At 45.5% G+C, this 104,834-nt stretch overlaps 3 protein-coding genes across 7 annotated transcripts; 1 reads left to right on the top strand and 2 right to left on the bottom strand.

Moving 5' to 3' along the window:
• Positions 1-12,703: 12,703 nt before the first annotated feature.
• Positions 12,704-35,997, bottom strand: SLC9A6 (solute carrier family 9 member A6). Its single transcript, XM_054289771.1, has 16 exons — positions 35,721-35,997; positions 29,648-29,847; positions 29,242-29,319; positions 28,521-28,597; positions 27,517-27,629; positions 25,861-25,966; positions 22,941-23,082; positions 22,608-22,713; positions 22,293-22,381; positions 21,961-22,074; positions 20,278-20,389; positions 19,247-19,400; positions 18,690-18,720; positions 17,456-17,535; positions 16,684-16,789; positions 12,704-16,017 (listed from the first exon to the last, which is right to left on the bottom strand). Exons 1-16 carry the CDS (start codon positions 35,980-35,982, stop codon positions 15,742-15,744), a joined length of 2,046 nt encoding a protein of 681 aa, XP_054145746.1. The 5' UTR covers positions 35,983-35,997; the 3' UTR covers positions 12,704-15,741.
• A 1,033-nt stretch (positions 35,998-37,030) lies between these two features.
• MMGT1 (membrane magnesium transporter 1) lies at positions 37,031-40,363 on the top strand. Its single transcript, XM_054289661.1, has 4 exons — positions 37,031-37,112; positions 37,604-37,656; positions 38,474-38,577; positions 39,516-40,363. Exons 1-4 carry the CDS (start codon positions 37,031-37,033, stop codon positions 39,676-39,678), a joined length of 402 nt encoding a protein of 133 aa, XP_054145636.1. The 3' UTR covers positions 39,679-40,363.
• An 11,288-nt stretch (positions 40,364-51,651) lies between these two features.
• LOC128945721 (integrator complex subunit 6-like) lies at positions 51,652-91,345 on the bottom strand. Of its 5 annotated transcripts, none has more exons than XR_008483891.1 (19): positions 91,151-91,345; positions 90,990-91,067; positions 73,165-73,314; positions 72,619-72,708; positions 72,120-72,303; positions 71,195-71,323; positions 69,196-69,359; positions 67,987-68,139; positions 66,241-66,373; positions 60,404-60,498; positions 59,531-59,641; positions 57,658-57,873; positions 57,057-57,180; positions 56,384-56,526; positions 55,494-55,725; positions 54,505-54,897; positions 53,050-53,143; positions 52,261-52,637; positions 51,652-51,899 (listed from the first exon to the last, which is right to left on the bottom strand). XR_008483891.1 is itself a non-coding variant. In XM_054289549.1 (18 exons), the coding sequence occupies exons 1-18, from the start codon at positions 91,259-91,261 to the stop codon at positions 52,538-52,540; spliced, it is 2,700 nt and encodes an 899-aa protein (XP_054145524.1). In that variant the 5' UTR covers positions 91,262-91,345; the 3' UTR covers positions 51,652-52,537. The 5 variants fall into 5 exon arrangements, 3 of the variants coding, with proteins under 3 accessions (XP_054145524.1, XP_054145527.1, XP_054145528.1); XR_008483892.1 differs by having other exon boundaries at positions 52,336-52,637; XM_054289549.1 differs by having other exon boundaries at positions 51,652-52,637.
• Between the last annotated feature and the right edge of the window lie 13,489 nt (positions 91,346-104,834).

The following is a 104,834-nucleotide window of genomic DNA, read 5'->3' as shown; positions in this document are numbered from 1 at the left end:
CTAAGTTTGTTTTTCAACAAGAGGTGCTTGTGTTGGAGCTCTTGCTCTACAAACAGGCTTTTGTGGTGCCTTGGAGAGCCACCACAGAGCTCCTCAGTAATGGCAGGAGAGGCTGGTAGGTGTGCTGGACACAGCACCAGTATCCCTGGAAAGCAGATCATTACACTTTGGCCAAGGAATTTCTCTTTGTTAGTAAAACAAAAACATTGTGTAAGAGCAAACACACTCTCTTTATAAAAACATTCATATTTTTCTGTGTCTGTTCATTCAACAGGTAAGTCCCAGATTCCTCCAGCACTGCCTCACCCACATCAACAACACCCCTAGCAGGGACAGGAACACTGGGCTGCCCTGAGGTTCAAGGCTCAGACTGCCACCCCTTGCCAAGAACAACTCCAGGCATGCATAAAACACAGATGTGAAACACCAACATCATTTATCACTGTGGACTGGAGTTTACACTTGATTTTCAAAGGAATCCAAATACCCATTTCCAGCTCATTTTTCCAACAGCTCTCCCAGCAAGCATGAAGCTTACTCACCATTATGAGAGCTTTCTTCTAGTGGCTGTAACCAACCATCAGACCCACAAGAACATTAGCAGAGCCCCCTGTCCCTCAGGTATGAGGTTTGTATCGTGTTTGCAGCTGCAGAGCTCCAGGATTCTTGAGAAATTGCAGAGGTGAGCCCCATCAAGGATGGGACATTCAGACAGAGCAATCCCAGTCAGATAAATCAAGGCAAGAGTTCCAGGAGAAAAACCAGAGGTGCAGAGTGTGAGGATACAAAGATAAGCCAGATGTAGGAGAACATCACCAGGGAAAATTACCCTGCAGGCAGCTCCTGTGGGGTTTCTTCTTTCAAAAGAAGGAGTTCTCCTGCCTCTGGCATGAACAGAAACAGGAGGAGAGAGGATGGGAAGGGTGCTGCTCCAAGTGCTCTGATAAGTGCCTGAAAACTGGCATTGCAGCCCACCAGCAGTGTGACAAGCATCCCATATCTGCAGGGAATGTGACCAGGAGCCTCTTATTTAATACTTATTTAAAGTATTAGGTACTTTATAGTAATTATTTAAAGTATTAGATGCTTTCCACATACAACACAAACTAGAGAATTCATGTCCAGATCCTAAACACCAGCTACCATCAAAAGCAACTCCTAGGCAGCATGTCTGCCAGTTTAATAGAGTAGCAGCTAAATAATAAATTCATCTATTTAATGTGGCTCTCAGTGGTTACAGCAGAGCAGGCTGCTATTTGAGTCATTCATTGCTCTCAGTGGATTGCAGCTCAAGGTCTCATCCTGCAATTGCTGCATCCCTTAGATCCCTGTTGGATTCACTACCCAGTCCCATGTGCACAATGCCACATCCAGAAAAAAGCAGAATAAAGGTCTGCAAAGGCACGTGGCACAGAGCAAGTGCTTTACCCCATCTTCAGTGTGGTGCTCCTGCCAGAAAGTGTGTGCAGGACCAGACCTTAAATCAGGCCTTAAATAGAGCAGTACACCTGACAGAGAAGAATTTAAGCCCTCCAAAGCCTGAACTCATCACAGCAGCAGCTTTATTGTGTTTGGAAAAGAGCACTGGATGATTTAGAGAGCAAGGACAGCACACAACCAGAGTCAAGGAGCAGGCACTGGGGCACTGCCACATTACAGATACAGAAGAGCACTACAAAAATCTCTGCCAAAGCACCAGATTAATCAAGAATAAAGTGCAAGAATGACACAACTTATTGCAAAGGACTGAGTCAACTCTGAGTCAATCCCCTACTACCCATAGTGCTTGCTAAGGAAGATAATCAATTACCCTGCAAATTGATTTTTGGCAAACAGAGGAAATAAATCTAAAAAGAAGGACTCCAATGATCCAATACACACTTGACTAGTTATCCAAACAAAATGAACTATAAGCAGAAGCACTTAAAACCGAGTTGGTTGAATTACTCACTCAAACCTTTCTGCTAGGAAACTTTATTTGGAGATGGGAGAGCTTGCAGAGGGTGTGGGGAGGCTGCCCCACAGCCAAGTGCTCTACAAGAAACCCTGAGAGCAGGTAACCCCCAAAGCCAAGGGCTCACCCAGAGCAGGGATCATCTGCACCAGGGAGCAAAAGGAGTGTTTTGATTCATCCTTTGGGTCTCTGATTCCATTAAATCCCTCTGCAGCCACAGAGGGGGGAACCCTCCCACACCTGGGGCCTGGTTTTGGCAGGGGAAGGAGACCAGGGCACCTTGGGGTGAATCCCTGCAGGATGCCCTTCACATTCCCCATGGGTGGGTTTGGCTGTCCTGCCTCCCACGTGCCAGGCTGAGTGTGACACATCCTATCCATGGTGTCACCCTGACAGTGGTGACAATCACCCTGTGTGAGATGGAGCTGCCCCACTCACCTGCCCAAGGTGGAACCCCATGGCCACAGCAGCTCCTCACTCCAGCAGAGACAATCTCCACACACAAACCCTCCAGAGCCCTCCTCTCCCAGGGCACCACTCAGGCCTTCCCTCAGCTCCGGGTGAAAATAATCACCAATCTCCCTCGTTAAAGTCATTACCATCATTATCCCCTCTCCCCTCTTTGTGCAAAACAGCTGGGAAAGGTTATTTTTCCTCTCCCAACAATCCAAAACAGCTGGGAAAGGTTCTTTCCCCCTTCCAGGCTGCACTTTGAGGGATGCAGCTATTTTGGCTTAAGGTACCATCACAAACCCTCTTGTCTCCCTACCCACACTGCCTCCCCAGGGTCACTGCCCTGTTAATTCCCTAATGGACAGGCTCCATCCTCCTTTCAGCACACAGCCACCTGCTTTAACCAGCCCTGGGAGCAGGAGCCTCCCCAGCAGAGGCAGCCCCCCAGGCTGGCTGCTCCTGTGACATCCATGTCCCTGCCTGGGTAGAAATCATCCATCCTGCTTTGGATGGCTTCATTTCCCCCTGGAATATAAAGCATCCACACTCACACAGGGCCTCCCAGCTGAAAGGAGAGCTATCATGTTGGAAAGCTGATCCCCTGAGGTCCCAGTGGTGGCTCCCTGCTCAATGTGTCCTCTGACTTTTCCAAAGTCTCTGTTCAGCCCCAGCTGCACACCTTGCCCTGCAGTGAGTCATTTCAAGAGAGGAAAAAGAGGAAAAGAAATAGGAAAAGAGATCCATCAATGTCCACACCCTCAGCCATCCCACCATCCTGCTGCCCTGGGGGATAACTGGTGGCCAGATGGAGCCTCAGCCCTGCAGGCAGCTGGAACTCACCTGACACCAGCAAATTACCTCACAGCAGCAGCACAAAGTCTCCAGGCAGGCAAAGTAATGGAAAAGCTGAAACACTTCAGAGTCATTCCTCTCTGGGAGTAAGTAAGGGAGAGCTTATGGAAGGTCTGGTTAAAACATCAGTGATGCAAAGCCTTTTCCATGGAGTTTAAACACATAACAAGTGTGTTATGTATTTAAACTTTGCTCTGCAAACTGATGCACAGGACAGCATCACAACCTGCTGGCCACACAGAGTGGGCTGTGATCCCCAGTGGGAGCAGCCAGGCTGCCAAAACAGAGACATCTCTGTGCTCCTGCTGCAATTCCTCCTACCAGTGTGGGCTGGAAATAATACACATGCAAGGGAGTGAGGGTGAAATTCATGAGGGGCATCAGTGGACTCTTCTTCATCACTGGTTGAGCAAACCAGAAAAGGACCAAGTTGTCCTGGCCTCAAGTTGCACCACAAGAGGTTTAGGTTGGATATTAGGAAATATTTCTCTGCTCAAAGTGTGGTCAAACATTGGAACAGGCTGCCAGGAAAGTGGTGGAACCACTGGGAGAGTTAAAAAATCATGTAGAGACCTGGTTTAGAGCTGGGGTTGGCAGTGCTGGGTTAATGGTGGGACTCGAGATAAGCTTTTTCCAGCCTTTATGATTCTGTGATTCTTTTAATTTAGTGGGTAAAACAGCAAGTTTTACCTTGCTGTAAGGTCACAAAAAAGTCACAAAGAAAGGATTATGATTGTATTAGGTGACATGCACAAGACTACTCAGCTTTCCCCAATTTAGTGTCAGAGTATTTCTGTAGCATAGCCCCAAGATACCATCAGCAAACCTGGATCAAGAGATCAAAGGAGATTTCCAAAAGCTGAACAATCACCTGCTGAGAGCCTGCTGGTGAATAAGCCCATGAGTAATTACAGTGGCTGTGTTGTGACATCACTGCTACTCAGATTTTCCTGAGCGACACCAGAATCTGCACATGGAGCAGGGATCTAGCTAAAGATTGTTCCCACCTTTAAAAAGCAGCTGCAGGGATGGCTCAGCTGTCAGATTAAGAGGAGCAGCCGTGTCAGCCCTCTTGGCGTCCTTTGGCAGAGTCCAAAATGCTTCTCCCAGAACAAGCTGCTCCTTCTGTGCATGGAAAATTACAAAGGTGACTCCCATTTATAAAAGATGATGCACCAGAGCCCTGCAGGAATGGACCCATCTGTTGACTGTAGCAAGGCTACATTTGGAAAAGGCAAGAGAAACTGAGGTTTCCAACTGTCTTTCCAGCAAAAATTTAAGTTTTCAAGGAATGTTGGCAGCAGGCACAGCTATTTATCTGCAGCCTGCAAGGGGCTATTCAAACACACCAGGTTTTCTGCCAAGGGTAGGGCTTGAGGTTTTCTGCTCTGTGGTTGTTTGAACTTCAGCATTTCCACCCACATTCGTGTGCTGGGTGCTGGTGTTTGTCCTGCTGGATCAGAGGCAGGGATGTGGGAGCCGCAGGCAGCTTGTGGCCCCACATCTCTGGAGTGCCAGCTCTGCCCCTGCGGCCCCACACACCAACCTCGTGTCTGTGCAAAGCCACAAACTGGACTGTGGGGAGCCTGGCCAAAAACCAGCCCTGCTCCTGCTGTCTCCAGGACTTTTCAGCCACCCTCTGCTGAAGTCAAGTAAATTTCCATTGACTTCAACAACTGCTGGGGCAGTTTGTTTAATTGTTTCCAGACTTTGGCCCTTCCAGCAAACACCTTGGCCAGCCATTAAACAATAACAGGAATCCATCAAATATTTGAGTATTTGCGTATGTCAAACAGATAAAATTTCAGAAGAGGTTTGGTTCCTGGTCCTTTTCAGTTATCAATTCCTGGGTGGATACCTACTGAGAGATTTAAGAAAGGTTTCTAATAGCAGTGAGGAAAGAAATTGCAATATAATATAAGATTTTCCTTCAAACAGAGCAAAGGGATTTGTGATGATGCATATTATAGACACATGTGTATCTTTATTTTACTATACATAATTACCCTAACATTGGTCTTTTTCCTTGGTGTGAGACTCACCAGGAGTTTCATGTTCCAGATTTAAAAAGATGGCTGCCAGGCATCAGACCAAAATTAAGCTTCTTTATTAATTTTAGCTTTAGATTTTAGTCTAAGAAAAAAATCATTCCAGGTACTCACAGACTAACATAAGTAAAATACATGCTTAATTAGCAGAGGAAATTCAAATTCAAAGCATGACCAATTTCATTTTGCCTGAGTCTGCAGCTAAAATCAAATAAATTAAAAAGCTGAGAACCATGAAGAAACACATGCAATTGGATTAGATCATTCCTGAAGATGAGAGACAACAGGCACAGGATGGGCTGGGGCTCACAGTGTTTGCTGCAGCTCCGGGCACCAAAATTAAATTCCCCATCATGGTGCAAAGTGTTTCCTTGGCTTGGGCAGGGTGACAATTTCAGCCCCTCAGGCAGCACCTGCCTGGCTCCAGGGCTGCTGGGAATGCCTGGGCACACTCCAGAACGGAGCAGATGCTCAGGGCTGCAGCCCCTGATTGTTCACCTGCCAGCCTGACCACCATGAGGGATGTGCTCAGTGTCCCTCAGGGTCCTGGGTGCACACAAAGTCATAACAGCATTTTTTGCTCCTCTCCTGGGGAGGCAAAGATACATGAAAATTTAAAATGCAAGCTTTGCATCAGCAGACAGGTAGCAAGAGGAGAAGCTTTCAGACTCAACAGTACCCCACGGAGAGGATTCTGGTTCCAGAGCAGAGCTGGAGAGGTGGAACCACAGCAATGGACTCACCCAAAGCTCTCTGCTGCCACAGCAGCCTGCAGTCCATGGGATGGGGCAGAGCCACCCCCAGCCCCTCCAGCCCCTGCCACCAGCGTGTCCTTCCCTCTCTGGGTGCAAAGCCTGGAGCTGGGGAGTCTCAACAAATGCTCTGCTGCCTCCTACAAATGATTTTCTGTGACTCACAATTAATGCCAGTGAAAATCAAGTTTTGTGTCATAGTTAATGTCACCTGGATCTGTGCAGAGGTAAATTTGGTGTGCTCCAAGGTACCAACCTCAACACCCCTGTGGTGCCCAGGGTCACACCAGGAGCAAAGGGGAGAAAGCAGCCACTGGTCCAAGGCTCTGGATGAGCTCTGTCCCAGGGCTGGAACTGAAACCAGCCCAGCTCACCACACCCAAGTGCCTCTGCAGAAATCAAAGTATTTTTTCTTTTACATAAAGGCACTGGGAATTGTGCTCAGACCTACACTGATGGTGATGTGGAAAAGCCAGGTCACACCTTTCCACTTTTTCTGCTTTCCCTTTGTGTCCAACAGCACTGGCCAGATGAGCATTTTGAATTTCTGTATCAGATCAATTTTCCCTTTGCTGAAATAACAGATTGCATTAAAATTATAAGGCTATTGATGGAAAACTTAGTCACAAACGAGGTTGGGGTTCTTGTTCTCTATGCCAAACAAATCAAGGGAGTGGTATCCCATTAAAATATATACTTCATGTTAGCTTCATACTTAGGCAAAAAGTAAATTTGTGCAAGATTTCCAGAGGCTTTGTTTCACAAACAAAAAAAGAAATAGTCATGGGAAAATTACAAACAATTTGGCACTAAGGAAATTATGAATGTAATTTCCTGAGCTCAGTGTGCTGAAGGAGCTGCAGTAAATAGCTGTCAGGCAGCTTTCTCCAACAAAAGATTTTAGATTTGATACCCAGCTGTGAAGGAGATTTGTCTGTGCTGGACTTTTGCTCTCCTTCCAGTCAGATGGGATTTTCAACTGGCTTAGTTTAGCTGGCGCAAAGGGAGCATGGGTGTGTTGCCTTAGGTTTAACCAAATTTTCTGGGAATCATCTCTTCGGTAAAAATGACAGAACTCACTCCTTTGCTGAGTTCTGCTGAAGAAAATTGATTTAACGATGATTTGAAGTCAAACTGAGAGACCCAAGAGAAAGATCTCAGACATATGCATGGCTGCAGAGAAGCTGTCTTCCTGCCACTTCCAAACTGAAATAAATCTCTTCAGTATAAGCAGATTGGGATTTTTTTTCCTTCAGCAGCTCAAGTGAGAGTTGAGAACAGAAGAAGAAACTGAACCAACAGCAGGGAAAAATATTTGGCATTAGGTATTCCGGATCTGAGGAAGAACACAAGAATTGTGCACAGACTATTTAGATTTTGATAACCCAGCCCCTCAGGACAGCAGCTCCTGCCAGGAGTGGTGACAGAGGCAAAAAGGGCTCTGGGTGCTGCAGATTCCCTTTTGCACCTCCCTGGAGCAAACCTGAGCTTGTCAGGTAAAGAAATTTGAAAAATGGTGTCATTTGGGGCTGGTCAGGCCCTTTTGGGGGCTGGTTTGGGAGGGGCTGGAGCCTCCCCAGAGCTGCAGGTGCAGGTGGGAGCAGTGGGTGCTGCAGAGGCAGGAGCAGCTCTGCTGCAGGAAGGGTCACTCCGAGCTCCCTGCAGAGGATCCTGCCCTGCCAGTGTCCTTGGCAACCCAGAGCCACAAACAGCCAGTGGCAGGAGCCAGGAGGGACAGAGGGATTGGCCAGTGTGAAACCTGGTAACTGGCTATAAATATTTACACACTGGCCTCAGTTTTACTCGTTCTGCTGCATCAGAGGCGCAGGTATTAACTGTGCTGCTCGTGGTGCTCCAGGGCTTCAGCAGCACCATCAGCTCCACTCAGTGTCCTGAGCCAGACTGGATGCTCCTTTCCCAGCCTGAGGAGCCAGTGCATCCCTCTCTGCTGGGGGTGTACCCACAGCAGGAGTTTTGCCCCTGCTCCCGTGCCAGCCGAGCCAGCTCTGTGCTCAGAACTGCTCCAGCACCAGCCTGGCCCCAGCTGGGCTCTTCTCCCTGCAGCCATGGAGTTCAGTCTTGCCAGCACTGCTGAGGCCAAATGCCAGCTAAGGAATCTCAAACTGAATATCTGTAAAGCCAGGATGATCCATTTTTTCCAGGGATTTTTTTCCTCTCCATCCTTGTCACGAGCACCATCAGTCTATAATCAGCCCTGCCATCAGAGCACAGACTGCAGCTGAAGCAAAAAGTCCCTGATGGAGCTGAGTTTGGAATGTCACAGTGCCACAGGCCTGGCTTCTCTCTAGCAGGACAATAGCCCTGAGCCCTCTTAGGCATCTCAGCAGAACTGAGGTACAGCACAGCAAATATCTCAGCAACAGAGCTCCAGCCCCTGCAGAGCACAAACCAATCACAAGGGAAATTTGTTTGCCTTTTGTACAAATTTGGACATTTTTGTGTGAGCTGCAGACACAGGTCTGGGGTCCCAGGTGGAAAACATTTCAGACATGCCCTGTGCAGTTTAGAACTGCATCACCTGAGCTGGCCTATAGAGGAATCCTTGGTTTTGCACTTTGAGAAATGGACATCAATGCAAATAATGACCTCAGACCACTCAGACATCATTTAGCTAAACAGCTTTAGGATGTTCAGGGCTATTTCAAAGCTAAAAAATTAATGGCAGAGTACATGGAGAAGGGAAGAAATTTGCATTAAACCTGGCCCATCTGTCACTGAGATACACAGGCATTTCCAATTCTCTCTTATTGCAGATGTCAAAAGCTTCAGAACCTGTGAGAATTCACATAACATATCCAAAGCACCAGTGATTAATATTAACTACCTGAAAAAAGGGAAAGGCAACCAATGCTGCATCTCTTGTCCTCCTTTCTCTTGTACCTGTGGGAATTCTAAGAGTGAGCTGTATCACAGAAGAGCAGATTCAGCCATCCATCATCAAAGGGTGCACAGGAGACACTTCAAGGCTCTGCAGGGACTGAGGATGCTGTGAGGATGTGAAGACCTGCTGTCCTTAGCTGGTTTTGAGGTCATACCCCTGGAGTTATGACCCAGAGAAGGTACATTTTGGTTCAGACAGTGCTGAGAGCCGGAAGGGCAAGAGAAAAACCCTTGCTGCTGTCTCAGCCAGGCACATTTACATTGCCAGGTGTTTCCATGCCCAGCCAGTTGGTGTTTTCCTCTTCTCAGAGCGTCCTTTGCCCTGCAGTGCCTGCCCTGCCCAGCACCCATGTGAGTAATCTGGCATAACTGCCCTGCCTGCTGCAGGTGGAAGGGCTGACGCTGTACAGAACTGACAGCTTTAATTTATGCACATTTTTTATCTTTTCCCGCATTCCTGGGAGCTTATGCACACAAGAAAGGGAGAAATGTTCACACATATCCTTAAAAGTAGTCATGACCACACCAGTGTGGAACATGCAGGCTTAGAGATTGCAGCCATATAAGGGCTCCTTGGGGCTGGAGCATCCCTGGCACCCCTGGGGGGGAGCACAGCTGGTGGAATTTCCTACTAAAGGACAATTAATAAAGCCCCAATCCTTTTGTGTATACACATGTCTAAATATTGGACAACAGATTCAAGGCTTTGCTACCCCAGAACCCTGAACCTTTCAGGGCTCCTGCACTCATTAACAGATTTGTAGCCTCTGACCCAGGTTCCAAGAGCAGGGATTGTGTGGGCTGGAGATAGGAAAAGCACCAAGAGGGGCTGTTTAAGGACTGCAAGTCCCAAAGGAATGTGCTCCAGAGCCCCAGGTCCCCAAACCCTGTTCTGAGAGCAGCACTGAGTGGTGACAGGCTGGAACTCTGCTTTCCCTGGCTGAGCTCTTCAGGCACAGCCTCAGCCCCACACCTCACCTCTGCAGCATCCTGAGGCTTTGCTTTTCCTCTTCTCTGAGGTCCAGGAGCTTCCAGGAACATCAGAGCCACTGTGCTGGTGTTGCACTCCCTGCTTGGCCATGCAGGGACAGGGCACCAGAATGTCCCCAGGAGGCTGCAGGCACCATGTGTGCTGAAATTCCTTTGGGATAAATGAGACCCACATTGTTCCCAGCTGGGTGGGGAGCAGGGGGCACACACAGGGTTGGTGCAGGGCAGTGCTGCCACCCCTGCCCTGGACACAGAGAGTGCACAAACAGTCCCAGTCCCTGGGCTCCCTCACCAGCCTGGCAGATTTTGTCAAGGGTGTCAGCAAGGACACCATTCCTCCATTTCTATATTACTTGCCTCCTCTTCCAATTATTCTCCAATCGCAGACATGTGTGGCCAAAAGAGATTTTTTTTAATTTACTGGTGTAAGATTATATTTGGGCTCATTGCATCTGAGAGGCCATCTCAGATGGCATCTGCAACTCACCAAGAAGTTCCCTCCACAAAAGTCCCCGCATCTGGTGAGAAACACTCTTGTGGAGTTGTGACAAGAGAAAGTCCTCCTGCAGCAGTGCAAGCAGCCATGATGATCACAAATTGGCTGCAGAAGTCAGCAAAGCCCAGTGCTGGGAATGGCCTGGTGCCCAGGTGATGTGAGACACACACCTGTGAGACACGGGGAGCTCAGGTGATGCGAGACACACGTGTGAGACACGGGGAGCCCCAGCAAGGGCTGCAGCTCATCCCTAAAACTCATCCTGCAGTCAGCTTGTGGCCTTAAACTCCTCATTCTGAAACTTCAGTAGGGAAAAAATGGCCAAGAAGCAGCTGGGCTTAAAGGTTAAAGCAAGGCACAGGGGAGATGTCTGTGAGCACCTCCACACTCCAGGGCTTGAGAGGGTGGTGGCTCCTGTGAGGGGCTCAGGGTGTCAGAGCAGTCAGTGCTGCTGCAGGATTCCTCTCCTTTGTGCTGATAAGGACTCACCTGGATGGTGCTGAGGGGTGGTGAGCCCACAGGGCATGGGAGGGTCCCTGGAGCTGGCTGGGCTGGGCTCTGGTGGCCCCGATCTGCAGGGACACAGCAAGGATGGACAATTGCTGTCCTTTCCAATATTGCCATCTAGAGGGCCCAGCAAGGACCAGAGATCCTTGCAGGCCATGATGAGATAAGGAAGAAGAATCAAAGCCTTGTTTTTTTTTTTAAATTTACCTCATATAAATGCTGCCCCAGCATGATGTGGAGATGGAGAGCCAAGGGTGCAGAACTGTCTGTGGCTTTGAGCACAGCAATACAGGATTGCTCTAAACACAGTGATTTTTTTGAGGCTGTAGATACCCAATGCTGGCCCATTTCCCAGCTCTTTTCTGATCCCCACATGAAGATGGACAGATGGCACTGACTGAAAGCTGCCCCTCATCAGCTCAAACTGAACAGAACTGATAAAACAGGGACTAATCAGCAATGACAGCTCTGTGCACCTGCCTGCAGGGGATGTCCCCATCCCAGACCGTGCAGGAACTGCCTTGTCCCTGCTTGCTGTGCCCCTATCCCAAACACGTGAGCATGGCTGAGATGAGATGGCAGCTCCTGGCACAGAGAGCCCATCCAGGGGTGCCCAGCTGCAGCTGCCCGGGCTGGGGGGCTGGACACAGCCCAGAGGATCCCGGCTGCATTTTTGGTGCTGGGGATGCCACTCACCAGCGGTGAGGGGCCTGAATCACACCTTGTTTCAAGGAAACGTTTGAAGGGGTCTGCTGCACTTCTTGGGAGGGTTTGGGAAGGTGAAGGGCTGCCAAAAGGTATTTGTTCAATTGTTAAATTATGTCCTTGTTTGCTTCAGTTACGTGCCCGAGCCCAGCCCCAGCTGGGCTGGACAGCATGTATCCAGTGGGATTATGGTGTTTATTCCAGCTGTCAGGATGTTGAGGTGGGAGTACACAACAGAATTAGCACCAGTTTATAGCAAGAAAATAATATAACACCTTTGTATCCTGTAACACCTTTGTCTCCTGTCCTATTGCTGTGATTTCCAGTAACACAGGACACCCACAACCAGCATGATGCCAGGCATTCCTCTCTCACTCACAGCTTTTGGGAGCTGCAAGCTCAGTTTTGGGACAGCCCAGAAGGACAGCTCAGGATCCAGCACCCCACACAAAGGCCACAGTCCCTTTGGAAAGCAGCACAAAGTGTGGTAAATAATTATCAGTGTCTCTGCCTGGTAAATAGGTGTACAGGCAGAGCTGTGACAATGTGGTTTTACACCATCCAAGGGATGAAAGTTGTCCTTTGCAAACCAAGGCCCTCAGAAAGAGGTTCCTGAGATCTCTGAGGTGCCCTCCATACTGAAGGGTTGTAAAGCATTTGAACAACTTGCCAAATGGTGCAGGTGGGAGTCAGAGGGCAGAACCACCAGCCAGGAGCCCAAGTGCAAATTCAACAGTCCCAGGGATAGAAAAGCCTGGGAAAGCTCGGGGATTTTGATTTTGCCAACACCCCAAGGTGCTGCCTCTGTGCAGGTCATTCCCTGCCCCAGGGCTGGGAGTGAGCAGCACAATCCCAGCTGGATGTGCTGCTCCTGGAGGAGCTTTTGGCACCAGCATGGCTCTGCTCCCCAGCCCTGCTCCTGCAGGAGGGTCCCAGGAGCTGGGCTGGAGGCTCAGGGTGCACCCTGCAGTCCTCAGGGTGCAGCACCCCTGGCTGCTGCCAAGGCCACGAACAAACTGCTCTCAGAAGGTCAAGTGGCACGCGGTCACTTTGCTACAGATTTATTTCCGTGTGAATTAATGAAACAGTACACACAATTCCAAAAAAAAAATAATAATCTTTTATAGGCCCATAATCCTTCTTTCACAGTACAACGCAACAGTAAAGGATTTAGTCAGTGTAAACAGAAGGTCCAATAGTGATCATCAGCTATCACAGATCAGCTGCACAAACACCACAGCTACGGGGTTAATGCCATTACCACACAAACTGACAGTACCAGTACAAATCATAACTTTACCTACAATGCTTTTTCATGTGCAAAAACCATGGAAATTCAATTTACAGAAGAAGGGCACCTTCTCTAAATCCTCATGGGGGCTGTGAAGTGCCTCCTCAGGGCTCTTATCTATTTGGCAAAGGTCTCAGGCCCTGATTTTCCAGGGTACCCTCAGCTGCATCTGGAGCACAAAGCATCAGGGCTCTGCCTCTGCACACCAGGCATTCCTGTGTGCTCTGCTGCAGCCCAGCACAGGAAATAATCAGCTGAGGATGAATCCCATTCATTTATGAAATCACTCAATTTAAGCCTAAATTCATTCATTGACTAAGGCTATTCAAATCAGCCCTGATTATATTATCTATGGATCATAATGTAACCCATAAAATCACCATTGGTTAACTTTTCTTCCTTTCATGTAACTGAACTGTTATTGGTGTCAAAAACTGAGGCTTCTGGGTAATGTGTTCACAAGTTTACAGTGAGTGGATAAATTACTGAAGTCAACGGGTCAGAGGAAGAGAGGAATGCAACCACAGCCATGGGAAAACTTCAGCTTGTGGCCACCTCGCAGCAAATTTGCACCTCAGCTGGGAATGCCTGGGAGGGAGCCCCGGGGCAGCAGAACTGTCCTGCACCTCCAACTCTGTAAATTGAATTCATAGTCAGGCTATACAGGAAAAAACAAGAGGTAGTTATTTATCATACCTCTTCAAAAAGGCAGAATGAACAAAAAACAGGATGTAGAAGTGATGCAGTAAACCTAAAATCAACAGGTTTCTACTTTTTTTTTCTCTTTTTTTTTTTGTTTTTTTAAACACATGAAGTTAAATTACAGACACCATATAAAATGCACACTCACTTTATGGAATTCCTGCATAGTAGGAAACAAAGGCCAGTGCTAATCCAACAGCTTTGTTAACAGCGGGATGCCATTTACAGGTGCAAGGAAGATGCCCCAAATATATCCAAATATAAACAGAGCATTACCTCCCTTCTAGGGAAGTCCTATGGCAACACTTACACATTTTGTTCAGAAGGAAAAAGAAAGTCTTTTCTTGGGGATAAACTGCCAAAATAATTATAGTTTCACATCCATAAATTTAAGGCAATGTTACTTAGACCTGAGAAAATGAAAAAAAAAATAAACAAATAGTGTAGATTTATTTTCTCAACTATACATACACTTGAAACTTCAGGATTTTCTGTCTCCTCCAACTCTCAGGTGGTGCTGGGGAAAACAGCTGTGGGGACAGTGCTCTGAGGTCTCAGGGTCAGATCCTGAGAGATGCAGAGTTTGTTCCAAAGACAGCTAATGGAGCAGGGAGTGCTCGACTCACCCGGCTCTCTTTTATGTCGTTTCATTTTAAATACCTCTGTTTAAGCCCTCTGGAGAGGGTTAACTCCAGAATGGACCTGTAGTGCACCAGTAACCCTGAAAGGTTCGTATAGAAAAACTGTAGATAAAATAGACAATAAGATTACATACAGTAAATTTCCATGATTCCCCCTTTCCAGGATAAAAAAGATGTCAGGGTTAGCAGTTTGACTGCACCTTTAGCCATTCCCATAACTACAGAATAAATCCTTTAACACTAGTGTGAAATCGCAAATTGTTCTGTGCTCTTCCTTGAAAAATAAAAAACCGTAAATTAAAACCAAAAATCAACTCACAAACATTTGTCATTAAATGATAAGAGACACGAGAAAGGTCGGGTGGGGACTGCAGACACACAGCATGCTAAGGAGTTACCAAACAAAGTGCAATGGTTTCTGACTCTGCGGGAGGACGGACGGACAGACGGACGGACGGCTCCCCTTCAGTACCAGCTGGATGCCTCTGGAGAGCCCCGGAGGTACCGTGTGGACCTGCAGCCTTAAAGCTGGAGTCTGAGGTGGGCTGTGCTGCTCCACAGCCCCACGTGCAGCTCTGCACACCTTGGCTACATCTGTGACCGCAGGACAGGGACTCGCCCGCGCAGCGACGCGGCCGCTCCCAGAGGTGAAATTTAGTTGCCAAAAGAGGATTTTGATGGCTGGTTCGGGAAAGCTGCTTGAGCCACAGCTGAAAGATGGACTGAGACCTAAAATCTGTGCACGCCTGGTGTAGTTTCTGTGGGATCGCCTCCTTCTCCTGAACACAACTACAGACACCAACCATCCCTCGCTCCTGCTCCCACCCCTGCAGCCACACACCCGCAGCCCTTGCTGCCAGCTTGGCCGGGGTCTGCCATGAGCCCACTAAAGCAGGGCTTGGGCACAGGGTCACTAAGAAGCAGAAAGTCTCCAGGTTCCCACAGTGAAACAAGTTTATCACCATCCACTGCCTGGCGAGAGGGTCAGTGAGCAGATTTTTTGCTGATATTTCAAACGTGACTATCCAAAGATCAGAGACCAAAAGAAACTCAACAATCCTCATCAGACTAGAAAGCAATTTCCACTGCTCACCAGCAACTCCCTACCCTCCTCTCCCAGGTTCAAAGGATGAACAGGGAGTCACAGCTCCTTTACTCACCCGCTGGGAACTAAACCCTTCATCAAACCACACATTAACGAAGCTCACTGTGTGCAAAAGACTCTGACGCTAAAACAGTTCCACCCTACATAGTGCAGTCAACACAGTTTTTAACTTAAATTTGCAGCTTGTCCTTTACAAGTGCTTGGCAGAGAATATTTATATTCTTTTGACACCATATAAATAATATTTATACAGCTTAGACATTTTGAGACATGCATTAGACTTTAGGTAGTACATACTTCTTGATCATATATGCAGATATTACTGTCAATGAAACCGAGCGACCTTAGGCCGGACCGTGCCTGGCGCTGTCCAGGACGTTTGAGGGCGGCTCCGAATCGTCCATGGGCAGCACCAGGCGTGTCCCCCGGATCACCAGCTCGTGGTCCCCAAAGGCCAGCTCCCTGTCCAGGGCGTCCTCAGAGCTGTTGCCCACGAAGCGCCGGGAGGCGCCGCCGGACGGCACCGAGTCGGCGTTGACCGCGGAGTCGCCGTAGGTCAGGCTGATGTCGCCGTCGTTGAGGATGAGGTCGGAGTCGTCGTCCTTCAGCTGCTCCTGGTTCTGGGGGGAAAACAGGAGGGTCACAGATGTGTTTTATGAAAAATTCTTTTGTTAGGATCTTTGCTCCTGAGAAGCTGAGGGGCTGTAGAATTTTGCAGGCAGCCGCGACATGGGAAGAGATGAGAATCTGTCTCCATGTTTCAGAAGGCTTATTTATTATTTTATCATATACATTATATTCAAAGAAAATTATATATTAAAACTATACTAGCAGAAGAAAAGATTTCATCAGAAGGCTAGCAAGGAAAGAAAAGGCATGGAATGATAATAAAATATAAATAATATATGGAATGATAATAAAATATTTGCTTTTACAAATAAACTTTAGGTTTGCTGATAAATGAATATATATATTATATTAAAACTATACTAAAAGAATAGAAGAAAGGATTTCATCAGAAGGCTTGAAGGGAATAGAAAGGAATGGAATGATAATAAAATCCTGTGACTGACCAGAGTGTCCGAGATAGCTGACTGTGATCAGCCATTAATTAAAAGCAACCACACGAGACCAATCACAGATGCACCTCTTGCATTCCACACTAGCAGATAATTATTGTTTATATTTTGTTCCTGAGGCCTCTCAGCTTCTCAGGAGGAAAAATCCTAGCAAAGGGATTTTTTCAGAAAATATCATAGCTACAAGAGGACTACTAAAGGACTCACCTCATACGCCTGTGGGCTCGTCAGGCACCGGGCAACAGGGCCACAGCACCCTGGCAGAGTGGTGGTCAGAGGGGGACCACTGTGTGTCAGGAGAGGCTTTAGGTAGCTACAGAGAGGGTTAAGGAAAAAAGAGGAACGGGGCTGTGTTGGTGAGTAAAGGGCTGGGAAGGCAGCACTGAAGGACTTGGCATTGTGAGGAAATCACAGAAAGAAAAAAACCACAAATGTGTGGAAGCACAGAAGTTGCACTGGTGAGCAATGAGAATGCAACCAAAGACAGCAGGACACAGTCCTGGTAAGATGCTCAGCAGCACTGCTTGTCCCACCATCCTGTGCCCCTCAGCCTCACATCACTCCTCCACTAATGCACAGCACAGCATCTGGAAGGGAGGACAGGCATGGATCTACCAAGGGGAACTGCAAGTATGAAAACCCCCATCCCTTCTGACCACCTGCCCCTGGGATTAAGGACCCCCAGGATGCCAATCTTGGAGAGCCCAGCTTTGAACAGAACTGCTGCTGCCTTCTCACTGACAGAGGGTGGAAATTGTCATTTCTTGCAGCCCCAGACACAAGTAGGTGCAAACACAAACACAGCAATGTCAGGGGAAAACAAACACTGGCTCCCTGCTAAGCAGGGAGGAGGTCATGGTCCCAGGGAGAGGTGTCTGGCAGTGGGATCTGGCTCAGCACAGGGAGGAGCTCATGGTCCCAGGGAGAGGTGTCTGGAGTGGGATCTGACTCAGCACACTCCAATGCTGCCCAAGGATACTTGTGGTCGAAGTTGTACCACATGCGGAACAGCCAAGCGCTCTCAGCCTTCGTGCTCCTCCTCTCACTCTCTGGGACACCCTGTGGGAGAGAAAAACAGTAAAGAAGGGCAGGACAACATGCCACAAGCTGGATCAGGGCCAAGAGACCCCACAGGACACTGGATTATCCCCAGGGGACACAAAGAGACACAGACTTCCCCACTGCCTCTTGAGAAGAAGCCTTTGGCTGGGTGTGTAAGGATGCTCACACCACAACAGGCTGCAATTAGCAGCATTCAACTGCCTCAGGGAGGTGGTAACAAAGCACAGAGTGACCATTTTGCTGCTAGAGCCTTCCAGTGTCTGGCCCCAAGGTTTAAAGTGCCTCAGAGCCAGCAGCTGCACCCAGACATCACATTTAATAGTGACTGACAGATCCAACCTCCATCAGATCTTGCCTGATATTGCTGCATGCAAATAATTATATGTTATGGGAACTCCAGGCTTCCTTTTAGTCAGAGAAAAAAAATATAAAACTGTTTGGAGGGGACTGTGAATTACAATTACATATTTCATAGAAATCTGGCTTATAGATTTATGGCCCTGGGCTGCCTGTCACATTTGATGCTTTCTCTCCAGGAGGTGAACAGCCCAATAAATGGCTCTGAATAAAATGAATCTGCAAGGTGCAGAATCCACACTGAAACCAAGAAGAGCCACAGCCACAGCACAGCCAGCTGCAGACACATGAATGAGACAGCTGGAACCACCAGGCAGAAAAAACTCCCAGGGCTGTGGGGCTCCAGCATTGATCTCAGTGTGGTCAGTGGTTCTGGGGCTGCCACAGAACTACCCAGAGGAAAAGGGGTAAGCAGGGGCTGAGGGTACCCATGGGTAAAAGGTGGGCAGATGCTACAAAAAATGAGTCAGTAAATGATTCCTGTACTGCCCTGGACACTGGGATGAGGGAGAGCCTCCATGTCATGCTCACTTTGAAATTTATTTCAAACCCAGCAAGGGAGAAACCAAATCTATTGGAGCAGCAACAAGAACTGACTTAACAGCCCAGCATTGCTTCTGTGCCCTTCTTTCCAGCTGAGTCCAAACAAGGCTCATGAAAAGCAGAGAGCACAGAAAAGCTGTGACTGCAAACTCTTTCACAGGGGGAGCTAAAACCTCCTGCAGCTGGAAGGAAGCAGAGCACAGACAGGGCATTCACAGGGTCAGGATGTGACCCCTGCAGAGCACACTCACCACGTTCTCCTGATCCGCGTCCACACCAACCCTGTGAGGAGAGAACAGGCACAGAGTCACACACAACACCAGGAATAACAAGCACAGAGTTATACAGCACCCAAGGGAGAACAAGCAGTCACACACCAGGGAGAACAAGCACAGTCACACACCATGCCAGGGAGAACAGGCACAGAGTCACACACAACACTAGGGAGAACAAGCACAGAGTCACACACCAACAAGCACAGAGTCACTCAGCACACGAGGGAGAACGAGCACAGTCACACACACTGCTGGGAGAATAAGCACAGAGTCACACATCAGGCCAGGGAGAACAGGCACAGTCACACACCAACAAGCACACAGTCACACACCATTGCTGGGAGAACAAGCACAGAGTCACACACCAACAAGCACAGAGTCACACAGCACACCAGGGAGAACAGGCACAGAGTCACACAGCACACCAGGGCAGGGATCAGGGGAAGGACAATGCAGGATGTGCCTCTGCTCCCTGCAAGCCCAGCAGCCTGAGCAGGGAGCAGGCTGGGGGAGCCAGGGCAGCCCACACTGACCGGATGTTGAGGCAGGACAGCATGGCCGTGGTGCCCCCGCCGAACACCCAGACAGTGAAGAAGACAATGAGCAGGGTGGTGCTGAACATCATCTGCCGCGCGTAGGTGGCCGTGTCACGGATGGCCAGCGCGAAGGCCATGGCCCCACGGAGCCCTGAGGGAGGGGACAGCACACAGCTGGGTCAGCACAGCTCCCCACGACCCCCATGGGCAGCTCCCCACCTGGGGTTTGCATCCTGCTGTCCCCTCATGCTGGGACATCACCACAGTGATGGTTTTGTCACCCCTCTTTCCGAGCCCAGAAAGGCAAACCCTCCTCCTGCTCCGTGCCAGGTGCTTGAAACAGGACAGCAGGAGCTCTGTCACACTGATTTTTTAAGTTTTTCTAAAAAAGAATCATCCTCATATCCACAAACTAATGGCCCTCAACCTTCATAAAAACCACCAAATCCTGAAAATCATCAACAACGCCCTAATCGACCTCCCAGCACCATCAAATATCTCAACATGATGAAACTTCTGATGTTTCCATTTTTGTAACGAACTTTCTCACACACTTTGTGTAAATAACTTATTGTTTTGCATTCTTTTATGGAGGAGAAATTTGATGGATTGTTGGTTTGTCCAGTGTCATTGGAGAGGTGGCACTGTCACCCTCCAATCCACTGTCACTTTTGGAAATCTATAAATGTTGGAGTCAGAAATTAAAACTCTTTTTACCTTGAGAGAGCTGCATGCCCACATTGTGTTATTTCGTGTCCCATAGTAACAGAACTCATTCCTACATCTCAGACCACTGAGTCCCTTCCTGCCCAGCCTCCCCCCCAGACATTGCCCATAAGAGATTTAGAGTTGAATAAGGAATATTTCCAGCTTCTCACCATAAGGAACCACCATGAATACACCACAAACCCCTTCATTATCTAACAGCAGGCTGGAAAAGCAAAAACCTCTTGGGAATTAGCCCAAATACCTTATTTCCCTCATGCTCCCACCCTGACATGGTCAAGAGGAAGGATGCAGTAACGTACCAGCAAACATCATCATGTGCTGCAAATTCGTTCCAATCTTATTTCTTCTCCCCAAATTCAGTAAAAATGACAATGGGTAAATATTGGCAGCTCTTCCTAGGAAGATAGCAAGCTGTATTTGCACATGTTAAGGAAATTGCTCTTCCTGTGTCTCCCATCACATCCCACCTGCACACAGAGCCAGTCTCTATGCCCAAAGAGAGCTGGGAGCTGCACAAACACCAGTGCTGTGGCTGCAAAGAAAACAATCCAGCCCTGAGTGTTACAGCATTGTGGGAAGAGCAGGCTACTGCCTCACTGAAACACAGCACAGACTGCAATTCAGAATATCACACAGAGACAAGCACAAACAAACACAGGTAATGATGAAAGGACATGTTAGACAAGTGAGAGGAGAGAAAAAACACCATTCCCCACAGTGTGCTCTCTGCTGCCAGGTCCATTTTGCACCCCAAGAATTATTTGTCTTCTGTGAAGCTCAAGTTATCACAGCTATGACAACCCCTCTGACATTCCCCAGAATGCCACACTTCACAGCTGGGTTTGAAGCTTTAAGCCAAGTCTCATTCCCAAAGATTATTCAGCAAAATGAAAGCAGCAGCAGTTGAGAAGGAAAAAAAAAATCTAATACTCTTTCTGTTTTCATAGCCTGCAAGATACAAGAATCACCAGCCCCTTCATATTGCTTTTTATCTTTGAAGCTGTATCTTTTAATACCAGCACCCAGATGGCAAAAATAATCTTGGAGCCAGTATTCAGCACAGGCTTGAATAATATGGAAAATGCTTCTAGCTTTTATGTTCTTTCCTGAACATCACAATTTGCATAAGAGACGTATTTCATGATCTCTCTCATGAATGAGCTATTTCATCAGCGAGTTAGCCAGTTCCCACTGAAGAGGCACAGCACAAAATTTCAATCTAACTGCCCAAATGGCATTTCTCTGCTCTCCACCCCTTCTGCCCCACTGCAACCCCATAAAAGCTGAGCAGGGAAATTCAGCTGAGCCCGCTGAAAACCCATGGACCAGCAGTGGCAAAAATGTTTTGTTTACCAGTATAAACTTGCATCAGTGCTGACAAAGGGTGAAAATAATTCTGCACATCTAACTGGCTTCCCTGTGATGTGAAAAAAATTCCTTGAAAATTCTTGTTTTTCTGAGACATACCAGGGCCCTTGTTCCCATTAGCATCAGCCTGCAGAACAGGAAATCCTTTCTCATGACATCATTCAGAGGCATCCACTGTGGCTGTAACTGTGCTGTTTGACCAAAAAAAGGCTTTTTTTCAGGGTTAACCAAGTGCACCAGCAGGGAAAAGAGGAAATAAATGGCTAAACCAGGCAGCCCCCCTTGGCAAAGCCCCTCCTGGTGGCACATGACAAAGCCTGGCACTGGCATCACAGTCACACTGAATGATGAGTCCCTGCAGCAGCTGATTCTGATGCCCACAAGAGGAGAGAAGACAGAGGGAAAAAAAACCCAACAGAAAAGCTGGAAAAAGAATCTCCATCTTCTTAAAATAACCAGCAAAGGCATCACTACATGGCAGAAATCCCCTTTTAAAAATAAAGCTAGACTGACTGAAAAAAAACCAAACCCACTCATTTGAAAGAAAAACAGAAATTGGGAATGAGGCACCTCTCCCTTTCTTTCTGTCTTATAAATTGGGCTCCAAAGGATACAAAGGCTCCCACCACAAAGGTAGGGTTGAAGACATGGTTCTGGAAGGTGAACAGTGCAAGACCCATGTAGGAGAAGATGAAGTTTTCTGCCAAGAAATTCAGAAGCTCAAACAACTGAAAGAGAAAAACAAATTAAAAATTAGTTAGACATAATATAGATTTAACAAGAAAAGCATGTTAGCCCATCCATCATGCAATAAATGCTTCTGCAGAAGCAACCCTAGTGAAATGCAGATGTAAGAAGACAGATGCACCTAATTCTGGCTAGAGGGAAGGAAAAAAAAATTGAATTTGAAATTCAGAGAGGCTGAAGGGGTCTGAGGAGTTCTCACCTGCTTAGTTCTGTGTTGTGACTCTGTGGATAAGTTGTTATAGGTATAATGGGCCTGTGTGATCCCACAGAAAAGCACAGCCACCACACCTGGGGAGCAGAGCATCACATTAGAGTCCTGGTCAGGAAAAGGGAGCTGAGCTGCACCCCAGGCCTGGAGGGAACTCAATGAGGTAACCCCAGAACCCAGAATCACTGAACTTCTGCAGGCAGAGGGAGAGCCCTGGCTGCAATCAATACTGAGGGAAGCACAACTCAGTGGCCCCATTATCCCTGCAGATGTCCATGGCAGGGGCAGGGCTGTGCTGGAGCTTGCCTGTAAAGCCACACGCCTCAGCCAGCAGGAACGTGCTCCAGGACATGAGGAAGAACAAGCCAGTCTCCAGCAAGGGGAACTCCCGAAGTTTGGTGAACTTGGTGACGTTGCAGCTGGTTAAGGACAATTTGGAGAGACACTGCAGGCTAAGAGCACATCACATTCCAATTGTGCATCACAGCTACACAGTCTGCCCCTAAAAAGGCTATGGCACCGTCATTCATTAATTTAGGAAAAACAAATTAAACATCTGGGTGAAGTGCAGTCCAGCAAAAAATAAATAAGCTGTTATGCAAACACTTGGGGAAAAAAACCAAACAGTGAAAAGGATATTAAAGCTGTCACAACTCCAGTAGCTGCTCCCATTGCAAAAGATCCACTGAATATCCCCAGGAAGATCCCGATGGACTTGAACATGGCTGTGACATCAAACGTGTGGCTGTTGTCACCCGCTGGCTGATAGGCAACTATCGAGCTGCAGGAGGAGGGAAAGCACAAGAACAAATCTGCTCAGTCTGGAGGGAGAGGCACCTCACGGTGCCACACAAGCCTTGCAAAGTGCTACAGCTGCTGCAAACACCGAGCCTGAGCAGCCAGGGAGGCACAACACCCTGCAATCCCCTGGGATCACAGCGTGCAGGGGCTGCACACCCTCCCTGTCCTGGGGAGCTTGGGATCAGCCACCCCCAGGCTGGATGTGCAGTTATCCTGGACATTGGAGAGCAGGGGACCAAAGCCCATGCCCTGTGTGACATGTAGTGTTCATGGTGGTATCTGGGGGGGTTGGCACCAGCTCTCTGTAATGCCAGGTGCTGTGGGACCACGAAGCATTCAAGTGGGAAATCTCCATTTCTCCAGCGAGGCAGCTGCTGTGAACATCCCTGGAGAGCTGTAACTGCTCCTGTTCTGCCACATTTAACATGCTCTGCATTTAGTCTGCACTGCTCTGAGCTCCAAAGTGCAATACCACAGGGCAGCCAAGGCAGACAGTGCCATGCACAGCAGCAGCACCATTCCCTGCATCCACCAGAGCTCAACAGACCTTGGTGGTGAGATGGCAAACAGGTCTGCAGTGCCCTCAGTCTGCTCCCTCCTAACTCCTGATGAGCTGAGCCTTGCATTAGTCACTGTTCTACCTGGAAAGGCTGAGATACAGGGGGACCCTAATCCAGCTCCTAAATCCCATTTATCAACTCCTTACATGACTTTCCTTGCTGTAAACTTCTGGGAAACATTAACTTCCTAGTTAGCAATCCCTGGGCTCACTCTGGTAAAACTCCTGGATGTGAACTTTAAACATTTGCTGTTAAAACTGCTGAGAACAGACACTCACTGCCCTGCACACACATCTTGCAGCTTTCTCCCCTAACTATACACCAACATTTTTCTGCAACAGAAATTACAAACCTCCCCTTTCCAACACAGGTAACTTCCCTTGCTGAACTTCCCTGCTTTTAATATAGCTCATTTTTCTGCATTGCCTTTTACACTGCAAGCTGCAGATTTCTCTGTGCTTTAATTCCTTTCATCAATTCCATCTTATACTCCTCATTCACCAACATGCTTTTATTCTGGGTTTTCAGGTTAGGTTTTTTTTTTTTTTAATCCAGACTGGTTTCACTTCCCCTCCATAACCAACTCCTTGAACATTGGTTTTACATTTTAACCTGTTACAGTTCTCCTTCTGGTTTTGTTTTTGCATTGCCATTAAGGTTCTATTTCCAGCTGCCCTTTATTTCCCCTTTTGCTGCCCATGGGGCTTCCTGTGGTGTTTAATCCCTGCAAATCCTCCCTTTGGAAGAAGCAGGTTGGGATCCTGCAGCTGCATTTACCCCTCTGCTCCCAAACTGCAGCTCTGGCACCTCACTGCCCACCAGCTTTCAGTTCTGGGTTCCTCTTCATCCTGCAACAAGCTCCTGCTGCCAAGCCACCCCAGGCCAAGACAGGAACAGAAAGGCACAGATCCTGCTCCTTAAGCACAGAACAAACATTTCCCCAGGGCTCAAAGCAGGAGAGGAGCCTTGGGGCACCCAGACTGGGCAAAGCCCCTGAAGAGCCCAGCTCCACATCCTCCCCTGCCTGCAGTGCTGGGGCAAAATAAAAGAACTGCTGAGTGAACCCAGAGCTGCTGCCTTGGTGCAGATTATCCTGTTCTGGGGAGGGGGTGGCCTGAGCTCAGCTCGTGGAGAGAGGAAAGCAGGAAATCAGAGCAACAGCTCCAGAGCTGGCACTGAAGCAGAGCAAGAGGCAAATCCCTGCCGAGATCCACCAGGAATTCCATTCCTCTGAAGCTGAATCCACCCACTCCCACCCAGAACCTGCCATGGGGAAGATAATGAGTTCCTTTTGCCAGCACAGGCTGAAAGACCCCATCCCCTCCTCTCTCATGACCACTTCTGAAACACAATCTGGCTGTGCAGCGTTTGCTCTCACACCAGCAGTGACACATCCAGCAGAAAAGCCAGAGTGAGCAACACAAAGAGTTCCAGAAACCCCAACAGAAACACTCGATTCAGTAAATACAACACACAGCTCAGTGTGGTACTGCTGCCTCCAGTGAAACCCACACAAGCAGCACACTGGAGTGACAAGTATTCCAGAAATATTTTCTCCATTAGTCTCAGCTATATGTTAAGCTGTCACCATTGCAGGTATTATATATTACTGAGCAAATTGCCGTGATGACAACACAGTGAAAATGCAGATAAAATATGTCCTGCATGTAAAGGACATAAAATATTAAAGATTATAAAACATTCCTTAGAAAGGCAGCAAGTTTCCCATGTGTTCAGGCAAGGGCATTAACTCCAGCTGTAAGAACATTAACTCCTTAAAGTGGGGAGAGAAAGGAAACAGCTGCTTCACCAGCTATTTCCACCCAAACAAAAGAGGGGTTTGCAGGTGGGAAGCAATGCAGGCAGGAGCAAAGCCATCAGCAAGGGGTTTCAGTGGGATCTTGTGGCTGAAAAGGAGACTTGGTGCTTTTCCTGTTTCAGAGGGATATAAAAACTTCCCACAAAAGCAAAACAAACTTATCCATCACGCAGGGGGAAGTTGTAAGGGCAATGTGGAATCCCAAGCAGTGGTAAGCAATGAGGACATGCATCAGGATGTCACCACAGCTTTTTGGGACACTTAGATGCTCTTGCAAACACCCATGTTCCTATCTTACAGGGGCAAGGCCAAGAGGCTCCCCCCAGCTGCTGACATGTAACACAGGTAACAACTGTAAATAAAAGCAGGGGACACTTACGAGGACAGCACGATGGCAACGGCATCGTTGAGGACACTTTCACCAAAGAGGAGGGCATAGAGCTCCACATCCACCTGCAGCTCGTGGAATATGGCAAGGACAGTCACTGACAAATAGAAAAATAGAAAAATAGACATTCAAAAAGGTGCTGTTATTTTGATGTAATCAAAGACTAAATGTCCCTTTTAGAAAGCTGCCTTCCTGCACATCTGTGCCACTGCTGCGATGCTGCCAGCTAAACCCTCGTGCTCTCTTGGACAGTCTTCCTTCTGCTCTTTCAGATTTGGATTTGATTCATCATTTCCCTCCTCCTTTCACTAAAACACATCTTTGCCTATTGAATCTTTTGCAGGCAGACACAAACAAACTCTGCTCTGAGCTTCCCAGGGTCTGAGCTCATGGGCTGGGCCACAGTACCAGGCTGGCACAAGCCACCCAGCTGTAGGGATGCTCTCAGCTCAGAGCACCAGGGAGAGCCCTCCTGCACCTGCAGAAGGCCAGAAGGACCAGGCTTGTCCAGGATGATGACTGCTTGTCCTTTCCATTCCTGATACTCTCAGAGAAATCCTTGGATTCAACACATTCTAAGTGCCAGCACAGACACACAACATTTCAGATCTGACTGGAAATAGTCAGGCATCAGCTCAAACCCCATGTGGGGGTTTCTGTGATTCATGGCAGAGATCAAAGTTCCCTCAAGCTCTTCTGTGATCCAACAGCCCCAAGAAGATAATGGAAAGCAGCAGATTTTGCATATCAGCCTCACAGAAACATCACAACATCCAAAGCAAGCAGGATGTAACACATGGTGCATCGGGCACAGTTCAGGCTGAGGGCTGAGCCAATTCCAAACAACTTCTGTGAGTCTCTTCAAACAGCACTCAGGGCACACTGAGGGGAGTTTAACCCATTTCTGCACAGGGAAATGCTCCATTTCTACCTGTGAAATCTTCAAGCCCAAAGAAGGGACATGACACTGACAGCTCGTCTGCAGCATTTCTCAGCATTAGAAGATTTCCAGCCCTGCTCAGCAAAGGGCAGGAGCAAACAGAGCCATTTTTGTGGCCCTGTGTTTTTACATGAAATGAGAGCATGCAAATGAACAGCTACCACATACCAGCTATCATGAACTAACTTCAATTATTTGGACAAGGCATGTTTTTCACAGTTTTGATTTATAAAGTGCATCAGTAAACCAAGGTGTCACTACTCCTCAGTACTGCTCATTAAGGTGTCTCATTAATCTAATTTCAATTAGATTAGCCCCTGTCAAAATCCAACCAAACTGGAAGCAAGAGAAAATAGCTAAACTAACTAAAACTATCAACTGAACCTTCCTCACATTACACATCTTGTTCTGCAACAGCTGCTGGCACAGGGTGGCAGAGACACAATGCCAAACCCCAGTAAAATCAAGAGAGAGGTTGCCTAGGACTTTACTACAAATAAGGATTCAGGAAAGCAGAGGTTTGGAAACTGTATTGCACATACTGAAGAAAATTAAAAAGCACAGAGACAAATCTGACCTCAAAGAATGTCACAAATAAATTAAGGTCCAAAATTCAGAGGGAGGGAACTTGCAAGGGTTTCAGACTTTCTTCCCCTCTGCTCCACAAATCAAACCAGCCCAAAATGCAGGTAAAGCTTTTAACCCACCTGGGTCAGTGGCTGACACGATGGCCCCAAACAGGAGGCAGTCAGTGAAGTAGAAATCGCCCCCGAGCTGCCCGGTGACTTTCATCAGCGCCACGCAGCCGTACACCACGGAGCTGGGGAGCACAAGAGGCAGTTACACTAAAACAACATTCACCTGGCCTTGCTTTCCCTGCATTTACCAGATTAAAGCCATCCAAATGCCAGAACACCAAAGAACTGCATGGGATGCACAGAGCCTGGTGAAACCCCAGGGCAGTGATCTTGGAGGTGAATGCTGGACCACACACACCAAAGCACCCTCTGAACTGGAGCACAAACGTGGTGCCAGGAGGGAACTGGGACCAGAACTCCTCCAGGAGCACAACATGCCTAAAGAAAAGCAGCAGCCAGGCTTATCACTTTGCAGTGCTGCACATTAACACAGTTCAGTGAAGTCACTTTGGACTGACTCTGAAATGCCCAAAACTTTCAGTGAGGAGCAGATAATGCAGATGCTGAGTTTGCTTGAATCCACTGGACTCCAGTGGAGAACACCCTGTGTCAGTCTGTGGGCTACTGTCCTGAGTGGGAACCATCCAGCAGCCTCTGCACTGAGGGATAAACAATTTGAAACACATCTGTGCTCACTAGACACCCATCTCTATAATCCTGCCCTCCACTCTTGTGCCTCAGGTTTAGGAGGCCTTATGCTTCCAATAATTTGAAGTTGCTGATTTATCAAGACAATTTTCTCTGAAGTGTGAAACTTTCCTTGCCATGAACAACTGTTCTCATGGGATGCTCAGATGCTGAGAGAGCACTTCACGATTAGACAGCAACCACCCTGCCCACGCAGCACAAGTTTGCACAGTAAATAGTATGATTTGCTGCTGCAGAGCAGCAGTAGCAGAGCCTGTGTGACCTTTCAGGGCTGGGATTAGCAGCTTCAGCTCCAGGCTTAGAGCACTTCTCCCAAGCACAGCTGAAAGCCCTGTGGAAGAACCAGACCAGCTCCATCTACTCACCCAATCACCAGGCAGGAAATGGCAGTGCCAAGGAAAGCATATGCCAGGATGGATCCCAAGTTTCTGAAGAAGTGCCTCTAGCAGGAGAAAAAAAAAATCAAAAACTGAATTATATTTTGCTAACAATTTGTTTCAAGCCTGCACAGGCACCCACAGTGTCCACAGCAACTTGGACCCAGCTCAGACACCATGAGCTGGACAGGCACAGGGTGCCCAGCACAGCCCATGCCAGACCAGGAGTTAATGCAGCATTAATAAACATGGATGTGCCATGTTCTCATAGCTGAGTGTTTAATAAGGTGCCATTCCAAGTCCTGGGAACTGATTTCCTAACCCAGCAGCATTCCTCCTTCCCTCTCCCGCAAGCTAAACTGCATCATTCCCCTCTCCTTCCAAGTCAGCATTTCAGAGAGCTGCTGCTTTCTAAAACCTTCCCACACTCTCATGTGCTTGGAAAGCTGGGATGGCTGAAATGGCCTGGCTGACCCCAAAAACCCCTGCTGGGAAGAGCTGAAGTCACTGACCCTTCCCAGGGCAGAGGGGCAGACAAGAATGACAGGGGCACTCTCAGCTCTGCTTCCCACAATCCCACATTTGCTGGGTAAAACCATACCCACCCCCACAGCCTCAGCCTGCTGAGCAAGCATTAAAGCATTCGCAAGTATTAAAAATTCTCTGGAGGCAGAGGAACTAAAAACATCAGCACTATAAAGGCACGTACCCTTTTCAAGCTGTAGCCTGCATAAAATATAATGGGGGGAAGCAAAATGTTGAAGAATACTTCAGGATCAAAAGTCACCTGTTAAGAAAGAAAAAAAAAACCAACCAACAGTAGAATGATTTGTTAAAATTTTGCAAGACAAAACACAAGAAAGTAATATATGGAGGAAACCCTGTACTCCCACCATGTGAAACCTGTTGGGTCTCGGATCTTCTGAAGACAAATCCCAGAGCTTAAATGAAGATAAGCTAAAACTAGAGTTTCATTACATTGTGCTCAACACATAAATTACTGCTCATCACAACCACAAGTTAAAAAACCAAAATAAAAACATTTAATGTAGCAGATGCAGGACCCGTCCCCATGGAGGGCGTGGGAAGCACCTGCCCAGTCACTCCTCCCTTACCTTCCTCAGCATCTCGTTATCCTGGACATTGTTGAGCTCCTGGGCACTGATCTCCCCCTTCAGGGTGTACTCATAGAACTTGCCACTGACATTGACCAGCAGCGTGGCAGGGCTGCTCTGCACCTGGCAGCTCAGGGTGACGTTGTTGACGTCGCTGGGGACGTGGATGCCGTAGCGCAGGACCACGCCGACCAGGACACCTGGGAGGGACACAGCTCTGTCAGACAAACCACAGCACACCCCAGAGTGATGATCCCTCTCTGAGCATGGATGCAGCACCAGGATCCTGATCCCTGCTCAGCTGCTGAGCACAACCACAACCCAATAATTGAATTGAACCATCCTCGTCCCTGTGTGCCAGGCGAATGCTCCGTGCTCATGGGGAGTTCCTAACACAGCCATGGACAAGTCCTGAAGGATTTGAACCACCCAGCAGTCAGAGCATCACTCCAGGGAAGCCAACATTGAGGGCACTTTGGGTTTTTTAAGGTAAGCAGCTCACACTGCTGGGCCAGGCGCTGCTCACATGCGCCCAAACTGTGCCCCTTGCACACATTGAAACCTGACATTGATCCATTAAACCCTTCATTTTGGCAGAGATTAAAGATGATACCCAGCAACCACCCTGATCACTCTGAGGCTGCAGCACCATGCAGCCTCGTCCCAGCCCTCCCTGTGTCTTTATTAAACCACATTTAGAAATATAAACACATAAAACTGTTTCCCAATCCAGGTCGACCATCCAGATCTACTCCTTGCCCCTGCAAACTTCAGCTTTGCACCACAAACAGCAGCCCCAGGGCAGCCCCATGAGGCAAGTCTGCCTCCAGGTCAGCTAAGAAAGGGCATTTTGGGGTTAATTTGCAAGTCAGCAATTTATAAAGCATTTTTCTTTTGTTGTCTAAGGTCTCAAATCCAGATTCAAGTGTGTTGAGTGCTCTCCTGGCAGAGTGTTTTGACATCTGCAGGCTGGGGAAGAGGGGTGTCCCACAAGACACCTTTCCACGTAGCCTTCAGCACAAAAGGGTTTGGAAACTCCTTGATTGAGGCGGCCCTGAGCTGCCACAGAAATCCTGGATCCCAACCCCATCCCTGAACCACACATTTATGAAAAGCTTTCAGCCACGTGGGAACTGAACCCAGACCGCAGCGCTCTGAAGGCTTCTCCATTTGCCTCCCAGGACACTCCTGCTCCTGATTGCTGCCTTAATTAAAGCCTTGCTCTGCTCTCCTACAGGCAGGGCACAGCCCTGGCAGGAACACCCAACTCTTCCTGTGCCACCACTCTCAGAGCAGAGCCTGGGCAGGACACTGTGGGGCCACAGCTCGTTCAGCACCTCCTGCAGCCAGCTCCTGATCAGCCACACACTTTTGGACTTCTCCTCCCTTGGCCAGAGTTTTTCCAGGATAAGATTTGCCATTTTCCTGATGGTGAAAAGAAAAGCCCCCACCTCCCATCTCGGGGGTGCCACACACAGCAGGGCCACCAGAGCACACACCCAGGCCATGAGCACAGGCACAGGAGGTGGCTGCACACAGAGTCACCACTGCTGACCTACAACAGCTCAGCTCAGGGACTGGGCAGCCCAAACCCTGCTCTAATACAGCACTTTGCAGCACAGGTGAGCTGAAAGGCTACAGGTGCTTTTAAGCCATGCACCATCAACCAAGTGCTCACCACTCTGGACTTTATCCTGCCCTGATCACCCCAAGAGCCACAGAACAGCTCCCTCTGGGCACCGCCAGCTCCAGCAAGGAGAGGTCAGGGCCCATCACACTGTGCAGAGCAGCTGAGGGCTGCTTTTACACCACCATCACTTACAGGGGACACCAAAATTAATTCTTTAGATTACTTTTTCTGTCAGTCTCTGCTCCTGTGATCTTCCAGTGCTCCAGAAATAAAAGTATAGAATGAAAGCAAGTGTGTCAGTACATCATGATGCCACAGCATGTATTCACAGGAGCATGTGGCAGTGGCTGCAAGGCACCACAGTAGTGGGACAGAACACCCCATTTTCCTTTCACCCAGCAGATGACAATCCTAGAGATACCAGGGGAAACAACAAAAACCCTTCACTGGGTCAAAAGGAGTTTTAAAGGGTTATTTACATCTGCTGATGGCTATTAAGGTGCACCATGCTTTGCAGCCCTTGAGAACTGCTGCAGTGTTCCACTCCACAAACCTGGAGTGACTTTTTAAAAGTTTTTTCCTTAAAAGAAAAACAATTATTTCAGAGATTCATGCAGAAACCAGAAACCAGCAGCTGCCTGCCCTTGCTGAGATGGAAGGAAACCCACTCAGTAACCCCTTCAACACCCAGGCTAAACATCATGAGAGGAGAGACCCCAGAGGAGGAAGGAGGGACAGACAGGAGTCCCTGCTGTGAAGTCAGAAGGGATCCTGAGTCACTGCCCCTCCACCCTTAATCCCTGTCCCAAAGCAGTGCTACATCTGATAGCACCCCTGCTCCTCTGCCATCTCCTTACCCAGGCACCTGCTCCTGGCCCCGTGTGCCAGCCAAGCTCCAGACAGGGCCAAATTCCCACTCTGGCCAGGAATAGAGGAAAGGAAAAGGGACAGATAAACCTACAACATCTGCCAAAGACCCCTGTTTGGGAGTGCCCAGATCATTCTTTTTGTTTTGCTCAGGAACAGGCTGTCTGGGAGGCTGCCACTGGGGACAGACACCCACGTGCAAATACACAAATGCACAAATTGCTCCTGGGCACTGAGGTGACCCTGACACAGAGACACTGGCAGAGTTACCTGCAGGGAAAGCATCCTGCTGCTCTGCTGCACACCAATTATCCCACCAACATTAAATGGCCCCACCAGCAGCCCCTCCTGCCCCATGGTGGGTCTGACCAACCCTCCCTACCCAACGATGCTCACAGGAGGCACCTGGCACAAACCTGACATGGTTTTCCAGGCTCCAGCCCAGTCCTGAGCTCAGGACACCTGGAGCCAGCCCAGGGGACCCTGTGGGTGCTCCTGGTTCTGAGAGGCTCTCAGGAAATGGTTCAGACTCTCCTGGCACTCTCAGGGCTGCCCCAGCAGCAGCCTGTGGGCCAGTATCGACACGCTCCTGCTGCCAGGAGCTTCGCAAAACTGAGCCCTGGGAGGGAGCTGAGCTGAGCACAGGGAACACAGCACTGAGGAGGCTGCCAGCTGAAAGCTGCAAGGAGTTGAGAAGCTGAAGGCAAAGCCAGCAAATTAATTGAGTTCTTTTATGCAAAGTGCAAGAGATTATTTTCATTGCATTTCTCCTGACTTCATTAAAAAGAACAAAAGCCCATGGGGTTTTTTTTTTAAGGTGCTGTTGAACATTTCCGAGGTAATGTTTTAAATGAAGACTAATATATTACCAACCCCAGCACTTAACAACAATGGAAGCAGACAGGATCCCCAGGGGAGCATTAATCTGGACACCAAAAGGGAAGAAAAATGTAACAGCTGAAGACATCCTGACAGCAAGCAGTTTAGACACACACGATTCACAGGTCAAGTGGGAACAAGCACAAGGAAACTAAACTTTTAGAGAAGCTCCTGCACATCCACCATCAGACTCTGAGAAGAACTGAAACAAAATTGTTCAATTAATCATCCTAAATGCTGAGCACCTCAGATGTGGGAACCTCATTTTAAACACTGAAATGAAGCTTAAGGGCTACTAAGCACCTATTGTCTATCACTGAAATTACTCCAGCCAGTGTCCAGCTCCTGAACATCAGCTCTAAGCTGACAGTGCGATGTGCATGACAGAAATCCACCCGGAGCAAGAGCTTATAACTCCCAGTAAAACCAAAGACAACAAAGAAACTGATGTGTTTTGCCAAAAGAGATATATGAGAAAGTTTTGGCTTAGTTGTTGTTGGGCTTTTTAAACAGAAAAAGACAAGCTTTTGCAAATTGCTCCTCTTGTTCAGATTTCAGGGTCTGTTTTGCAGCCCCTCCCACATTTTCAGTGAACTTCCTTGGGGCTAAAAGCATCACAGGGAGCCAGGGACAGGGATACATCCCTTATTCCCTGCAGATTTCAAGTTGTCACAGTAAAACAACAGCATGTCACCACTCCTTGGGAATTACATCCCTTTTCCTATGACACCTGCCACTACCTGAGAAGCAATGCCAAAAGCCTTGACACAGAGGAAAACTTGGGATTTTCTGCATGATCAGACAGGTGACATTACTGATTTCACCAGCAGTTCCCTAAGCACAGTCTGCAGAAGAGCAGACAGAAAAGGTGCATTTTATGGATCAGCAGGAGACTGAAACAACCCAGGCAGTGCTCTGAGAGTAAAGTGAGCATTCAGGTACATCAGGGAGAAAGGATAATCATGAGGCAGAAATGTCCAGGAGAAGAAGAACATGGTTAAGGGCAAGTGTGAAAGCATGAAAGGAATAGAAAGTGAAAGCTCTGGGGCAGCAAGAGAGAGAAGACCTTCCATGCTGGAATCATGTCCTCCCACAGGAGGTGACCATCCCCACCCTGGACAGGAGGCCAGAAACACCTGAACCCCCCTGAGCAGTGGCTGGAAGGAATGTGAAAAAGCAGAGCAGTATTCTCTGCCCCTGGAAAAGCCGAGCAGTATTTTGTGTCCCTGGTAAAGCAGAGCAGGATTTTGTGCCCCTGGAAAAGCAAAACAGGATTTCGTGCCTTTGCAATGACACAAGTGCCTCCACCCCTTCATTTGGAAGGACACTTCCAATTAACTGAAACTTGGGATCACAAAAGCCAGTGGCCCAAAGAGGTCAAGTCACAGCCTTTGGATCAAAGCTTTCTGCTGGGTGGGAGATTCAGCCACGTCTGGCTCTGTGTGGTCACACATCACCCCCAGGCAGCAAGGGCCACACAGAGGACAGACACTAACTACAGCACGCAGCAGGAGATGCCTTCTCAACCCTAAATTCAACAAATCATCCCTAGATACAGACCCATGGCCACGTTAATCATTCCCCAGCACACCTCCCAGTCCTGCTTTGGTTGACTCAAAGTGATGCCAGACAATCCAGGGACAGCCATGCATGGCCCTGTCATACCCTGGTTCAGGCCTCTTCACAAGGCCATGTCACATCAGGAAATCACATTAAAACCCAAATGTCTACAGCCCCACTGCACTGACCCCCAGCCTTGCTCTGCTTCCCGTGGGATATACACAGGGTTTCTCTCCAAGAGGTACTGTCACAACAGGAGGGACTCTAAAGGTTGGGCACACAGGTCCCCAGGCAGCAGGACAGAAGGCTGCTGCCTCTGCAAGCCCCTGAGCGTGGCAAACATGGAAGAATCCCCCAAATGGCCTCTCTGCTCTTCTTGGGCAGCTTCTGGAAATCTGGATGCTCTAAACACATGTTGGAAACACAGCATGTGGCTTCACAGAATGGTTTGGGTCACAAGGGGACCTTGATGATCATCCAGCTCCAAACACCCTGTGGGGAGGGACACCTTCCACTGGACCAGGTTACTCAGAGCCCCAACCATCCCGGGATGTAAGGCTCCTGACCAGTGCAACAACAGCTGCTGTGTGCTGCCCCAAGTCCCCACTCTCAACCCTGGGGCAGGTGAGTGTGACCTGCCAGCGCTTGGTGACGTGAGAGCCCATGACCCTGCCAGCTTCACCCTGCGAGGCCGTCTGGAAAAACCCAACTAATTCCTCCCTGCCAGAGACTTGGGAGTAACTCAGCCTTTGAGAGCCCTCCATATCTCAGGTTTGGAAAACAACCAACCCTCCCTCCAGCACCACCCAGATAAGACTCAGCAGCACGGGGCAGTGCCGGTGGCACCGCTGCACCCACAGAGGATGTGTCGTGTCCCCGCACAGCCCCAAACCAGCCCTGGGGGAGCCGCCAGGGGAGAACGGGAGGGATCCCACTGGCCGGGAGAACGATGCTGTGCTGGTCCCACTCGTGCTCGCCGGCCCCGCAGCCAGCCCAGCCCCATAGCCAGCCCAGCCCCATAGCCAGCCCCGCGCAGAGCCGGCACCGGCCAGGATGCGCTCCCGGCGCTCGGGGCAGCTCCGCCCGGTGTCCCGGGAAGGGAGCGCGGGCTGCACGCGTGAGGAGGGCACCGCTCACCGTAGATCATGGCCAGCCCGGTCTCGTGGAGGAAGCGAGCGCGGCGGTGCTTGAAGAGCCAGATGGTGAGGATGGTGAGGGTGAGCAGCAGGATGAAAACCAGCAGGTTGGCGCTGTCCTGGCGGTGACTCTCCTCCGCCGCCTTCTCGGACACGATCTCCTCCTCCAGCGCCCCGGGACGCGCCGCCGCCACCTCGGCGCCCGCCGCCCCCCGAGCCCACAGCCCCGCGGCCGCCGCCAGCACCGGCCCCGGCCCCGCCATCGCCCCGGCACCGGCCCGGCCCCGCCGCCACCAGGAAGCGGCTCTGGGCGCAGGCGCCGGGGGCGGGAGCAGCGCCGGGAGCCCGGATAGGGACGGGCCGGCAGCGACGGAGCGGGAGAGAGGCGGCGGGAACGGCGGGGAGGGGGCGAGGGCGGCGCTGGGAGCTCCTGAGGCGGGGTTCGGGAGGGGAAGGCGGGCCGGGGGCTGCCGTGAGCACTGGGACGAGCCCCAGGGAACGGGATGCGAGAAGGGGGAAGGCGATCAGAGCTCAAAGGGGTTTGCAAGAGGAAAGAGAAATCCCCAGATAGGTTTGTGGCGGGGTGCTGTTTGTGCATGGGAGGGATGTCCTGCAGGACACACCCCGACTCATGGGGACACGGGGTGTCCCTCCATGCCTTCACACCGTGCCCAGGCGTGTGTTTGGTGCCAAGAGCCGCCGTCAGCCATGAAAGGGAGTCAGGGGAAACTTCCCACCTTTTTTACCAAGAAATAGAGGCACATGCGTGGAGCCCGTGGGTCAAGGGTTGTAATCAATGCCAGTGATCAACTTAAAGGTGACTTTTAGGAAATTTCCTCAAAGAATTGCCTTTGTGCCTTGGAGGCATGGAAGACCCAGGATGCTTGGCTGTGACCCTGGTGTTTCCTCGCTTTGCCCCAAGCCTGGCTCGGCCAGGGCCGTCCCTCCAGCACGTGTTGTGTGCATCCCTTCGCCCCGTTTTAGCTTGCACCGGTTTCTCAAGCTTCGAGGTTAAACAAGTGAAAAGTGGGAATTAACTTGGGTACCACTGACCCTACGCTCTGTTTTCGGCTGGAAGGGGTCCGGTGGAGAGAAGGGGCCTGTTCGGGGGGTCGATGGGCCCCTTGTCCCCAGGGCCTCGGGATCCACCCACGCCCTGGCATTTCATCAATGGCCCCGCGTGGGAAAGCGGCGGCCTGGCCCCGCCCCCTGGCGCTGAAGCCCCGCCCCCTCTGCTCGGGCGCGGCCTGGCCCCACCCCCGGGTGACGCCATCATCGCGCGCCGGGGCGCCCTGGCGGCGGCGGGCGGCGATGGCGGCGGGGTCGGTGTGGAAGGGGCTGGTGGGGCTCGGCCTGTTCGCCCTGGCACACGCGGCCTTCTCGGCGGCGCAGCGTGAGTCACCGTCGGGGGGGCGCCCCGGGGCACCGACACTGCCGCGCGGCCCACGGGGAGCTCCCGGGGCGGGGGCCGGGCCGGGCCGGCATCATCATCATCGTCCTGAGGGGCGAGCCCGCCCGCGGGGGCGGCCCTGCCCTTGGGGCCGGGCTGCGGGGAGAGCGGGGCTGGGCCGGGCCGGGCTGCGGGGAGGGGGGAGCGCGGGGCTCGGCCCGCAGCAGCCGGGAAGGGAGGGGAGAACGGGCGGTGGGAAGGGGGAGCTGCCCCGGCCGGGTCGCGGTTTCAGCGTGGCCTCCGCCGTCCCGCTGCCCCCCGGCTGCCTGCGGGGGCATGAGCCGCGCTCCGGAGCAGCGGCACCGGGGGCGGCCCGGGCAGGGTCAGGCTGCCCCGTGGCTCTGCAGCCGTGTCTCTGGGGGTTCCTGTTGTTGTTGGGCTGTTTGTTTTCGTGCACAGAGTGTTTGATGCGTGCCTGTGTTTCTGTTTTGTAGATCGTTCTTACATGAGGTTGACAGAAAAGGAAGATGAAACGTTGCCCATAGATGTAAGTTTTTGCCCTGTGTGAAAGGTGTGACTGTGGGGTGGTTCAGTCTCTCAATTGCTTCCTCTTAATGTGCTAGGCAAGTATAAAGGATAAAGCAGTTTTTAAGCTGCATTTTCACTGGAGCTCCCACTACCAGAAAGAACCATGTCTTTCATCTCAACTTCCTGAGTGTGTTGTAGTTGTCAGTGAAACCAAATCCAGATCCAGACCTCCCTCTCTTTTAAACAACCCTGCAGCATCTTGTCCAGGATTCCCTGGATGTGGCTCAGAGAGCTTTTGCATCCATGACCTCCTTTGCAGCATAAACATCCTGCACCCCCTGGCTCTGGGTGGCTGGCACGTGTTTGTCCAGTGTGGCTGTTTGATCCCAGCACAACCTGCTTCAGGAAGGGGGCTTTTACTTGCTTTATTTGCTTGCTTTTCAAATTTCCACTTCACTTATCTGTTCCCTCTCTGCTTAGTCAGAAGGGCAGGAAGATCAGGTGCCCAGGAGAGGCAGGCACGTGTTCCTGGCAGGAATTTGGGTCCTGGAGAGCACAGAACACAGGGTTTGGTCTCAGGCTCTTGCTGAGGAGCCGTGTGAGTCCATTCACTTGGTGCAACCCAGACCTGTGCAGGGGCAGCTGGAGCTGTGCTGTGCAAATAGGAGGGAATTTTAATTCTCCTGTGCCTCAGTTTCCCCACTGCTGGATTGCTCACCTCTGTTTGCTGCCCCTGGATGAAAAGCAGCAGAGATGCTGTGTGAAAGCTGAGGTTTTTGGTAAATGTGCAGAACAGCTGGTGATGTGTGTGTTGCCGTGTGCTCCCTCTGTTGCAGATAGTCCTGCAGACTCTGCTGGCCTTTGCAGTCACCTGCTATGGGATAGCACATATTGCAGGGGAGTTTAAAGACATGGATGCCACTTCAGAACTCAAAAATAAGTATGTTTCATTTCTTCTTTTTGTGCACACCTGTATCTGCTTCTCTGTCCAAACTGAAATCACTCACCTTTAGCTCAATGCATGCCATAGGCAGTGACCCCAGGGGAACAGCCACACTTGCAAAAGCCAACAGTGTCTTAAGTTTTAGGGAGAGTTAGGTAAGAGGCAGAAATCAGATAAATTTCTTGCTTTTCCTCATGTGAAATCCTGCTGTGCAGACTTGGTAGAGGAATGAAATGTGCAGGTGGGAAGTGGAGCTCAGGAATCACCACCTGCTGTCAGGAGCTGGTCTCAGACTGCAAGTCTGACTCACTGGAGTCTCACACAGTATATTCAAGGCAGGACATCTGAAAGACTTTCAGAAAATAAGGGATTTTGGGCCAAGATTTGGAAGAGGATAGTTGGTTAGAGCATGCCAAGGTTGTAGGTTCAGCTGCTTTATGAGCTGTTCAACTTCAGAGCTGGACTCAATGATCCTTGGGTGTCCCTTCCAGCTCAGAATATTCTGTGATTCTGACAGGAATTTGGATGGGCAGACATTGCCTCTCAGGCCATTTCCAAAACCACAGGGGAGTGAAAAAGTCACATAATTGGTATTTCAGAGTGTTCACCTAAAGCCTTTAGCATGAGGCTCCCAGGGGGGTGGAAAGCTGAGCACCATCAGGGTGGTGACACCAGTGACAGCTGAACAAAGGCTGGCATGTGGTGTGTCTGCCCCTGGGCTCCAGGGAGGAAGGGGAAGTTTGTCACGTGGACATCTTGTGGGCTTTTTCACAACTGTGCATTTCCTCACTGGTTTAGTTTAGGAAACTTAAAACAAGCAAGTTTGGATTGAAAATTGTATTCTTGTGTCCAAAGTCAGTAGGCCCCAGACTGACTGCTCTAAACTCCCTGCTCTGAGAGAGTGTTAACCTTGGCTTTTTGCATTTATTTTGAAGGACATTTGACACATTAAGGAACCATCCATCTTTTTATGTATTTAATCATCGTGGTAGAGTGTTGTTCCAGTCCCCAGACACAGTGAATTCTTCTTCAAACCAAGATGCTTTGTCATCCAGCTCGGCACTGAAATTTCGAAAACTTGAACCTCTGCGCCGCTAAGACTTTTCCAGGTGACACCAATAACCCAGGACACTGAGATGGAATATCCAAGTCGGGGATGTAAACACTTTTTTTAATTTCTGGAGCAGTATTTATATTGATCTTCCAGACTTTATAAAATATATATATATATAAATATATATATATAAACTAATGACCTTCTTTGTACACTGTTAATGAGAATGACTGAATTGTGGATTGGCAATGCAGTGTAAATTCTACAGTTATGCTGTGAAACACATCTTCAAAGTTTCAGATATTAAAACGAGTTGCAGCTAACTTAACTTCAGTTAAAACAAAAAGCAAGCTAGTTTTTCCTGCAATTAATGTTCTTTGACAGGAGGGAATGTTTGAGTGTATTTATTTTCTCAGTTTGCTTGCACTACAGTCTATGGATCCCCTCAGAAATGCTGTGTGCACTGCATCACTGAACAGCAGGAAAAGGGGCAGCACCTGATCCTAGAATGCCTGTGGGACACCAGCACGGTGTGGCAGGGGAACTCAAAGAGATTGCTTTCATTTTTATTTTATTTTTTACAATGCTGAGAAACAGTTGTGTGAAGGGTTATTCTTTTTTTCCTGGTTTGTCACTACCATGTTATTTCCTCATTGCCCTCCTTTGTTTCATGTGAGTTGCCCCAGGCTGCCTGGGCTGTGGCTGTGATTGGTGCTGGTGTGGGGAGGCCGCTCAGCTCATCTGCCACACTCCACATTCTCCAGCTGTGAACTGGGGAATGCTGAACGTTGTGTACGTGCTGAACATGGCACTGGTACCACGTACAACCTCCAAGGTATCTTCATATTTAAGTATCAGTAAGAACTGTCCGGGGGTAGGGTCCAGCAGCTTGCTCTGTTTGCTGGCACTAACCCAGGACAGCCACCCCTTTTCTGCCAACAGAGCCTTCCACCTTGATTTTTCCAGCTGAGCCCCTCGTTGATTTAATATTACTGTCTTGATTTCATGTATTAGAACTGATCATACTGTCCTTAACTCCTACTTATGTCTAAATTCTTATCCCCCCCTCAGGGGCTGAATCAATGCTAAAATCTCTCTTGGTCTGACTTTTCACCTCCCTGATGCAGCAGAGGGAGGGTAGGGTGAGATACTGGTGGGGCCAGCAAAAATTTGGCTTGGTTGGAGGATGTTTCACTGGCACAGTGGGAACTCAGCCTTTTGTCCTGGCATCAGTTGTGTTTGGTGGTTTTTTTTAACTGTTAAGAACTGTCAAAGGCAAAAAGCTTGGCAAAAATACTGTGTAAACCCAAGTCTCTTTTTCTAGCTCTGCCCGTCCTATGGAGTGGGTGCCCCAGTGCTCGAGCAATATCCATGGCTGCTGCTCTACAATCACTCTAAAGCATCTGGGTTTGATTAGAAAGGGTTCCTCTGCCAGCTGAAAGCATCTGAGCTGCAGGATGAGTTCCTAAAGTGTCCTGGTTCCCCTCTTGCTGGTGTCAGCACCAAAGGCCTCAGAAATAGTATTGGGTCATCCCTCACTGGGGACAGAGCTGTGCCCTTGGGGAGCAGGGCTGGCACTGAGGGGAGGCTGAACAAGGCCAGGTGGGGCAGAGGAGAGGCAGAATTAGCAGAGGGAGGGAGAAGCACAGCAGGAGCTCAGTAAGCACTGTCACAGATGGGTTCTGCAGCCGTGGTTGCACTGAGCCCCTTGCTGAGGGCCTTAGAGCAGAGCTGCTCGCACAAAACATCTGAGAAGCCTCATTTGTGCTGCTGGAAGGCTGCAGGACCTGCCTGAGCTGTGAGGTGCTGCTGGGACAGGGAGAACATCACCTGCTGCTCAGGGCAGGTCCTGCTGGGAGCACCCTGGGGCTGCCTCAGGGCCCTTCTGGTGAGGAGTAGCCTCACTGCAGCAGCAGCAGTTCTATCACAAAGCTGTACAAATTATTTTTTCTTATTGATCTCACAATGTCAAATAAAAATTGATATCCTTAAAGTGTTTGTTTGTTTATTTCTGACCATCCTGCATCCTGCTGCAGCAAATCCCTGGTGCATAACTATTTAAAAGTGACTGCCCAGCACTGACATGAAGTGATTGCCTTAATTATGGCAGCTCTGTGTGAGAGTGCTGTCTGGCCTGGTGTTCATTACTAGGAGATAAGATCAGAAGGGGGGGATCAAAATAGCTGCAAGTAGCTGAATAAAACACTGAGGAGGGAAATATTACCAGCCTGGGGATCTGCTTGCCTTTGAGGCTCCTCGTCATCCTCTCTGGCAGAGCTGACATATTTTCTGTCTTCAGTTTAACCACAGTAAAGGCTTTTCTACCATGTGCTAATGTACCCTGCCAGCCCACAGGGACAGGCTCCTGCACGGTCTGGTGTTGCAACAGTCACTGGGGGAAACACTGAGGCTGCTCCCAGGGCGGGTGATAGTTAAAATCCTGCAGTTGAGCAAGATCACTTTCCACTCCTTGGTCTGCTTTTCCACTGGGGGAGGTTGAAAAGTTAGCAAAGCACTGGAGGAGTTTGCTCAACTACAACATCCATCAGGATTGCACCAGAGAGAGCAGCAGACTCACCCCTCATCTGCTTTCTGTGCTGCTGCAGTTCTGCACCCAGCACAGCACACAAGGGGAAAACACCAATGAAACTGTCTGGGGAAGGGGGAACCTTCACCAGCTCCCAAAGCCACCTCGTGCTTACCTTGCAGCATGGGCTTCTTCACAGATGAGCTTCTCTTCTTCAAAAGCAAAGCAAGAGTGGAGCCAAGAGTTTCTTGAATTAGACTGGAGAGTTTCCAGCCTCGCCCAATGCACATTTACAGCCGTCACATCTTGAATTGCTTTGGCTACAAGCCCTGATATTTCTACTACATTAAATAGTAAAATAAAAAATATGTGCTGGTAATTTCCATTCATTGCTGAAGTAGCAGCTTTAATCTGCATTCATTTTGCTGGGTTTTTGAACTATTGCAGTGAGAGCTCAGTGGGGAATTGCTGAGGAGGGCAGGAGTCATTTACACCCTTGCAGGTGGGGGCATGGGGACCACGGTTTGTGTCAGAGATTTGTCATTCATGCAGCCCTTCTGTGTGAGGCTGGAATGGGAGTGCAGCTGGCAGAAGTGCTTATTCTAGAGGTCAGTGAGGGCTGAATTGCAGCACCACGTGTGGAAACCCCTCCTGGTCACACATCTGATGTGTCCCCTCTGTGTGTCCCAGACAGAGCCAAAGCTGCAGTCGGCTCCCATGTGCTCCACATCCCCACTGCTGCCCCAAGTGGAGCACAGCTTTCTCAGGAAAGCTGGCAGCTCACAGCCCCATCCAGGTGCTCTGGAGCACCCACAGTCCCCCTTGCTGAAGAAAGCAGGGAATTACTATTACTTTCTAACCCCAAAATGATTTTTGGCTTCCTTATCACTCGCTTCCCACGGTTCAGGTTCTGTCACACTTCACCACACTGCAGCAGATCTGCCCTTCTCCACCTCTGACACCTCCAGCAAGGACATGACTGTGGGGACATCCTCCAGCTGGGTACAGCCCCCCACCAAGGGTGGCACCATTTCTGCTCCCTTTTGCCACCTGCACCAACAGCAGCAGTTTTCCACCAGACAATTTGGGAAGGTTGTGGCTCACCCCAGAGCATCCAGGACCACAGTGCTGCCCCCAGGCTCCCTGTGGGAAGCCCCCAGCCAGGCAGGGAAGCTGCAGCTCTGCAGTTCCCTGCTGTCCCAGCCATGCTGTGCCAGACTGGCAGGCTGCCTGCAGAGGGGAAGGGCAAAGCAAGGCTATCTGGAATGTTAAACAAGCAGAAAAGACTTTGGTACCAGCTTTCCACAGCCAGAACTAACAGCAAAGGCAAAACACTCCTTGGATTTGGCCTTGAGGTTCACCTTGAAGCCATAATCACCAGGGGCAGAACCCTGGCGGAAATAAATCTGATATTGCAGCAGGTAAAAGCCTTTTAATCAACCCCAGCTTGGTCCCAATGACACAATGCGATTTCCAAACACTTCGGACTGCGATGAAAGCTACATCCTTAAAATGGCAGCTAATTAATTTTCCTGTCCTGCTAACTTAATCCTTTTTCCAGCCAAGAAAGGCAAATGGGAGTTCACAGAGCAGCGAGGCAGCCGGAGTCTGGCAGTGTGAGCAGGAACACAAGCCCCAGGGCTCCCTGGCAGGGACCCAGGCTGTGTGGTGTCACAGCTTCCCAGGCCATTCTAATAGGAAGGGAGATGGAAAAAAAATAAATAAAAGGTGACATTTGGATTATCAATGGCTCACCCTATGCCAGTGGTCCTGGGGAACCCACAGCCCCACACACAGAGAGATGTGGATGTTTATTCCCAGTTCATACCCCAGTGCTGCCACGCACAGCACCCAGCACTGGCAGTGCCCTCCCTGCCCAGACTGGTGCTGGCTGAACCAGTTTCCCCAGGATCTGCCTGAGGCAGGTTGTGCTGCAGGGGCATTTCACTTTGCATTTCAGAAAAAAAATAATAGAAGGGAAGAAAATATTCCCCTTCTCCCCCACGGTATTTCTGCTGTGCATTTTAGAGCACTTCAGTGCCAGACACAAAAGGCCAGTGCTGATGTCCCCAGAGCCACAGGCTGCTCCAGAATCCCTTGTCCCTGCCCCAGGAGGTGTCTGCTCCAGTGCAGGATGCAGGAGGAGGATCCTCTGTGCACAGCAAAGGCTGAGGCAGTGATTTATTCCCCATCCCAGACACAGAAGTGCACAGAACAGGACACAGCCCAGAGCAGTTTTGGAGCAGCCAGTTTGGCAGGCAGGCAGGCCAGAGAGGGACTCCACTCCTGCTCCCCACACCCACTCCAGGCTGTCACTCCCTGGGCTATGACTGAAGCCTCCAAGGCACCCACAGGTCTGGCTGAGCCCCCAGTGAGCCCCCACCTCCCCAGCACAATGCAAAGCACATGGAGGGGACAGAGGGTGTCAGATAATGCCCCCTCCCTGCCCAAGGCCACCATGCTGCTCTACAGCCTCCTGTCACACACAGATCCCTGCTGAGGGACCTTGGAGGTGGTGGCACCATTCCAAAGTCACCACCACCACTCTGAAGCTGGAGCCAGCTGCTCCTTCCATGCCTGTTTAAATACAGCAGCTTCAGACCACGGAGAAATCCACAGCAGAGTGAGGCTCATGTTCATCTCCCATGGGAGGGAGCCACACATCCTACATACCCCACATATCCCACAGGATGCGCCAGGGCTGGCTAAAAACCCCACTCTGTTGGTGGCCAAGCACAGCCATGTCCATGCTGCTGCCTTGGGCTGGCAGGGAGGACAAACAACCATAGAAAGAGCCTGAGCTGTCTCCCAGCATGGCAGCAGTGGGCAGGGGAGTCTCAAGGCACTTTATTCTCTGCCTTTGCTTCTTGTGCTCAGGCAGCAGCTGCAGAGCTTGAAAGGGGCAGACCTGAAGCTCAACCCCACCACAGTCCAGGAGCAGAGCAATGGGATGCTCCACAGAGATGAAGTGCAAGTCAAAACAGGAGCAGTGAAATAAGAAGTGAGTCAGGACAGATGAGCTCCAGACAGAGCAGAGCGCTCCATCAGCAGAAACCCCCTTGCAGGGCCCCACATCAGTCTCACACTGAGCACAGCACCAACCTCCCAAACTCAGCACTGCTCAGCCCCTGAGAGCTCTCACCTCGTGCCTGAACATAACAGGGAAAGGCTTTCAACCTCTTTCTGCCTATCACAGCAAGAGCTGCTCCTTTAATCTCCTTGCCTTCACAACCCCTTCTCCCTACAACAGTGGGTACACCAGGGCCAGGGGTGCCAGGCATACCCTGGGAAGGAGGGCCTGCTGTATCTACATTTGCAAGAATTCACCTTTGGCCACCTGGAACCCAGACAAAAAGCAGCTTTGAGCTGCCCCACGAGGTCAGAGCCTCCTCAGGGTCCTGGTGTGTGAAGAAAATCCACCACCATCGCTCAACCTATTATCCAGCAACCATTTCCCATGGCAGCCGGGGCCGTGACTCACCAGAGCTGCCTCTCCTGCGGGGATTCACAGGCGGTTCCAGGAGTCGCTGTGACCCCGTTTCACCTGCTGGAGCCGCAGGCGCTGCCGCAGCAGCCGCAGCTCGGTGAGAGCCCTCCCAGCTCACCGAGCCCCGGCACGCCCGGCCCACATCCAGCTCCTGGCACTCCTGCTCTCTGACAGAACCCCCGAGGGAGGGTTTGATGGATGGGACACACTTCAAACAGCCTCTTCCCGAGCTCCCGAGTCCCCCACCGGCTCCTTTTCCACTAATGATCATTCTGGAGAGCAGCTCCTAAGTTCTGTGCGTGCAGAGGGAGGAGCCCTGAGCCCAGGGATGCCAGTGGAATTCTTCCACCGAGCTGGGAAAGGAAAGGTGCTGGAGCAGCTCAGGTCAGAAGCCAAACTCTAACAAAGAGGCAGCACCACCACAAGTGCCAAAAGGCTTGGGCAGCTTCTCTGCACTCCTCCTACCTTCCTTTCCAAGCTCCTGCTTTTTTCCAGCCCCAGAAGCACAATTGCAGCCAAAAGGCACCCACTGCAGCCACCTCTGTGTGGTGCAGGGAGCCTGTCCTGCCTCCACCTCACCCTGCTCCCATGCCAGACCCTGCTGGCAGATAGGAGAGCACAGGGAGAAAGGAACCCACTGACATGCACAAGAGCACAGCAACCAGTTGGTTTGTGGTGGGATTGCCCACACCAGGGAAATTATTCAAGTGTGCAAGACCAAATTAGGGCACAGATTTTGTAATCATCTTTGTTAGTGACACACTATATGACCTTGGGTGAGTCCCTCCATCCATCTTTAAAGGCACTCTCAGAGGAGAGCCACAAGACTTTAATTAGCAGCCCTAAAAGTGCTCAAGATAGCTTGTCTCTCTTCCAAAATAACCAACTGCAGATGAATTGGAACAATCTTATTTTCAAATTCTGCAAGCAACTGGGATCCAGGCTGCTCTCAGATCAGTCACTTCAACAACATAATCAAAGTTAAATGTGCCAGCTGTGCATGAAGGGTTTTAATATGCTGTGCAGACTGGAAAACAGCTCAAAGAATCAATGTTATTTTTCCATGGCTGGGATGTCACTGTCGAACAGCTGCATTATAATCATCTGCAATCAGCAAAATGCCTTTTTTTTTAATCACTTTCTAGTCTTGGGGAACAGGGCTCATTTTTATTTCTGTCCTACTTAGGAAAGCACCCTTGATCCCTGAGACACCCAGTGCCAAGGGATCAGGCAGCCACCAGAGCAGCGTGCCCTGACCAGACCTGTGGCTGCTCAAACCCCCAATACCCAACAGCCTCCTCAGCAGGAACTGCTCACACTGCTACCAGCACCTCAAGGAACAGCAAGTGCATTTCCACAACCCCAGCAAAAAATCAGCTCCATTTGCCTACTGCCACAGTTCCAAGACCTGGGGTGGTTCCAGAGCAGTCCCTCCCTGTGGAAAACCTGAGCACAGCCCAGCATCCTTCTCTGCAAGGGCCACCTCTGCACAAGCACGTGGGCCACAGCTGCAAGATGAAGCAAGGGGGGAGGTCTCCCAACTCCATCCTTTACAAAACCTCTCTGATATATTCTACATATTAAATATTTACAAATACAATTTAACATTAAAATATACACCTGCTCTGGAGTAAATGACAAGAAACAGGCTGACCATGCAAAAAGAGCTTTGCCCTGACAACTACTAAAATGCTTTATAACCCTCTCCTCCTGCTCTGCATCCTGCAGGGCTCTGCTCTAAGTACTTTGTAAATGAGCACACACCATGGGGATCATTCCCAAAAAGCTCTGTCCCTCCTACCAGCTGCTCAGCAGTGGCAACTGGAGCACTGGGATTCAGCAAATTGCCAGAGGTGTCTGATATTTGAAGGGACATTATGCAAGACTGTTTGCATTAGAGGAGTGACAGTGATGGAGATGACAGCAAGCACACACAAGTGCCAAGGATCCAGATACTTCCACTGCAGCTGGACTTGGTCCAGCACTAGGAAATAGCCATCAATTCCCACTGCAGATGTGAAGATAAAACTTCCCCAGGCTCTCAAAAACATCACATCTTCAGCAAAAATCTCATCTGACATTTTCATTCCACCACCTTTCCCAGGCCAAACTATTCTTCTGGACTTCAATATAAATTGTTTGAGAGCTTCATCTTGAGCTCAAAATCTGAAGAAATATGCAGCTGCTTTGAGCACTTCCCAGCTCCTGGTGAAGGGCAATTTTCCTTACATGGTACCAGCAGTCCCCATTCCAGGCAGAGCTGTGTGGGTGAAGGCATGTGCAGCTCAGTTCTTCCACTGCCTATGGAAACATCCTCCAGCATTCACCACGAGGCTGTACAACAATTTAACTCCTTCCTTGGCACATCCATGCTCTGGCTGTACAACAATTTAACTCCTTCCTTGGCACATCCATCCTCTGGCTGTACAAAAATTTAACTCCTTCCTTGGCACATCCATCCTCTGGCTGTACAACAATTTAACTCCTTCCTTGGCACATCCATCCTCTGGCTGTACAACAATTTAACTCCTTCCTTGGCACATCCATCCTCTGCCTGTACAACAATTTAACTCCTTCCTTGGCACATCCGTCATCTGAACTCTGAGTAATCAGCTGCTCAAGGCATCAGATCTGTGCTCCCAGCCCTGAAAAGCATCTTGTGCACTTTTTAAATGAAGGTTCTGACATGGAAGAGGTGAAGCTGAACCACCTCCCACAGCACACAAGCTGCACCTGCCTTTTGCAGCCCCTGTGAGCATTTCCATCTCCATGGACAACCACAGGGCTCCCCTGCCACACTGCTTTAGCCACTACAAAGAGACAACACCACATCACAGACTGAGACAAGAAAAACACCAATGCCAAAGCCAAGCTAACAGTTTTTCAGGGATGAAACAAAAAGCCAGGCTGCAGCTCAACTGAATGGATAATTTCAGGAAAGTTCAACATTTTTTGTTTAGTCCATTCTCCTTGAAATGACCTCAAGATTCAGATTTAGAATACAGCTTAACAATTCCTGCAGGCCAGAAGATTTTTGCTAAATCCCAAGGCATTCTTCTTCTCCAGTTTCTTCCTTTTCCACTTAGGATAGACTTCAACTTGTTTCTGCAGACCTGCAAGCAGCAGCTCCTTTTAATTCCAGTGACTAACATCCTTCCTTCAGATCCCTGCCAAACCTCCTGTCTGCCAGATCTCAAGTGTCTTTGGCCTTGTTTTCTGCTTAACTAGGTTGCACATTCTCAAGACAAGCACTCTCAAGTCCATTTGCTAAAGGTGTGATGTTGCCATCTTGCTGGTATGAAACACTGTAATTGAGCTTTACAGGTTTTTTTAACCATTTGTTCCTGTTAGGTAATGCATTCCTTGTATTTTTCCATCAGAAGTTTCTTAGTAGATACTAAAGAACAGACCAAAACAAATGAAAACTCAACAGCCTATGCTGCTGCCATTTCAGCCAGGCAGTTTAGAGGAAGAAAATTACCAGATGGAAAAAAAAACCCCAAAAAACAGGTTTGAGGTTTTGTTTTTTTTACAGTTTTCTGCAAAGGGAGCCATAAAATTGCTTGACCACAGCACAGTCAAGCACAGCACAGTAACAGCTGCTATTTTGGAAGATGACAATCACTCTCTGATGCTGGTTAAACCTGGGCAAGAATACACATAAATAAAATAAATGCACTGCACCCCAAAAGTGGGAACAGCAGCACCCAACAGACACCTGCCACAGTGACCAGCCTGGGAGCTGCAGGACTTAGGAGGAAAAGCCCTTGATGTCTACAAGGGAAAAAATAAATGTAACATGCACTGAGGAGGCCTAGGTAAGGCCTCAGGAAAACCCTCAGATGCAGCAGAACTTGCACAGGTATCCAGGCTCCAGAGCACCTCACAACCCTTCCAACCCAAGGAAGGCAAATGCTAAATTTGTTAATTCAGACTGTTAAACAGTGCTCCTTACAGAAAACATGGAGCCACATTTCCTCCCTACTTCCCAACATTCAACTGTGCCACATTATTTCAATCTTATATAAACAAGAGCTCAAAAATATAAGTTTGAGCAAAGCTCAAATGGCTTCCAATTCCAGGATGCATCAGTGGAGCCATCCCCTCTCCTGAGCCCTTGCTGAGGGACACTCCTGTGAGCTGTGAGAGGCTCAGCTGTCACCCAGGTCACAGCCCTGGTGCCACAGCTCTTGCTGCTGTGCTCTGTCCCAGGAAAGGCCAGGCCTGACACCAGCACAGCTCTCCTGGCTGTCCCTGCAGTGCCAGCACAGCTGGGGACTGTGCCAGTCCAGGGCATGTCCCACCCACATCCAGCACTGGGGTCTGGTCACAAGGAATTCTCTCCTTTAAGAATCTTCTTAAACCAGTTGTGCTGCTTCTTAAATGAAACATTTCATGTGGAATTCAGGGTTGTGTGTGCTCTTCATCAGCTGCTCTTGCTCCTTTTTCTTCATCTCTGCACTGACAACCCCTGAGGACATCTTCCTTCCTTCCTTCTTATGAAGACTCATGTCCAGTTCACCATATGATTTCTGCTGCTCTAATATTCTAACTCAAATTCAATCTATTCAGATAAAATAATGGTGAGGTCAGGGAAAATTCCCACTGCTTGCACTTGAATATTTTGTAGCTTCTGAGGTGCAAGATTCCAAAGGAGTGCATGGAAGTTTCCAGCTCCCTGCAGCTGATTTGGCAGCCAACTGCATCCCACCAAAGAGCAGATTTGCACACTGCCAAGGTCACTGGTGAAAAATACGGCCCTTGCTCAGACACACAATGATCAAGTGAGTGTCTCTGGAATCAGTGATGAAAGCTAAAACAGCCATTAACTATATGGAAGAAATCTGTCTCCTCTTATCACCTACTATTTCAAGAATAGCACATTACATGCAACTTGATGCATTTAAGCAGGCTGTTTTACAAGGAGGTATGCACAGTATATCTGACCCTCAGTAAATAAAATCCCTTCGAAGAGTCCAACACTTGGCATGGGATGTCCATCACAGTGACAAACAGCTGCCATGTGAAATTTGAAGGAGTAAATCCTCCTTTGCATCACTTCAAGGTATTTGTGGGGTTTTAAAATAAATATTCAATTTTATTCATCTGCACAGATGAATAAAAGTTCTAAGAATCAGGGCACATTTTAGTAATGTCTTCTCCTATATCACTTCATTCATATCCACTGTGACAGAGATTTGCTGCTGCTGTATTTCATTTCCTGCTTGAATTTCATTTCCTTCTTGGATTTCACTGGTGCCATTCCAATGGTCAAACTGCATCTTCCAAGGAAACCCAGGCCACCAGTTCAGAGCAGATGGAAAAGCTGTCTCACAGGCTGGTTTGTACTAAAAATACCAGCAGGAACAGAGAAGTACAGGCTCACCAGGAGAATCTGTTTCCCTGCCTGGCCAGTCCACTGGAATCCCTGGGATATTTCCAATACTAGGCCAAGAGCACAAGTCAGCACGAGCACAACTGTAACCTGTCTTTTAAAGAAAGCTGTTAGAGGATCAGAGGAGGTTATGAGCAAACAACTGAAAATACATACTCGTCCCAAGAGCCATTTCATACTGGCACATTACTGGTACTGTATTGCTTTAAGGAGAAAAAAAAAAAATTAAATACAGGTGGCTTCAGTCTTCTTTGTATGTTCTGTCATCTATGGAACTGCCTTTGGACAAAACAGTTAAGAGGAACACAGGAGAGGATACCAGCTCAGGTAGCCAAGGGTTTGGTAAACTGGAACTTAGGGCCCTCAAAAGTGAGTAAAAATGTGCACCCCAGAGGCCAAGCTGAGTGACACCTGGGCAGCTGCTCCAGGGTACAAACACATTCTGCAGCTAACACCACAAGCTGTGTTTGAGGATGTGAAAGACCAGGTTCAGCTGGTTTTACAAAAATATCCTCAGTCTGCTGGTAACAGACAACTGGAGGAACTCAGTGCTGCCCGCTACAGACTCCTCAGATTAGCACTTCTTAAAAATTAATAAAATGGTTTATTTTATATATACATATGTTCCAAAAAATTTATACAGTTAAAATATCAAATTAGTGATCTGGTAACAATACTGTTCAAAATAATCTCTTTTGTATGAACATTAAAATACACGTTTTTAAAAGCGTTTCCTTTTAGTGCTTCCAAAGCACAGCGTGTGCCAAGGCCACCTGAAGAATCTCCGTCCTCCTCACAGGATGAAAGAGAACTGAAGTCGGGGACCTGGGAAGCCTCAGGTGCACTTTCATAATGTCTGCAGACAAAACAGAAGAGAGTCTGAGGTAGATTGTTTAGTGACCATCAGGTGGTAACAGTCACAGGGCTGTCTTTAGCTTTCATTAACACAATAGCAGTTTCTTTACTCTCAATCTACACTGAATCTCAAGTTTAAAGGCATGGCTAGCAGTTCTTGGGAACAAGACCCTTGTCTCTGTGGTGGCAACATGCAATTTTACCAGTGCAGGTGTTTCTGGGAGGGTTTTTTTGGGAACACACGGGCTCTCTCCACGATGCAGACAGTGTGTGCATTTGACAGTGCCCCATTTTAGTGCAACCTGCTGCCTATAGCACGTAAATGTCTAATGACAGCGTTCAAATGAGTAAATTCTCATCACCTGCAGGAGGGGCAGCAATGGTTATTTTCTTCCGCCTGTTGAGCAAAGAGCACCCTCCACAGGAAAAAGCCACACCTTTCATAGCAAATCCTTAAGGTTACAGCCCAGCTTCTGCCGAATCAGGCTCTTAAAGTTAAAGCTCCACTGCTTCTTCTCAGACTGTGACAGTAAAATCACTTGACTGCTGAGATGGTGAGGGCAGCAGCCTCGTCCTCTTGCACTCTTCTGTGGCACAGCAAACTCGTTCCTGGTCCGCATGGGTCTGGCCGGTTCATTATTATCTGCTGTTGACATGATTAACTCTGTTGGGGGGGCTGGTGAAATCTAGTTCCTCTAGTATTCTCTCTAAGTGTTGTATTAAGACCCGTTTTTTAAACCTGCAGAAGAGAGGGAGAGCAATATAAATTTCTTCTTCCAAAAATACAGTTGAACACTCAAGAATGTTCAGCCATGACAAATCACATTCCCAGAGGCTTTCTGTTTCCAGTAGGGAAGAGCTTGCTTTATTTCTGGCGTTAGAATGGCTAAAAATTTGAATTTATTACATCTGCCCCTCCCCAACCCACTCATACTTTGAGGTGGTCTTCAAGAACAACCTGTTATCTCCCTATTTCATATTTAAACTTTAATGTCACTACTACATAAAAATGTAACAGTAGTTTGACCACTAAAACAATTATAATTTAAATATATCAAAACAGAATACTAGCACTGAAAGTTTATTATTTACTATCATTATCTAAATTAATATTAAATTTATGACTCCGAGTCATTTCTATCTATACAAACCTTGCTGCTTCCTTGATAGCAAATTCAATGAAATACTTCTGAATTTCCATAGGTCCTTGCACCTCCTCAAGAAGAGAAAATATTTTTTCATAATCTAAAAAAGAGATAAAAATTCAACTAAATATTAAAAATGAATGTTGCAGATAAAATTTCAGAAAAGCTCAAGAGGCAAGAGGGAAAAACAAAGCTCAGTTTCATGTATCTCTGTATGATAAAACACATAAGGCAAGAAAAACACCTGCACTAGCTTTAAGAGCAGAACACAGGTGACAGAATAATTTAAAGTAACACTGATGATCTGGGAATTCAAATGTGACACCAAAGATTAAGGTTCTCTTTAAAAAGCAGCACGTAGGAACATTTATTCTCAGCAAATGCAGGCTGGTAGAGAGAAGCCTCCCATTTCCATGATCACAGTTACACACAGGGCCACCAAACCCTGATCTGGTCCTGAAGCCATTGTTTCTGCAAGCACAAGATGCCATTACATCTCTAGAAAGACAAATTATCAACTCTTAGTGTGAGCACAACACTGTCCCATTGGTACAAGGTAAATATGTCCACTGCAAAAGAATAAACTGGACATAATAAATTGGAAACAAATTTAAAACCAGCATTGTTTCATTATTTCCCATAACTGACCCCTGCATGAATACATTTATGGTGCTGTGATCAAGAGTCTGCTCAGAGTGATGCAGCAAGCAGAGGGAGCACAAATGGTGAGACCTCTGAACAAATTACATACTCAAGTCACTACAATTTAGCTTCTTTCTCTGATGACTGCTTGAATTCTGCAGCAAGACAGGTGACTCACACTGAACAGTTTCACTCTGCATCACCATTTACTAGGCATGAATTTGGTAAAAAATTGGATGAGCCCACTTTGCAAACTGTCACTTTTAGTCTTGGACTCTTAAGAGTTTGCAACTTTTAGTGTTTCATCACTAATTAGTCTCACAAATTTATTTTTTTTTAAATCACTCTACTGTAAACTGTTACTATTCCTTTTCAAGCATATTCCAAGCTGCACAGCCTTACAGAGATGTGTCTTTGCCCTGCAAAAGGGAGTTTTGATGGACACAGAGCAACAAGTACACTTTGTGTACACAGGAGCAGCCTAAGGCAGAGTATTCAGTCTCATTAGATCATTTGCAACAAAACCAAAACCTCTGAAAGGTGCTGTTTTTACAGGGCATCTCTCACACCAGTTAACCTGTCTTCAAGGGCAAACCAGGGTGCCTTGGCACTCAACCTTCCAAGCACAAGTCCAAACTTCAACTCATCTGCCCAGCATCTCCTCCTTTTTTGCCCCTCCATTGCTCATTTATGAGCAACCAGAAACTCAAAATCTGAGTTGTGTGTATATTGAAAATAGCTCCTTCATTCCAGGAAAGTCTTCTCTCTCACACCACATATGATATATACTACTAAAACAAAGAAACCCAAGTAACTTACTTCTTCCAGGTTTGCGAACCTCTTTCATCACTTTAATTTTGATGTCAGCATTGCATCCCTCCAACATGGTAGGTGTTATTTTAAAGGAATTTGGCACAGATTCAGAAGTAGACTCCATGGCCCGCTTTTGGTCATCTCCACTCACACTGTAATTCACAGGCCCTCGAACAAGTGCGTTGGTACCAGGTTTGTGATCCAACCCATCTTCACTTAAACAATTGAACTCAACAGGCAAGGAGTTTAAGTCATTGGGTAACATCTCATCCTCTCCCACAGCAGCTGGAACCACAGGAGCCATTTGCACAGGCAAGCCATCAATTTGCTTCTCCATTGACTGACAATTTTCTGCTTTCTTCTCTCCATTGCCATCTTGGACAACATTGTTACTGGTATCTACAAGTGAAAAATATGTATCTTACTGGTGCATAAGTGCAGCATCAAAAGAACCAAACAGTAGTTCTGAATCCTTTTTGTCTGAAGTGCTGTGTCACTATCTGACACGACTGGACAACACTCCAATACTTTTATATGATGCGACCAAGAGAATAGTTCCCCTTTGGACTGCTGCATCTCCTATCATTACTGTTAAGTCACCATGTTCTGTATTCTTAGTGCAATGTCATGACTCCTAAATAAACTCATGTCTTCCTTCTCTTCCCTGAGAAGTCAGTTTTCTTCTGACTCCATTTGCTGCAATAGGTGGGTATGAAAATTCCTATTTGTGAGAAACGAAACAACTGTATTTTAACTTTCCTTCTTCACCACAGAATACACAAAGAAGAACTAAAAGCTGATCTGAGATACTTCCTATCTCCAAATAGTTATTTTAATTTCAGATTTCATTAGCTGTAGCAGCAACCTGTTCACCTAAGCCAACAGAAGAAACCCACTCCCACATAACAGCGACGCACGGATGCGCTGGCAGAGCTTTTTCCCTTCCTCCCCAGACCCCCCCACCACCCGAGCTGCTGCACCTCAGCCCAGCACACCTTTGCTTGCTGGGACCCCCTTGAGGCTCAGGTAGGAGGGGGAGCCAGGAGCAGGGGGGGGCCCCTTGCCCCCCACGTGGTTGGTGACGACGGGCGGTGCCTGCGGGCGCCGCAGCAGCGGGGACAGGCTGCGCCGCCGCTTCAGCGACGCCGGCGTGTTCGGCTCCCCGGGACGCTTGATCTTGTTCTGGGGCCCGGCCACAAACTCATCGGCCTCATCTATCATCATACCCTGGAAAGGAGTAATAATATCAGTAGCAGTACAAAGCAGCAACTGTTTCACCAACCCACTGATGAGCTGAGTCCCTCTGCGTTCAGACTCGAGTGCCTTTCAGAGCACTTGACAGCTCTCAGAACAGAGACACCCAACGTAACCAGAGAGAGCCCAGTGCCACTCTGTAAAGCAGCACAATTCCATACACATTCCTCTTGGACCACATGGGAGATATCCCTCCTTCCACAGGCTGCAAGGGTTAGCAATATATTGTTGCTGTGGGGGAGAAATTCTATGCACAAATGTTGTCATCGTATTGCAGGGGTTCCATACTGCTGTCTCCTTATCACGTACGTTCCACACTTTTTTGGTGTTTCTCATGGACAGCTCCTCAGAGCACTGACTCTTTCTTCCCAAAGCAGCCAACTGACTCCAGTTCCCCTCTCAACCAACCAACCCACTCTTTTATAGCACTCTTCTTCTCACTGGTTACAGCTGTGGCCTGTTAGAAGTCAGGCCTGTTCCTAATCTTCGATAATTGGCCCAGCTCCAACTCCTTAGGGGTAAGATTACTTTCTACACTATCTTTATTTTCTTATATTCTATCCCCCTACACACAAATTATTTCAAGTTGCATTAAATACAAAGGAACAGCAGGCAGCAAGGCCCCTCCTACCTTCTTGTCCTGTTTAAATGGATTGCCAAATGTATGGAGTCTTTTTGGTTGATCTGGGTCAATTTCCCGAAGAGGTGAAGGCATCATTTTCAGGTATTCCTGGTAATTTCCCATCTGAGCAACAGGAACACTATGAAGGCAGTCTGCAACAGAAAAGAGTTCTTAATTTAGTCTTAAAATTAAGGCAATACAAACTTCATGCCTCAAATGTTAGCATTTAAGAACCTGAACTGATTATTTCTTTTGACTACAGAGGATGAGCTAAGACTACAATTGTGGAAATAAGCCTAATAATAAGAAGAATAAAAAATAAGCAAGCTTAATTTCTATGCCAACAACTGCATCTTTAGATCACCAGCACCTCACAAAAAAGAGCGAGCTCCTCTCTGCCTTAAGCCCTCATCACTTCATAACACATTTCTACTGAACCCTGGTGAATATGAAAGCTCTCCCATGGAATTTATTTTTAAATTTCAAAGCCAGCAAGGCATCTTGCATGACAGAAGGCAAAGATTTCCTTCCTTCCCCTTCACAGTCAAGAAAAGGACATTGTCTGACTCAGCAAGAGATGCAATGGCAACCTCTGCCCCCACATCAAGATCCACTACCTTAAGGAAACAACAAAATAGCTGTATTCTCTTCAAACTGTTAATGAAGAACTGTGATTCCTTACCTTCATCCTGCCCCAAGATAAGCCTGTGTGTTTTCAGAAGGTTGGTTCTCATTCTCGTTAGCTGGTCTAGAAGACTGCGACGAGGAATATCATAGGCATTTCTGAATGCCTGTGGCTTCAAATCCTAGTTTTGTAACAAAATCAGTAACTCTCAGTTAATCCATCAGTTCTCATGCATGGAGAAATTCCACTAAGAACTATAATAACATTAACTTTTAAAAGATGTTAAGCAACTTTAGAGCTTCATAACTGGATACAAGCAGCTCAGTGGCTGTCTTTTCAACACGACCTTATTCAGCATTAGTGCTTTCAGCTCCATTAAGAGTAAGCACATTAATCTGTGGATGAACAACAATAGCTGTCTTTTGCAGAGACTGGCACTTAAAACACAGTAATTTTCATTTACTACCATGGGGTTTTCCAACAGTGTCCCAAAATCAAGTGCAAAAAAATTGCATTTACTTTTCCCCCTCTTTATGTCTACGCTGTACTCATCACAGTTCAGCAAAGGTACTTCCTTCTACACTAAGTCTATAAAAGTTACCCATATAAAACAGATGAGATTAACTGCTTAGTCATGCAAGATCACAGTGCCGTTTACCTTGTTTAAAAGTCCTATGTGGAATCCAGCAAATTCTTTAACATTCATTTCTGACAGTCTCAGTGGAGATTCCCCAGTGATCCCTTGCAGCAGTTGTTTAAAATCCCTACTGTGTACCAAGGAGAGGCCACTGGAGTGATTTTTCACTTTTATTCCAATTTCTTGTGGAACTTTCTTACCCACTGAACCTATTATCCGTTCCGATTCTATTTTTGTCTAAAATGGAATCACACCGTGAGTTAAAGAATCAGCAGGCATTGCACATTTCCAGTACAAAACACACAGTACATTAGCAGAATAAAACTACAAATTTAGTTCCCTGCTACCTACCCAGGGATACATTGGATTACATAGATTAGATCTCAAGCATAAAGAAATCCTAATGTGCTAGCATATGGAAAAATATTTAGCCAGTGTATCTAAATTTATATGGCAGTAGGAGGTCTGTGAATATTCCCCGATTTTGCTGCAAGTCTGTGACTCTCTTGTGTCCCTGAAGAACCATCTTTAAATGGAAAGAAAAAACAAAATGGAAGGTAGGATCCTGAGGTTATAATAAAATTGCATTTAAAACAATAGTATTATTCAGATACAGTAATAAAATTTCAGTTTATTTTTGAACCTATGAACAAAGGTTCGCCCTGTATGCTTGTAACAACATAAGGGAGAAATGTTGCAATAGAAATCTGGTTTATGAGTACATTTCTAAAAATGTATCACTTCTCCAATTAGCACAGATTTCTTATTACAGCTACAGAGAATTTTACTGTATTAACTTCTAACTGTATTCAGAGTTAACGTTTTTTTTACCCACTAGCAATACCTCCAAAGAAAAAGAACACCCAACCAACCAAAACCCCAGAACCCACTGCAATTGCAAGCCACTTCCCCCAGATCTCCTCCTCTGCACAGTTTGCTTCATTATCTGTGGGAAATTGAATTTAAGGACAGCAGGAGCACAGCAGAATTCTGGAATTGCCTGTGCCTATGGAGGAGCTGGTAATGCATTCCACACATTCAAACTGTTCCATGTGCTGAGAACGCCTGTGAGAGCCACAGCAGCCATCTCCAGTCATTGCAACTCCACAGTGCAGATAAATCACAGCAATTTGCATATCATTGGATTACCAAAATACCACAGGAAGTTTTATGTCTACTAGAGGCTCAGTCATTCAGAGGCTCTGGGATGTGTTTTGTGCATTCTTTAAGGCGGAGGATTTTTGCTTTGTAATTTTAAAGGCTGCTTGCCCACTGCTTTCTACATATTGAACTGATGTTTAAGAGCTCCTCATGCTAAGGAGGAAGAACTTCCAGGTCCTTACACCTGGGATGGCAGTCTTGGCAAAGAGAAAAAGATACACAGGATTATTTCCCTCCAGGTCACACTTAACACATAGAAAGACTTTGACCTGAAGGAAACAGGAAGCTCAGATATAAAGCTTGAACTGTGATTTTACTCCCCATGGACAAGAATGTACTTTTTTTTTGGAAAATACACATTGCCAAAGGACACATGGAAATAAATATGAGACTGAAAGCAAGCCTCTGACTTCATCTGTGAAGAACAATGGCAAGAGCAGGCATAAATCCAATTAATTATTATCTTTGGAGTTTAAAATCTAGCAAATATTTAAAGTATAGCTGAAGAAGTTTCATTTGCATTCCTCTCCACCACTTACAGAAGGCACAATCACTGGCTACAGAACCATACTGGATTCATCCATATTTGCAGTGGAAATGCTCACCAATCTTCAATGATAATAAATGCTGCACACCCATATGAACTCCCACAGGGATTAACTGCTTTATAATGAGATTACCACAAACTAAATCATCAACGCACTTCTAATTGCAAAGGTTTCATCAATACTACCTGTTGGCTGAGTTTTTTAAGGTAAGAGATAACACTGTAACTAAGTCCACAATCTAAATTATCTGATATCAGATTTGGAGCTCCCATCATCCTTAGGGCTTTCTTTAATGGCTATAAGGAAAACAAAATACACAATAGTAAGAGAATAAGTATTTAAAAAAGAAATTTATAAGCTCAATTATAGGAAGCTAAGGCACAGAGATTAGTGCTCTAGCTTTTCCACTTTTGGCCACTAAAATTCAAGTCTATTTAGATAACATGTGACATGAGTTTGGTGTCTAACTAGCTCACAATGGACATTATGCCACATCACCAAGACACCACAGAGTGTGGTGCCACTGGCAATTTCCACTCCAAGGCTCAGGTCCAGAATAGCCGGGATGATGCAAGTCCATATTGAGGTGCATTGTCCAAGCTACACGTAAAAGGTGACACAGTGCCTCCCTCCACCCTTTATTTGGCCCAGTCAATATCAGCTTCCCAAGCTGTAGCACTTCACCCACATTAACAAACAACCTAAGCTGCATTTTCCTTATCCATTACAAAAATAATGCCAAATTTGGCTTCTCTGAATGTTCTGAAGTACTTTTGATCAAAATTCATTTAATATTTAATGATCAGAAAACATATTTAATTAACACTTAATATCTTAACATAGCTACTCCTCCTCCTCCTCCTCAGTATTTCTACAATTTTTTTTAATTCTTAAAAATATTTACTCTAATCTACATACCTCTGAAAGGCAGAATGTTAACTACCTAAAATGCCATCATAATTATGTAAAAAAACTTTACTGGGAAGAGGTATGATGCAAAGGACTCTGGCCACAGCAGCCACTATACCCCGGAGGATGAGATGAGAAGAGAAACATACCAGTAAGTAGTAAGGAGGCATTGTTTTTAAGTAGTTGTCAAAAGCCTGTCGCCACTTCAGATTTGGCTTAAGTTTGTGAACCTTAAACAAGTCATCTGCAAAAGGAAAACAACAAAACAAGGTGTCACTTATACAGTCCCAGACCTTTAGCTTTGTCCAAAATTGTACGTGCCAGGTTTCCCCCCGTTTTCTCCCCTCACCCATCTCCCATTGGGGCTTCCCCCCAAAAACTGCTCTTAACCTGAGGTGTGAAGGATTGGGAATCCCCACTCCTAGCTGCAGTAGGTAATCCAGAGCAAGTCCCCGTTACAAGCAAACTTACAAGGTACACCAGACTTAAACACTGCACACAACTACCAGCAGCATGGAAGGTGCAACAGATCCACCTGTTAAGAGTTTCACCTCCCTTGCCTCTCTCTTGCACATCAGGGAGTCCCTGGATCTGATTAAATCAAACAACATTAATTTGGTTCCAGCTCCATTTTCAAACCAGCTTTCTTCTGTTCAACCTGTATGATGAATTCTGGTCTCCAGTAAAAATATTCTTTGGCATCAAAGGGAAAGAATAAAACAAGTCAAATCAGGGAATCCTTCTGGACAGCTTTGCTGGACTTGCTGCCAACAGCAGCAGCTACACCTGGCAGACAAGGGGTTACCTCCAGCCACAACACCTGCCTCGTGCCAGGGCAGCAAAGTCTCCCACAGGTATAGACAAGAGGGAGAAATTAGCTACAAAAACTGCTGTCCTTTAAGAGAGGGGCAAGCAGACATTTCTTGCTTTGGGTAGTGTTTCACAAGTGGCTCACTCCAGGTGTGCACCTGGGTCTCAGGAATGGCTGAGGTGAAGCGTGGGCCTACTTGCTGTGCACACTGTGAACTCTACACCAAACACAGCATCCTGCAATTTACCATTTGCAATTATGAATTATCCACTGAAATGAAGGCTCTTAGTAGGATTGTAGCATGCTGGCAAAGTGAGGCTAATGGAAGGATTTGCAGGTCTGGAGAAAGGGATGTTCAAAAATTAACTGGGGAGAGCTGCAGGAGACAGAGATGCACAGAAGAGAGTGTGCAAAAGACAGATGTAGCAAAGAAATAGTTTTCTCCACACTGAGTTTTCAGGAAGATGTATTTGGAGAAGAAAATTTGACTTGCATAGTACTCTGCACAAATACTACTTCCCAAGTTCTCATAGACAAACCACTCTCAATTACAGGTATTTTCCAATCTAAATCAATTCTGGATTACATATAAAAACCATACTACAGATGCTACTTCTTCTCTTCCCTGGCCTGAAGAAAGTGGGCTGGAGTTGGAGAGGGCAAATCAAATTTCCATTTAAAATCTCAATATACTTCAAGCTTAGCACTATTATCCAAAAGAACCTGGGGTGATATCATGACATTTGGCAAAAAAAAAAAATCCATTCTTATTTCACAGACCTATTTCCTTTTTGCAGCAAAATGCAAGTTAAACTACATCCCTCCCAAAATTCAACATAAACCCAAAAACTTAAAAAGCCAGATATTCGGTATTGTAGTATGTCCTAATATTTGACAGTCTTGGGTTGGTTGAGTACAGCTTGAACCTAAAACCCCAAATCAGCACTTGATTAGTGTCTCACTTGCTGCACTGTGAGGCTGTACCACTATGGGCACAGTGACATGGCACAGGCACCCCTCAGCTCAGCCACCTGGGCTCCCAATCCACAGCACTTTTACTCCCAGACATCAAATGCAAACCACCTCCCTAATCTCTGCTATCCCAGGAAAAAATTCTCCAACCTATGCAGAGCTTCAGCTTTTTAAAATCAGCCTCCCCACAGCACAAACTCACTGCAGGAACTGCCACCTTCTCAAAAGGGAGGTGAGCACAGCCACAAGTTTCAGAGAGAACTTCACCATCAGCATCTTACCTGCCTCTGCCTTGAGAGTTTGAGACACACACTGTCAGCAGATTAAAACACAGGCACTTGAAAGGCACTTTTCCCCCTCTGCCCTGAGCTGCACATGATGATTTATACAAATAAGCAAACTAAAAATAATCCAGTTAACTATGTCTTCCACAGATTAAACCCCAAATTTTTGCAGATAAAAATCCAAAAGTATTGAAAAAAACAACACTTACACAATTTAGTTTTACTTCTACCTAATTATTTTCAGATACTAATTTCTGCAAAGTCTAATTGATGCAGAATTCTTTTTATTTCTGAACTCAGAGGGAGTTAAAAGCACTGTATAATTGGGAACGTGGTATTAAAAACCATTAGGAACAGGCTGCAAGCACCAACTCAAGGGATCAGGTAAAATCACACAGACCAGTTAACTGAAAATTGCATTGCAAAGTCTTTATCTACTTTAGATTAATGTACAAAACAACCAAGTTATGACAGGACACAATACACACTTTTAACACTCAGTACTACAGAAGGGGGTTGGATGAACCTTTAAAGATCAGTGAACAGTTAAAAAAAAGAGAGTGTGAGAGAGAGAAGAGTCAGCAGGTAATTTAAGTAGTTCAGCTGGAGTCTAAATTACAAGTCATGCACCATGTAACCAAAAGTAAAACTTAAAACTTTTTTTATTTTTTAAATCACCACTCACATTAAATTCCACCTGAGCAAGTACACCACCATTCCCTGTTGACTCCTGTAATTCTCCTAATTAGGCACTAATGCTCTATTCTAGGTAGTAGATTCATGATTTTACATTCACAGAAAAAAGTATCCTTCCCTGCAAACCATCTAAGCAAAAATAAAGCACTGCAATGGAAAACAGCATCCATCACTACCTAAGAAAGGTGTTGTGTCACTGTTTCCCCATTGATACAAAATGTATCAGAACTATTTGGCTGCTCCTCCCAGAGCCACAGCATGCTGTGTTCACCCTGGTGAGAACACAGCTCTTAGTTTCCAAAATACAAAATCATAACTTGCAGGTTCTCTCACAGAGCCTGTCAAAGCATCAAAGGAAACTGTGCATGCTGCAGTCCTTCACAGGCAGACATTTTCTAAATGCTCATCCTGTTGCATATTTAGACCCAGAGAAAAAAGATATTTAACCACTTTCTCAAGGCATTTCCTGCATGGCTGTTTCACTGCTGCTTCTGCTGACACTCCCAATCCACAGTCACTCCTACTGCCCAGCAGTGCTTGCCCTCCCACCCATGCAGCTAAAAGGAACCAAGGAAACATCTTAGGCAAGGCAGAAGCATTTAGAAATATACCTCATCTTTACTCAGCTCTCCCTCAACCTTCTGCTTCATGAACTTGGCTGTACAACGTTTTTAAACAGAACAGCACCTGAAGAACAACAGCTTTGCACAATCCTTCAAGAGGAAATTTCTATCATCTGTGGGCCAAGCACTGAGCACTGAAGCACGTCAGCATCTGCCTGTGAAAAGCTCTGCCTTCAGCAGCCTCCCACTGAACAGACAGAACTGCAGCCCACCTCAGTTCTGGGAGCAAACCACCACCAAGCTATCAGGACTCTCTCTAGCTGTCTGAAAGCAAACTGGAGCTCTCATCCCACATGTCCATCATGGCTGGGAACAGACCAGAGACCAGGGCAGCCAACCCAGCACAGTGCATGAGTCCATTAACACACAGACTGTGTGCCTTCACTGTTTTATCAACTCCTATTAACTGGCTCCTTTCCCTTACAGAGCTTCTGAAGCAGGCCCTGGAGGTAAACACCAGCAGGAGTTACAGCATTCCCCAATCCACTCTTGCAGAAACCAAGACATAAAATCACCAAAGCTATAGAATGTGGTACAATTCACCTCCTTCAGCCATGGACCAGTACAACTTCTTCCAGTTTTCTCCAGTATCACCTGCAAGCTGCCTCATGCCTACCCTACCTTACCTGTTTGTAGGGATGTCTTACATTATTTTTCAAAAGGAGAATTAAAACTTCACCTGCTCAGGAATGCAGGAGGATAACAAAAAATGCAAGCAAAAAAAACTTTAAACATCTTACTATCTGCTTCTAAGGTTGAACATATTTGATAATACATACAAATATACAGTTGTAAAGTGGTTTTGTCTTTGACAGAGACACCAGAAGGAACAGAGGTAGATTATCCATGGTACTGTCCCAACCAGTCCTCCAACACAGCATTCTACCAGTAGAGTAGGAGCCACCAGAACCACACTGATCAATATGGGAGGTAGGGGCTGAATGGAGCAGACTTCTCCTGGTCTTGGGACTTCTCTACACCCTTTTAAATCTGGATGAGAGTAATGAAAAATTGGTTTTACACACCCCTGAACCATCAGTATCCACTACTGGTGTGTATGAAGGTAGAACAGGGGGAGTGTTCCACCTACCTACAGAGCCAAATGCAGAGTCAGTATTGCTAAAATCATCTACAAATAATTTACCAGCCATGCTGCTTATCATCTCACTCATCTTCTGTGCCAAGTAGAAAAGGACCCAGATCTACTTTTGTGTTTAAGGTATATTCCACAGAACTTAATCCTACCATGCCTTAGAGACCAAGGACAAACAAAGCCCTGGAAGGAGATCTGAAGGTAACACTGTGTGTTCGTATGAACAATATGGAATGCATGGGATTCATGACCTCAAGAAAACATCCACTTTACAACTCAGGCAATGTGGAAACTCTGCATTTTCCTTTGAAGAGCCTTCAGAAATATAAGAAATGGATTAACAGGTGAGTAAACTGCAGAATAGCACTACACACACTGAGAAGTGCCTTTCCTCAAAGAGAAGGAAGAGCTTTACACCCCTGTAAAAAAGAGGCAGGGGGAAGACAAGAGCTGCCAGGGAAGACTCAGCAGAACTGCAAATGTCAACATCAAAATGAACAGAGAAGTTAACTTAGGATCAGTGATGGCTTTTCAGCTAGTGGATCTGCTGCAGTATATCAGGAACCACAAAGTCACTGAAACTCTCATCCTCCTTGCATATTTTGGGACAATTACCAGGCTACACAGATAACTATAAAAGACACATTATGAGCAAGCACGAGTTTCTTCTTTTTTGGTTATGACCAGGATTACAAAAAGGCATTCCTGAATTGTGTTCTGATCTTTTATTTTCTCCTAAAAATGAATAGAAAAATCCTGTGTAAGACAATAAGACTCAATTCTTGATCACTGTTCTTCTGTATCACTAAAAACATCCACAAAATCTAAAACAAAAAAGCCATAACAGCATCTGCAACTGAAAGGGTTAGTGGCACTCTGGAAACTCCTCTCTGCCATTACCTTTATGCCAGTTACTCACACAGCACTTTTTCATATTATCTTTCCTTAGAAAATATGGAAAATAATTTCATTGTGGGATTAAAAAAAAAAAAAAAAAAAAAAAGAACAAAACCAAAACCTGGTCCTTTGGGCAGGAAAGAAATGCAGACTGTTTCACTGCTCAGTTCCTTCTTACTGCTCTGAACTGCATTAGGGAATTCCCTCTTCCCAACACCCGTGACAAACACTGCATCTCATCTTCCAGTAAAAAATAAGCTGCTACAAGAGCAACTGCAAAACCTGGATACACCACACCCTAAATGAGGGAAAAGAATGGAGGTTGAAGCTTACTCCAGGTTAAGGAAGAGGCTACGTGTCTAGGAGGTGAACAGCATCAAACATGCACTGGAAGCAGGTAGCTCTCCTCCTCTGCTGGAGAGAAAAAAAGGGAGAGGGGGTATGAAAATCCTCTCCTCCCAAAGTAGGTTAAAAGAGTTTGCAACATTCTCTACTCTCTGATCTCCATTATTTTATAACGTCTCAAACTAAGGCAGAACACCAACCATTATTGTTTTGCTTTTACTCTGGAGCAGCTGCACTGGCAGTGCAATGCAGAGGTGTTACCTACCTAGCAATGGAAGTAAAACAGGGTAGTTGTAAGGCATCACAAAGAGGTTTACACAGGTTAAAGTAGTGCTTGCTTTTAAATACCCAAACGGGTGGCCGAGCTCGCTGTATTTTCCACTGCTACTCACAAATACCTGACAAGGAATAAGAGAGAGCACTGCATTAGAATGAAGAATGGGAAGAACAGTAAACATGGGGCATTTAAAAATTCAAATCAATCTGAATCCAACTGCATTAAGACAGCAAATTATCAAGCACAGACGAATCTGAACACATCAGGGTGAGTATGGACCTACACTCCCCAGTCATGGGCTGAGACATGCAACGTTTAGTGTACACCCAGCAAGTGTGGAAATGCTCTTCACAGAGTGATCTTTGCTGCTTTAGTGAAACTACTGTGAAGTGATGCCCTGAAGAGTTTTTGAAATTATTTAAAACAGGTTAGGGACATCTGTTGAAGGAATGTTAAATAAGCAAGCTATTTGAAATCAGTCTTCTGACTCAAAAATAGCACAACTCATGTTTACAACACTGATAAAAAGAAATGCAAAATGCTTTTAAGCACAGAAATTAAACAAAACAAACAACCACTCAAGAAATGTCTTGATTATGCCTAGTGCCAACATTCTTAAAATTGACTTTATCTTTTTAAGAGCACATATATGAGGGGTTTAACCCTGAAAAGCAATACATGTAAACAATATTTCAACAGGATAAAAATGGTAGATGTTCTTGACTGAGGCAAGCAAAATAACCCACATCTAAGTCAAAAATAGTTTCCCTAGAAAAAAATAAACCTTGCAGCAAATAGAAAGTGGCTTTCCTCTGTTTTTTTCAGGGCATAAGAAACTGGGTTTGTTGCATGGTTTCTATGACAATGAGCCTATTCCTCTGATTTGTAAGGGTCTGATGTGTAGCTGGGAGAAGAAAAGCAGTTTTTGAAAAATAGCAGTAATTTCAGTAACTCAGGCAAATAATGTCCCTAACAGAATATAAAGGACATTTTTGAAATTAGGTTTTTTTAAGTAACTTGAATTTTTCTTTTGAATATGCAGGCCATATTTTCAACTAAGTTATACTATTTATTAGGGATATAAAAACAGAGACACCTCCAAATTCACCTTTCCAGCTAAAGTATCATACTATGCATACTCCTGGTGTACACATTAGGCTAATATTTAAAAGAACACCACCACCAAGAAAGGAGCCTGATTTTAGAGAGAACACAGAAACTTCTTTAAAAAATTACAAAAGTATCACGTGACAAAGGATTTCAGCAACAGAACTTCGACCTCTTCAAGGCCAATCTAGTCAACAGGACCAACAGCTTCCATTCAATTCCCATTAGCAGCCTCAAGCATCTAGTGAAAATGATTTGCAGCTGTTCATTAGGTAACATGATGGAAACTAGTGCTGGGTTTTCCCTGTAAGCAAATGGAAGCCTGCAGAGAATTTCAATTTAGCCAAAAATGGAACCTGGGGGGCGTATTTCTTAGCAAAATGAGATGGACCTAGAAAGAGAATTAAATGAGATTACAAAGCCTGTGGAGGGAACACTCAATTCTGACTCCTAATAATTCTCTTAGAAAGGAGGTAAGTGAAACCTTGACATGTTTCTTCTCATCTGCTGCAGAGATTGAACCAGACCCCAATTCTCCAGGCTTGCAAAGATAGAGGTACCCATTATATTTCTAGAATCTGTAATGATAAGCCATTACATTTCCAGAATCAAATAAAGGGCAAGTACCTGCCAGCAGGTATGGGGAGACTTTCGTTCCAGGATGTACTGGGTGAGGGGTGAAGGCTCCAGCTCATACTTGTCAAAAGGAAGCTTGTCTATGACCATGGGCTCACAATCCACACAGGAGAACCTCACCACAGGGTGAGCTGTGCGTGGAGGCTGAAAGGGGGAAAAGGGTATCAGTTTTCACATATCTATGGTAAACAAACCAATTCTCTTAAAATATCCATAAGTGGGTATTTCACCATCCTATAAGTCTTAAAACACTCAGTTTCCACAGTATTCCTTCAAAGAAAATAAAATACAAGCTCCCACAACAGAATATAAACTAAATATTTCTCTAACTGAAAAAAATGCTCACACACTGATACAGTCTTCCCACCAAGACAAAAACATGGTTAATATGCCACTATTTATCTTTATATTTAAAAGCCTTCATGTCAATTGAGCTACAACACAGGCTTAAAGGAGACTTCAACTCTTCTTCCCATCTTCAAGTCCACAGAAAAACAGATGGGAGAGTGCCCTCAATTCACAAAGAATCTCTCAAAGAACTCTCTAAAAATCTTTCTTTTTTTTTCCCCTCTTCAATCAGGAGGTGGGAGCAAGGAGAATGGACAGACCGTACCTGGTGCACTTGTGAAGTGCAGGAACAGAACATGCCTAACAAAAGAGAGATGTTTAGATGGACTAATAAGGCATGCCAAATGTATGATCATTTCAGTAAGAAAAGGAGAAATTAGTACTGCTTTCTCCTCATTTTCTGCAGGGAGTAGCTCTTCTGTTTCAGTTTTAGTTCTTCCTGCTAGTGAAATAGTCCACACATAAAGTAATACTAAGGAAGAAAACCCATGGTTGATCTTCTTTCAAAAACACATACTCCTTTTTCCTTGTTAATGAATTTTATAAAGCTTTGATTAAAATTTAATGGCTCACTATGATTTGTGCTACGTAAAGTAACTTAGAGCTCAATTTTTTAACCTTTTAAAACCATTCAGCAAATTAACTAACCAGACACATGGAAGTGAACTTTCTGGATACAAGAAATGGCACAGGTTACAGTATCCACATTAGATAATACCATTCTGCTAACCTTGTAAAGCAAAGTCACATCATATTCTAAACAGAGAAAGTAAAAACTACACTATCATTATTTATTTCCAGTCTATTCAACTATTAGTGTAGAATCCTTTTTTCAGTTTTTATTTTACTTACCAGTGTTGGTGAATTCTGATCAGGCCAAAAAGATTCTGGGATTGGCCAGTGCCCCACAGGAACACCCGTTTTAGGGTTAGGCCGTACATAAATGAGTTTATGACAACTATGCCACGGCTGAGAAGCAAATGAATTGATGGGCCTGGATGAATCAACAAGTCCATCTAAAATTTAAACAAAGCAAAATAACAAAAAGAAAATGAAAAGCTCCATGCATGCATTTGTCTGCTAGCAAAATTTCTGTATTAGCAGCCAGTAAGGCATTTCATTACTCTTGTTCTAAAGACAAAGATATTTAAATCAGAGGCTGAAATAAACTATGCATCCAGGTGTATCACAGAATCATCTGAGAAACCATTACAGTATTTGCCCTGATCTCCCTTCTGCTCCTGTGGCACAACCATCACACAGTGAGTGCAGCAAGGCCTACTCACCTACTATGGAAAATGAATTTGCTTAAGCTCAGTGTCTGACACAGCTCCCACAGCAGCACCAAGCCACTGCTGCTGCTTCTGCTGCACCTGGAAAGGCTGAGAATTGGCATTTCCATTTCTACACGGGCTGCAGTGCTCACTGACTGAGGCTGCCACACATGGAAAGTCAGAGAGGAGCAAAGTTCCTTGGAGAAGTTGGATCCATCTTGCAGGAGGCAGCTTTTGCCACATTTTTAATTACAACAATTCACAGATCACTTAAACCCCACAGCCTGAGTTTAGAGGCTGCACACAGGCCAGCATTCCCTGCCAGCCCACCAGCACAGACTCCTGCATCCTGAGGATAAGGAACTTTGTAGCACTACAGATGTAACCAGCAGTTCTCAAAGACTGCTCTTCAAGGCAAACAGCACAGCAGAGATCACCCACTTAACCAATCTCCCTTGTTTTAAAAAGATTTTACATTACTAGTTTTCCTTGCTTTAGAGAATTAGCCAGTAATACTGTGGAAACCATGTTTCAGTGACACATCAGTTTGGCTCCTCTGCATTTTAAAAACAGTGATTTTTAGAGCTTGGTAAAGATTTTTAGAGCTTCTAGGGTAAATCCTATTGTATTTCTCTCTAGTTTAGGAATTTCTCAATTTCCATAGAAAAGAAAAGTCTTGACATTTTTATACATTCATATCCACAATCCATCACCATTCAAATGTGACAGAAATGAAGGTAACAAAACCCCCAAATTTCACCATTCTGCCACACAGGAGAGAACATTTGGGCCACCAGTGACATTTGGGAATTTGCTGCTGTGCTGTCCAGCACAGCATTACAGGAAAGCCTTCTTTAAATAAGCAAAAGGAGAAAACAAACATAGAAAAAGCTGATTCCAGAATGAAAGCAAGAATAAAGCTGGCTTTGCTAGAATGTTCAGGTGATGCTAAAAGCTATTATGTTTTCTGATATTCCAGGATCCTAAACTGGCCAGCCCTCTCCTCTTCCTTTAAGCCATGAACTTCTGTAAATCTGAAGAATTGCTTCACATTTGGAGTGCACTTTCCTCTTTTCCTCTTATGCACTTGACTCAAGGGAGCAAAGTAACTCCTTGTTCTTTGCACAGTTAAGAACTTTCACCTACATTTTACTGATCTGCGATCATTTAGCAGAATGAAAATCTACAGAAAATTAAGCATTGAGATTGCTTTAGAGATGTTTAAGTGTTTAAACACACTACTGCTAGATTTAATTATTTTAAGTACAGTCCTGACAACACTGTAATTCAAACTTAAATGCTTCCTGCAAACATTTCCTTTCCTCAGCCACCCAAAGAGGTAAAAAGAGTGACACAGAGCCAGCCAGCAGTAGATGATCCATACAAGCATGTGCAGACATATGGCATCATTTAACTTAGCAAGGATCAAACTAACACTGGTAAAAGGTGTATCATCCTGTACACTGCAGGGAAAAGCTGGCAGGAAGGACATGGAAGACACTTAAGGACATCTACACACAAACAAAACATTCTGTGTTAAACATTAGAGACAGGTAAAAAACCAATAATCACTGTACCTTCTCCAATAGGAGCTGGGTCTGGTCCTGACTTCTCAAAGTTAATAACAACTCCACTTTGGACTTTTTGAACTAAAGATTCTAAACACTGATTCAACATTCTTTGTGTCCGGACGCAGTACGAACGACCTATGCAAGAGAGAAATCACATGGGGAAACAGAAAAGCAAATTTTGAGTAATCTTACTTAAGGAAGATGTTTTATTACCTAAGTCACACTGCCAAGGTTTGCAATTTTATCCAAAATAACAGCAACAAACCTTGTACAAGTTTATGCAAAAGGCAAAGTACTTTGCAAATGTAATACAACCAAGAAAAAGCACCAAAACCCCACAACCTGCTGAGATTTTGTTACTAAAAAGAGGCCACTAAGGCTTCATCAGGCTGGACCAAGGCCAAGTTTACACAGGCCCTTAGAAAGGCCTGATTTCACCAAGACTATGTAATCTATCTGCTTTTGTCTACCCAAACCTCCTCCTCCCACACAACAATTTCTCCAAGCACCAATTAAAAAAAAAAATCTCATCAACATATCAAGCAATAGGATCCAGAATTAATTTTTTTAAGATTAAATTTAGCTTATCAGCCCTGCAGCAGAATTATCATCTCACTAATAGCAGTCCTGCTCAATTCAACATTTAAATAACAAAAAATTTTTTCAAAGCCCCCTCATGATGAGCAAAGCCAACATCCAGAATAACCAAAGAAATTTTCCAAAACCTCCTGCTGCATTTAGAAAATGCTCTCACCTCTAGATCTGAAATAGGAATATTGCTTTATTTTAAAGTTCTCCTGTGCTACTGAAATCCAAGAAAGCACCACATGCATTCACACGGACACAGAGTGAGACAGACAAAACAGAGGTGAAGGTGAATTGAAGGAAAAAAATGCCAAATGTGAAGCAAAGCAAAAAAGCATGCAGTTACCTCCTGTGACTTCACACATCTGTGTGATAGCAGATTCATCAGTAGGCACACTCCCAAGCTGCTCTGGCTCAGCAGATGCAGCCCCTGGCAGGCGCAGCACCAGAGCAAACAGCCTCTGATCCCAGCGGAACGGTTCTTTGGTCAGTTCACTTCCAGGCAAAGGGGAATTCAACGGAAGATGAAGCTGGTAAAAAAAGATTTAAGAACATTTTCCAGTATTTAACAAACCAGCTAAAAACATCACATCCAAATTCATTCATTTATCTGTAAAAGACCCTGTTTTCTCCAACCCACTAATTTATCTGAAGTTCTCATCTCAAAACCCTTACAGACTATGAATTTAGGAGCTGGGCAGTGATAGGATAGCTGGTTTCTATTCTCTATAAAAACAGGTCAACTATGAAAAAGTACAATTAGCAGGAAAAAGCTGATTAATATTCATCTCAGCATAGCACCAACCTGCACAATCATAACTTGAAAGAACTTAATGAAAGTTTACCTCCTCTTGGACTCCAGCTGTATTTGTCAGTTTGTTTCCATCTGTGATGGTAATCAAAATAGATGGCTCCAAAAAGAACGGATTCCTTCCCTACAAACAAAAGCACAAGAATGCTAAGAGCAACCTTACCACACAGGATGAGAGGCTTGTATTTTTGTCATTATAAAATAAACAGTAAGATAAGCAATCCTTCAAAATAATCCTGTAATTTTGTAAATAGGTGTGGAACCACACAAAACTATACAAGATGGGCCACTTCTGTGTGCTTACACTTGGGGCATTTATACTCTGCTTCTCTGTACTTCAGTAAGGAAAAAATGCCAGCATTTTCCAGGGTCTTTTCAGTAGTCATAATAAGAAAAAATTCTTATTATTGAAAAATTCAAAAAAGCTTGACTTCCCAGCTCAAGCTCTTACACAGAGCTATCCAACATCAACAAAAAGTTAAATGCAAAAAGCAACTTGAACCACCAAAATCCCTCACCAACTATAATTTTAAAAAACATAGAAATATAAAAGACAGAAGACTATAGATAGATTTGTTACCTGTCCATAGTTGTCTATCCCAGATACTAATCTATTGAGATTTAACAAGTCAAACGATGACCTGAGTGCCTGACCAAGGGTTGTTAGTCCTGAAGCCTGAAGGTTTTTCAGTTCATTCATGAATGTTGCATGGTTTTCCTTCCATCCAGCCTGTTACATAAAACAAAAAAGCTTATTAGTTATTCTAGCAGCAAACTGCAATCAACTGCAAGTTGGCATTTATCTCTCTTCCCAACAAAAATTAATTATACTCCTGATTAACAGATGCACTGCACCATTTTCATGCTGCACACACCTAATCCAGGCATGCACAGCTTGATGTGAAACATGGTTACACCTAAATGGGAGACTCAAGAAACACACACACTGCCAAGCACTGGGAAAACTTTGCATCACCATGAAAACTGCTGTAGAGATGATGCTGTTAATAGAAGTATTTGGATTTAGCACGTAAATATTTTTTTAAGAGACACTGCCAAGTTTGGAAATCAGAAATGCAGCTGCCAAAGTAACAGCAAAGGTAAAACCAAGATAAAAGCACCATAATGTGACTGTCTCTTCTGGCATTTACCCATTCCTTTTTGTCCTTTATTCCTTAAATTAAGTCTGGAACAAAAGAAAGGAGTGGCTGCAAACACCCTATCAAGAATCAAATCACTGTTTAGTATCTCAGGGTAACAGCTTAAAATTTTGGAGGTCTTTAAAAAAGTTATTGCTGACAAAGGCTAGGGATGAAAGGAAGAGCAAGTGATGAGGGTGGATCACCAACAAGCACTCTGGACTCTCTGGTGAGCAGGCCCAACAGGTGTGATTCACATATCCTTCCCCTAAAAGTGGTTTAGGGGAAGGGTATGTGAACTAGATCTGAAAGCAATGTGGCTGCACAGTTGGGAAGCTATTTTAGAGAAGACAGCTCACAGGGAATTGGTACAGGATTTAAAGAGGCCTCAGCTAAAAGCTCACAGTCCTGGATATTCCTGCAACTCTCAGCCAAGGCAGCAGCTCTTCACCCAGGCTCACTCTCATCTGGCACCAGAGACGTTCCCTGTGCTCCAGCAGGAATCCCAGCTCTGCAGACATGGACAGGATCATTTCAGACAGCCTGACTGCTGCTGGGACAGCCTCTGAGCAGCACATCCCCCAGGTGAAGCAGCTTCTGCTCCCTGTGCCCCGACTCGGCACCTGCTGCCTGTGCCAAGTTGTGCAAGAACACAGGACAGGATCTTCCTGGGCTTTTTTAAGCTGCTCCAGCCCAGTGCCAGCCTTTAGCACACACTGAGGGCTCTGTGAATGGGCTTAGGACAAACATGTTCAGCACTGTAAAAGACAGAAGAATTGAGCAGAAAGGATTTGTGATGATCAACACTTCTGTTGAGTTGACAAGCCTAAGCTGGGTGGATTTCTTTTCAGAATGGAGAATTATCATAAGATGATACAACAAAAGCATTTTGGTCAAGTTTAGCTCCCTTAACCAGTTCTTCAAGCTTGAGATGAATGCAAGGGATACAAGTCAGAAAACTTTGCAATGGGACAAAGTAAGAACAGACTTTCACCAAGACTGGTTCAGCTTTATGATTAAACTGCCCTGGAAGCTCAAAAGAACCAGGTAATTCTCAATAAAACACCAACACACACACACACAACCACAGCTTAAAATACAGCATCTCATCAGCAGAGCCACAGCAACCTCCCACACGTGTGGTCAGCTCGAGGCAAAAATGAAATGCAAGCAGAGAGTCACTGTTCTGGAGTAAAAGTGACTTAGTTAATGGTACTTTTCCAGAGTGAAACAGCACCAAATCTCAGCAAGATGATTTGTCCTATCCTAAAAAAGCTTCTCTTAAACAATCTTAAGTGAACAGTTACCAAAATTGTTTTGTCTGAATTCTATGGATCCATAAATGCAGGTGAGACTGTTCCCTTTTGTCTGGCAAAAACACCCATCAGTGATTCCATCAGTGTTCTTGGGAACAGCCAGGCTGGAGTTCAGAAAGTGTTTTCCTGCAAAGACCATTTGCCTTATGTTGTTACTAAAGCACAGGGGGGAACAAAACATTTACAAAAGAAACATTATTCCCAGTCTACATTTCTTGATTTGAACTCCAATGAATTTAAGAGTATTCTTTATAAAATAAACAGTAAGTCTTCTTCACTGGTATTTGGAGATTCTGCTATTTTCCCATTGTGAAAATGTTTGCTCAGCTTCCAGCTCTCTGTTTGATCTTGCTGCAGTGTGGTCAACTGCCTGCAAAATAAAACATGTACCATTTCCTCAGGCAGAAGCTGGGAAGCTGAAGGTACAAGGAGCAGCTGATCACCAATGGTTGGCTGTCCAAGGAAACTGTTTTTCATCTTACAGCTCTCACAGGATCTTTATAAAGTCAAGGAGAACTGTACCTTTGAAATAAACAGAGTAAAATGGAAGAACTTCTCATCATGAGAACAAGAGCAGCAAATGCAAGATTTCCATACCCAGCTCTAACTAAATGTCTGATTAGTAGTAATGTACTCCATTCTCAAAAAAAAAAAGATTTTTGAATCAAAACCACTTAAATCAATGACAAGAAAGTCTACTTCTGTAAAATGTTTTTCTCCAGAAAGACTCAAGCCAATGTATATAATGAAACATGCATTTCAGGGACAGAAACTCCAGCCCCAAAGAGTCTGTATATTTTCCTTTCCATAGATACAGTAGGAACATTCTTCGGGCAAAACAGAGTCAAGTACCCCACACTGAGCAGATGCACAATGAGTTCACATTGAAGTGATTAAATAATAATCCTTCCTGAAGTTAAAATACTGCCACTAACATTGCTTACAAAAAACTCACTGGCTTTTTTTGCCAGGATAAACACTAATGACCAAAAAAACCCCAACCAAAACTCCACAACCTTAAAGGAGCAAACACATATTCCACAAAACTACAAATCCTCTGCAGGTCAGTAACTAAGAAGTCAGAACTGAATATTAGTTATTTCAGTTGTTTATGAACCAATTTGAGCAGTGAGAGTATTTGCCTCTAATCTCCAATATTACATTCCGACTCAGTCACTTTTATGCCCAGAATTTATTAATAGCAATCTGAGCAGCCTTTACCTTGCCAGTATATTACTGGCCTTTCCTTTGATAATTTATATGAACAAATAATTTTAGACTCTAAACACATACCAGAAGCCTTTCAAAGATAGCTAGGAAAAAACAAGTACTAAAATCAAAAATCTCACCCTCTTTGCTTATGCCAACAACAGACAAAAATGCACTGTCATTTGGCCTTCTGCAAGCTCTGGACACCATCCTACAAACCAGCCAGAGATTTGGAAGCATCACACCACCCTCCAGCTCCTGGCTTTGGCCTTGGCAAGCAAATCATGCTGACAAGAAATAACATACTTCAAAAGTAACATTTTTCTCTGCTAACTTAGTTTTCAGACAAATCCCTGTCCTGCTCTATATTTCACCACACAGCTCCAGAAGTATTTCAGCTGCTTCAAGAAGCAGGTAAGGTCAAACCAGCTTATTTCAGCAGGAGAAAGGCCCAGATTAACGAGAATGCAAACAGCAGGGTGAAAAATCCAGTGAGGAAAAGGAGGCCTTATTTGGACCAAGCAGAATCAGGACTAACTGAACATCAAAAGAACAGAGTTCAGCAGCAAAAGAAAATCTTGGCCAGAGTTGGTAGCTTAAAAAGACTTTGGAGAAACAGAAGATTTTAGCTACAAGAGAAAGAAAGAAAATCTTATAAAATGCTGTAGCAGGAGTTAAAAAACAAAAACAAACCACTCCACCTTTATCACATAAAAGGGGTAATATTGATGTACAAGTAAAACAGCACCAAGTTTTGAATATGTGTAACACAGATATTGAAATCTCAGCTACACTGGCTTTATCTGTCAGGTTTACTGGTCTCACTGTAGTGTTTTACTGGTTCATTGTTGGTTTGTTCTGGCTTTGATTGGGGCTGTGCTTTTTTTCTTTTATTCTTTCCAACTATTTCTTGGCACAGTTTTGTCAGCTTGCAAAAAAAAAAGGGGCAGAGGCAAAGGCTGGGCATTAGAGCACAAGAATTCCAGGTCCAAAGCAGTTCCCAGTTTCATCAGCTTCAGGAAATCCAGGGACATGGTGATGTGGAGGCTGCAAGTCTTCATCTTCAGAGCTTCTAATAAGCAATGCCATAATACAGAACTGCACAGTTTATTGTTCACTGGATTGCTTTCAGATCTAATCCAAAAACTGCAACATTACTAAAAATAATCTTCCAAGAAGACAATTTGCAATCCTGCATGCCAATCACAACAGCCTGTGTTACAGTACATACCCAATAGTTAGTTAAAGATACAGATTTTTAAGAGTTCTGCTAATGTTGCCCTACAAAGAACAACTGCATTTCAGATATTACAACTTGTTTATAGTATTTAAGTTTCTCAATAATTCAAGCTATTACTAAATGCACCCATCTTAGGAAAACAAATTACTTTAAGACAACATGCCTGTGGCATCCTAGCTTGTCAGTGGCAATCACTTGGAAAAAATAAGGTAAGAAAAAAAATTCAGCTGTTGAAATCTGATTCCACTCCTGTAATGGAATTTCCAAGTACCACAGGAAGACAGTGAAACCAGCAGAGCATTTTGCCTCCCAAATCACCAGAATGATTCATTTTTAAATTACCTTTCTGTTCACTGGTGACTGTACACATGATCACAACTCAGACCTGCTCATGTCTGAGCCAAAATCAAGCAGGTATTTCTTTTATACAGAAGTGAATTATGCTTTTGTACACACTACAATTCAGGGGGCTGCTTCCCAAATGCCAAAGTATCTTCACCTCTTTGTAATCTCCTGAACCAGTCCCAGCACTGCTCAGTGGGTTCTGCAGCAGGGAATAACCTCCTACACAGCCTTGAGCTTCCCTGCCTGAGTGCCAACAACTTTGGCAGAGGAGTTTTAGCAAGCCAAGACTGTCCTGGTCACCCCAGTTCTGCCACAAACAGGGAAAGGAGAGGTGCTGGCACCTGTGTCCCCTGCCCATGAAGGACAGGGTAAGGCTGCTTGTCACTACAGAGCAGCCAATGCCCATGCTACCCCCATGTGTTTGATTTGTTATTTGAAGATTTGCTAGCTAAGAATAGCACGCAGGAGAAGAAAGGTACTGACTGCATTATGAACACCAAATACATTTTTATTTAACGTTTTTCATTTTCCTAAAATAATTCAGAATCATATGATCTACCAATCACCTACTAATTTCATCCTCTCAAACGTATTTCTGTGCAAATGGGGCAGAAAAACAGCTCTAGGAGACACTTACAGACATTGACTCCCCTCCAAATACTTATGCATGCCATTTTTGAGGCAACAGAGCTCTCAGTTTTTCTGTACCTTTGGTTGCAGAACTCTTCTCATTTCAGCCCTTCCACTCTCTACTTTGTTCTGTGCAACAACACACCAGTCCTGTCACTGCACAGCACTGAACAGCCCACAGCAAAGAGACTCCCAAGATCAATTCTTTTTTGTCCTTGGCACAGGGGAGCAGCACAGCAGCCACCTCTGGTACCTGAGATGAGCACAGCTCCAGCACAGGACACTGGGACACAGTGTGAACTGAGCTCATCACTGGGGTGATGCTGAGAGCAGGGGGCTGCAGGGCTCACTGCTGGCTGCTCTGGACCTGCCTAACAAAGACCCTCCTCCGTTCTGAGTATTTGAGCAGGTAACAATTCACAGGTTTAAATTACTCCCTCAACAATCCCACAGAGCAGTCAAGTACAGGGAAGAGTCTACAGAAGCATCACTTGCTCCTCCTCATATCACAGCTAGTGAGCACCAGGTCAGTGTTAAGGCTAAGTATTGTGAATAGTAAGTTAATTGTTTCTTCCTGTGAAGTTACTTCTGCTGCTTTTGTAGGACACTCAAACTGAAAACCATCCATCAAAAGTCCTTCTTGAAATCCAGTGGTGACTTTCTGAAATTTTAGTTTTTTTAAAAAGCACCTAAATTCCAGTCAAATAAAACATCACAAAAGTTTAATATACATAAAACATCTCCAAGAGACCAGAGAAACATAAACTGCTTTAAAACATCTTTAGAAAAAAAAGACCCTGAAGTAGATGACTCCTTTGATCCCACACAGCTGATAGTCTGACACCAGATTTTTAGCAGAAAGCTGTCACTCTGAAGACCCCTCTATCTCCATCCACCTCCAGGCACCACAATTCTTCCTTTTTCTCTGGGTCACACTATGGACCTTGATAACACAGAATCTCTCCTGCCCTCACCCACACTATTTTTCCCTGCACAGCTGGAAACAGTGCAGGGAAGTTGTCACCTCCAGCTGTCGCTGGGGACACAACAGCCACACTGCAGCCCCTCCTGGACACCCCTCAGGTGCAGCACCCTCCAGTTTCACCTCCCCTCAAAGCAATGCAGGCCTTCACTCCAAGGAAGGGCTGCAGTGTGGAGGGAGATGCCAGGAGATGCCCTGCAATTGCACAGTTCTAAGATGAACTCTCCTGTACCTGCACCCATCAGACTGAATAATTTCTAGAGACAGATTGAACCAGTTGGTTTTCTAAAGCACATTAGTGAATGTTAACAACATCCTAGCACAGCATGTAAGTGCCAGTTTTTATTAGAGGCAGTCAGCTCCACAGAAAACTATTTCATCTTGTATAGAAAGTAGTATTTCTCCATGAAACCTTAAAATAAAAAAACCCAACCCAAAGAAAGCTCAGTCAAACTACACCATACAATTCCCTGTCCTTTCAAGGTGACTTCACCATTAAATAAGACATAGAAATGCTTTTCCTTCAAGAAGAATTCAAGATGTTTGCGTTACAAACAACTCAAATAACGTTAAAGCACAACACCCCTGCAAAACACAAGCAGAGAGGTTCTCAAGCTCCAGTTATGAAACAAGTACTGGGGCCTTTTGTTAGAATCAGCATTTAGAGAGAAGCAGCACCTGCTATAGGAATGCCAAATGCAGAAGCTGTATGAACAACTCAAAGCTGGAAGCTGCTTGGAACCAAGGGATAATAATCAATGCCAAGCAGAAAGAAAAAAGCCTACACTACCTTTTTATTTATTACCTGCTGCTCCTGCTTCAATCTATCTCTGGATTTAGCTTTTTGGTCATCAGTATTTCATGTATTTTGACAGTTACTCTCACTGCACTTTTTCTTGTACAAGGAAAAAAGGAAACACATGAAGAAAGGAAAGTATAAATACCAAAGAGATCATGGGATCACCCTGTTCCAAAAAGCATTCTTATTTAAATAGAAAAACACTATCCAGTTAAAAAGCACCTATTTCTGAGGAACACTCGAGAAGCCAGGATATTTCAGCACACAGCTGAACCAGAACAAGCCTCATTTCACACAACAGCTTAATGGAGAGGGAACACAGAAGTAATCACAGTCTGCAGCCTTAGCACAGTAAGCAAAACAAGAGGCTCCATGCTCCTGTTCAGCAGCATAGCAGTCATTGCAGGAATACCATGATAGGTGCATCTTATCCAAACACTGCAGAGAGGGCAACTGCACAAATGTGGAGGTTTCAATCAAAGATTTTCAGCTTCTCACAGTGCCTGCTGCTCCTTCAGCCTATCAAATGTGCTTTCAATGCCAACCAGCCCCAGCTCTGCCCTTCTGCTGGTCCCTTCCTACACTCAGCATGGCTGCAGAAGTCACAAGGAACAAAGGCAGCAGCTAAGAGGTTACAGAGTAGCTGCTGTCAGCACAAGGGATCCCTCACTGCACGTTTTTGGAAATCAAGTAGAAAAGCATTACTGGTGATACTCTAGCTTTACAGCCCAGAGCTGAAACAACACAGTATGTTTCACATTTATTTCGCAAAATGCCACATTCCTTCCTCCTTCCTTCCAGAAGTACATCACAGAACTAGAGCACCACACCAAAGTGCTACAGGTATTGCAAATTTACTTCAAAACTCAAGAATCTAGAAGGAGTCATCTAATCACGAGCTTTCCTCAATTCAGGTCTGAAATGCTGTTCAAGGCACTACTGAAGAAAATACTTTAGATGACCATTAAATCCATACACTCATGGAAAATATCAATGAATATTGATATATGATATACTGATCAATTGATATATGAACTATCAATCAGTCAGCCTGGCAAATGACTTCACTCTTATACAGCCAAAAATACACTGATAGCCTTGGGAGCATTATTATTGGTCAGATTTTTATTTCAGATGATGGCAAGGTTGGATTTCTTTTTAATGCAAGAGTCACCTGGACCAAAAGTAACCACCTGGGCTTAAGCTCTTGTGATTAGAGAAAGCTCCCCCAGGCCAGGGCAGGGCACATGGTCCAGATGCAGCCCTCCCATCCCACCCCACCCCATCCCAGCCTGGGAGAAGCATCGGGGCCCTGGCAGCAGCTAAAGGCACCAAGTGTTCTCCCTCAACAGATGCACATTCTCCCACAAAGCAGAGCTTAACTTTTTTTTCTTTTAATCAAAACTCACTGGCTGAACCATTAACAAGCTATGAAGACCAGTGCTAATGCATTATACTCACTTAGAAGCAGAGCATAGCAACACCAGCTTAACCACACTGTGGATCTTTGTTTTCTGTCCAATTAATTGCTCCACAACATCCATCTTATCAAGATCCTCACTTTTTCAAACACTATTTCACACGTTTAAGATTTTAAAAGCATCTGTGAGAACACAGACAAACCAACAACTGCCTTATCTTTAAAAAGTAAAATTAAGGCATTCTGAACTGTTAGTTTTTTTAGTCTAGAATAACATTCAATAAATTTAGTGCTGCAATTTGCATAGATACACAAGGAAAGAATCATAACTGCGTGGGACATAAAATAATAATAGTAATAGTAATAATAACAGCTATTTAAAAATAAAGCAAGACTTGTTCACCTATCTGATAATAAGCAGTTCAAGTTTCAGAGATCCTTGTCAATCTCAGTTCTTACACCAAAATAAAGTTTGTTTTTTTAATGCTCTGCAGAATGAATATACAGATCAATATAAATCTATGGGCAACTACAGATTCTGATCTGCACAATAAGAGTCTCTTTACAAGAATGAATCTCTTGGTACATTCTTAAAACTTCGATGCTAAAAATGCTGCTTACAGCTGAAATTGATTGCTACGTGTTTTTTAAGTATTCTGAAATTAGCCAGAAAAAATACAAAGCAAAACATTCCTTTCAATTATTGCCTGCTATATTTTTGGGGGGGTGCAAAAGCATAAGAGTTCCATTATTACGAGGTGCACTGTAAGAATTAAGTTGAAGAAAGAAAAAGAAATTCCAAGACTCAATCTACAAGAGTGAATTATTTAAGTAACAATCTGCGTTTAAAATTCAGAACAGCACCGGCTGCTCTTTACACTGCTTATTTTTTTATTTCTGGTGGGGTTTTTTGGGCTTTTTGTTATTTGTTTTGGGTTTTTTTGTTAGCCTGTGTTATTAAATAAAATCAAGGATATAGGCATTCAAAATGCAGACAGTGAAGAGAATCACTAAGGCTGAAGCCATCTGGAACCTTCTGCCAGGGCCCTTGGAGTTGCACCGAGCTCCAGAGCCCAGGTCACACGGTACAGAACGTGCTTCTTCCCACTGGATCCATGAGAACACTGCAGGAGACAGCTCTAAGATACATCTTTTCTAGATCACAGCAAGCTCAAAACATCATTGTTGCACCACTGCTGCAAATCATAGTTCCTCCTGGCAAGCTGTTATAAAATATGCAAGGGTGAACAAGGTAGAAGTGCCTGCAATCTTAATTACCTTTTTCCACTGTTAAAATGTGAGCCAAGCAAATACTACATCAGCTCTCACCAAGTTAAAAAAGAATGAATGCCCCTTCTCAAGGTATCACACATGTGCTCTGTGCATATTTACAGCCACACCACACTGCCAGGGTGCAATGCCCAGGCCTTTTTACATATATATACACCAACAAAAAAAGGCATCTTTCAAAAATGTCTTTTTTCAACTTCTAAGTGAGACTGAAATAATAACAGCACAAAAGAGACTCCATGTGCCCGGAACCACCAACTTCACAAAGCACCTTCCTCCTTACAGAACAAAAATATACAAAAACATAACTCGGGAGATCCAACTCAACTGTTTGATTTTAAGCTACTATTTTTAAAATAAAAGTGACCTTTGCACTGAGGATGAGTAAAGCCTCTTAATGCAAACCTATCTACTTTTGTCTAGTTTATCCTGTAGTCTTAAGGGCTTACATCTTTGAGTGTGTCCAAGCCCAAATAAAGACCCAAATAAAAAGATGAAAATATAAACTGCTATAGTGGCTCTGAACAACAGATGATGGTTTCCATTCAAGGCCTCTGGCATCTCATCTATTGCACAGCACAAAGCAGAAACCCACCTCACATGCAAAAGCAAGCTTTGACTCTGCAGATTCCTGCAGGAGCAGAACCAGTTAAAATATTTTCATTAAGAACTAACCCAACAACACACACTTGGCCTTCTGTGAAGACAGGCAGCAGGTGAAAGAACAAGTTCCTGTATTTAACTACTTCAAAATGATAATAAAAAGGACAGCTAAGCAGAGTTCAGTCCCTCCTATCTATCAAAAAGTTAATTTCTGAACTGTCCTTCCATTTAAATCGATTCCTTTCAAAAATTTAGCCATCACCTTTAAAGTTCTTGCAGGAATTTGATTTTTTACAAAATACCTCAATTTCAGAAGGCACAAAACTACACCTTTTAGAAGAATGAATCACCCTGATTACTACTGCTGTGGGTTTTTTTAAAAGCAAAAGGTACATTACTTTTCACAAAATTCCTCATTATAATGTTCTGTCCTCATTACACCAATTCCTGGAAGAGGTTGCTTACTACAGCTCACAACCAGGACACAAAGAAGTGAAGCAGCATGCTTATGCATGTTTAAAAGCATTTTAACATGTTTGACACTACCCAGTATGATGTTTCTCAGGAATGGGAATGTGCTTTTTAAAGGACACTCTCTACAGAAATCAATTTAGTACCTTTATAAGCTAAAAGGGACTACAATACTTCCTTGCTTGCTGCAGGGATGCCAAGTGATGACTCCTAAGATTTTACTAAAATATATTTTAGATGTTTTCAGATTCTGAGACACATGCACTGCAGTATTAAAATACAAACCTACCACCTGCACCAACAAGAACCTTCTGGCTATGGCCTTACTTATCCAATTTCAGAATAGATGACTAATTTTAAAAACGGAACTTTTTTGTACACATTCTTTGGTCAGATTTAAGTGATAAAGCAGTTAAATTGAAAGAAGTGTGTAAAAACTGTTTGGTGGTTATTCTCAAACAGTATTGAGTTGATTTTCTTTTGCCCTCAAAAAAAATTACACAATCCTATCTGCATGAGTGTTCCTTTAACAACTGACTTCTGTTTCTCTTCCTTAAGTCATTGTGTTTAACAGAGGAAAAGCAATTGTTGGCTTTAACCTGCCAGTCATTTCTGCACGAAGACAGCCTCTGAAAACACACAAATTTCACAACAAAGCCTCAAACAAGCACAGTGGAAGACACGGAGGAGAGGTGTGTGCAGTACTTCCCAGGCAATGGAAGATGTTGGTGCTCAGAAATAAAAATACTGCTGTAACTGACCCAAGAAGGGTGTAGTGGTAGAACAGGAATGGTTATCTCTCTGCACTGAACAAGTACAGAACAGTCTCCTGAATTAGCTATCAAGAACAGACACTGTCTGTGCTGCTTACACTCCATCCAGTCCCTCAGTCCTACATTCAGCACCTTTTTCCCCCTTTCTACAACGCCTGGCTAGTGGGTTCACCAAGTGTGTGCCTCACTAACAGCATATCTGGAGACAAAGATAGGCCTCTCCCACTGAGCTCAGCTCTCCTTCCCTGTTTCAGCTCTCAGATAGCAGCCTCCCTCTTGCCCCTGCAGCTGCTATCTGCCTTGCACCAAAAATTCTGCCTGCACACCCCAGTGCCAGCTTGTAAACCTCCAAGTGTATTCCCAGCTGCTCACACCAGCCCTTCCACAGCACAGGCCACCAAGAACTCGTGCCTGCCAAAAGTCAGATCTTTTACATATAAAACCCAATGATTTTCAGTGTCTAAATGTTCCTGTAAAAGCTTAATCAACTCAGGCTTATTCTGTGCAGCTGCTACAGTTAAGCTTACTAGGTATCCTTCATGTTTTCCTCCTTCATAAAAGTGGAATAACACAAAATGCATTTGCTACCACCTCAGGCAGCATTCCTGCAGATCTTTGCCTCAAACCCAAAAGGTTTCATGGTTGGGTTCCTCTTTCTCCCTGCAGCTCTGTCAGGAGCTCTGATCTAATTTTTTCCAGAAACAGACAAACAGATCTCACATCTCTTTCAGCAACACAGCTTATTCATTTGCCTCTGCCCTGTGCAGAGTGAGTGGCAATCAGTTCCATTCTGCAACAGCACAGGTTCTCCATGAAAGCAAAATTTAAAAATGCTTGCAGAAGTTTCTGTGCCACTGAAATAGAAGACAGCAAAATTACTTTCCTCAAGTGTGACCTTATGAACTCCCTGTTTTGAAGCACTATTTCAATATCATAAATTAACAGGTTATTTACATACAATAAGTATTCTTTGACAAATGTTTAAAAAAGCCTCTATAAATTCCTGCTCCAGCCTCTAAAATATCCCAATCCAACTCCAGAATTTCAGGGGAAAAAAGAAGAGGTTGCTCAGAGTCCATCATGAAGAGCTGTTTCCACAAGGGAGCTCTTTAGCACTGAAACATATGTTCAGGCTAGCAGGGAACAGCAGTGGAACTGGAAGGCATCCTATCCATCAGTCCCAGTTTGCACATCTCAAACAGTGCAGTGTTTCACACACACTGTATAAAGTAATTTGAGCTCCTTCTTAGACAGCTACATATTTCTGCACTCAAACTCATGGAGACTATTTCTGCAGTGCAGTCACAGCTGACTCTTGCATTCAGTATAACACAACAGAAGGAGGAAAATATGTAATTCAGAATATAACTTATGTTCTCTCAGTCCTCTGACTTGTGACCAGATCATTTATGAAGGTCAGACGATGGAGTCTCAGAAGAACATAAAACAGAAGTCATATTTCTGTGACCAGATAATAAATAATATTCCTTGAGCCCTGAGAAAAGGCCATATCACTGCCAGCAGCCAGGTATCAGTCACAAGGGAACAGGGCAGTCCAGTTAATCAATAACTTCACATAAGGCCACCATTGTGTTTTTGGTCTGGGCCTGAACTCGCCAGTTACAGCCCAAATCCACAAGAAAACCACAAACTGCAGGATGTGAGGTTTCACAAAAATCAAAAATGGAAAAAATAAATGAAGAGTTAAGCCTTGCTTTCCTTTTCAAAAATTCTTTGGGCTAAGATTTTGGCATGAGCTCCATTTTCAGACAAATCTAGACAGATCTTGCTGAAACATCATCACTGGAAAATAAGAAAAGCTTGCAGGGAAAAGGGTAGGTGAGAAGACTGTTCTCTTTTCTCCATAGTTTTACTCTAGCACCATTAGTTCACAAAAAAAAAACCAAAAAGGATTCTGCCCACTTACACCACAGCATGTGCTTATGTACAGAAAAACATCTATATTTGACAGCGGATACTGAAATTTATGTGATTTCAAAAAAAAAAAAAAAAATCTACTGGGTAAATCTACGAAAAAAGCCAGAGAAGGCCATGAGGGCCATGCCAGGAGCTGCCCTGGGAGCTGGGGCAGTGCCTGGCACGCTGCCACCCTCCTGCCAGGCACTCCAGATCAGCCACGTCCTGCAGGAAGGGTGAGAAGGGTGGGGTGGCACACAGGGCTGGAGGTGCTGCAGCACCAGGACACAACAGGGCTGGCATGGAGCAAGATCCGGGCTCCAGCAATCCCCGGACACAAAGTCCTCACAACAAGGACACATCAGGAACCGTGTTCCCTCAACAGGACAATGCACTTCTCTTAGCCAGAAGGCCAGGAACATCAAATACCCTGCCAGGCTGCAAGGCTGCTCTTGAAGCCATTTTTCTTATCCAACTGGACACACACTGCAAATAAATTCCTTCTGTAACTAAATTTAGGCACTAGTGTTCTAGTAATAATAAACACCTTTTACAAAGGTGCTTTACTGTACATCTTATTACCTTGCCATGCATGCCAAATACACAAAACCAGATACCCAAATACCAGAACAGACTGGCTCACTTCCACGTTAACATGGCACTAACTAGACAGACTCACCTTATAGCACCCTATCACAATTTCAATCTAAAAAATACACTAAAAACATCAGTCTGAACATCCTTACTTCATGAAGTAACATACTGATTTTACCTCCTAGTTAATGAAATGAGAGTTTGACCCAACATCCAACAGAATGTACAGGTATTTTTCCACTGACCTAAACAGGATCACATCACTTGACAATTACAAGGTTAATACATTTCATAACATGCTTTTAAAATATTAAATATTTGTCTCTTTCTGTAGAGTATTTTGGAAATAAAGTAAGAGCTATAAATGGTTGCACCATAATTGCTGTCACAAATCACCACCTATACATTATATAACAAATAGGAGCCAAACAGCTGACGAGGTTCCAGAGGAATCTGCTGCCAGAGTGGGGCTGAGATTCCTGCCATCCCCATCTTCCTGTCCCCACCTTCCCAGGACAACATCCTGACTCCTGTTTGGACATTTGTAATCACAGCTCTTTGCAGAGCCCCACTGCAAACTGACAGACTAAATAATTCCATGTTTAAAAAATGGCACAGAGAGCTACAAGCAGCCAAACACAATCAACAGGTCCTGTAAATAATTTCAAACCATCTATACTAAAGACAGTTTCAAAAACAGCACCTTACTTTCACAGATTTTGGCAAATCATCTGTGCAACAGCATGATTCTTCCATTAGCACAATACAATACATGTGCATAATACTTTCTTTATATATTCTTGTCCATCAAAAGTGAACCAGTGCTGTTGGTTTTAAATACTTTAATGTTACAGACAAATTCTGAAATAAACCAACCCTAGGCACATATCTCACCTACCCCTGCTCCAAAGCTCAAGTTCCTGTAACTTCTCTGCCTTCTAGGTGGTCTCAATCCCCCCATCATATTATTTCCCTCAAGTGCTTCACTGGTAAACTGAGAGACTATGTAATTCAATTAATATAAATCATCAAGAAAACAAGAGGATAAAGCACTCACTGCTGCACATACTTGGAAAGCAAGCCTGCAAAATGCATTCACTTGCCAGGTTTGTTTTTACCTACTCTAAATCAAGAGAAATAAAGTGTTTAACTGCAGCAGCATTAGTAAAGAAACCAGATTTTATATCTTTTACAGGCACGTTCTGTAAGACACAGAGAATCTGGCCTGGACCAGAAACTTTTCCTGGCACAACTGTGGTTGTTAAAAAACACAACAGAGGGAACATCATAAATACCAGAGCAGGTCTTGAGAACAAGTCTCCAACCAGGGAGTCATCACTGCTGTGAGGCTTTCTCTGCTCAAGGAACAGACATGATGACAGCCCAGTAACACTCATTATTCCATGAAGTCTTTATGCAATAGTTGAGCTGCACTTGTGATCATAATTACTATAATCAGATATTTATTGAATCTGCAGCCCGTTCCTAGAAAAGTTACTAATTTTTGAAAAAATATTTTAAGATTGTTTAAGGACCAATTTAGAAAGCAGTGTGCTAAAGGCAGAAATAAAAATTTCTAAGAAGAAACATTAGCAAGTTACAAGCAGCACAGTACTTTTCCTTTCCCTCGGCTATTTAATGTATATTAAATATGACTGAATGCTATGATGGGTATCACAGCCTCATTTATTTCAATTACTATTTACTAAAACTGTCAACAGTCAGATGCTCATTAGCACATCAGAATGTACACAGATGCTTATTAAACACAAGGATCTTCCTCAGCAAATCTGAGCACAGACGTGGTAATAACCTGTAGCATTACCACACAGAGCTCCAGCAGCAAAGTCGTTTTTTCATTAAGTCACCAGTGTGCCCGCTGTCACTGCAGGGAGCAAGTTCATTCCTCAAACTTAAGATACACTTGTGAAATATTTGACACAAAACTAGAAGAAATCTAGGACAAAAGAAATCCAGTTAACACTAGCATGACAAAGACTTAGGGTTTGCATCCAGGCACAAACACGGATTGGGAAAATGGTGTGTGCAGTGTGTCTAAAAACACCCCTCCTAGGCAGATGGAGGATTTTTGACAGTAACTTTCTGTAAGTCAAGGATGATTTCAATTCACAGAAATTATTTCTACACCTTCTTCTGAGAAAATGAAAGGTGCAATACCAAACAATAAATACTTACTCTGTGACCTGTCACTTCGGAAAGCTGTGTAAATGTATTACTGATGAAAGGAGCCAAGATTCATGGCTCATGATAATTACATTTCCTGGTTATCAAAGATGTGAGTAAGTGAATAAGCTCACAGCACCAGTGAGCCTACTTACTTCTTAAATGTCTCAAGAAGTTCTAGCTGGGAGATCTAGAGAGTATTTTCCTTTTTTCTCTAGAATGACCAAGAATGTATTTGTACATGAACTTCTCTGGCCTTCATAGCATGGGTCAACAGTTATTATAAGCAGTGTATTACTCTGAGTAAATACAGTTTTAATCCAGGACTATTCAGGATTCTAAAACTCCCACAGCAATGCTTTCTGTGACACACTTTACCTAAGTGTTTTCAGTTAGGATGTCTACATCAGCAAGCTGCAGCCTTCAGCATAAGGGGTGCAGCACCATGGTTGTTTTTTTTTTACTTCTGCCTAAACCTCGTGGTGCAGTGGAGAACGGCATGGCTGTACTTGCCTCAAACTCAAGGAATGAGACAACAGGGACAAGAGGAGCCAGCCAGGCAGACTTGTTTACTCTCATGGAGGCTTAGGGCAAACCTCATCATTCTCTACAACTCCTTTACAGGAGGCTGCAGTGAGAGAGGGGCTGGTCTCTCCTGCTGTGCCTGCAGAGAAAATGGCCTTAAGCTGGGACAGAGGAAATTCAGATCAAATATTAGAAAGAAAATTTTCAGGATTCAGGAGGTCAGGCTGTTTAGGGAGGTGGCAGACTCCCTGTCCCTGGCAGTGTTAAAGAGGCTGGCAGTGGATGATGTGGTTTAGGAGTTACAGTAGCAGTACGGGGTTGATGGCTGGACTTGGTGATCTTAATCTTCCAACCTCGATGATTCGATGGCTTCACATCCAGCTCACCACAACCCTGCACGGAGCGGCGGCTGAGAGCGCGTTCCATGGAACTGGTGCAGGCTACCGTGCCCAGCAGGATGAACGGGGCGGGAGGAGCGGGGCAGGGGGACACAGAGCCCCAACACTGAGCGGGGCTCCTTCAATCGCAGAGGCGGAAACAGCCGCGGGTGCTGTCCCACACCCACAGCCGCGCCAGGGCCGGGCCCCCGCGCTGCCCCGCGGCCGTGAGGGGTAACCGGCCCCGGCCTGTCCGCCGGGCTCGGGCCCGGCCCGCCCCACCCTGCCCGCGTGTCCCGGGGGGCTCGGGCTGCGCGGGGCCCGAGCGCGGCGATGGCCCCGCCGGAGCCACCGCCCCGCGGGGGGCGGAGCGCGGCCGCCCCTCGTTGCGCCGGGGCGGTGAATCACGGCCCGCCCGTCTCCTCCCCCCCCCTCCTCCATCTCAGCAGCGCCCTCAGCCTCTCTCCTCCATACAAAAGCAAAATGTCCGCCATCTTCACAGGCTGCTGCTGCCGCCGCCGGGCCGGACGGGGCCGCGCCGCGCCAAGGGCGGCCCAGCCGCGGGGCCGAGGTGGCCGGGGGGGTCATTACCTTAATGCAGTAGGGCGGCTCGTCGAACGTAACCAGCATGTACCTGTCGCCGCGGCTGGCGGGGTCCCGGGCCCGCAGCTGCGGAGAGAGAGGAGAGAAGCGGCGTGAGCGGGGCGAAGGGGGCGAGGGGGGCGGCGGCTCCCCCGGCGCCGCGCACTCACCTTCATGAAGATCTCCACGGCGCCCTTGGCGATGTCCAGGTAGCTGGTGCCCAGGTACGCCCGCTGGTTCATGGAGGCGGACGTGTCTATGAGGAAGAGGAGGATCGGCATGGTCCAGGCAGAGCCCCGGCCGGCGGGCTCCCTGCGGAGGAGGCGCGGCGCTCGCCCGCGGCTCGCTCGGCTCTGGCGGCGCTGCCCGAGCTCGCCCGGACTCAACTTCTCTTCCCTGAGCCTCCACCAGCACCATGTGACCAGCGCGCACGCCATTGGCTGGCAATTATACCGACATTTGCATATTCATGGTGGCGCGCGCGCGCGCGCGGGGCGGGGGAGAGAGGGATGGCGGCGGGCGCGCGCGCGCCGCACCTGTCACACACACACAGCGCCCGCCCCGCCCCTCTGCGGGGTCCCGCGCCCCGCGCTCCAGGGGCCGCCCCGCCCGGCCCCTCGCGGGCCGGCCCCTCACGGTCGGTGCCGGTCTCGATCCCGATCGCGCCGTGTGCCCCCGGTACCCGCGGCTGAGTCACCGCGCCGCCGCCTCACCTCGGCTCGCGCAACCCTTCATGGCTGGGGAGTATGCAGGAGCTGTGTGCTGGTCCCGGGGAGCCGAGCGAAGCCGCTCAGAGCTCACCCGGTGACATAATCGGCCCCCTTCCTGCGCTCCAGACGTTTCACTTAAGCACTGAATCCCCAATCCCCATATGTGATCCTTTCCCGGGTCAGGTAACATCTCCCACAGGCAGTGCCTGGATCTGGCCATCACACACTGACAGGGCACCTCAGTGTACCTGGATCAATGAAGGATGGCAACAAACTAATCGTGGCAAAACTGAAAATACATAAACCCTACAGTATTTCCTACCACTCAGAAAAATAAAAATAAAGTATTGTCAGAAAGGAGGGATCACATACTTAGTTGGCCTGGAAAGTCTTTCTGAGATCATCAATTCCAACCGATGGCCCAACACTTTGTCAACCAGGCCATGACACTGAGTGCCACGTTCAGTCTTTCCTTAAACACCTCCAGGAACAGTGACTCCACCACCTCCCCGGGCTGCCTGTTCTAATCACCCTTTCTGTGAAGAAATTCCTCCTCATATCCAACCCAAACCTCCCCATACAGCTCAAGGCCATGTCCCCTTGTCCTGCCGCTGGTTGCCTGGGAGAAGAGCCCAGCTTGCCCTTGGTTACAGCCTCCTTTCAGGTAATTTTGGAGAGAAATAAAGTCCTCCCTGAGCCTCCTCCTCAAGGTGTCCTGCTCCAACAGGCCTGGCAGCCACCACCGACAGCAACCAGATAAGGGGAAGGAGACTGAGGAAGTATTTAGCACTATGTGCACTCATGAATGCTTGTTTTCTTCTAGGAGCAAATCCAAAACACACAAAAGAAGCACTGCCAGCATGTATCTTACTTTAAATTAATAAAGAAACTGATAATATTTTCCAGTGCTTTTAAATTCAAAGGCTTTTTCCATGTATTGTTTTGCCATTCATTTCAACAGCAGGCAGAATCAACTTCAGTTCTCACTCCATTTTTGTGAAGCACTTGGACAATACTGTTGTTGCACAACATCACAGGTGAATTCTAATGCCCCATTACAAAGCATTACAAAATACAAATGTTGGTAAAGATACCATTGCCCATTTTGCTCAGAATAATCAAGAGATGTAAGCTAATTTGATTCAGGCATGTACTCATCCCTTTTATTACCAGAAAAAGTCCAACACCTGCACACAGGGCTTGCCACATCTCCATATTGACTTTAGAAAGACGATTGTCTTTTAAAAAAACCTCTGCAGATATTTTTCAAATAACATTATCTCATTAATTAATTCTATTGAACCAAAAGTAGGTAAATTAAATAGTTGAAAAAGAATCCTGTCAAACATGGAGACTCCATTCCATTATCCAGGCCCTCCATAAGTTGTGCATGTGTATCTGCAATTAAGGTTTCTGAATTTTAACAATCATAGCAGAAAGGCCAGGAGGGATAAACAGATAAATATTTTTACGCAAGTCATTAGTGCACATGAATGGAGCCAGACTGAAACAAATGGGATTTGAATCTCTGTAGATAAGATAAAAATGCAGATACTGTATTTTTGTACTGCTGCATGTTAGCCTGGAAAGATAACTCCTGGACGGGAATGGATTTGCAAAGGCCTGAATGGAAACTGAAGGATTGGTAGAAGATGCCACCTAACACTGCCAGGTCCTGGCACGGGGAACCCGATGAGGCCACCTATGAATTGCTCTCATGGCAGCCAGATGAGCTCAGAGACTCCTTCTGCCTCCAGCTGACCTCAGCCAATTCCAGCTGGCAGCCCAATGCCCGTGTCCTGCAGCCTCCCTGACTGGCTCTATGAAATGCTAAACAATTACAAGTTCATATCCTCACCCTTTTTTTTTATAATTCCAGTTCACCAGATAGCTAAAAGCTGTTTCTTTGCTATCCAAACATAGTATTTAAAGGTCAAGATGAAACTCTTGTTTCCCATTTCACAGGCTGACCTTTCCAAGGGCAGCAGCAGGCAAGGTTCACATACTCTTCCTCTTTCTGTCTTAAGGATCTTGTTTTTAGGTCCTGCTCCAGCTGGACACCACAAGAGTTAAAGTCTAGCAATCTTCTAGGTACAATGCAAGACATTTATTTAGTTTAATGAGACACTTTTTGTTCCTGAAATTACAGACACCATGGTTGCTAACATGCATGAATACAGCTAGAGTGGCTTTTACTCCTCCTCCATACAGTTTATTTTTTCAGTGCTGACTTTCTGGCAGCTGTGGCAGTGGACATTTATCATCTCCATAAAGTTTAAACTTTTCTTGGTTTTTAATTGAAAATATGCTCATCTACTACATTTCTTCAGCTGCAATAGTTAAAGAAATTGTCTTTATGGGGAAATTAATCACAACAGGTACAGCAGGTTAAGCTCTCCTATAATTAAATATTTTGAAATAACTTCTGTGTAGGTATTCTATCCCATAATAAAAAGGAACAGGATTCTGGATTGCTAATTCTAGTCAATTTTTGAACCAAACAGATCAGTGGTATTTTTCCCTGTTGTGCTGATAAAGAATTATTTTTCTGTTTCTTGTTCTAACACAGCTTAACATCTAAGCTGTTGCCTCTAACAGGATTTTAGCACTAACAGTTTGTTTCTTAACACTTTTACATTGCTTCATCGTACTCTTTTCTCACCTAGCTGCCTTCTGCCCTGAACAAGTAATACACCTGTGAGACAGAAGCCATGCTGCTTTAGACACTGAAGGTGCTCAGCTTTGGCACTGATTAGCCACCTGAATTTGGGGCACACTGGATACATTAGGCAGAAATTATCTACTTAAAATCTGGATCAACAGCTAAACCCTTCAAACCTCCCTCTGCTGCTGTGGCTCCCTGTCTTGGTCATGTAATACAGCTGCCCTGATGACTTTTTGCTTAATTTAAAACACTTCCAGCCAGAACAGAAATGGTCACTGCTAAATCACTACAAAAATACAGATTAATCCATGCTGGGAGCTGGGAGGTATGATCCCTATCACACACAAAAAAAGAGGCTGTCACCACATCTAAGGGACTTATTTGGCACCACACAAGGTCTATTTTTCAGTACCACAGTGAGAATTTAGAAGGGTTTAGCTCTTAGGCAATCATAGATCTGTGCTGTCCCTTTCAGAAAAGTGAAATCCGCTGTTAACTTAAAGAATTTGTGTGCAGCTGGACCCGGATGTGGAAGGTAAGAAATTATTCTAAATAACAGCTCCTTCACAGTTATATTCAAGATGGCAGAAGCTGACCAAATTCAAGTCCTGTGATATTGTGTGTGCTGTATCAGGGCAAAATATTCTCCCCTGTCAGCAGTTAGCTGCTCTTAAGCCACAGACTAGAAAAGGCCAGGCTGCTTCTGCCAGTGTGTCACACAGCCCCTTCTGGAAAAACAAAACAGAAAAAAAACCCCAAACCGACAAACACAAACAAAACCCCCAAACCAGTATTTTCCAGGATATTGCTCAGCAAGACCTTTTTTCTATTTTGTAACTACACTACAAACTTCCACAAAATTGTAACTCATCCTTAAAGATTTCTGCCCCTTTCACTTGCTCTGTCTCCTTTCTGCAATGGTTCCACTCAAGAGTTTGGGAGCCTGATTCAAAATTTGCCTTTTCACTGCTTTTCAGGAATGTGGGTTTGCAGATGGGAGGACAGTAATGGAAGCTGAGGAGCAAATCCTGGCTACTGTGAGCCATCAGACTTTGTGTAAGTCTCCGGTGCAGATGTGCACCTGAATTTCTTTTTCCAAGCTTCAGCAAATTCAGGAATTCCATTTTCAGCTAAAATATAAAGAACAGGCTATGGATACATGCCCTGACTGCAGCACGTTTTCTGCTGATTTATTGACTGTGCATAAATACTGCACTATAACTGTCATATTTAACTACAAAAAGAGAGAGCTCTATGCTCAGGAAGATAATTCAGGGCAACTCTGAGGTTTTTCATCTGTCTTCCATGTACTTCAGAAAAAGCAGCCACTTAGCAAAGGGGCAGAGTCCAGCCATCCTGATTTTCTCCCCTTCTCCCTCAGATGTGTTAACCCTTTGCTGTGCCAAGTTCAGCAAGGTTTCCTCTTCCTGCAAAATTTTTATGCAAGCACAGCTAATACTGCCCAGAGTCCAAAGGTGAAAGCCAGATCCACAGCCTGCATAACAGCAGACAGTTTAATTTCCATTTTGCTTAAAAGACCAATGAGAAGGGGATGAGGAAGTGATTGGTTGCCTAAGATGGGGGATCGTTTTGCAATACTGGTAGATAAGCAAAATTCTGACAAAATGTCTCCGAGGAGACATGAAATGAACCCACAAAGCAGCACTTTGAACAGCAAAGCAAGCCAGAACAGATTTCCAGATAGGCAAGGCTTTCCATATGAGAACAGGTTTCAAAGTCCAAGAGTCTCGCCAAGGAAGAAACAACACTCAGAATAAAAGTTTGGAAAATGTTCTGGCTGCTGAAAAGGAAACTGAAACCTTCTCCTGTTTAGCAAACTGGAGAATTGTGTTACTCTAAACCTCAGAAGATAAGAAAAAAAATTAAAATTGTGCACATACCTATACAGGGAGATACAAAACCGAAAGTGTGTGCTTCAGCCTAGTGCATGTTTGTGATCCAGCAGCAAACATCATCAGATTAATGGCCCCAGCCCCAAGCCGCCATATGTCCTGCCAAGTTCTCCCCTAGGAAAGATTTATCATCTCTTGCTGATAAACACTGGGAGACAACAGAGCTTGTTCTGTGGGGTAAGAGAGAGGGATTTGTGGCTGAGACAGGAGCCCTGCATCAGGCAGTCAGAGCCAGGGAAGCAGGGGCTCACGGGCAGGGGATGCTCCCACTGTAGGTGCATTTGGATTGACAACCAGCCAAGAACTGCGTGAAATTCCCTGTTACTTCCTTTTACTGGTCTTATGCTAAGTGTTGCTAAGCTGTACCTGGGAATCAGGCCAAATCAGCTTGGGATCTTGGGATGAAAGGCATAAAAAAAAAAAAACTAAACAGAAAAAAAATCCAGAGTATTACCAATGTGGAAAGCAACAATATGAATTAAATGAATGCACAAGTGGTAGGATTTGGATTTTATTACATTCTACAATGTAAAATATAAAGACAGACTAAAAACTTGCCACTTCTGAGGAAAACTACATCCTTCTGCCTGGGTTCCTGTGAGGAAGAGTCATAAAAACAGCATTTCGTTACCAGAACTGAAACCTGAAAATACATATGTTTAAATAGACTGGAGCCAACAGGGACTGGTTGGGAGAGTCGTTTTACCAGGCTGTGCTACACAGATTTGTGCCACCAAGTGAGAAGTTCACACTGTTCCATCTATTACCTATCAGAATTTATTTTATGGCAAAGAATACTCATGGGCTGGGGACCTGCTCTGAACTGACAGGATTTATCATAAAGCAAAAGCCACACTTGGCTGTTTCATTTCTGGACACAGTTATGATTTTTTACTATATACATGGCTTGCCTGCAACAGAAATTCTCCCTTGCAGAGTTCAAAGTATCTCCCACAGAGAAAGTTTAGCTAACCTGACTGCACTCCACATGATGCTTGTGCCTGATCCAAAGCAGATCAGACCCTGCTGGAAGCCTCAGCCCTCTGATTTCAGCTCAGCAAGTCACCTTTCACCCTTCACCATCATTTCACTGCACTGGGAATACCCACTGTCCCTCACTGCCATGGCACCTTGTGTCTTAAAAAAAACTTGGGGACAGTTTCCAAAATATTAATGGGACACCACTCCATGGGATGTTAACTCTGTGTTCAGGGCACCTAAAGTAACTTACTGGTCCCAAACAGGAAATATTATAATTTAGGGATGAATATTAACATTTCCAACATATCCTTAACAGATCATCATCATCTTACTGAAAGCAAACACTTCCATGAAGGGAGTATGTTTATCATGATTTAATTGTTTAATTATAATTGCATTTTACTGTAAGCAATTTTCACAAAATATTTTTTTCTCCCAAAGGTATCCCATATTTAATCCTAAAGACTATTTATCATTAAAGAGAGTTACAAAAGCAAACAGAATGATCTACTTGGAACACAAGGTGCCAGGTGAGCTCTCGCTGGTTCTGTTACAGATGTTCAACCACTTTCCATGGTTTCCTTCCTTGGTTGCCCCAGTTGAAGAAGTGCTAATTTTGTTGTTTTCACTATTTAAAAAAAAACAAAATAGTATCAGCCCTGCCCTGTAGTTCTCACCAGCTAATTTCAGCCATGATCTAATGAGTGGGTGGTAACAAGAACATGAGGCGGGACAGGATGGAAAGGCCCAAGCAGCACTGGGAGCTTAGCAGGAAACTCAGCAAAAAGCAAGTGCATGGGAAAATGAAACAAAGATCTTTTCATTCTTCAATATATATTTTTATAAACATATATTTTTAAAATATATATATTTTTAGATAGAGAGTGATGAAGAAGAAGAAGTGAAAGCTCCTCTCCTGAGCTATCTGGTATCTTGTTTGTAAGAAACAATTTTCCAGGAAGACCTTAGGCAGGGACACAACCTCATCTTTTGAGAGCAGCTCTCTGTGTAGGGACATGGAAAGGGGAGATGGCAGGAGGAGACAGTGCAGGGCAGCAGCACTGCCAGCAGCACACAGCAGATGGGAAATCCAAAGAACTGAGACACAGCAGGAAGCAAGAAGTAGGTGTACAGAGTCTTGAAGAGTCAGCTCGAATGCGACAAGGTAGGAAAAAAGGGCACAAGGTGGAGGAGCTTTGTGACTTTGCCAGACTGAAAGGACACAAGGTGCTCCCTGCAGATGGCTGTGCTCAGATCTGGAGACATTTGCATTTGTCTCTCTCAGATGGAGTATTTGTGCCAGATAGGAGCACAGAAACTTCAAATAAAAATGTGCTCTCTTTTACTCCTCTGTCCCTTCAGATTTAGACATAATAGAAGACGCTGTGCTTATTCTGGACTAAGTAGAATAAAACAGCCCCTCTCTCTCTGGAGATGCTGTGTCCTGGTAGTGCTGCCGACCTTGCTCAGTACAGACTGAATTACTGAACTTCCTGAACTCTCAGGTCCCAGTTTTGTCACTTCCTCACACTCACTCAATTTTTGTATATTAAGTTGGAAGGTTTCTTGGCAACAAAGGAGAACTTCAAACCCAGACACTTCTGTTTATTTGCTGCATTCTCTTCTCTAGTTTTGTATATGAACATAATCTCAGACTGGAGGGGATTACAAGAACAACATTTTCTCTTCCTTTCAGAACCTTTTGGTAATTTCCAAAAGCCAAGATCTAATAATTTTGGCACAAAGAAGCACCAAAGAAACCTTTAACCATGGCATTCCTGTATAGGGTTTCCTTGACACTTTTGTCTGAATGGAGAAAAAAAGAGAGGAGTAATAAAAAGCTCACATTTATCTTTTTTGAGATACAGAAGTTTCACTGCAAGAAGAAATGAAATAGACAAAGGCCCTTCAGGTTGGAAAAAAAGGATGACTGCAGAGGAAAATGATGGCAGTCTGTAAAATCGAATGGAGAAGGTAAATGCAGAGTAATTGTTCACTTTCTCTTGCAGTACAAAAGCTGAGGGGGCATCCAACAAAGGCATTTAGCAGCAGGTTTAAAACAGACACACCCAAAAGGAAATACTCTTTCCTACCATCCATAATTGCATTGTGGCACTCAGTGCCTCAGGAGGTTGTGGAGACTGAAAATGGATTTTAAAAGGCATTAAAGAAATTCATGAGGGACGGTGTGATCAACAGCAAATAAACACCGTAGCTTTGGTGAAACTTTTGTGCTTTCAAACCCTTCCCCCGAGCTGGGAGGAGGCACCAAGTCATGATGATTCGGTGTGTGGCCTTTTCCTCCCTCCCTGAGCGCTGCTGGCTGTTCCTGGAAGCAGCGTGGCAGTTCCTGTTGTTCTGTGAGCCCGGGTTTGCTCATCACTGAGAGCAGAAATGTTCTCTCCATTCTCCTGCCTGACTCTGACTTCCAGCAGAATCCTCAGAGATGCTGCTGACAGAGCTTTGCAATCCAACCCTCCCCACATTTTCCCTAGAGCAACTACACTTATAATTGTGCAGAGAGAGAATATTGTGTTAGCTCAGCTTAAACCAAAGAAAGTTTCAATCTTATATTTTGGTATTTAATTGTAGCATTTATCTCATATTTAAAGGGTAGAAAATGTAGCTGCCCCCATTATTCATCAAAATGCTTGTCAGTCCCAAATAATAATTCGGTACGTTCTACAAAAAAAAGAAAGATAACCAAACAACTGGTCTCCACAGCCAAATGAAAGTAATGATTTACCTCAGACAGCAAGAAAAACCAACCAACCAAACAGAAAAACCAGAAACTCCACCCTGAAGTCACTCAGTTTAATTTTTAAAAAACCGTATCTGCAATAAAAGATTTTATATTCAACATTCATATAAAGGACGAAATTTTCCAATTATGATTATGCTCACCCTTTTATTAAAAAACCAACTGTAATAACGCCAGTTCTCATCCAAACATTTTCAAACTTCAATTATTCCCTATTCAGCTAAACCCACTGTGTTTGCAAGGAAAATGCAAGTGAACAGGGAGTTTTTGCCAGCCCTTTCCCATGTCACAACACACACTCTGCATCACCACCGAGCCAGGGACAGGCAGCTTGTCCCTTATCCCCAGCAGCCCCATCCTCCTGCCACCCCCTGTGCCATCTCCCCTTTCCTCCCAGCACACACATCCTGTTCCCTCATTTTACCATCCAGCAGGAGAGCAGAGGAGAGAAGAAAGCAGCAGACAAGGAGGAAGGGAAAAGGGAAAGAAGGAGGAAGGGAAAAGGGAAAGAAGGAGGAAGGGAAAAGGGAAAGAAGGAGGAAGGGAAAAGGACATGGTGGGTAATCAATGCTGGGTACAGGCCTTGTATATGTATATTGACAAGAAATGAAATTAAAAATTCAAGGGGGAAGACCTCAAAAGCCTAGTGACAGTGTGGCACAGTGGAAAGCTGTGATGAGCGGCTGGTGGATCAAGGTTTCCACAGCACTTGTATTCTCAGTTTAGGAGCAGGTTAAAATGAAAAATAGAGGCAAGTGGTTAGACTTACACTAAGGCAGAGGGATCCTGAGTTGTTCAGCACCCCTGGTGCTGTGGGTCTTCTGAGACTGGACTGTGCCCCTCAGGGGTTTGTATCTCAGCACAATGCCTTGGGGCTTCCAGCTAAGTGCTCACAAAGCCTTTTCCCTTCTCCACTTGCTCAGGTCTCATCCGTACTCACATGTTTATTTAACAGAAAATAAAATGCAGGAAAATGGATGGAGACAGGCTAAAGGAATAAACCTTTGAAAAGGAGTTATGAAAAAACCAGCATAGATCAGAAGGAAAACAAGCAGAGAGAAAAACAGTTCTACAAGGACAAGGTTCCTGCTGCTTTGAGGAGGAATCACTATGATGCAAAATACATAACTTAATGCATTGAAACCATAAATTACCCTTTGATACACATAACAGGAGCTTACCTGAATCATGTCTCAGGAGAACAATCAGCTGATAAAACTAAAATCACCATAAAAATAGAAGTTAACTTTTTAAATTCAGAAATTAGCACTAAAGAAAATATTTAGCCATCAGACTGCTTAAAAAACAGAACAGTACATTATATCTTAATGTATCAAGGCAGAACACTTTAGAACGGTGGCAACAAAGGAAAAATTAGCCTCAGCTTTCCAAAGACACTTTCAGTGAAACACAGACGTTTCAGTTAATGGGCTTTGACTGTGGGTATTTTAGCTCTAGGCAGTCTCGCCTGGTGCACTTTGAGCTTAATTCTCTGAGGTATCAATCACTCGAAACTCCAGATGAACTCAGGAAGATCAGCAGCTGATGATAGTCAGAGTCAGGCCCAGCTGTATCAAAATGGTTAATCAAAGAGGCATTAAAAAATGTGAATCCAGCAAGGTTGTGGCAACCAGGGGTTCGTGTACTAAGAGGGCAGCAAGATCTTAAATCTGATTATACTGCCTGACATCATGGCAGAGCAAAATACAGAAAACAGAAAGACCTATGTCCTGATAGCGATAGCCAAATATGTTCTTTTCCAAATGCAGCACAAGCTGCAACATGCAGCACTCCTGCCTGAGGAAGAGGCCCTGGGCTGAGGAGCCAGCAGGACAGCACCTGTAGCCATGTGGGTTGTGGCTCCTGCAGGGAATGCAGTTACGGCCGGTGCATTCCTTGCTAATTAAATACAGTCCTAGGCTGCCGGCCAATTACCCCTGCAACCCTCCCAGGGCCACGTTTGCAAACCTCTGGTCAAATATGGGATATGTGGAACACTTGAAAGGTAAGTAAACTCAAATTTAAAGCCTTACTGTATACCAGCTACGACCATAATATTTTTCTTACTTGTTTACTATTTTCAAGTGAAAGCAGCAAAGGCTGTCTGGACTTTTCCCATTTCTTGCAGAGACTCAGAACTCTCCCATGAACCCTTTGCTTCCAGGCTCTGGGACTGGCACAGCCACAGCACCTCCATCTCCCTGGAGCTGGTGATGTGGCAAACAGGGAGGGCAATAAAATGAGGTGGGGCAGTGCTGCAGCAGCACCGTGGAAAACTGCTGTGAGTGTAACATGGAGACTCCTGCAGTCAGTGCAGCTCTTTGTCAAAGTACAAAATGAGAATCTTATCTTCCCCAAAGCTTTCCTTGAAACACTAGACAGAGCTGCCTGTGTGCAAGCTTTATCCTCAGCTGCTCCTTTCCCAGCAGATAGGCAAAGGAGTGTGATCTGATTTCAGAGGCCAGGGCTGCACTCTGCCTTCTGCCTCCAAACAGAGCTTTTCCCTAACACCATTAAAACAAAACCAGCTCATCTAAGAAATAGGACCCTGTAGACAGTGGACTTCAGGGGTTTGGTGACTGTTCTTTCTCACTGAGGTTTGTTTTCTGGCTAGAGCCTAATCATGAGTTTTCCAGTGGTAGAGAATATACACATAACTCAGCAAGGCAGCTGGCAGTGGCCACATCCCTCCAAAATCCAGTGATGAGGATTAAACAATCTTGGTTAAAAACCTCGTTTTGTGATTACTCTGCAACCAAGAAAGCAGCTGGGAATGATTCTGTCACTACCAGGTCTTCCCACACATCCTGCTTTCATCTTAATTTTTATTCATTGGAATATGTAAATTTCCTGTGACATGGGCTGGAAATTGCTTCTACTGCATTTCCAAAAGACATCAGAGGATTTCAGCATCAGTCACTGTGTCACGCAGGCCATTAAACAAATTTTAACGGACAATAGTGGAAAAAAATTCTGAACCAAGAACTAGCACAACAAACATACAGAAAAAGTCAGCTCTCCCCCTGGAAACACTATTGTTGTTGCTGTCAGGGTCAATGAAACTATAAGCAAACTGTTTCAGCAAGGCCAGCAGATTTATGTGTGCTAATATTCCTCATTGTTAGTGCAGAAATATTTTAAGAACAGTTAAAATCAGACGTAGGCAGGCCTCAAATACAGCAGCTGAACAAAAATTCTGTTGGCTTGAGTGGCAATGAGGCCAATCTCCTGCCTCTCCAAAAGTGCCCCTTCCTTTCTGAATCTTGGGAGAGAAGGACAAACAGGTCACTTTTTGCAAGCTCAGTGAAGAAAGTGTGAATTTCTGGCCTCAAAGGCTAGGGACTCTCTGCTGCTCCCCCAAGGGGACCCAAACTTTATCCAGTCCTTAAGCCATCCCTGATGTGTGCCCCAGAATCCTGCAGAAAAAGGAAAGGAAGTCCCATAAAAACCAAGTATCACCATTCTGGAAAAAGCTCTCCAGATGAGCCCAGATCTGATCTAGGATCATAACAAATGGAAACACTTCTACCAGCCATGGCTATGGGCATGTCATACATCTCTTGTCATAATTAAATTATTAATTGGCTTGAAAATGGAGCCTTTTGTATCTTAGCAAAAAACTAAAGCAGGGAGCATAACCAACCAGCGAGACTGAGCAACAGAGACACTCCTGTTACTGGTGTAGTTGCCAATATTTTAGTTTAGTGACAGATATTAGTCCCAACTGTTAACAGTTGTATAAACCAATTCACATCCAACATGTTTCACGTGGTGTCAGTGTTTTATTCTCATTCACTGAGGAAGAAATTAGTGTCTAACTTGTAGGAGCCAAAGGCACTTTTGTCATTGAAAATCATTTTGCTGTGTGCCCCCTTTTCTTTGACTATTGGTAACAGGTTTGGTTTGGGTATTTGTTCTTTTTAATTGTATGCTTTCTGCCTTTTTAATCTAAATCAGGTAGCATTTGCAGTTTAAATGACTTAGGGCAATACAGAGAATAAAAGGCAGAAATTAAAGCAGAACTTCCATTTCCTTACCCAAAGTTATGAGCTTTACCACTCTCCAGTGCTGCCTCCCTCACTGAAATAGTAAAATGGAAGTGCAGGCAGTTCTGGTGTTCAGATTACAGGATCCCAGCCTTCCTGTTTTGTTGTTGCTCGTTCATCCTTTTTATGTAACTGTTGCCTCAGCTGTGAAACCCATAAAGGTCAACTTGACTCTAAACTGTATCACTGGGAAGAGTTATCAAAATTGCAGACAAAGCATACAAGGTTGCCACACATTTTCTTGAATTTTGGGAGAAAGTATGCCGGTAACTTTATTCTAAATGCAACTGCTTCATTGAAAATACTTCTGCAATTGAATTTACTGCCTAAGATTGGGCCTGCAACAGGAGGAAGCTGTAAATAAATGGCACAGTCTTGCTAATGACTGTGTAGAGGGCAGAAATAAGGTCAGACAGCAGTGCTGTTGTTTTCACTGAATTCAGTGGATCTAATTTTTATCTCCCATCACTATAATTTCAGCAGTATTACTTTATCGACTTTTATCCTAATATAATCCAAAGTATCCTGACTGTTCATTGCTCCTCTTAGTAAATATTTCTTGTGAGTGTAGTGAGACTTTTGTGAATTTTTCAGTATTACTACAAAAAATACAAAGAAACTTAAAATAACATACCAACTGCAATATGTATGTGCTCTATGCTGAACTGTGCTATTAGAGTTATATTGGGGAAAGACTGCACTAGGCCAGGAGTTTTATGAGGATCTGTGTTTCACTTATGCTGGGAACACCTCTCCCAGCTAAAGCCCACTTTGACTG

The sequence above is a fragment of the Melozone crissalis genome, unplaced genomic scaffold (genome assembly GCF_028551555.1).
Source record: "Melozone crissalis strain CALT ecotype California unplaced genomic scaffold, PUWL_Pcris_2 ptg000068l_1, whole genome shotgun sequence".
Classification (NCBI taxonomy): domain Eukaryota; kingdom Metazoa; phylum Chordata; class Aves; order Passeriformes; family Passerellidae; genus Melozone; species Melozone crissalis.
This window is presented reverse-complemented; position numbering and strand designations above follow the sequence as displayed.

Coding starts and splice junctions, on each gene's coding strand:
- SLC9A6 (XM_054289771.1), bottom strand. CDS start 35,982: ATGGCGGGGCCGGGGCCGGTGCTGGCGGCGGCCGCGGGGCTGTGGGCT. Junction 27,630..28,520: donor ATTTCCTGCCTGGTGATTGG/GTGAGTAGATGG, acceptor TGTGCTCCCCAG/CTCCGTGGTGTACGGCTGCG. Junction 17,536..18,689: donor ACGCGGATCAGGAGAACGTG/GTGAGTGTGCTC, acceptor TCTCTCCCACAG/GGTGTCCCAGAGAGTGAGAG.
- MMGT1 (XM_054289661.1), top strand. CDS start 37,031: ATGGCGGCGGGGTCGGTGTGGAAGGGGCTGGTGGGGCTCGGCCTGTTC. Junction 37,113..37,603: donor GGCCTTCTCGGCGGCGCAGC/GTGAGTCACCGT, acceptor TCTGTTTTGTAG/ATCGTTCTTACATGAGGTTG. Junction 38,578..39,515: donor ACTTCAGAACTCAAAAATAA/GTATGTTTCATT, acceptor TTTATTTTGAAG/GACATTTGACACATTAAGGA.
- LOC128945721 (XM_054289549.1), bottom strand. CDS start 91,261: ATGCCGATCCTCCTCTTCCTCATAGACACGTCCGCCTCCATGAACCAG. Junction 60,499..66,240: donor TGTTTTACTTCCATTGCTAG/GTAGGTAACACC, acceptor TTCCTTTTGCAG/ATGACTTGTTTAAGGTTCAC. Junction 53,144..54,504: donor GGTTCGCAAACCTGGAAGAA/GTAAGTTACTTG, acceptor TCTCTTTTTTAG/ATTATGAAAAAATATTTTCT.